This window comes from Anolis sagrei, chromosome 10, assembly GCF_037176765.1.
Source record: "Anolis sagrei isolate rAnoSag1 chromosome 10, rAnoSag1.mat, whole genome shotgun sequence".
NCBI lineage: Eukaryota > Metazoa > Chordata > Lepidosauria > Squamata > Dactyloidae > Anolis > Anolis sagrei.
Window position 1 is genome coordinate 21,872,473 of NC_090030.1, and position 144,179 is coordinate 22,016,651.

Consider the following 144,179-nt stretch of genomic DNA (forward strand, 5'->3'; position numbering starts at 1 on the left):
CGCCCTCTAGGATCGCGCATGCGCAGTTCCCCGAAAATCCTGTGGTAAATAATGCCTCCCAACGATGCGCAGGCGTAGTTCCTCACTTGTCCCGCCGAAGCCAAGAGGTTCCTCCCTCTAGGATTGCGCATGCGTAGTTCCCAAAAAGCTTGACCCCGAAAATCCTGTGGTAAATAATGCCTCTCATCGATGCGCAGGCGCAGTTCCTCACTTGTCCCGCCGAGTCCGAGAGGCTCCGCCCATCCCAGGACGCGCACGCGCAGTTAAACAAGAGTCCCAATGGAGTCCCGAGGGCGCGCATGCGCACTTCCCCGACGTCTCGGGTAAACAGAACCCCGCTGAGGCAGGCGGCTGAGTTGGCTGGCGGTGAGGGAGAGGCCTAAGCCAGGAAAGGCGGAAGTAGGCCCGGACGGGACCATCTCACCTCGGAGAGGGGAGAAGGGAAGAGAAGAGGTTTCGTCGATTTGGATTGTACCATTGTTTTTTTTTCGGGGAGGGGGTGAGTTCCAGGGATGCGTCGCTGAGGGAGAAAGCGGCGCCAAGATGGCGGAGGCGGCGCGGAACAGCTCCTCTCCGCCGCCGCCGACAACGCCGCCCGCTTTGGACCCGGAGTTCCCCCCTCAGAGCCGGCCGCGCTCCTGCACTTGGCCGCTGCCCAGGCCCGAAGCGGCGGCGGCGGGGCCCGAGGCAGAGGCAGGCGGCGGGGCCGGGAGCGGCCTAGGCAGCCCCGAGGAGCCTGGAGTCGCCGCGGCGGCGGGAATAGGAGGAGGAGCAGGACCAGGAGGAGGAGGAGGAGTGGGGCCCGCGCCCCGCAAGAGCACCGGCAACAGCAGCAGCAGCGGCGGCGGGGCGCGTCGGAATGCCTGGGGCAGCCAGTCGTACGCCGACCTCATCAGCCAGGCCATCGAGAGCGCCCCGGAGAAGCGCCTGACCCTGGCCCAGATCTACGAGTGGATGGTCCGCTCCGTGCCCTACTTCCGCGACAAGGGAGACAGCAACAGCTCCGCCGGCTGGAAGGTGAGAAGGACGGGTCTACGCCGCGGGATTGACGCGGGTTGACACCGCTTACGAACGAGAGAGAGAGAGAGGCCCTGTAGGTTGGTTCTTCAGTTGGATTTGTATCTTAGTCAGAACAGGAACAATTTTTGGGTTTGTGTGTTCATCAGAACGTGAACATTTTTAAATGTAACTCCAGCCATATATATATATATATACACACACACATACACACATACATACATATATATATACTCATACACACACATAGAATAATAGAATCAAAGAGTTGGAAGAGACCTCATGGGCCATCCTGTCCAACCCCCTGCCAAGAAGCAGGAATATTGCATTCAAAACACCCCTGACAGATGGCCATCCAGCCTCTGTTTAAAAGCTTCCAAAGAAGGAGCCTCCACCACACTCCGGGGCAGAGAGTTCCACTGCTGAACGGCTCTCACAGTCAGGAAGTTCTTCCTCATGTTCATACATACACACATATATACACACATACATACATATATAAACTCATACACACATATATATACATATATATACACACACATACATATATACACACATACATACATATATATACTCATACACACATATATATACATATATATATATACACACAGACACACACACACATATATACATATATATACACACACATATATACATACATATATGCACACACACACATATACACATATACATACATATATATACGAATACACACACATATATATACATATATATATACACACACATATATATACATACATATATATACACACGCACACACACACACACACACACACATATATATATATATACATACTAGCTTGGGGACCCGGCGTTGCCCGGGTTATTTGAGAAAGGCATTGCGTGCCAAGGTTGGTCTTTTATCAGGTATTTATGTGGCTCGCAGTGCTCTCAGGAAGTTAGCGCAGGTATTGCGAGTCCTGTTGTCCATGGTCCATCCTCCTCCAAACAGCGCCAGATGCAGAGTGGGTCATGGCGGCTCTGTGTGCCAAGTTTGGCCTTGATCAGTCATTGATTAGGGTCGCAGCGGTCTTGGGAAGTGAGTGGATGTACTTCAAGTCCCATCATCCATGGTCCGCCCTCCAAACAGCAGTAGGATGTAGAGTGGGTCATGGGGGCTCTGTGTGCCAAGTTTGGTCTTTATCGGTCTTTGTTGGGGGCCACAGTGGTCTGTGGGAACCGAAGGGTGCGAAAGTACTATAAACCCCATCATTCTTTGTCCACCCTCCCCAAAACCTCACCAGGACGTAAAGGGGGTCATGAGGGCTCTGTGTGCCAAATTTGGTCTTGATCAGTCATTGGATGAGGATTGCAGCAGTGTCTGGAAGTGAGTGGAGGTACTTCAAGTCCCATCATCCATGGTCCGCCCTCCGAACAGTAGTAGGATGTAGAGTGGGTCATGGAGGCTCTGTGTGCCAAGTTTGGTCTTTATCGGTCTTTGTTGGGGGCCACAGTGGTTTGTGGAAACCGAAGGGTTTGAAAGTACTACAGACCCCATCATCCTTGGTCTGTCCTCTCCCAAACCTCACCAGGATGTAAAGGGGGTCATGGGGGTTATATGTGCCAAGTTTGGTCCAGGTCCGTCACCCGTGCTGCTCACAGTGGTTTGTGAACCAATCAGAAAGCTGCCACATACACACATACAAACATTCATTTCTATTATATAGATATAGATACATCAGGCATAGGCAAAACACCTTCCTCCAGGTCTTTTGGACCCCAACTCCCATGATTCCTAACAGATTGTTAAAAAACATTCGAATCAATGTAGTGTTGAACGCTTTCACGGCTTCTTGTTAGTTTTCCAAGGTGTATGGCCATGTTCCAGGAACATTCTCTCCAGATGTTTTGCCTACATCTATGGCAGGCATCCTCAGAGGTTGTGAGGTCTGTTGGAAACTAGGCAGGCAGCAAGAAGCCAGACCTTGAAATTGCTAGGCCATTAAATGCTAATTGAGGTGGCCAGTTGCAACATTCACACCTACTGGGTTGTTTTAAGTTTTTCAGACTGTATGGCCATGTTCCGGAAGCATTCTCTCCTGATGTTTCACCTGCATCTATGACAGGCATCCTCAGAGGTTGTGAGGACACCTCTGAGGATGCTTGTCATAGATGCAGGTGAAATATCAGGAGAGAATGCTTCTGGAACATGGACATACAGCCCGAAAAACTTACAACACCCCAATGATTCCAGCCATGAAAGCCTTCCACAACACATTCACACCTACCTCCAACAGACAAGAGTTCCTTCTCTCACCGTGGACATTCCACAGATATATAAACCCCAATTGCCTAGTTTCTAACAGACTTCACAATCTCTGAGGATGACCTGCCATAGATGTGGGCAAAACATTAGGAGACAATGTTTCTGGAACATGGCCATACAGCCTTGAAAACTGAAAGTGACCCAGACGTATGCTCACCATGTGTTTGATTTTCCTCTTTTTATTTGTGTAAAAGATGGCATATCCTCCTATCCAAGATATTGTAAAAAAGAGAAATGATATATAAATTTTGAATGATAAATCTATAAATAAAAATGGGAAAATGAATTGTGAGAGATGAACTCCAAAACACCTGGAGGGCCGAAGTTTGTCCATGCCTGATACATACACACACGCATTGGATAGAGTAGTGGTGTTTGTTTTGCTGTCTGTATAAATCAGGTATGGGCCATTAGGCTGTTAGGAATTGGAGTTGAAGTCCAAAACCTGGAGGGTCAAAGTTTGCCCAGGCCTGGTGATAGATAGATATATAGAGTCATAAATAATTCTTTATTTATTTATTTACTTCACTTGTATACTGCTCTGCTCACCCCTGAAGGGACTCAAAGCGGTTTTTGGCATATTTATTGCACAATTTAATGCCTCACATACATATGAAACCTAACATAAAACAATAATAACATATAACTATCAATTAGATCATAAAAATGTAACAATAGTTGGACATTCAAAGGTGGAGTTAAAAACATATTAATATAAACATTAAAACCACATAATTAAAAAAAATGTACTCCAATCCATTCCAAATATGAAATATCAATTGCACATATCTCTGATCAGTCCTTGTATTACTTACTGCCAATAATAATAATAATAGTAATAATAATAATACTAATAATACTTTATTTGTATTCCACCCTATCCGAGTCCCCTTTCAGGGGGAGAAGGGAGGAGTATAAATATTGGAAATAAATACATATTTCCCCATGGGGACTTATGGTAGATTCCAACAGATAAAAAGGCAAATATTCGATGCCTTGATAAAACAATAGATACAAATACAATAAACAAACAGCTGTATCCTCAATTCCAAAGTAAAGCAACATCTAAAACTAAACATACAACCTAGAATTAAATAATAACATGATCTAACAATTAAAATCATATCTAAAATAAAAATATAAACACAATATGTAAAAACCACCAAAAGTTCATTTACAATATTTAAAATTAATTATGTGGCCAGTGATGACAACAGGGCCCACAGAGCCAACAAAGCCAGCGTAGAATAGCAATTTCCAATCAGGGCCTATTAGCCGAATACCGTCATCTAACCCTCCGCTCCATATGCTAGTGTGCAAAGATGGGCTTTTAATTGTTTTTTAAAGGAGAGAATGAAGGGGGCCATTTTTATTTCTTTAGGGAGGGAGGCACCACCCAATCGCTCCTAACAGAGAGCCATCCAGCCATATATATATATATATATATGATTGAGGTAGAGGCCATCCCCAAGTTACGAACAAGATAGGCTCTATAGGTTTGTTCTTAAGTTGGATTTGTTTGTAAGTTGGAACAGGTGCATTATTTCAGTATAGCTCCAGCCATATATATATGTGTTTGTGTGTGTATAGAGAGAGAGAGCGCTAGCTTTGGATAGCACAGGAACAGTGAATTGGATAGCATGGGTAAGGGTGAACTCCTCTATGGTACTTGGTTTGCTGTCTCTGATCCGGTTCAGAAGATTTCACCTCACTTTCTGTCCCTGTGATAATTGGATTTTGGAAATTTTGGCTTGTTGTGGAAACAAGGATTGGAGAGAAAACTTCAGTGGAGACCCCCTTTTCCCTGATAATTATCACCATGTAACACGGTTTTTGTTCCTGGGTCATAAATATCATTTCCTAATTAGTTCTATTATAGAAACATGGGAAAAGTTCATTAAGCTGCCAAAACTTTGTTCTTGCGGGACATTCTGCAGCACATTTTGCTATAGTTTTTCAATGAGTATCTCATCGAATCTCAACCAATTCAGCCTAATTTGTGGCAGCCACAAAAGTGAAGTTTCTGAAGTAGAACAACTACTTTCAATTAAATAGGAAAAACACTTTAAAGCCAGGAGCAGATATTTTTCCCCCAAATTTTGTTGTTCCAGGAGTGGATTTCCCTTTTGAGGGGTAGATTTCTCTCACTTCCTGTTATCTCTGCTATGTTCTTAACTATTTGTTTATTTATTTAATTACGACATTTATATGCCACACTTCTCACCCCGAAAGGGACTCAGAGCGGCTTACAAGTAAAAAGTAAATACAATATATTATTATTATTATTATTATCATCATCATCATCATCATAGCACAATATTAATAGTATATATTTCATTTGCTTGTAAATTGCTTGTAAATTGGATGTTTGTAACTGCTTATACTATGGAACTTTGGAAATCCTGGTTTTGCAAGGCTTTGAGCCTTCCCTGCCAAAGAGCCCCCACCACAAAACTACTACTCCCACCATTCCCATTGGGCCTTCAACTCCCAGAATTCCTGGCCATTGCACAAGCTGACAATAGGAACTTCTGGAATTTGGAAGCCTATTATTATTATTATTATTATTATTATTATTATTATTATTATTATTATTATTGAATCATCTCCGCTACAGCCTCCAACCTGTAGGCCTCCAGCTGTTTAGGCTCTCAACTCCCAGAGTTCCTAGCCATTGCATAAGCTGGCAATAGGGGCTTCTGGGAGTTGGAAGCCCATGCAGCTGGGGGGCTACAGTTTGAGGAGGCCTGTTTTAGAAGGACCTAGGGTGCGTCAACACTGTAGAATGAATTCAGTTTGTCTCAATACTGTTGAACCTTGGAAGTCCTAGTTTTGCAAGGTCCTAAGCCTTCTCTGCTAAAGAGTGCCCTCTTCCCAAAACTACAGCATCCACCATTCCCTAACCTTGAGCCATGGCAGTTAAAGGGTGTCAAACTGCATTCATTCTACAGTCTAGGGACCTCAAGCATCTATCCACTTTCAATCCTGTGGCTGCCTCCTGCAGAATTATGGGGTTTTTTTTAGTTCAGGGAGAGGCCTTTAAAATGCTCAGCCAGGGAACTCCTGGGCCTCCACTAAACTACAAAATCCAGAATTCTGCAGGAGGCAGCCACAGGACTGAAAGTAGATGAATGCTCTAGTGTAGTCCTCCAGGTCTAAATTGCATCAAATTGACATTATCAGCTCTAGTTTCTTAGGGCTATCATCGTTTTCTGTGGCCAAGCAGGTGGCGATTGTAGATGCCATCTATATCTTAAAAACTAGAGCTGATAGGGGAAATCTGGTGCCATTTTTGGACAGGGCTAACATTTGAGGCACCAAAACATTTGAGGTATTGATCAGCATTATTATATAGGATTCACAGGCTGCAAAGGCTTCAGGAATCCAGGTTCATCAGTGATGCCATGGAGAGTATGATTCAGAAATTCAATGGTTCAGAGTAAAATGGGAATTAGAATTATGAATAAAGTTAAATATCTGGGAGTAATAATAACAAAGGACCGAAAAGAAATGGAAGAGGTAGATGTAGTAGCAAAAAAATTAATAGAGTATGAAAATAAAAATTTATCTTGGTTTGGAACGATAGCATTAATAAAAATGAAATTATTTCCGATTATAAATTTTATATTTAGAATGCTGCCGCTTATACATATAGATAATATGTATAAGCATAAAAATAACAGTAGATGCCAAAAAGTTAAAGTATGGTAAGTTGTATCGCTGTAAAACAAGCAATGCACAACAAATGTAGTGAATTATGATAAAATAAATTTTAAAAAAATTTAAAAAAAAGAAATAAAATAAAATAAATGGTTCAGTGAAAGCAAAGGCTACAGGAAACCAGGACTGAGTAACCCAGATTGCAGCAGGGGCATATGGGATTTTCAAGTTGCAATGGAAATAGTCTTCAGGATTCAGAGCTAGATTCATGAGTGATTCCATGGGAATAAATAGTTCAGAAATTCAAGGATGGAAGAGGATCAAAGGCTTTGGGACTCAAGGGTGAGTTGTCCAGATTGCAATAGGAACATATGGGCCATGGCTGGGTTCTCAGGTTCCAGTGGGAGCAAAGGTATTAGGGGTTCAGGGGCTGGATTCATCAAAGATACTATGCGAACAAATGGTTCAGAAATTAAAGGCTCTAGGAGCCCAGGGCTGGATTATCAAAAGTGCAACCGGAACATATGGGCCAAAGCTAGCTTTGCAGGTTGCATTGGGAGCAAGGGATTCAGAGCTGGATTAATCAATGATGCTATGGGCGTAAATAGTTCAACGATGGATTAATTATGCCCTTGGAGCAAGTGTAGTAGGGATGACTTTTCAAGGGTACAAGGGAAGCAAAGGCTGTGCAAAGTCAGGGGTGAATTGCATATCAGGATTGCAGCAGGAACATACAGGATTTCTCAGATTGCAATGGGAGGAAAGACTTCAGGGATTCAGGGCTGGATTAATCAGTGATGCCAAGGAAGTAAATGGTTCAGAATTTCAAGGGTTCAGTGGAGCAAAGGCTGTGGGAAGTTGAAGTGCATTCTCGAGGTTGCAACAGGAATAAATATACGGGGATTCTTAAACTGAAGTGAGAGAGAGGGTTTGAGGATTGGATTCATCAAAGCTGCAATGGGTGGAAATGGTTCAGAAATTTAAGGCTGGATTCAGAAGCGAAGGTTTCATAAAGTCAGGGGTAAATTTCCAAGAATGTAGCAGGAACATATGGGATTTTCAGGTTGCAATGGGTAGAAACCAGTTGAAATGTGGTGTTCAGGGTTGTCCTAATCAGTGATGTGATCAGTGGAGTAAATAATATTTTTCTTCGTGGTCTCTGAATGCACACATGTGGAGTGTCTGCGCCTGCGCAGGCACCAACGGAAACAACAATAATAATAATTTATTTATTATTATTAATAATAATAATAATAATAATGATAATAATAATAATAATTTATTTATACCTCGCCACCATCTCCCCAAGGGGACTCAGAGCGGCTTACATGAGGCCAAGCCTGACAACACATCAATAAAACAAAAAACAATAAGCAAAAACAATAGAATTAATATAACTCACATATAAACAGTAACACAAGGATTTAAAAAACCTATTGTTGTTTGTATCTTGCTTTTTCTCTTGCTGGTGTCTTGCTGGTTCAGAAATTCAAGGGTGCAATGGGAGAAAAGGTTGCAGGAGCACAGGATTGAATTATCAGTAGTGCAACATGAAAATATGGATCAGGGCTGAGTTTGCAGTCTGCAATGGGACCAAGGACTCCAGGTTCTGAAGTTTGACAAGGCATGGTGCAAAGAGAGCAAAGGCTCCAGAGGCCAAGGCTACATTATCAACAGGGCAGTGGGAATATATAGGCCACAGCTGGATTTTCAGGTTGCAATGGTAGCAAAGGGTTTAGGGGTTCAGGGCTGGATTAATCAGTGATGCCATTGAAGGAATTGGTTCAGAAATGCAAAGCTGGATTTTCAAAAGTTCAGTGGAAGCAGGGGCTCCAGGAGCCAAGAGATGGATTATCAGAAGTGCAGTATGAACATATGGACCAAGCCTGGATTTGCAGGCAGCCATGGGAGCAACAGCTCCAGGAGAACAGTACTGGATTATTCAGTGGGTCTGAGGGCAAGAGAAACAGAAGAGATGCCCACTGCACCTTTTTTTAGGTTGATTTGATGCAGGAGCAGAGGGGGCGGGAACAGGATGGGACGACTTTGTTGATGAACTGTTAGGCACGCTTGCAGAGGCTGATGGGGACGAGTTCAGGAACATATACAGGATTGCGGGTCCTCAGTTCTGTCCCTCTGGACTTCTCAGTGTTGGCTTTGAACCTTGTTTGTGAGAAGGGACCAGTCTCTCTAAGTCTTAGCCCTTGCTCAGGCTTTTGCCCTGGACTTCTAGACTTGGTCTTCCTTTGCATGTGCCGAGGACTGCTCCAGGGCATGTCTTTGAACAGAAGACTGGGATTGGTTCAACTTCCTTTTCCTTCTCTCACCTCACTGAACTAATTACCATGCAATGTCCCAGATATCCACCTGGCAACTAAATTCCCAGGACAAACCAGTTTGCAGTAGATCACCCCATGTGCAGCTGTTAGCAATGCCAGTCTCTGCCCTCCTTTTGTTGCTTTGGCTGAAATCAGGGACAGAGATGCTTTGCATCTCTTCTTTTTTTGAGAGAGAGAGAGAGAGAGAGAGAGAAAAAGCAAGATACAAATAACAATGATAATGATAGTTAGTCGTGTCAGGAGTGACTTGAGAAATTGCAAGTCGCTTCTGGTGTGAGAGAATTGGCTGTCTGCAAGGATGTTGCGCAGGGGACGCCCAGATGTTTTGGTGTTTTATCATCCTTGTGGGAGGCTTCTCTCATGTCCCCGCACAAGGAGCGGGAGCTGATAGAGGGAGCTCATCCGTGCTCTCCCCGGATTCGAAACTGTGGCCTGTTGGTCTTCACTCCTGTCGGCACAGGGGTTTAACCCCCTGCGCCACCGGGGGCTTTTATAATGATAATGATAATAAAACCAAATATGGATAGTTGATGTTGCAATCCCAGGAGACAGCAGGATTGAGGAGAAACAACTGGAAGAGATGACATGATATGAGGGTTTAAAGATCAAACTGCAAAGACTCTGGCACAAGCCAGTCAAGGTGGTCACAGTGGTGATTGGCACACTGGGTGCAGTGCCTAAAGACCTTGGCCTACACTTAAACACAATCGGCACTGCTAAAATTACCATCTGTCAGCTGCAAAAGGCCACCTTACTTGGATCTGTACACATTATTCACCGATACATCACACAGTCCTAGACACTTGGGAAGTATCTCAACTTGTGATCCTATACAACAGCCAGCAGAGTGATCTTGTTTCCTGTGGACTCGTCTTGTTGTGTTTCAAATAATGATAATAATAATAATAATAATAATAATAATAATAATCTGGGGATTTAGATATCTCTTGAAGCTTTCTGAGAATGTAACAGTCGTAGGGGTGTTTAGAGTGGCAGTAAGAAACTGGACCATTATTCTATTTTGTTCCACAAATTTCCTTTGAATGACCTATTCTAACCTGTTTGAATCAAGATGCCGATTTTTCTGGGCCTTCCATGTCTTGGTTATTACCTGAAGTTGGGAATGAACTAGTATTAGAGTTGGGGTGGCAGAGAGATAATATAGATTTCCCTCCAGACTCCACTCTTCCTTGCGGCCCCTCCCTTTGAGCTTGACCCTTTGGTTCACTTTGTTTCGGTACTTCCAAGAAAGGCTCCTCCCTGCCCCCTTTGTAAATGTTCTCAGTGGTTTCTTGGAAAGGCATGAGCAGGCTAGCATTCTCAGCCAGGCTGCTGTGCAAGACCCAGTGTCCCTCGAAAAGTTTTCAATACTGGGCTACAGTTCTTTGTCACCCAGCTGCACTGATGCTTCATATAAATAACTCGTTCATAGCCGGCATTCCTGGCTCTCACAAGCCTTCCTTCAGAAAGGGAGCTCAAGGCAGAAAGAGAGTGAGAGGACCTCACTGCCTTGTTCAGAGGAAGCTCAGTAAGGCTGAAAAGGCATTGAGAAAGAAGAGTCTTTCTCGCCAGTATGAGCCTTGTTTTGATCTAAAAATGTGGAATGGCACTCGTAAAGGGAGTTGGCTCCTTTTGAGGCTTCGGATGAGAGCCGTTCCCCTCCCCTTGAGCCTCTCCCAAATCCCAGAATAGCAGCAGCACATGCATGAATTATCCACCTTTTAGAGCTTGTGCTTAAAACGATAAAAAAAAATGCCTGGAGATTGTGAGATTGCTTTAATCTCATGGCGGTCATTGCCATCTTTGGCAATTACTGAAAGTGTCTATACAATTTACCGTATTCTGCCTCTCAGTTAAGCATAACTACTTACCTTCTTTTCTGATCAATCTTGAGGGTTTAGTGCAGCGTTTCTCAACCTGGGGGTCACAAGGGGGATGTCAGAGGGGTCATCAAAGACCATCAGAAAACACAGTGTTTTCTGTTGGTCATGAAGGTTCTGTGTGGAAAGTTCGGCCCAATTGTATTGTTGGTTGGGTTCAGAATGCTCTTTAATTGTTTGTTGTAGTTTATTTGTTCAGTCATTTCCAACTCTTCGTGACTTCATGGACCAGTCCATGCCAGAGCTGGGGACCCTGTCGGTTGTCACCATCCCCAGCTCCTTCAAGGTCAATCCAGTCCCTTCAAGGATCCCATCCACCAGTGTTCACATTTGGGCTTATTGAGTATCTGTGCCAAGTTTGGTCCAGATCCATCATTGCTTGAGTCCAAAGTGCTCTTCTGGATGTATGTGGTGAACTAGCACTCCAAAACTCAAGGTCAATGCCCACCAAACTCTTCCTGTATGTTCTGTTGATCATGGGAGTTCTGTGTGCCAAGTTTGGTTCAGTTCCATCATTGGTAGAGTTCAGAATGCTCTTTGATTGTCGGTTAACTATAAATTCCAGCAATTACAACTCCCAAATGACAAATCAACCCCACCCCTATCCCCACCAGTATTCATATTTGGGTATATTGGGTATTTGTGCCAAATTTCATCCAATGAATGAAAATACATCTTGCATATCAGATGTTTACATTAAGATTCATAACAGTAGCAAAATTACAGTTGTGAAGTAGCAACAAAAATAATTTTATGGTTGGGGGTCACCACAACATGAGGAACTGTATTAAGAGGTTGTGGTATTAGGAAGGTTGAGAACCACTGGCTTAGGGGAATATTTTGATTTTTTTTAAGGCTCCTGCAGACTGGGAGTAATGTTCAAATAGGGTTCCATTGGTTTGTTTATTGTTGCCTTCTAGTTATTTTGAGGTTGTAAGGATTTGTTTGAAAATGTTCTACTTCAGAAACCCCAGTCTGATGACTGATGGGCTACTACCATTATATTTAGCCGTCTTCAGTTTTGATCAGTTCTCTTTCTCCATAAGAATGTAATACTGGAAGAAATTAATTTTTTTTTCAAAATGGAGAATGGCTGAGGTGGCAAATTGAGGTTCAAAGCCTCTGGGAAAAGAAAACAACTGAAGGTCCATTAGGGAGATGGTGCTATGGGAGCAATTCCAAATGGATTGACAAAACATTAGAATGGAAGTGCCATAGATGGGTTGTGACAGAAAATGCCACTACAACCTCAAAATAACTAGAAGGCAACAATAAACAAATGACACAGTGACAGAAAATGACACTTCTTGGAGTGTGTAACATTATCAACATTAAAATCTTTGGTAGAATTTGAACCTTTGTAAGCCAGAACTCCACTCATTAACACTTGGAGAACACTGAAATTGAAATTATAATTTTAACTGGGCTGGGATTGAAGAGACAGAGGTGTGTCCTTATGCAGATGTGGAGGATGTTTCTGCACCACCAGTACATTCGCTCGTTTACATGCAGCACCTGGTAGCCCAGGGCCGTATACAAGGATGTATTAAACGTTGAGATGCAGGAGGAAGTATGGTGTCTTGTCAAAAGCTCTGAAGCAGCACTGGTACTATGGATACAGAGTAAATGTAAATAATCAGACTTCTTAAAAACAAACAAATAAACCAGTTTTTTAAAACTATCTCATACTGCCAAAGGTAATATTATGTAATCTGGTCATAACCACATTTGTCCAAAGGTTAATATCCTCTGTTACATCCAGTGAGTCAGTGGAGGCTATTCTAGGTAAAATGTAGAATTGATTTGGTCAGATCTGACAAGTGGATAATTTACACTCTGCCAGGAATACTTTTGTTTGCTATCTTGGTGTGACTGGGACACTGCTCAGTAAAAACAGGAAAGCATCCTAAAGGTATAGGGCTTCTAGGCCACAAAGGCCTGCATCCCTGGAAGACTCCCCAAAGTGCCCAGTTCCTAAACTGTCAACATCTGGGATCCTGTTTATTAAAAACCTTGCATGGAAATACTTCCTAGACATTTGACAAAAAAGAAAAACATACAAAATCTACACAATTCAGTGAAGAGATGTAGGAGCTGCTTGTAAGAATAAGACAATGGAAATAACACTCTAATTGGCTTGTAAAGAAAAGTGGTTTAGTATTTACAGTTGCCCCATTGTTTCTGGGTAAACTTTATATAAGTTGGCCTTTCCCTGCTTGTTTTATTTAAACAATTCCTGAGTATTTGGGCTTGTTCCTGGTGATGGTGATAGTGATTTCGGTTTCTTACTGGAAGACGCACAGCAGTGTCTTCAATTAAATTGAGACTTCCTTCCCTCTTCTATTATAGCTTTAGAGGGATTCCTAGTCCTCTAAATTAGGGTTTTAGGATACGGAGGGTGGGGTGGAGTAGAAGAAAGAACTGTAGATACTGAAACGGAGAATGGGATCCATTTGATTGCCTCATTGGATTCTCTGAGTCTTATAGCCCTGCAAACGTTTGTTGTTGACATGCGAGTCATGCTGGAATCTCTCCAGAGCATGTTCCAGCATGGCATGAGGTTCAGTGCCAATGATCAGGAAGAACACATAACAAATGGTTCTGCTTTTGGAAAGCAGGGGAATGGGGCGGGAAGTTGAGCAGCACCTCTGGGATGACCTGCGGCAAAAACATGATGGCAAGGAGAGAGGAGAACGTAAGCACGGTTGCTCAGCTGGCACAGTCATGTTCCAGCAACACCTCTGAGTATCCTTCCTAGGGAATCCATTGAGAATGTCTTAGGTGTTGCCAGTTCCTGAGCGAAAGCTATAGATCGAAAACAGGGTGTGCTAAACTGAAGGAGAACAGGACAAACATGCCCCACCCCGAAGGCCCTTGGGATCAGAGTCTCAGGCGGCCCTTTCCCACTCCTTTCTTACACACTGTGAGCACTGCCTGCTCTTTGTAGCCCACTCTGGACGATCTGGAAGGCTTTGCTGTGGTGTCTGCCAGTTCATGAAAGGAACTGTTTCCCCTGAAGGGAGCATGTGCAGGAGTTGTCCTGCAGCAACGGAGGATGAGGCGGGACCTTAAAGTTGCCAGGTGGTGCATTTCTTCCAGCTACTAGCTGGCAAATGTAGGTTCTCTGACCTCCCTTTAACTAGAACTCCATCTAAGGCAAGTCTTTGGTTTAGCTCAAGTAAAAAACTGCCTTGACACATATACTTCTGTGCCAACTCTGACTAGTAATAGAATCTGTGTGCTTCATCTCAGATTGGAGGCAGATTTAGGCTGGATTTAATATCTTATTACACTTCTCTGTTTTCCCCAAGTGGCCAAGTTTCCTGGCCTCCAGTACAGTAAACCATGTCAGTAAAACACAGCAGGTTATACAGGGTAGGCAGCATAACTTCCTATTTTCAAAACTTAATAAAGCCCATTGTATCAATCAGAATTTTTAATTTGTTATAATGTAGGCGCATGCCTAAAGTTTTGTTTTATGTAGTTTTGAAGATCAAATTAGATAGGTGACATCCCCTATTCTCCATTCTCCATACACTGAGTAAACCGATCTCTGGCGTTTGTCATGACTCTTGCCAGCATAGCAGGCGTTACGTTGGCAATTTCTTCCTGGATGTTGGTCTTCAAACCTTGTAGGGTCCTTGGACAGTTCACATAAACAAGGGGTTTCAAAAAAACCCATAGAAAAAAATCACAAGGGGCCAAATCTGGAGAGCGGGCCGGCTACTCCAAATCCGCTCGAAAAGTAGGCCTCAAGGGCAAAAGCACGCTCCTCACTGTTCCAATGCATGATAGCGACTGAACTGTGTCAGGACAAAACTTTATACTCCCGCCTCTCGAACGAGACCACTAGCGCTTTGCTATGTCTTCAACCGACTGAATGGCACGCATTTTTAAAAAGGAAGTTATGCTGCCTCACCCTGTACATGGAAACATACATATTTTAATACAACAAAAGACTGTAAAATACTATTTAGAAGTCCACCTCTCCTATTTAAACTGAGTCCTATACATCCTGCTTGAGTGGTAAGGTCTTTGCTAGGTGGTGGAATGCCAGCAAGAATCAGACCAACTTTTTCAGAAAGGATTCTGTCATTTAGGAGCACATTTTTGAAGGTGGTGATACTAAAGGAAAGGTCTCCTGAAGGACTTAATGCCAGAGAAACAAGGTGCTTTGCTTTTCCGTAGGAAATGTTCCATATTGTTTACATATATCTCTACAGTTACCCATTGTCTAGGCCAGGGGTCCTCAAACTTTTTAAACAGAGGGTCAGGTCACAGTCCATCAAACTGTTGGAGAGCCGGATTATAATTTGAAAAAAGAAAACATGAATGAATTCTATGCACACTGCACATCTCTTATTTGTAGTGCAAAAACCACTTAAAACAATACAATAATTAAAATCAAGAACAATTTTAACAAATATAAACTTATTAATATTTCAGTGGGAAGTGTGGGCCTGCTTTTGCCTGATGAGATAGGATTGTTGTTGTTGTGTGCTTTCAAGTCATTTCAGACTTAGGTTGACCCTGCGCGAGGGCCGGGTAAATGACCTTGGAGGGCCGCATCCGGCCCTCAGGCCTTAGTTTGTGGTCCCCTAGTTTAGGCTGTTGCACTGCAGTAAATCATGTTAGATGAACTAAACATGAATTTCTACGTAAAGTAGAGTCTTGCTTATCTAACCTTCGCTCATCCAGCATTCTGTATTGTCTCTATTATCTACTGCTGTTTCAATACATTGCGATGTTTTGGTTATAAATTTGTAAATACAGTAATCACTACACAATGTTACTGTGTATTGAGCTGCTTTTTCTGTTGATTTGTTGTAAAACAGGATGTTTTGGTGCTTAATTTTAAAATTATAGTGTGACTTGATTTTTAATAGGCTTTTCCTTAATCCCTCCTTATTATCCAACATTTTCACTTATCCAACGTTCTGATGGCCCATTTATGTTGGATAGCAAGACTCTATTGTAGTTACTTTTTGAAGGAGACACTGTGTTGTTCCACTGAAGTGAGATATTTTCTTTCCCTCAGCCTGACATCTTTCTACGTCTTCTCATCCCTACCTGTTTCTCCTCACCTGTTACTTACTCTTGCTGCTCCAGTTCCCTTCCCGTGCTGTGTAATTCTGTTTCACAGCTGGGTGCCTTCCAGATGTGTTATAAAGCTATGCCCATCATCCTCCCACTGTCCTGTTTTGCTTCCCATAGCTTTCTTCCCTGGCGTTGCATTCAAAGGCTGAGGCTGGATTCTTTCTCCTCTTGACTCCCGTCCAACTCCCTATGGCGAGGCCAGGCGTCTTCCTTGGCCCACGTCAAGCAGGGCTTTGCAATTCGATACAGAAGGCGTCTTTCATTGCTCCTAGGAAAGTCTGAGCATCTGGCACATCAGGCTTCAATAAAAACACATCGTTTCCTGTCTGTCCTGGTGAGGACAGCTTGCCCCGAGCATGCTGCCAAATCCTTGGAGTGTTTGAGTGAGGCCCAATGGGCACCACTGCACTCCCAGGACTTTTCTGGGAGAGGCAGCCAGTCAGCTGGTGCTATCAAAATAACATTTCCTAGACCCATAGGCTTTTCCAAGGCAGTGTATATTCAAGGAAGGGAAGAAGCACAAGTATACAGTGTATTTGTATGTGTTAATAATGAAGTGAAAGCGTCCTTATTATACCATGGCATATATATTCCTGATGAGGATCACGCCCAGACTATGAGATTTCTTTAAAACTTGCTCAACTTCACCTTACTTGGGCTGCTAAGCATATTCTAAAACTTAACAAAAAAGGGAAAATATATTAAATAAGGTATTTTTAAAAATCAGTTCAGTAACTAATGGGGCACCTTGCATGTCTGCTCACACAGCAACCTTAGAAGTGTCTTTGGTTGGATCTTCTAATTTCTTCATTGATCTAGATGGAAGTTCTTATGATCCACTCAGGGATTTGTGTTTTCTTTTGTGTTGCTACAATTCTGTGCCCGTTTTTCAAACTGGCTAAATTTAGCTGCCAAGGCATCCAGACATTAAGTCTCCAACATTCAAATTTGACACCATTCTAGAGTACATGTTGCCCTAAATCCATTTGGTTGTCCCAGTTAGAAGAGATCCATGGAGTTAGTTAGTTGCCAAGTGGTGAGTCAGAACATACGGAAATCCCATTGATTTAGTGGATCCATACTAGTGGAAATGCTAATTGGATTCAGCCCTTTCTATTGATTGTGCTTCCTGATGTGTAAACCGAGTCCGTATGAAATGGGCCTACAGCCATAGCAACAGCAAAGCAAACAGAAATCATCGATAAGAGCTCTATAAAACCCCCAATGGCTTGTGATTAGAAAGGCATTGGCTTCTCCGTAAGTGGCTTCAGGAGGCGCATGTGCAGTTGGGTTCAGATAGCAAACAGTGTTCAGAGAGGCATTTGAGGTAGCTGCCCAGTGACACAGTCCAGAAGGCCTCTGTGAAACATGAACCACAGTGCTTTTCAGACATTTGGGCTAGCCTTAGGAAGCTAGAGGTTAAACTGATTAGAAGGCCTTTTAAATAAATTATTCTTTTAAGGAAAGAAAAACGACAAGTGGAAATTTTAGTGGCCTTGGCCATGCTGTGCTTTGGGGCTCAGGCAGTGGGATTGGGCTGTAGATTTAGGTGAGTCATGAGAAGCGTTCCTCACTCATATCCATGGCACGAAAAGTTCTTCCTCTTAGTGTGTATGTGATTTTGTTTGTAATCTCTGTCTTGGCCAAAACTGCAGTTGGAAGCACTTTGAAGCAAAGTGATTCTTAGGAAGAGTAGATGCTGGTCAACCTGCTCAATAATTGTGAGCCTGTAAACCCTCAATTTACATTAAATATTGTGTACTTGAAAATGGCTGAGTGTTGCCACGTGGCTCCAAGCTTTTGACTTGTTTATCTTGTTGCCAAGTTGGTTTTCCAAGGCTTCCTCCTTTGTAGCCACTGCAGGCACAGAGCCCTGAAAATCTGATTGGATTGCAACTCCCATCAATCTTGGCCAAACTAAACAAATGTGAGGCATGAAAGAAATTGTGCTCCCACCATATCTCGAGGGCCAGGCGTTCCCCATCCTGCATTGGTGGTTGGAGCCCAGCAGATCTTGAACCTTTTTTAAAAAAAGAGAGGACCTGATTAATGTGCTTTACTTTGATATGATGCGTGAATAGTCTTGCCAGGATGGCTATGTCTCAGACATGGGCAGCCTGGGCCACATTTCTGTATGGAGATGCAATGTAATATGTGTGGTGAAGTCACAGGGAGGAAAGAGCAGGCTTGTTTTCTGCTGCCCTGGATACTAGGATGTGGAACAATTGTTTCAAACTAAAGGAAAGCAAGGAGATTCCTCCTGAACATGAGGAAGAACTTCCTCACTGTGAGAGCTGTTCAGCAGGGGAACCCTCTCTCTGCTCTGGAGTGTGGTGGAGGCTGGATGGTCATCTGTTGAGGGTGCTTCTTGGCAGAATGAGGTTGGACTGGATGGCCCATGAGTTCTCTTCCAACTAGGTTGTTGTAGGTTTTTCGGGCTATATGGCCGTGTTCTAGAAGCATTCTCTCCATGTTCTAGAAGCATTCACTCCAGGAGGGAATGCTTCTAGAACAGTAGTTCTCAACCTGTGGGTCCCCAAGTGTTTTGGCCTACAATTCCCAGAAATTCTAGCCAGTTTACCAGCTGTTAAGATCTCTGGGAGCTGAAAGCCAAAACATCTGGGGACCCACAGGTTGAGAACCATCTTATAGCTCAAAAAACCTATAACAACCCAGTGATTCCAGCCATGAAAGCATTCGACAATAGATTGAACATCTCTTCCAACTCTGTGATTCTATGCTTTTTGTTTGTATTTAAAGCTCCTGAGCTCAAATACTGACATCTCCTCCAAGTAGGGCTTGGAAAGGACTCCTGGCAGCCAATGATTCAGGTTGAGATAGTGGTCTTGCGTAAAACAAAATAAGCTGCCTCATTTGGAATGAGATGCTTGGTTCCACTGGCCCAGCATTGTTGATTCTGACTGGCAGCAGCACTTCTCTGAGACTTCAGGTGGGATTCTTTCTTCAATATAAATGCCAGGGATTGAAATCTGGCCCATCCGTGTGGAAGGAATCAGAGTATTTAGCTATCAGATGCAAGCCTGCATTCTTCATTCATAGAATCATAGAATCCTAGAGTTGGAAGAGACCTCATGGGCCATCCAGTCCAACCCCCTGCCAAGAAGCAAGAAAATTGCATTCAAAGCACCCCTGGCAGATGGCCATCCAGCCTCTGTTTAAAAACTTCCAAAGAAGGAGCTTCCACCACACTACGGGGCAAAGAGTTTCACTGCTAACAGCTCTCACAGTCAGGAAGTTTGACTCATCATGGGCTTCCATAGTGCTGCATACTCTGCTTTTCTTCTTCTCTTTCCCTGTCTGTTTTGAATTCCAAAAGGCTTGAAAATGGCTTGAGATGTTTCTCGAGAGAAGCCAAGGCTGGATGGCTTCCTCCTGCAATTCCAGAACTATTCTGCTGCTGGGCCAAGGACATCGCTTGACGCAAACCTTCGCATGCTGTGGTTCTGGCTGACCAGGCTTGTTACCCAGAAACAAAACCTTACTACTATTCCTAGGAAGTTAACATGCTGTTCTGAACTTCTTGGTTTCAAGTAACTCTGAGGTCTTGTGGTTATGCAATGAGGCAGCAGTCATTCCTTTGGGAAGGAAGGATTGCAATGGGGGGGGGGGGGATTGCTAGCCAGCTGGTTGGCTGACTCCCTGTGGGGCAGGATTGCACAGCAGCTCACAGCTTGCAAACCACTGAGAGAGGAGTATAAGTGTCTCATTCCAAGTTGAGAGTAGCCATAGATGGGATATGGCTTCGAAATGGGGCCAGTCCAGTCTTTTTGTTTCCCTCTTGAAGTCACTGCAGGAGAGACCTGTGGAAGCTAAAGGATTCCAAGCTGGTACAGCAGCATTGTGTGATAGAATCATAGAGTTGCAAGAGACCACATGGGCCATCTACTCCCACACCCTGCCATGCAGGAAAAGCACAAAGAACCCCTGACATATGTTCAATAATAATAATAATAATAATAATAATAACCACCACTACTACTACTACTACTACTTTATTTATACCCCCCTCCATCTCCCCCAGGGGGACTTGGTGTGGTTTATATGAGGCCACGCTCATCAGTACAATACACACACTACAATACAAAAACATAACAATACCAGGAAATAAAATACATAAAATGCAAAAATCAATATAATAAGCGAACAACAGTATAAAAACAAACAATTAAAAACAAAGGATTTCACTGGGCAGGGCCACATTCAAGGATAAAATTTTAAAACACTGGAAGATAGGACAATGTAAAATTATCAGGATGAGGATCCGAGAGTGAGGGAGGATTTAATTGCACGAGCCATCAATAGAGTGCTTCTAAGGGCATTTTGTGCAAAGTTTGGTCAGGGAGTATCTTACATTCAATCACTGAAGGCACATTGGAATAGCCAGGTTTTCAGATTCCTCCTGAAGATTGCCAGTGTGATCTCTGGGAAGTGAGAGCCAGGGGGCCACCACAAAGAAGGCCCTCTCTCTCGTCCCCGCGAGTTGCACTTGAGATGCAGGCGGGAGTGAGAGAAGAGCCTCTCCGGAAGATCGAAGAGATCGTGTGGGTTCGTAGGTGGAAATACGGTTGCGCAGGTAGGTGGGTCCCAAACCGTTCAGGGCTCTGGTTGTATGATCCATGTTGGGTTCATTGGCCAGTTGATAGCACGAGCTGTGCAATCATTTACAGTCGATGACTTGGTTAATATAGGGTTCAGAAATGCTGGACTGGCCCCATTTCGAAGCCCGTTCAGCATTTCTGGGGCAAGGCAGGGCCACTGATGCTTGAAAAAAGGCCTAAGTATCTGATGAAGTCACAGTCCAAAGGGTGCTAATATTTCTCCATTGTCTTCTGTTCAGCTTTCACTTGGGTGGAAAAGTACTGTACACTGGGAGATTTATCCATCATGCTTGACTTGAAAACAATGTCTCTGCAGCTCCCATTATTTCTCAGTACCTGGCATAAGGTTTGATTCTGACCACTTCACCATTCACCATCTGCACCATGACCAGCCTAAGGCAAGATGAGGGCAGCAAAGCAATTCAGAACCCATGATCAGGAGAGGCATGAAGGGGTGATAGGAACGGATATTCAGCTCCCTAGATAGCTAGGAGCCAATGCTAACAGGCTGGGTGTAGAAAGATTTTGCAGGCCTTATGTGTGCAGTTCAAGTAGAAAAGAAAGAAAAAGACATCAGCAAAGGGAGGAGTGACAAATATGAAGATGTACAAATGAAAAAAAGAGCAGCAAGCTAGATTGATTCCTGGATTATTTGAGACCTTTGTCATTCCTTGAGTAGAACATGAGGTCCATCACAGTTCAAGGTCCTGCACTTCTTTAATCTGGTGGGCATCAGGACCAGAATGGGGGCAATTTTTGTTGGCCCATGGCTCTCCTATGTGGTTGTCGCATCATTCCCCCCCATAGCCAGATCGTATGTGATGTTACCTCTTGTTTGGGTTTTAGCTAATTATTTGTCCTTTGGGGGAGAGGTTAGAGCAGGACCCCTGTGTTTTGGAGTGATTTTCTTTACAGGAAATGCTTGATTTCTTAGTTGAAGGAACTTGAGGCATACAAATGGGATTGAGGAAGGAGTATGTGATCTATGAACCACATTTCCTCCACATTTAACCTAGTCGGAAGTTCACCAGATCTCACTGGTTGTCTTATTCAATGGTGCTTTATATTAGAAAGGCAGGTGGCTTTTGATGTTGCATCAGTATCTGAGATAACTGCTCAGACATTCATCATGGCTTATTTTTCTCTAGTCTGCACCTTTGCACAAATTTTCTAACATCTTAGTCGTTTTCTCTGCTGAAATATATTCCCTTGTCACCATAGTGTCCCTGTAGTGAAGAATGATAATACTGATGTACTTACTTATTTACTTCACTTGTATATTGCTTTTCTCACCGGGGGGGGGGGGGGGGGGGATGGGACTTAAAGCGATTTCCACCATATTTATGGCAGAATTTAATTCCTTGCATACATATGAAACAAACATAAAACAATAGCATATAACTATCAATTAGATCATAAAAACATAACAAAATTTGGCCATTAAAACCTGAAGTTAAAAACATATTAATATAAACATAAAAATCACATAATCCAAAAATTGTAGTCCTGGCCATTCCAAATATTAAATGCACATAATCCCTGACCATTCTTTGTATTTCTTCCTGCACAAAGACTTGGTCCCATAGCCAAGTTTTTACTTTTTTCTGAAGGCCAGGAGGGAGGGTGCTGATCTAATTTCATTGGGGAGGGAGTTCCATAGTTGAGGAGCCACCACCAAGAAGGCCTTGTCTCTCACCACCACCAGTAGCACCTGCGAGGAAGGTGGGACTGAGAGCAGGACCTCCTTGTATTATTGTACTAGGATGACCCTAACCCTTCTCCCTTTTTCTTTCCCAGAATTCCATCCGACACAACCTCTCCCTGCACAGTAAGTTTATGAAAGTGCACAATGAGGCCACTGGGAAGAGCTCTTGGTGGATGCTCAATCCGGAAGGGGGTAAGAGCGGGAAGGCTCCACGGAGGAGAGCAGCCTCTATGGACAACAGCAGCAAGCTGGCCAAAGTCCGAGGGAAAGCCTCCAAGAAGAAGGCGGCAGCCATGCAGGTGGCCCCGGAGCCTACCGCCGACAGCCCCGGCTCCCAGTACCCACCCAAATGGCCCGGCAGCCCTTCTTCCCGCAGCAATGAGGACTCTGACGTGTGGACCAGCATCCGCCCTCGGACCAGCTCCAATGCCAGCAACATCAGTGTGCGGCTCTCTCCCATCCTGACCGAGCAGGACGACCTGGCGGATGAAGAGCTCTTGCCATCCCTGGTCTACTCCGGTGCCTCCAACAATGTCCCTCCCACAGTGACGGAGGAATTGGAACTCATTGATGGCCTGAACCTGATGTCACCCAGCTCATCCCTTTTGCCAGGCCAGCAGCCGGCTTCCGGTAGCCTGGTCCAAAGGAGCACCAGCTTCCCTTTGCGTGCACAGAGCTCAGCCACGCAGGCTTCACCCTTCAGTAGCTCCCTCTTTGGTCCCATCGATGTCCCTCTGCACGGCTCTTCTGGTCACTTCTCAGGCCCACAGACCCTGGAGGCCCTCCTGACGTCCAACTCTCCACCACCCAGTGACGTGATGATGACACAGGTGGATCCCATCTTGCCACAGAGTGGAAACAGGTTGAACAGCCAGACCTTTCTGCTCCTGGGAGAGCAGTCCTCCAAATCCAAGATGGGCCTGGTTAACCCTCTCAGAAAGTCTTTGGAGCAGCAGCAGCAACAGCTGGAGTCGGCGAATGCCACAACTTTACCCTCCCCCTTCACCATGGCAGCCACTCCTCCAAATGTGGCCGGCTTGTCAACCTTGAAGGCAGCGGGCTCCGGGCAGGTGGCACAGCTGGGCACGCAGCCCTCTCTGCCTTCTGCCATGTTTGTCCCTTTTGGCAGCAACCAGGACAGGCTGCCCAACGACTTGGACGTTGACATGTACATGGAGAACCTCGAATGCGACGTGGATTACATCATCAACACTGACCTCATGGATGGAGAAGGACTGGACTTCAATTTTGAACCCATTCCATCGGCTCCCAGCTACCCCAGCACATCGCAGGCCTCCAGCCACACTTGGGTACCCAGTTAACTTCGTGAATGACAAAGGTAGGTGAAGGGGCACCAGCAGAGATGCTGCTGAATGCCCAAAAGCTGTCCCAGGGTCAGCTTGTCCCTCCTTTGAATAGAACCCCCACTTGGTCAAAACAAACACAGCAGTGAGATGCATGCAATAGTTACTTGGTTTTTCCAGGAGATATTTCTGCATAGCCAAATGTAGCTAGCTGGCCAGCCACTTTTTCGCATTCTTCCTCACTAGGGACTGTGCTCAAGCTTCTCAAGATCTCCCTCTGCTTTGGAGGCACAGAAGGCATTTTCCAGAGAGGGCTTCTCTTCTTCTCTTGAGCAGTACTGGACAGCAATAGGCAGCTTGACTTCTGGGATTCAAGCAAACACTCTGAAGTTAATAATCCACATTAGTGAATTGGGTCTCTGCCACTAGGCAGATGGGTTTTGGAGTCCTTGTTGGCATCATGGCACACCCAGCTCTGGAACAGAACACTCACAAAGGCTTCTTTGAAGTTTTTGTGTGGTGGCCTTAGAAACAGGCTCCCTTTTTGTAATGACTGTATGGAGCTGCCATTCAGGCCTGTGCTGTGCCATTTTGCCAGGGCCTTTCCCCAGATTTCCCCAGTTAACCCTTTGGATGCAGTCCTTGCCAAGGAGGAACAGACACCTGGCTCTCTGCAAATATTTGTGTCTGCATATTTTAAAAAGACAACCAGAACTGCAGTGGGGACAGTCAATGAATATATCTTCCATTGAAACAGAACTCAGGCAACCAGTAGTGTGCTGTGACATTGGGGTGTTTTTTTTCGTGTTGGGAGCAACTTGAGAAACTGCAAGTTGCTTCTGGTGTGAGAAAATTGCCCGTCTGCAAGGACGTTGCCCAGGGGACACCTGGATGTTTTACCATCCTGTGGAAGGGTTCTCTCATATCCCCACATGGGAAGCTGGAGCTGACAGACAGGAGCTCACCCTGCTCTCTGGATTCGAATTGCCAACCTTTTGGTCATCAGTTCAGCCCGCACAAGGGTTTAACCCATTGCGCTACCGGTGGCTCCAGACTTGGGATACATACTGGCCATCACTCTTTAGTTTGTGTTGTTGCAGGTTTTTTTTCGGGCTGTATGGCCATGTTCTAGAGGCATTCTCTCTTGATGTTTCGCCTGCATCTATGGCAAGCATCCTCAGAGGTAGTGACCTCTGAGTCACTACCTCTGAGGATGCTTGCCATAGATGCAGGCGAAACATCAGGAGAGAATGCCTCTAGAACATGGCCCATATAGCCCGAAGAAACCTACAAGAACCCAGTAATTCTGGCCGTGAAAGCCTTCGACAATACATTGAACAACTCTTTAGTTTAGGTTTTTTGTGTGTGTGTGTGTGTCGTGTCAGGAGTGACTCCTGGTGTGAGAGAATTGGCCGTCTGCAAGGACGTTGCCCAGGGGACGCCTGGATGATTTGATGTTTTTATCCTTGTGGGAGGCTTCTCTCATGTCCCTGCATGAGGAGCTGGAGCTGATAGAGGGAGCTCATCCGCCTCTCCCCGGATTCGAACCTGCAACCTGTCGGTCTTCAGTCCTGCCGGCACAGGGGTTTAACCCACTGCGGCACCAGGGACTCCTAGTTTAGTTATGTTTATGAAATTATTGGGATGGGAAATAGCTCAAAGGGCCAGATGCATGTGAAGGGAACCCCAGCAATGAATTCCAGGAGCAGAGAGGAAGCTGAAGGAACTGTGGAGCAAGCCAGGGGATCTCGCTGTGACAGGGTGTGCTTGAGGATGGAAACAAAAGGGGGAGAAGCTTGGCCTTCCTAGAGCTGTAATTACAAAACACTCAATCCCCGAGGGCTCTGGGCCTAGAAGCGATCTGACAGTTGTGGATTAATATGGTGCCTCTGCTGGGCGCAGATTAACCTACATTTGCCTGGTGTGGGAATCTCCAATCTCCTCAAGCTATTTGCGGCTGCGGGCTGCAAGGTCAAAGGGGCTCCATGCTGATCCGGGGATCATGCCTTCAGAGGTCGAGATGCAATGAGAAATTGGTCCAAGGCCAGCAGTGTCTTGAGTTTGTATTTCCAAGCCACCCAATCTAAGCACCCGCTGTCTCTCCTTCTTTTTCTCCCCCTCCTTTAGTGCCCTTTTGGTTCTGGAGCTTCCGCACCCCCCAGAAGAAGAGTCTGGAATGCAAGGAGCACCCACCCGGCGGCTGTCCTACTGCTCTGCAAGCCGGCTGGGAGCAACGGGGCAAGCTGTGGGAGGAGGAGGAGGAGGGGGAGAGCGATTCTGTCAAGTGCCACATCTTTTCCGGTGTCGACTGTCAGCCCCAGAGGAGCCTGAACAGAGCTCCATCCATGGCCAAAAACCCACCCTGCCCCATGAAAGCATTTTCCAAATTGGATGAGGTTTGGACTCGGCTGTGAGGGTTGGAAGGGAGGTTGCCGGAAGAGGTGCCTCTCTATCTCCTGCCTCAACTGTCCTTGGTGGGAAGGTGGTCTGCAAGCAACATGGCCACCTGAGTTCGGATGCCCTTTCTGTTGTGTCCCTTGGGCCTGGGTCCTTCTCTGACCGGAGGAGGATGAGAGAAGGAAAGAAAGAGAGCAAGAGAAGGAAAATCCCTCTCTGTGCACAGTAGCCATGCAGGTGGGTGGACAGAGGGAAGGAGAAATGCCTGGCTCCCTTCTCACCGTTTCAGCCAAGCAGCCGCTCCTGGGAGCCAAAGGTGGGCTCAGCCTGGCCTGGCGAGGGCTTCACCTGTGCAAAGCACTTCCCTGGAACTCTGGCTTCCCCAAAACAGGTGCTATCAAAAAGAAGAGGAGGAAGAAAAAGAAGAAGAGAAAGCTGTCGCTAAGAACCAAAACAACTTCTCTTTGGGTTTGTTCCTGGGCTGTTGAGCTGCAGCGGAGGAATGGAAAACCCAGATCTGGCCTTAACCAGAACCCTGAGTGGCGTTCATGTTGTATTTTTCCTTCTTTTATTTTCTTTTCCTTTTTTCTAATCCAGAAGGGCATTTTCTACAGAGGAACTATTTTGGAGCTTTTTTAAAACAAACAAACAAACAAAGTACACACACACACAATTAACCCTAATCCGGGCAGAGGATGGAGCTTTCGGTGGTCAACCATTGTGAAGCGCCTCCGTGCCGAGTGCCTTTCCCTCCCTCAGACAACCTTGGCAGAGGTGGCAAGGAGCAGCATTGAGAAGACCAGCGTGGCAGCAACGTTGCCTTGGGTGCCGTGGCCAGGAGTCGGGCTTGAAGCGAAGGGCACCGAGCCAGCCTTGTTCTTTGGAACTGGGGCAGAGGAGGGAGTTGTACATTATAGAACATTACCTGTAAAGCTAGCGGCAGATTAACTAGCAGCTTTTGTAAACCGGAGGAGGGAGGGAGGGAGGGAAGGAAGGGCGGGGAGAGAAACTATTTTAACAAGAGGATCCTACGGACTTTGTTGGCTAAATGTGCAGTTTGTTTTATTGCAGCTTTATTCTCTCTCTTTTTCATACCAGACAGAACACTAAAGCACATGAAGCTGGGATGAGGTCTGCAGAGGGGATTAAGGGAAAGCTACTTGGGTGGGTGGGTAGACATGGAGGGGTTTGAAGCATGGAAGGGGGGGGGGTCTCCTAGCAGCCTTGAGCCAGCAGGGCATGATGGGTCCTGTAAGCCTGGGGCTTGCTAGGTCACAGCTGCCACTTTGGAGCCCTTGACCTCTTTGTCCAGAACCCCATCTGAGGGAGGGCTCAGCAGCCACAGCAGCTTGTGAGTGTTTGTTTGTGTGGGGTCATCGCTAGAGCTGCCTCAAGCTGGCAGCTGTTGCTGAGCCTGGAAGGCAAAGCCCAGAGAGAACATCAAGGGATGCCTTGGTGCTTTGTTGCACTCTCTGGAAAGTGTCTTGGACGTCCAGGAATCTTTTGCCATTCTGTGTCCAGACAGGTATTCATCATAGAAATGGAGAACACAGGAAACTGTTCCACCTTTAAGCTGCTCCACAAGTTGCCGGGCCTATTCCGTTCTGCCCTGGCTAGGCCTGTATTTGTGTAAGGGATGGGTTGGTGTGAGTTTTCCAGGCTGTATGTCCATGTTCCAGAAGCATTCTCTCCTGACGTTTCGCCTGCATCTATGGCGGGCACCCACAGAGGTTGTGAGGTCTGTTGGAAACTAGGCAAGTTGGGTTTATATATCTGTGGAGTGCCCCTGGTGGGAGAAAGAACTCTTGTCAGTTTGAATGTTGCAATTGGCCACCTTGGACCTCATCACACTAGAGAAAAAATCAACTTAAAATTGGATTTCTGCCTCCTGTAGAATTTTGGGGTTTGTAGTTTAGGGAGTAGCCTTTAAAAGCATCACTAAACTACAAACCCCAGAATTCTGTAGGGGGGAGAATCATAGACTCAGAGTTGGAAGAGACCTCATGGGCCATCCAGTCCAATCCCCTGCCAAGAAGCAGGAATATTGCATTCAAAGCATCCCCGACAGATGGCCATTCAGCCTCTGCTTAAAAGCTTCCAAAGAAGGAGATGGTCAAGATGGAAGGTGGCCAGAGAAGGGTCAAGGGTCTGGAACCCATGGATTCCTCTGAGGAATGGCTGAGGAAGCTGGGGATGTTCAGCTTGGAGAAGGCTGAGAAAAAGAGATATGAGAGCCAGGTGCCCAATGGAGCACTTCTGAGGCACATCCAGACAACACCAAACAGGAAGGGACACCCAGTCCGCATAATAGAATCATAGAGTTGGAAGGGACCTCATGGGCCATCCAGTCCAACCTCCTGCCAAGAAGCAGGAATATTGCATTCAAAGCACCCCTGACGGATAGCTATCCGGCCTTTCTTTATAAGCTTCCAAAGAAGGAGCCTCCACCACACTCTGAAGCAGAGAGTTCCACTGCTGAACGGCTCTCACAGTCAGGAAGTTCTTCCTAATGTTCAGATGGAATCTCCTTTCTTGTAGTTTGAAGCCATTGTTCCGTGCCCTAGTCTCCAGGGAAGCAGAAAACAAGTTTTCTCCCTCCTCCCTGTGGCTTCCTCTCACATATTTATACATGGCTATCATATCCCCTCTCAGCCTTCTCTTCTTCAGGCTAAACATGCCCAGCTCCTTAACCCACTCATAGGGCTTGTTCTCCAGATCCTTGATCATTATAGTCGCCCTCTGGATTTTAAGTGGATTTTTTCTCTAGTATGATGAAGTCGCTTGATTAGCATTGAATGGCCTTGCAGCTTCAGCACGGAAAACTCACAGCAACCCAGTGAACCCGGCCACAAAAGCCTTCGACAATACGTTGTGTTAGGGATGTTTTGGCCCTCTGAGATGAAGCCGAGTAGGGAAAGAGTGGCCCTTTGTCTTGTCTCACATGAAATAATTTCTAAAAGGGGCCTCTGCAGCCACCTTGCAAGTCTGAAGTGTAGACGGCGTCTGAACATGTAGGATGAGCGTTAAGGCTGTTTTGTGGAGCGGAGGAGGGAACAGCGTTGACATATTTCATGCTAAGATGGGGCTGGATTTCTTAAGGAGGCGCAGACACAGCCTGTCACTCAGGCTAGGTCAGTCTGTAAGTTCCTGCCGCTCCTCTGGTTTCTACACAGTGTTTCGTAGGAGGTTGAAATCTGCATGTCGTGCATTCAAAAGCACAAACAGCTACACCTTAAGGGCTGCCTGTGGTCTAAATGGCCAATTGTGCTTACAGGATAGATGAACTGCTCTTTCATTTGTGAATTCCAAGGAGAGTAGCTGTGTTAGTCTTGCAACGAAAACCAGAAAGAGCCTTGCTGCACCTTAGATTTGTATTTGCAGCAGGTCAGACTAAATGGCTCTTGTGGTCCCTTCTAACTCTATGATTCTGTATATGGATGCATCTGATGAAGAGGCTGGCAGATGATAATATGCTTCTGTTGCATCAAACTTGCCTTTCTTTAAGGTGTGATGCTGATTTTCTTAAGTGGACTTGAATTGATCTCCTAGTTGTCACTCCCTTCCCATTGGATTGGGGGCATCCCTGAATACAAAGAGGAGGTGGGGTGGGGGGGGGGGGTAGTCTGTCTAGATCAGTGGTTCTCAACCTGTGGGTCCCTAGGTGTTTTGGCCTACAACTCCCAGAAATCCTAACAGCTGGTAAACTGGCTGGGATTTCTGGGAGTTGTAGGCCAAAACACCTGGGGACCCACAGGTTGAGAACCACTGATCTACATAATTGTGAAGCCAACAGTGCTCCCCAGATGTTTTGGCCTTCAACTCCCAGAAATCCTAATAGCTGGTAAACTGGCTGGGATTTCTGGGAGTTGTAGGCCAAAACGCCTGGGGACCCACTGGTTGAGAACCACTGGTCTAGATCAATGGTTCCCAACCTTTGGGCCTCCAGGTGTTTTGGACTTCAGCTCCCATCATTCCTAACAGCTGGTAAGCTCGCTGGGATTTCTGAGAGTTGAAGTATAAAACACCGGGAGGCCCAAAGGTTGGGAACCACTGATCTAGACACTAATGATGAACTAATAGGGATCAAGGTAGCCTGGGGACTGGGTCTGCTAGCAAACCAGTGCTTTGTGGAGGAACAGGGAGTTAATATCCTATTGCAGTGGTTCTCAACCTGTGGGTCCCCAGATGTTTTGGCCTACAGTTCCCAGAAATTCCAGCCAGTTTACCAGCTGTTAGGATTTCTGGGAATTGAAGGCCAAAACATCTGGGGACCCACAGGTTGAGAACCATTGTCCTACTGGCTTATCCCCCTGAAACTGGGAGGCTTTAGCTCAGGAGCGTGTTCTAGTGGGCCTTGAATTAGTAGAAGTGGTGCAGCGTTTCTCTTGTAGTCCTCTTGCTTTGTCCTGTTGTGGAGAGCTGAGTCAAACAGACATGACCTTACTTTATTTTATGGTCTCCTCATGTACCCCCCCCCCCCCCCAAATAGCAGCAGCATCTCTGCCTCTCCCTTCCGGGGCTTTCCCTGTGTCTCCCCTCAAGAAGGAGAGAGAGAGGGCGCCTGTGTGGAATGTGCTGAAAGGCAAAATGTGACAAATAAAATCTCTGTAATCTTCTAGTTTTGTTGTGGAGTAGTTCTTTTCCTTCCTTGTCGCCAGTCGGGATCCAAAAAGGTTCTGGAAGTTGGGAGCCATCTGACTTTGAGAGCAGCTGAAGCCTCGGGGAAAGGACCAGGTTGCCAACGTGTCCACGTTGTCTGGGGCTTATGGAAGTTGAAATCCCAGAATCTTAAAAAGCCCAGATTTGAAAATGACCAGTCTAGGCCACTCTCAAGCAGGTCTATCGTTTCTTCCTAAATGTTCAGTGGAATCTCTGGGTTGATGTGAGTTTTCCGGGCTGTATGGCCATATCCCAGAAGCATTCTCTCCTGATATTTCACCCACATATATGGCACGCATCCTCAGTGATTGTGAGGTCCAGAAGAGTCTCCCTTATCAAACCTTTGCTGATCCAACCTTCTATATTATCCGATGAAGTCTGCTTCCTGCCCGGATCTACAGCGGTTTCAATACATTGTGATGTTGTGGTGTTAAATTTGTAAATACTGTATTTACTCCATAACATTACCTTGTATTGAACTGCTTTTTCTGTCAATTGGTTGTAAAACATGTTTTGGTGCTTAATTTGTAAAATCATACAGGCTTTTCCTTAATTCCTCCTTATTATCCAACGTTTTCACTTATCCAATGTTCTGCCGGCCCATTTATGTTGGATAAGCAAGACTCTATGGCAGGGGTCCTCAAACTAAGGCCCGAGGGCCGGATATGGCCCTCCAAGGTCATTTACCCGGCTCTCACTCAGGGTCAACCTAAGTTTGAAATGACTTGAAAGTACACAACAACAACAACAATCCTATCTCATCAGCCAAAAGCAGACCCACACTTCCCATTGAAATACTAATAAGTTTATATTTGTTTAAATTGTTCTTCATTTTAATTACTGTATTGTTTTTATTTTATTTTATTACACTACAAATAAGATATGTACAATGTGCACAGGAATTCATTCATGTTTTTTTCACATTATAATCTGGCCCTCCAAAAGTTTAAGGGACTGTGACCTGGCCCTCTGTTTAAGAAGTTTGAGGACCCCTGCTCTACGGTATATTGGAAACTAAGCAAGGGAGGTTTATATATCTGTGGAACATCCAAGGTAGGAGAAACAACTCTTGTTTTAACTAACCCTTGCTTAGTTTCCAATATACCTCACAACCTTTGAGGATGCCTGCCATAGGTGTAGGCAAAACGTCAGGAGAGAATGCTTCTGGAACATAGCCATACAGCCCAAAAATTTACGGCAACTCAGTGAATCCAATCATGAAAGCTTTGGACAACACGTTCAATGGAATCTCTTCCCTTATAATCTGGATCCATTGGTTTGTGCTCTATTCTCCAAAGCAGCGGAAAACCCATATGCCTCAAGTGCTCCTGATTAGAAGGCATGATCATCAAGTTTGCAGACAACCCCAAATTGGGAGGGAAAGGCAATACTCCAGAGGACAGGAGCAGGATTCAAAACGATCTTGACAGATTAGAGAGAGGGGCCAAAACTAACAAAATGAAGTTCAATGGGGGCAAATGCAAGATACTCCACTTAGGCAGAAAAAACGAAATGCAAAGATAACAAAATGGGGGACGATGCCTGCCTCAAGAGCAGTACGTGTGAAAAAGATCTTGGAGTCCTTGTGGACAACGAGTTAAACATGAGCCAACAATGTGATGTGGCAGCAAAAAAAGCCAATGAGATTTTGGCCTGCATGAGTAGGAGCATAGTGTCTAGATCTAGGGAAGTAATGCTACCCCTCTATTCCGCCTTGGTTAGACCACACCTGGAATATTGTGTCCCATTCCGGGCACCCCAAAGAGAGATACTGACAAGCTAGAATGTGTCCAGAGGAGGGCGACTAAAACGATCAAGGGTCTGGAGAACAAGCCCTATGAGGAGCGGCTTGAAGAACTGGGCATGTTTAGCCTGAAGAAGGCTGAGAGGAGATATGATAGCCAGGTATAAATATGTGAGAGGAAGTCACAGGGAGGAGGGAGCAAGCTTGTCTTCAGCTTCCCTGGAGACTAGGATGCAGAACAATGCCTTCAAACTACAAGAAAGGAGACTCATAGAATCAAAGAGTTGGAAGAGACCTCATGGGCCATCCAGTCCAACCCCCTGCCAAGAAGCAGGAATATTGCATTCAAATCACCCCTGACAGATGGCCATCCAGCCTCTGTTTAGGAGCTTCCAAAGAAGGAGCCTCCACCACATTCCGGGGCAGAGAGTTCCACTGCTGAACAGCTCAGTCAGGAAGTTTTTCCTCATGTTCAGATGGGATCTCTTCTCTTGTAGTTCAGATTCCATCTGAACATGAGGAAGAACTTCCTGACTGTGAGAGCCATTCAGCAGTGGAACTCTCTGCCTTGGTGTGTGGTGGAGGCTCCCTCTTTGGAAGCTTTTAAACAGAGGCTGGATGGCCATCTGTCGGGGGTGCTTTGAATGCTATATTCCTGCTTCTTGGCAGGGGGTTGGACTGGATGGCCCATGAGGTCTCTTCCAACTTTATGATTGTATGATGCAGACTGGGCATTCTTTCCTGTTTGATGCTGTCTAGATGTGCCTTGGAAGTGTCCCATTGGGCACCTGGCTCTCATATCTCTTTTTCTCAGCTTTCCCTTCTCCAAGCTGGACACCCCCAGCTTCCCCAGCCATTCCTCAGAGGAATCCAGGCATGTAAGGGATGGGGTTGAGGGGCTTCAGCCCCCCCCCCCCCCCCTAAATTCTCATGGTGGTCCATGAGAAGTTCTTACTGGTGCATTATTTAAACTGTTACGTTTATTCATACCATGATTTGATCACCATGCTCAATATATCCCATATGCATGGGGGTATTGGGATAATGATACAAAAGGTTTACTAGGGTAGACCCTCTTTCACTCAGACCCAGCCCCATCTGAATCAAAATCCTGGCTACGGGTCTGGAGGAATCCATGGGTTCCAAACCCTTGACCCTTCTCTGGCCACCTTCCATCTTGACCATCTCCTTTCTGAATTGCTTTCCCCAGATCTGGACACAGGGGAAAGAGTGGGGCTATGGTTTCCCCCCTATGGATGCACTATGCTCCTGTTGATGGGCAGAGCATGGAATGCCCTCTGTGTGGCCTTTCTCTGAAAGAGAAAGGACAGACCGGGAGAGCTTCCTCTCCTGCCCCAGTTGTGCTCCGGGGAAGAGACAGCCTCCTCCTGCTCCAGATGAGTTCCCTCTTCTTGGCCGGCTGCATTCCAGCACGAAGGCGGCTTGCGGGCCAGCACATTCCATTCCTTTCCTTTCCTCCCACCAGCAGCCGGCCTGGGAGCAGCCCTCGCCTCCCTCTGCCAAGGCAGACGCAGCAGCCAAGTTGGGCGGCTCTCTTGAGTCGGTGCTCTGCATGCCTTGTTCCTTGCCAGGACATTGGCAAGATCAGGGGGCTTAGGTTGAGCTGAACCTTGCACTCTGGGCCTGTTCTACTCTTCTAGCTGGGTGAATACAGGTCTTCCCTGTAGTCCAGTGCTTCTCAACCTGGGGGTCGGGACCCCTGGAGGGGGGTTACAAGGGAGTGTCAGAGGGGTCACCAAAGACCATCAGAAAACACAGTACTGTATTTTCTGTTGGTCATGGGGATTTTTGTGGGAAGTTTGGCACAATGCTATCGTTGGTGGGGTTCAGAATGCCCTTTGATTGTAGGTGAACTATAAATCCCAGAAACTACAGCTCCCAAATGTCAGGGTCTATCTTCCCCAAAACTCCACCAGTGTTCACAATTCGGCATACTGAGTATCCGTGCCAAGTTTGGTCTAGATCCATCATTGTTTGAGTCCACAGTGCTCTCTGGATGTAGGTGAACTACAACTGCCAAACTCAAGTTCAGTGCCCACCAGACCCTTCCAGTATTTTCTGTTGGTCATGGAAGTTCTGTTTGCCAAGTTTGGTTCAATTCCATCTTTGGTGGAGTTCAGAATTCTCTTTGATTGTAGGTGAACTATAAATCCCAGCAAATGCAACTCCCAAATGAAAAAATCAACCCCTCCCTAAACCCCAGCAGCATACAGATTTGGGTGTATCGGATATTTGTGCCAAGTTTGGTCCAGTGACTGAAAAAAATATTTATTTATTTATTTATTTACTATATTTATATACCGCTTTTCTCAGCCTACGGGCGACTCAAAGCAGAAAATACATCCTGCATATCAGATATTTACATCACAATTCATAACAGTGGCAAAATAACAGTTATGAAGTAGCAAGGAAAATAATTTTATGGTTGGAAGTCATCACAACATGAGGAACTGTATTTAAGGGGTCGCGGCATTAGCAAGGTTGAGAAACACTGCTGTAGTCCCTGTAAAGCTAATGGGTGTCTATGTGTCTAGAGCAGTGGTTCTCAACCTTTTTGATGCCGCGACCCCTTAATACAGTCCTATATGTTGTGCTGATCCCCAACCATGAAATTATTTTTGTTGCTGCTACATAACTGCAATTTTGTTACTGTTATGAATTACAATGTAAATATCTGATATGTAAGATGTATTTTAATTCAGTGGATCAAATTTGGCACAAATACCTGATACGCCCACATTTCAATACTGGTGGAGTGGGGTGGGGGGACTGATTTTGTCATTTGGGAGTTGTAGTTGGTGGGATTTATAGTTCTCCTACAATCAAAGAGCATTCTGAACTCCACCAGGAATGGAATTGAACCAAATTTGGCACACAGAACTCCCATGCCCAACAGAAAATATTGGAAGGGTTTGGTGGGCATTGACCTTGAGTTTTGGAGTTGTAGTTCACCTACATCCAGAGAGCACTGTGGATACAAACAGTGACAGATCTGGATGAAACTTGGCACTAATACTTAATATGCCCAAATCTGAACACTGGTGGAGTTTGGGGAAAATAGACCTTGACATTTGGGAGTTGTAGTTGCTGGGATTTATAGTTCACCTACAACCAAAGAGCATTCTGAACTCCACCAACAATGAAATTGAACCAAACTTGGCACACAGACTCCTTCCAGAAAATACTGGAAGGGTTTGGTGGACATTGACTTTGAGAGTTCTAGTTCACCTACATCCAGAGAGCACTGTGGACTCAAACAATGATGGATCTGGACCAAACTTGGTACGGATACTTAAAATGCCCAAATCTGAACACTGGTGGTGTTTGGGGAAAATAGACCTTGACATTTGGGAGTTGTAGTTGCTGGGATTTATAGTTCACCTACAATTAGCATTGTGAACCCCACCAACGATAGAATTGGGCCTAATTTCCCACACAGAACCCCCATGAACAACAGAAAATACTATGTTTTCTGATGGCCTTTGATGACCCCTCTGACACCCCTCCCAACCAGGTTGAGTAACGCTGGTCTAGAACAAGTGTCAACAACTGTGAGGAATTTAAGGTCCAGTTTATGTTCCTGGAACCTTCCTGGAGCCATGTGGACCACCAAGAATTGCAAATAAAACCCCTAAAGATGTTGGGATGTCAGATCTTAGGATGGCACCCAGAGTCCACAGTTTTTACATAGTTGCCTAAAGTCAACAAGCAACTTGAAGGCCTTTGTCGCACCAATGGGGAAATGCCTCCACCTGCCGGTCAAGACCAAGAGCACAGGATGAATGTAATATTCCCAACCAAATATCCTCGAAGGCAGACTTCAGGTGTTCATAATGGCATAGTATCATAGTATGAATATTTGCATTCGTCATATTAGATTACCTGGCCATTCAGGAAAGGTCCTTCAATTCCTGAGCAGAGCTTATTCACTCACACTGGTGGGTTGCAAGGATATTCTGGGAGTCCTCTGGCTATCAACATTTGCCTTTCCCTTCTTGAGATGGATGGATCTGCTTCCATTCTCAAGGAACAATTTGATTGATTAAGGCCCAATATCAGGCAAACTATTGTCTACAGTATTTTGAAATGATCCAACTGTGGAATGTGGTTAAAGAGACTGGTTGGTGAAGGCAACTAACAGTCACCCTCATCTCGATTTCTATCACATCAAGCCACAATTTACTAGTAGTTACAAACTCAAGTGACTACTTCTGTTGCTGGACTAGGACATAGAAGGCAGAAGCAACACGTTGCATTGCATTTGTGGCCGGAACAGAACAGAAGTAGCCAGATTGCAGACTTCTGTCTAGGACTGTGTTTCTCAACCTTCCTAATGCCACAACCCCTGAATACAGTTCATCACGTTGTTATGACCCCAAACCATAATTTTTTTTGTTGCTGCTTCACAACTATAATTTTGCTACTGTTATGAATCTTAATGTAAATATCTGATATGCAGGATGTATTTTCATTCACTGGACGAAATTTGGCACAAACACCCAATACACCCAAATTTGAATACCGGTAGCGATGGGGGTGGGGTTGATTTGTCATTTGGGAATTGTAGTTGCTGGGATTTATAGTTCACCTACAATCAAAGAGCATTCTGAACTACACCAGTGATGGAACTGAACCAAACTTGGCACACAGAACTCCCATGACCGACAGAAAATACGGGAAAGGTGTGGTGGACATTAACCTTGAGTTTTGGAGTTGTAGTTCACCTACATTCAGACAGCACTGTGGACTCAAACAATGATGGATCTGGACCAAACTTTGCATGAATACTCAATATACCCAAATGTCAACACTGGTGGAGTTTGGGGAAAAAAGACCCTGACATTTGGGAGATGTTGCTGGGATTTATAGTTCACCTACAATCAAAGAGCATTCTGAACTCCACCAATGATGTAACTGAACCAAACTTGGCACACAGAACTCCCATGACCAACAGAAAATACGGGAAGGGGTTTGTGGACATTGACCTTGAGTTTTGGAGTTCTAGTTCACCTGAATTCAGAGAGCACTGTGGACTCAAACAATGATGGATCTGGACCAAACTTGGCATGAATACTCAAAATGCCCAAATATGAACACTGGTGGAGTTTGGGAAAAGCAGACCTTGACATTTGGGAGCTGTCATTGCTGGATTTATAGTTTACCTACAATCAAAGAGCATTCTGAACTCCACCAATGATGGAATTGAACCAAATATGGCACACAGAACTCCCACGATGAACAGAATATATATATGTCAGTGATTGGTTGGGGGGGGGGGGGCAAAATACTGTTTGCTTACCATTGAAAATTACCTAGGGCCACTTCTGTCTGGACCAAACATGGCACGAATACTCAACATGCCCAAATGTAAACACTGGTGGAGTTTGGGGGAAAATAGACCTTGACATATGCGAGTTGTAGTTACTGGGATGTATAGTTCACCTACAATCAAGGAGCATTCTGAACTCCACCAATGATGGGATTGAACCAAATATGGCACACAGAACTTCCATAACGAACAGAATATATATATATATCAGTGATATATATATAGGGGGGGGGGCAAAATACTGTTTGCTTACCGTTGAAAATTACCTAGGGCCACCTCTGTCTGGACCAAACGTGGCACAAATACTGAATATGCCCAAATGTGAACACTGGTGGCATTTGGGGAAAATAGGGGTGATTTGAATGCAATTTTCCTTCTTCTTGGCAGGGGGTTGGACTGGATGGCCCATGAGGTCTCTTCCAACTCTATGATGCTATGATTCTATGAGGCCAGCTTGCCTCTGTCCCAGTCTTTCCCAGCTCACAGGTTGCTTTATTCAGAAGTGCTTCAGACACACTTAGAGATGCCTACCACCTTCCCCACAAGTCACCCTTCCAAGGCAGTTGCTGCAATGCTTTCGCATGGGTTCCTGGGTCCGAAAGGAGATGCCAGATTAGAAGACAGCCGATACAATCGACTGTGGAAATCCTGGACGGAGGCCGTTCCTCCTCTCGACTCTGAGGCAACACAAATCAACTCTCTTGCTTCTGTTGCTACTGGGTCCCAGCCTCGAGCCATTTTCACAAAAGGCATCCTTGGAAGAAGAGACAGGGCCCTGACCCAAAGTCAGCTGCAGAAAGGAGATCCCATGTCACTCGGACAACAGACTGTGGATTTTGGTCAAGAGGACGTCTGAATCGGAGCCTGGAAGCCCAAGGAGGTGATGGTTAGCTCGCCAGTCTGAACCGAGGAAATTCCTTTTGAGGGTTTTAGAGACTTTGTTAGCAAAAGGAATTGAGCTGTTTCTACAGATACTCAATAATAATAATAATAATAATAATAATAATAATAATAATAATAATATATTTATATACCGCTCCATCTCCCCAAGGGGACTCAGAGCGGTTCTCAGGTAACATCACAAAACATACAAAGTAAAAACAACATGTTGTCGAAGACTTTCATGGCCGGAATCACTGGGTTGTTGTAGGTTTTTCGGGCTATATGGCCATGGTCTAGAGGCATTCTCTCCTGACGTTTCGCCTGCATCTATGGCAAGCATCCTCAGAGGTAGGAATAAAGCAACCTGTGAGTTCACTACCTCTGAGGAGGCTTGCCATAGATGCAGGTGAAACGTCAGGAGAGAATGCCTCTAGACCATGGCCATATAGCCCGAAAAACCTACAACAACCCAGTAAAAACAACATAACCATAAGATTAACAAAACAAAATATAAACATGTGTGTAACTGTTGATTGTTTATACCTCTGAGGATGCTTGCCATAGATGCAGGCGAAACGTCAGGAGAAATGCCTCTAGAACATGGCTCTATAGCCCGAAAAAACCCACAAGAACCTAGTTTATTTTTTGTTTATGTGATTTATATTAATTGTATTGTATTGATTGTTTTCCTTATTGCTTTTGTTATTGATATACTGTGGGCTTGGCCTCATGTAAGCTGCACCGAGTCCCTTGGGGAGATGGTAGCGGGGTATAAAAAAAGATTATTATTATTATTATTATTATTATTATTATTATTATTATTATTATAAAAATTGTCGCCATAACACACATATATTAAAAGTAATCCTGCCTGTTCAAGACAATTTAAAAAATTTAAAAGGCCGGGGGGGGGGGGGGGGGGGGGCAGGAATTAAGTGCAATGCTATGGCAGGCAACAATAATATTAGGTTACAGTAGTGACATTACTGCATTAATATTAAGTCCCCGAAATGCTAGTACCAGCTGCTTAGTCACTTACCTGCTGGGTCTTTTCTCCGAGACCATCTTCTGCAAGAAGAAGACGACAACAACAATTTCAGAAAAAGTATTTGTGTCCAATTCTCTGCTTTGCAGCTGCCCAGCCCCTTACATGGGGCCAAGCCCGGACAACATAATACAGCAATACAATCAAAACTAACTATGGCTCTGGAACTAGATGCAGAATGATGGCCTCGATCTCTGAGATCTGTTGAGGTCTTTGGGAGATCTTCGTGTACAATGCGATCATCCTATTGCCGCAATCCAACAACCCCTTGATATATTCACTATATCCGCATGTGAGCACTATCTGACTGTGCAAAATAGCAACTCTGTGAAACACACACCCCAATTGTGTCATCTTCACAATGCACAACTGCAATACACTGCTTTGCAATACCACTTTGAGTTGCCTGAGGGCTGAGAAAAGCGGCATATAAATATAGTAACAGCAACATCTGCAACAATGGCTATTTTCAGAAAGAGGCATTCCACAGCATTGTAGATGACGGACCCAGATGAAGGACCCATGCGAAAGCCTTTCCCTTGCATAGAAGGAGTAGCCATAAAGGGATTGCTAGTTCTAGAAGACATTATGGAGAGAACTTTGACTGCTACACATCACTGTACTCACTTCAGCAGAAGGAAGGCCCATGCGACCAGCAAGAAGGAAACGCAGTCTGTCACGATCCAGATCATTCGGTATGTGGCACGAGGCTGGAGGGGAGAGGACGGAGACAGGAGCGCATATCAGGAGGGACACTGAGAGGAAGGATGTGACAAACAGCCCAAAGCCATGTGTCGCGATTACCTCCCGATCACATTTAAAGACACACAGAGGCATCTAACTGGTGGCCAGCTGTGCCCAACGGTGCTGTGTTATCGAAGGCTTTCATGGCCGGAATCACTGAATTGCTGTGAGTTTTCCAGGCTAGGCATCATGTTCCATAATAATAATAATAATAATAATAATAATAATAATAATAATAGTATTTATTTCTACCCCGCCACCATCTCCCCGATGGGGACTCGGAGCGGCTTACGTGGGGCCAAGCCCGGACAACATAATACAGCAATACAATGAAAGTATATACAACAGACAAACAACAACATTATCAAAATGACATTAATAATAATAATAATAATAATAATAATAATAATAATAATGTATTGTCGAAGGCTTTCATAGCTGGAATCACTGTTCTTGTGGGGTTTTTTTGGGCTGTAGGGCCATGTTCTAGAGGCATTTCTCCTGATGTTTCGCCTGCATCTATGACAAGCATCCTCAGAGGTAGTGAGGTCTGTTGGAATTAGGACAATGGGTTTATATATCTGTGGAAAGACCAGGGTGGGACAAAGGACTTTTGCCTGCTGGAGTTAGGTGTTAATGTTTCAACTGACCACCTTGATTAGCATTTGAAGGCCTGGCTGAGCCTGGGGAAATCTTTTGTTGAGAGGTGTTAAGATGTGCCTGGTTGTTTCCTCTCTGCTGTTTTGCTGTTGTAATTTTAGAGTTTTTTAATACTGGTAGCCAGATTTTGTTCATTTTCATGGTCTCTTCCTTTCTGTTGAAATTGTCCACATGCTTGTGGATTTCAATGGCATCTCTAAAAAACTCTAAAATTACAACAGCAAAACAGCAGAGAGGAAACAACCAGGCACATCTTAACACCTCTCAACAAAAGATTCCCCCAGACTCAGCCAGGCCTTCAAATGCTAATGATGGTGGTCAGTTGAAACATTCACATCTAGCTCCAGCAGAGAAGAGCTCTTTGCCCCACCCCAGCCATTCCACAGATATATAAACCCATTGTCCTACTTCCAACAGACCTCACTACCTCTGAGGATGCTTGCCATAGATGTAGGCGAAACGTCAGGAGAAATGCCTCTAGAACATGGCCCTATAGCCCGAAAAAACCCACAAGAACCCAATAATAATAATAATAATAATAATAATAATAATAATAATCTTTATTTCTACCCCACCACCATCTCCCCGATGGGGACTTGGAGCGGCTTACATGGGTCCAAGCCCGGACAACATAATACAGCAATACAATCAAAGCATATACAACAGACAAACATTATCAAAATGACAACAACAACAACAACAACAACAACAATAATAATAATAATATAAAAATTCCAATAGACACAATCACAATAGAGATGACAATGGGCGGGCCACATATTCCGAATAAAAAACAATTAACAGACTATGATGAGATAAAATAGGAGCAGGACGTTTAAATGGAACTCATAAAACACACAGAGTTGTGAGACAGAACATCCTATTTGGAGGGCACGAACTCCATTAGCCGAAAACGTTGAGGGGGTGTAAAATATCATGCTGTGCACCTACTTGCCAAAGGTGCAGCGGAAAAGCCAGGTTTTGAGGTTCTTTTTAACTGTTTCCAGTGAAGGGGCTTTCCTGATCTCCCCAGGTAAAGAGTTCCAAAGTTGGGGGGCCACAGAAGAGAAGGCTCTCTCCCTTGTGCCCACAAGACGAGCTTGTGAGATTGGTAGGGGCGAAAGGAGGAACTCCCCTGAGGAACGAAGAGCCCGGTTGGTACGTGGAGTGAGATACGGTCACGAAGGTAGGCGGGTCCCAAACCGTTTAAGGCTTTATAGGTAATAACCTGTACCTTGAATTGGGACCGGGGGAAAAATAGCAGCCAGTGGAGCTCCTTAAACAGGGGGGTTGACCACTGCATTCTCTCCTGACGTTTCGTCTACATTTATGGCAGGCATCCTCAGAGGTTGTGAGGTTTGTTGGAAACTAGGCAAGTGGAGGTTATATATCTGTGAAATGTCCAGAGTGGAGAAAGAAGTCTTGTCTGGTGGAGGCAAGTGTGATTATTGCAACTGGCCAAATTGATTAGCATTGAATTGCCTTGCAGCTTCAAAGTCTGACTGATTGCTGCCTGGGGAATCCTTTGTTTGGAGTTATTAGCCTGCCCTGATTGATTCTTGTCTGATGAACCAACCTGGACACAGCATACTATCTGAGAACACAGAAATGCTGGACCACTCTCACAACCACCATGTCAGACTACACAGAAAAGTCTTTGAAACCCACAAGTAGGTGGAGAATTTCAACAGAAAGGAGGAAACCATGAAAATGAAGACAATCTGGATAGCAGTATTTAAAAACTCTAAAGTCACAACAGTAAACAAAGAACAACACTAAGGAGAGAAAAATAAGGAAATACTGTTCAACTACCTAACTACTGCAGCCAGAATCGTATTCGCTAAGAATTGGAGATGGAAAGAAATACCTCAAAGAGAAGATTGGAAAAATAAAATCTTGGAGATAATGAATATGGATGAATTAACTTATTGGCTAATGCCAAAACAAGGAATTCCAAAGAACCACATAAACTGGGACCCGGCAAAAAGTTACTTTAGACAATGGAAAATAGAGATTATTACCTAAAGAGAGTAAATCACAGACAAAGAAGATATGAGTATGGAAGTATTATTTTCCACAATGCAGAAAAAGACACTAAAGACCCTCAAAGACTAGATCAGTGTTTCTCAGCCTTCCTAGTGCTGCGACCCCTTATTACAGTTCCTTATGTTGTGGTGACCCCCAACCTTAACATTATTCATAATTGTCATTTTGCTACTTTTATGAATCGTAATGTAAATATCTGATATATCTGATATACCACTTTGGCACAAATACCCAATACACCCAAGTTTGAATACTGGTGTGGTTGTGGGGGATTGGTTTTGTCATTTGGGAGTTTTACTTGCTGGGATTTATAGTTCACTTACAATCAAAGAGCATTCTGGACTCCACCAATGATAGAATTGAACCAGTCTTGGCACACAGAACTCCCAAGACCAACAGAAAATACTGGAAGGGTTTGGTGGGCATTGACCATGAGTTTGGGAGTTGTAGTTCACCTACATCCAGAGAGCACTGTGGACTCAAACAGTGATGGATCTGGACTAAACTTGGCATGAATACTCAATATGCCCAAATGTGAACCCTGGTGGGGTTTGGGGAAAATACATCTTGACATTTGGGAGTTGTAGTTGCTGGGATTTATAGTTCACCCACAATCAAGGAACATTCTGAATCCCATGAATGATTGAATTGGACCAGATTTCCCACACAGAACCCCCATGACCAATAGAAAATACTGTGTTTTCGGATGGTGTTTGGTGATCCCTCTGACACCCCCTCGTAACCCCTCCAGGGGTCCCGACCCCCAGGTTGAGAAACACTGGACTAGATGAAAGTCACTTTTTTTCCTTTTTTTAAAAAAAAATATTTTTTATATTTTTCTATCAATTTTTTTCTGAGTCTTTTTTTCTTTTCCTTTCTTTCTTACTAAAGCAATACTATCTTTCAATTTTCATTGCTTTACTATCAACAATGAATATGTTCTCCCACTTTTGATGTTAAAAATCTTAGTACATATATTAACTCTATAAAACCAATATCTTTTTTTTGTCGTGTTAGGAGCGACTTGAGAAACTGCAAGTCGCTTCTGGTATGAGAGAATTGGCTGTCTGCAAGGACGTTGCCCAGGGGACACCCGGATGATTTGATGTTTTTATCATCCTTGTGGGAGGCTTCTCTCATGTCCCCGCATGAGGAGCTGGAGCTGACAGAGGGAGCTCATCCACCTCTCCCCGGATTCGAACCTGCGACCTGTCAGTCTTCAGTCCTGCCGGCACAGGGGTTTAACCCACTTCGCCACCGGGGGCTCCAAACCAATCAATAAAAGTATTGTGGAGCCCCTGGTGGTGCAGTGGGTTAAACCTCTGTGCCGGCAGGACTGAAGACCAACAGGTCGCAGGTTTGAATCCGGGGAGAGGTGGATGAGCTCCCTCTATCAGCTCCAGCTCCTCATGCAGGGACATGAGAGAAGCCTCCCACAAGGATGATAAAAACATCAAATCATCCAGGCGTCCCCTGGGCAACGTCCTTGCAGACGGCCAATTCTCTCACACCAGGAGAGACTTGCAGTCATTCCTGACACGACAAAATAAATAAATAAATAAAAGTATTGGGGGGAAAAAGAGCAACACTAAAAAAAATAGGAATTCCAGACAAGAATCAATCAGGGGCAGCTAACACCGCCCAACAAAGGATCCCCCAGGCAGCAATCAGCCAGGCTTTGAAGTTGCAAGGCCATTCAATGCTAATCAAGGTGGCCAACTGCAACATCCACACTTGCCTCAAGCAGACAGGAGTTGTTTCCCCCACTCTGGACATTCCACAGATATATAAACCCTAGGTTCTTGTGGGTTTTTTCGGGCTATAGAGCCATGTTCTAGAGGCATTTCTCCTGACGTCAGGAGAAATGCCTCTAGAACATGGCTCTATAGCCCGAAAAAACCCACAAGAACCTAGTGATTCCAGCCATGAAAGCCTTCGACAATATATAAACCCTGTTTGCCTAGTTTCCAACAGACCACACAACCTCTGAGGATGCCTGTTGTAGATGTGGGTGAAACGTCAGGACAGAATGCTTCTGGAACATGGCCATAGAGCCTGGAGAACTCACAACAATCCAAAAGCAATATTAGAATGATTGCTGGCTATAGCTGACCAGCCAAGTGGAAGCGCTTTAATAATACCGCCCGGAAAACTCACAGCAACCTGGTGTGGCAGATTTTGAAGAAGCGCAAATAGAGTGCAAATGGATGGAAACTCTTGTCAGGACCCCCTTCCGAGAGGATGGAAACTCTGTCGGGACCCCCTTCTACCTGGAAATTTATGTCCACATTGTGACAGGCCATGCGGAACCCAGACTAGGTCTCTGCAGTCACTTATGGACCCACCACCAAGACTCTACCCCTGGGAGACAATCAGACGCATGGGCCACCAGGGATTGTCTATGACTGAATGAATGATGCCCCCCCGAAGGCAGTCTTACCAGCAGCCAGAGTGGCCGTGCCATCCCTTGCAGCTCCTGGCAGGCGTTAGTGGTGACGGATGAGACGCCTGCGCACCACAAGACGGAGAAGAGCCAGGGAGCGTTCACCACATAGAGGTTGACAGAGATGTTGTCACGGCGATACTCCCTGCAGGGAGAAGATGCGGGTGCAAAAAGAAGGACTTAACCTCCCCGCCGACCAAAGAGGATGATTCAATCCCTGGAGAGCTACCAGGGCTGGGAAATGTGACTGTCAAAGCGACCATATTTATGTTAATGCATTACAACCATTTCTACTAGAATGTTCTTGGTGTGCACCCTTTAAATTAACTTAACCTTGGCCAATTCCCTCTCCAAATCCTTCCAAAGTTATGACATGAATCTATATAAACTAAATAAAAATGTAATGTTCATTTGTGGGGTTAACATAACTCATAAACCACTGGACGAATTGACACCAAATTTGGACACTAAACCCCTAACAGACCAACGAGTGACCATCACTCATAACCACCCCCCCCCCAAAACAGTGGAAAGGACTTAAACCCCCTCAAAAAGCTAAACGACAATGCAGAAAAAAATTATACATGGCTCTCATCATGTCTCCTCTCAGCCTTCTCTTCTTCAGGCTAAACATGCCCAGTTCTTTAAGCCGCTTCTCATAGGGCTTGATCTCCAGACCCCTGATCATTTTAGTCTCCCTCCTCTGGGCACAGTCCAGCTTGTCAATATCTCTCTTCAATTGTGGTGCCCAGAATTGGACACAATATTCCAGATGTGGTCTAACCAAGGCAGAATTTCAAAGCCACAGGAACATGCTTCCATTTGGGCAACAGGTGAGTTGTGAACTGGTGCATTCTCCTGCAGAAGGTGGACTCCTTTGGTGAGCATGTTGCATTGTCTCTTGGTTTTGATGGCCTCCTGTAATTTCCATGGCAGTGAAGCCTAGTCTGCCCCAGTGATCATGGTCCCCTTTGCTAGGAAATCCATCCATCCTACTCCGTGCTGGTCCCAAAATACTGTGAGCATGACCTTGCCTGCTGAGAGTTGGGCATGTGCCTTCTTTGGAGGCAGTGAGTCAGGATGCTTCCATTGCATTGACTGGACTTAAGTCTCAGGATCAGAGTGATGGACCCAGCTTTCACCTTATGTGATCAGAGTTTGGGGGGGCTGGGTTTCGGGGGGGGGGGCTGAGTCTGAGTGAAAGAGGGTCTAGCCTAGCAAACCTTTTGTATCATTACCCCAATACCCCCATGCATATGGGATATATTGAGTATGGTGATCAGATCATGATATGAATAAACAACAGTTTAAATAATGCACCAGTAAGACCTTTTCGTGAACCACCGTGAGAATTTCGGGGGGGGGGGGTGAAGCCCCTCAAGCCCCCCCCCCCCCCCGGCTACATGCCTGCTGCTCTGCATTCCAGTGGATCCATTCTCAAACCTCACACCACTTCAGTACCTGTACAATCAAGACCATTCTCAGTCCAGAGTTGGAAATTAGCACATAACCTATAGAGACTTATATCATTACACATATGTAGTTTCAGTATCCTGTGATAAATAGAAGTGGGTCGGGGGAAATCGTTAATGAATGCCCGTCGTATAATGAGGAATTATTGTTAAACCTTGTAACAAATTAATGGAATGAATGAGCAAGGTAGCTGATGTCTTACAACGAGGAGATGGACTTGTGATGTCTTTTAACTCAGAGGGCAAGGATGCACACATGTGCTGATGAATGCACTATAGTGCTGTATGTGGAACTTGCAGAAACATGAAATGCAAAAACCTAAAATGCGAGCCTCCCATTCTCATCACTGACCCCCAGTTCTTACTGGATTTCTGCACTGCTCAGGTTCTGGTAGGGCAGGTTGATCCGAAGTGTCTCCTCTGTCTCGTTGCTGAGCCTCTTCCGCTTGTAGATCTGCCGGAAGCGTGGCACTTGCTGCTTCACTTGCTCTCGAAAACCGTCCGGGAGCCACAGGATCTGGAGGGTGAGGTGGGCAGAGGGAGGAGAGAGTATGCTGAAAGGTTGCCTTTGCTCCTTCCCACCCTCTGTCACATTAGTCTTACATGGAACTACAAGCTTGCTCCCTCCTCCCTATGACTTTGCCTCATCTCTTGATCAATGGTCCTCATCATGTCATCTCTCGGCCTTCTCTTCTTCAGGCTAAACATGCCCAGCTCTTTAAGCCACTCCTCATAGGGTCTGGAGAACAAGCCCTATGAGGAGCAGCTTAAAGAGCTGGGCATGTTTAGCCTGAAGAAGAGAAGGCTGTGTGCGGCCCTTGTGCCCTATAGACAAGAGCGAAGGTGTCAAGCAGGTCTTTCTTAAAAAACACGGAAGAGCGCAGCGGGCAGGTGGGAAAGGACTGAGCGTGGAATGCCTCCTAATCCAAAACATAGGCTAACATCCTATGAACATCCTTACACAAACCAGCCCCACACGTGGTTAGATCAAGTTTGGGTTGCAGTGGAGGCTGGTATTGCCCTTCTGCATCAATAGGAGCAAAGTGTCTAGATCTAGGGAAGTAATGCCCCCCATGCTCTATTCTGCCTTGGTTGAGACCACACCCGGAATATTGTGTCCAATTCTGGGCACCACAATTGAAGAGAGATATTGACAAGCTGGAATGTGTCCAGACGAGGGCGACTAAAATGATCAAGGGTCTGGAGAACAAGCCCTATGAAGAGCGGCTTAAAGAGCTGGGCATGTTTAGCCTGAAGAAGAGAAGGCTGAGAGGAGACATGATAGCCATGTATAAATATATGAGACGAAGTCACGGAGAGGAGGGAGTAAGCTTGTTTTCCGCTTCCCTGGAGAGTAGGACGCAATGGAACAATGGCTTCAAGCTACAAGAAAGGAAATTCCATCTGAACACGAGGAAGAACTTCCTGACTGTGAGAGTTGTTCAGCAGTGGAACTCTCTGCCCCGGAGTGTGGTGGAGGCTCCTTCTTTGGAAGCTTTTAAACAGAGGCTGGATGGCCATCTGCCAGGAGTGCTTTGAATGCAATATTCCTGCTTCTTGGGAGGGGTTGGACTGGATGGCCCATGAGGTCTCTTCCAACTCTAGGATTCTATGATTCTCCTTCTATAGCAACCAAAATGCACTGCTGACCATTCTGTGCCTGGAAGAAAGTGAAAGGAGATCACCTAAACAATCTGGCTATGTCCCTGTAACCAGATACAAAATGATGCGCCACTGAGACCATATGCAGATGATCCCACTTTGATGGCTGAAAGCGAGGAGGAGCTGAGGAGCCTTCTAACCAAGATGAAAGAAGAAAGTGCAAAAGCTGGGTTGCAGTCAAACATTAAAAAAAACCAAGATGGTGTCAACCGGACTGATTAATAACTGGAAAATAGAGGGAGAAAATGTGGAGGCAGTGACAGACTTTGTATTTCTAGGCATGAAGATTCCTGCAGACGCAGACTGCAGCCAGGAAATTAGAAGACATTTCCTTCTTGGGAGGAGAGCAATGGCCAATCTCAATAGAATAGTGAAGAGTAGGAACATCACACCGGCAACAAAGATCTGCATTGTTAACACAATAGTATTCCCTGTAGTACCCTTTAGATGTGACAGCTGGACCATAAGGAAGGCTGAGGGAAGGAAGAGAACTGTGGTGTTGGAGGAAAATGCTGAGAGTGCCTTGGACCGCGAGAAGATCCAACCAGTCCATTCTCCAGAAAATAAAGCCTGACTACTCAATGGAGGGAAGGATATTAGAGGCACAGATGAAGTACTTTGGCCACATCATGAGGAGACAGGAAAGCTTGGAGAAGAAAATGATGCTGGGGAAAATGGAAGGAAAAAAGGAAGAGGGGCCGACCAAGGGCAAAGTGGATGGATGGTATCCTTGAAGGGACTGGCTTGACCTTGAAGGAGCTGGGGGTGACCACAGCCAACAGGGAGCTCTGGCCTGGTCCAGGAGGGCACCAAGAGTTGGAAATGACTGAACGAATAAACAACAACAACAACAACAACATGGTGATATAACCAGATCCATCCCCCCTTCTGCTCTCCAAAAGACATGGAAAGGCCATTACTGTTGGCACTTTGACACCTCAATAACATTATGTAACAGGATTTTTGTTCTGGGTTATAAATGCAATTTCCTTATTGGTACTATCATTAAAAACATGGGAAAAAGTTCATTAAACTGCCAACACTTTGTTTTTGTGGGAGGGACATCCTGCAGCACATTATGCTATATTTTTTTCAATGAGTATCTAAGAGAGTCCAAACCAATTCAAGCTAGTTTGTGGCAGCCACTATAACAAAGTTTCTGGAGTTGAACAACTACTTTCAAAGTGAGGACTGCACAATTAAACAGGAAATAACATTCAAACCAGGAATAGAACATTTTTCAAATTTTGTTACATAGTGTAATAAACCCGGGGGTGGCAAATGGCTCGACATCATCTACCACCAATAGTGAAGAGTAGAGACATCACACTGGCAACAAAGATCCGCATAGTTAAAGCAATGGTATTCCCCAAAGTCACCTATGGATGTGAGAGATCCATAGGGAAGACCTTAGGGAACGCTGAGCGAAGGAAGACAGATGCTTTTGAACTGTGGTGCTGGAGGAAAGTACTGAGAGTGCCTTGGACCGCCAGAAGATCCAACCAGTCCATACTCCAGGAAATAAAGCCTGACTCCTCATTGGAGGGAAGGATATTACAGACTTTGGCCACATCATGAGGACACAGGAAAGCTTAGAAAATACAATTATGCTGGGGAAAGTGGAAGGAAAAAGGAAGAGGGGCCGACCAACGGCAAGATGGATGAATGGCATCCTTGAAGTGACTGGATTGACCTTGAAGGAGCTGGTGGTGGTGACGGCCGACAGGGAGCTCTGGCATGGGTTGGTCCAGAGGTCACGAAGAGTCGGAAATGACTGAACGAATGAACAACAACATCCACCACCACAATATACTAAGCCATGCCAGAATGCAGACCCATACTCCCCTTTGTAACTAGTGACCCATCTATTTTGGATATGAGAATGGCTCTGCTCAAACTCCTCAGGCCTGCCTCTGATACAGGAGTGACACATCAGAAACCCCATGGCAGGGAGGGCTGCTCACCTGCTCTGGAGCGATGCCCGACTGCAGGATGGTCTCCACAGTGACGTTGACAAGATGCTCATACTTGGGGTCCTCCTCCGGCCGCAGGTCGAACATGATGGACACGTTGTGCTTCTTGGCCTCGCGGAGAAGGTACTTCAGGGATATGATCCGCTGGGCAGCTGCCAGGAACCGATCGTCGCTCGAGAGGCCCTGGGTCATGAGGAAGGGGGGTTTCTGGTAGGACAGAGAAAGCCAGTAAGAGCAGGCCACCCAAATGGACAGGCATTAGCTACCCACCCCTACCTGTTGGGTTCTCACCTGCATGAACCATGTGCCAGCATCCAGCTGCTGTAGCTCATTCCACTGGAAGGAAGAGACATTGGCATGCGCCCGATCAGGAAAGATGGCCTGCACATTGGTGGTCCGGGTGAGTTTCTCATCATGCATGAGGAAGGGAACGCCATCGGCACTGGAGGGAAGGAAGAGGAGAGTTCATTCCAATGGCAGGAGGATTGTTGATGCCTAGGAAGGGTCCTGAAAGAAGTTGAGCCATCATTCAAGCCATCTCTTGAATGATGGCTCAATGGTCCACTCTGCCCCTTACCTGACCAGGAGGTCCGTCTCCCAGACGCTCACGCCATAATGGAGGGCCTTCTGGAACGACATTATCGTGTTTTCGGGGGCGAGCTAGAAGGAGAGAGTGGGTGGCTAATGTAGTGTCAATGTAGATTTAGAAGAGGCATGAACAGAAGGTAAAAGGGAGAAATGTGCCAAAAGGAAGACAAACCCTTGTCAGGACCTCCTTCTATTTGTAAATCTATGTCCACATTGTGAAAGACCATCATGTGGATCCAGAATAAGTCTCTACAGTCACTTACAGACTCAACGCCAAGACTCTACCCTTGGAAGACAACCAGACTAATGGGAAATGAGGGATCGATCACCTGTGATGATGAGTCCATTGGCTGAAGAACATGATCTAAGCATACTAATGGTTCACAGCAAACATCTGAGGCTGTGCCTACCACGCTACAAATGTGCCCAGTCTCTCCCCAAACATTCCCATTCTACCATTATCAATAAGGGAGATCCAACAACTGACTAGCGTAGCCACAAAAGGGACCTTTTGATGTTCATGAGTGGTGCTCCATCAATCTGTTCTAGGTCAGGGATGGGCAACTATATGTGGAGCCCAGAGGCCACTCCCCCCTCCCCCAAATTCCTCAATGGCTCCACTCCTCTCATAGAATCATAGAATCAAAGAGTTGGAAGAGACCTCATGGGCCATCCAGTCCAACCCCCTGCCAAGAAGCAGGAATATTGCATTCAAAGCACCCCTGACAGATGGCCATCCAGCCTCTGTTTAAAAGCCTTTCCTGTGGAATCTCCTTTCATAGACTCATAGAATCATAGAATCAAAGAGTTGGAAGAGACCTCATGGGCCATCCAGTCCAACCCCCTGCCAAGAAGCAGGAATATTGCATTCAAATCACCCCTGACAGATGGCTATCCAGCCTCTGTTTAAAAGCTTCCAAAGAAGGAGCCTCCACCACACTCTGGGGCAGAGAGTTCCACTGCTGAACGGCTCTCACAGTCAGGAAGTTCTTCCTCATGTTCAGATGGAATCTTCTCTCTTGTAGTTTGAAGCCATTGTTCCGCGTCCTAGTCTCCAGGGAAGCAGAAAACAAGCTTGCTCCCTCCTCCCTGTGGCTTCCTCTCACATATTTATACATGGCTATCATATCCCCTCTCAGCCTTCTCTTCTTCAGGCTAAACATGCCCAGCTCCTTAAGCCGCTCCTCATAGGGCTTGTTCTCCAGACCCTTTATCATTTTAGTCACTCTCCTCTGGACACATTCCAGCTTGTCAATATCTCTCTTGAATTGTGGTGCCCAGAATTGGACACAATATTCCAGGTGTGGTCTAACCAAAGCAGAATATAGGGGTAGCATTACTTCCCTGGAACAAAGCGAAATACGTCTACTTTCCTATCTGACAAACCGCATCTCCCTTTACAGACCAACTCGGACACTGTGGTCATCGGAGGAGGTCCTCCTCTCAGTTCCACCCCCATCCCAAGCATAGCTGGTGGGAATGAGAGAAAGGGCCTTCTCCGTGGTTGCCCCCCACCTCTGGGACTCCCTTCCTAAGGAGTAAAAGATGGCCCCCTCCCTCCCCGCTTTCAAAAAGCAGCTGAAGACATACCTTTGCTCACTGGCTTATGAGGAGGAGGAATCGTAGTTGCTAATTCTACCATTATACCTCTGATTAATAGTTTCCATCCGTATCCATGCCCTGCTCATCCTACCAGCTCAATAAATATCTTGAGCAATGATTAATCAATTTGCCCCAAAGAAATGGGAAATCATTGTTTCCATTTAATGTTTTGTCTTAAGTCTGTGCTTTTCATTTAATTTTAGTTAAGTTATAATTCGTATTTAAATGTTAGGTTGTATTAATTTTGTTAATATGGATGTATTGTTGTTGTATTCAGGCATTGAATGTTTGCATTTTATGTTTGTAATCCGCCCTGAGTCCTTTTGGGAAGATAGAGCAGAATATAAATAAAGTGGGTCATTGTAGGTTTTTTGGGGCTATACGGCCGTGTTCTAGAGGCATTCTCTCCTGACATTTCCCCTGCATCTATGGCAAGCATCCTCAGAGGTAGTGTGGTCTGTTGGAACTAGGAAAGTGGGTTTATATATCTGTGGAATGACCAGGGTGGGACAAAGAAGATATATAAACAGAAATATAAACCAATTTTCCTAATTCCAACAGACCTCACTACCTCTGAGGATGCTTGCCATAGATGCAGGTGAAATGTCAGGAGAGAATGCCTCTAGAACATGGCCATATAGCCTCAAAAAACTTACAACAACCCAGTGATTCCGGCCATGAAAGCCTTCGACAATACATTATAAATAAAGTATTATTGGGTTGTTGTAGGTTTTTCCGGGCTATATGGCCATGTTCTGGAGGCAATTTTTCTCCTGACGTTTTGCCTGCATCTATGGCAAGCATCCTCAGAGGTAGTGAGGTCTGTTGGAAGTAGGAAAAATGGGTTTATATACCTGTGGAATGACCAGGGTGAGACAAAGGACTTTTGTCTGCTGGGGCTGGATGTGAATATTTCAGCTGATCACCTTGATTAGCATTCAATGGCTTGGAAGTGCTCGGGGGGAATCCCTTGTTGAGAGTGATTTTATGTGCTTGTTTGTTTCCGCTCTGTTGTTTTGCTGTTGTGATTATTATTATTATTATTATTATTATTATTATTATTATTATTTCCTCTGGAGTTCCTCTCAAAATGGCCAGGCTTCCTGCCACTATTTTGAGAAGGACGGCACAGGGGAACAGAGGCAATTGGGTGTCGAAGGGCACTGACAGGGCTGGTATTATCAATGCCACTGGCCAAAGCCAACGTGTCAAAGACCTGTACACAGCGTCTCACTGCCTCGTAGTCAAAGGCAGTCCAAAATCATATACAGCAATCAGTCCAACAAGGAAAAAAACATGTGAATCTCATCAACTCAAGCCATAGACATTGAAGTCAAAGTTCCATCTAAGAGTTCACCAATAGAGATTTGGGCTGTAGCGGTTTCACAATGTTGCTCCCAGCAAACTACTAGCTCCAACCTCCAGCTATTTTTGCCACTTTCCTAAGTCTCTGTTGACCTTCCTCTGTGCCAGTCTTTAATTGCAATTTGCACCCTAACTGGAATGCTTCCTGGAGCTCCTGATCCTGCCCTAACTCTGCGTCCCTACTTCCCCGAGGCTCCTAGTCCTGCTTTGCAAGGGTAGCTTCCTCAGTTTCAGGTGATCTTGACAGATTAGAGAGATGGGCCAAAACTAACAAAATGAAGTTCAACAGTGACAAATGCAAGATACTCCACTTTGGCAGGAAAAACGAAATGCAAAGATACAGAATGGGGGACGCCTGGCTCGAGAGCAGTACGTGTGAAAAAGATCTTGGAGTCCTCGTGGACAACAAGTTCAACATGAGCCAACAAAGTGATGTGGCAGCAAAAAAAGCCAATGGGATTTTGGCCTGCATCAATAGGAGCATAGTGTCTAGATCTAGGGAAGTCATGCTACCCCTATATTCTGCCTTGGTTAGACCACACCTGGAATATTGTGTCCAATTCTGGGCACCACAATTCAAGAGAGATGTTGACAAGCTGGAATGTGTCCAGAGGAGAGCGACTAAAATGATAAAAGGTCTGGAGAACAAGCCCTATGAGGAGTGGCTTAAGGAGCTGGGCATGTTTAGCCTGAAGAAGAGAAGGCTGAGAGGAGATATGATAGCCATGTATAAATATGTGAGAGGAAGCCACAGGGAGGAGGGAGCAAGCTTGTTTTCTGCTTCCCTGGAGACTAGGACACGGAACAATGGCTTCAAACTACAAGAGAGGAGATTCCATCTGAACATGAGGAAGAACTTCCTGACTGTGAGAGCTGTTCAGCAGTGGAACTCTCTGTCCCGGAGTGTGGTGGAGGCTCCTTCTTTGGAAGCCTTTAAACAGAGGCTGGATGGCCATCTGTCAGGGGTGATTTGAATGCAATATTCCTGCTTCTTGGCAGGGGGTTGGACTGGATGGCCCATGAGGTCTCTTCCAACTCTTTCATTCTATGATTCTATGATTCTAGGTCGCTGCTCTCTGTTTGCCCCGGACTCATCTTCAGCATCATCACAAGCCCTGACAAAACGGTGGAAATCACCCCGGAAGGGAATCGGGAAGGAGGCACTGGGCACTCACCATGGGGGCTCCCCGGTGCCCAAAGAGAGCTGGTTTGGGAGGCAGCTCGCGGTGCTCCATGAAGCAAGGGGAGTCGATTCCAAGTGGAGCCAAATACAGAGCCAGCAGGGCAGCCAAGTATAGCAGCAGGAGAATGCTCTTGAGGGCTATGGGAAGAGACAGGCAGAAAGAGACACTGAGAGGCCAACAAGAGGTGCTTTGGCTTGTCAGAGGCTATGGGCTCCCATTCCTAAGCTGGTGACCAGGCTGGGCATCTACCTGAAGGCCTCCAAGTTGGGCTATCCCTCACCCACAGGGCAACTCTGGTGGATCTGTGGGGTTTTGTCACGAAAATATGATACATGGTTTAAATCAGTGGTTCTCAACCTTCCTAATGCCGTGACCCCTTAATACAGTCCCTCATGTTGTGGTGACCCCCAACCATAATATTGTTTTCGTAGTCATTTTACTACTGTTATAAATCATAATGTAAATATCAGATATGCAAGATGTATTTTCATTCACTGGACCAAACTGGGCACAAATACCCAATGCAACCACATGTAAATGCTAGTGGGGTTGGGGGAGGACTGATTTTGTAATTTGGGAGTTGTAGTTGCTGGGATTTATAGTTCACCTATAATCAAAGAGAATTCTGAACTCCACCAGCGATGGATTTGAACCTAATTTGCCACACAGAACTCCCATGACCAACGGAAAACACTGGAAAGGTTTGGTGGGTATTGACCTTGAGTTTGGGAGTTGTAGTTCACCTATATTCAGAGAGCACTGTGGACTCATGCAATGGTGGATCTGGAACAAAGTTGGGACAAATACTCAATATGCACAAATGTGAACACTGGTGGAGCTTGGGGAAAATAGACCTTGACTTTTGGGAGTTGTAGTTGCTGGGATTTATAGTTCAATATAATCAAAGAACATTCTGAACTCCACCAAAGATAGAATTGGCTCAAACTTCCCACATGGAATTCCCATGACCATCAGAAAATACTGTGTTTTCTGATGGTCTTTGGCGACCCCTCTGACACCCCTTCGCGACCCCCTCAGGGGTCCCGACCCCCAGGTTGAGAAACACTGGTTTAAATGAACTGAATGAAACGAAGGAATGAATGAGAGCAAATAATTTTGAAGGCACCATTGAAAAATATTAAGGCCTGCAATGACTAACTGTCTGCTTGCCGAACTGTAATTAAAAGTTGCTGAACTGCTGACGTTGATAAGAACTGTGAAAAATGATTAACTGTTGAACTTTTGTGGAGGAAAAATGTGTTTACATTAATCAGAGTCAATGGCTCTTTTCAGTTAAGGAAATGTTTACAGGATCCTTACGTTAAGAAGGAAGTCAACACAAGGCTTGCATTTACTAACACCAATTAAGAAGAATCAACATCTGTCAAGGAAACTGAGATGGAGCCAGGGTGTTTCAGGCTGGAAAGACATCTATATCAGTGAAATATTGCTATGTAAGAGCCCTTATTATAATCCAAAAAGTGTGGGAGACCAGAGGAGTCCGGCCCACCCGCCATGCTCTATGGCAGTGTTTCACAACCTTCCTAATGCCACGACCCCTTAATACAATTCCTCATGTTGTGGTGACCCCCAACCATAACATTATTTTTGTTGCCACTTCATAACTGCAATGTTGCTACTATTATGAATCATAATATAAATATCTGATATGCAGGATGTATTTTCATTAACGGGACCAAATTTGGCACAAATACCCGATACGCCCAAAACTGAATACTGGTGGGGTTGGGTTGTGTGTGTGATTTTGTCATTTGGGAGTTGTAGTTGCTGGGATTTATAGTTCACCTACAATTCAAGAGCATTCTGATCTCCACCAATGATGGAACTGAACCAGACATGGCACAAAGAACTCCCATGACCAACAGAAAATACGGGAAGGGTTTGGTGGACACTGACCTTGTGTTTTGGAGTTGTAGTTCACCTACATCCAGAGAGTTCTGTGGACTCAACACAATGATGGATCCAGACCAAACTTGGCATGAATACTCAATATACCCAAATATGAACACTGGTGGAGTTTGGGAAAAATAGACCTTGACATTTGGGAGCTGTCGTTGCTGGATTTATAGTTTACCAACTATCAAAGAGCATTCTGAACCCCACCCATGATAGAATTGGGCCAAACTTCCCACATAGAATCCCCATGACCAACAGAAAATACTGTGTTTTCTGATGGTCTTTGATGATCCTTCTGACACCCCCTCATGACCCCCCAGGGGTCCCGACCCCCAGGTTGAGAAACACTGCTCTATGGAAAGAGATGGTGTATGCCTCCTTTTCTCAATTTTGGAGTTTTGGATTTTGTGCAGTGAAATCAGGTTCTGCTGTATGGAAAACAGAGATTTGTAGTAGGTTGTAGGTTTTTCAGGCTATATGGCCATATTCTAGTAGGATTATCTCCTGATGTTTTGCCTGCATCTATGGCAAGCATCCTCAAAGATTGCTTGCCATAGATGCAGGCAAAACGTCAGGAGGGAATGCTACTAGAACATGGCCATATAGCCCCAAAAAAAACCTGGCAAGCATCCTGAAAGGTAGGAGGCCCCAGCGGCGCAGTGGGTCAAACCCCTGTGCTGGCAGGATTGAAGACCGACAGGTCACAGGTTCGAATCCGGGGAGAGGCGGATGAGCTCCCTCTGTCAACTCCAGCTCTTCATGCGGGCACATGAGAGAAGCTTCCCACAAGGATGATAAAAACATCAAATCATCCGGGTGTCCCCTGGGCAACGTCCTTGCAGACGGCCAATTCTCTCACACCAGAAGCGACTTGCAGATTCTCAAGTCACTCCTGACACGACAAAAAAAAAAATCCTCAAAGGTTGTGAGGTCTGAAGGGTTTTGAGGGATTTGATTCTTGGCATTGTGTTTAGGGTAATGATGTTTCCAGGGGATGCTTTTCCCACCCTTTGTTTTCAAAATGGACTTCATAGGTTCATTTATCCAACAAAATATGACCTCTCTAGGAATTTTTCTGGTCTTTCAGTGCAATTTTTATGGCATTATCGAGCAGGAAGACCTGTATTTCAAGAGTTGGCTACCACAATGCAATAGCGCTATCTGTTGGACATTAGGGGGAACGGCACTACTAGTCTTTGCAGCCTTGCAGTCCAGAAACATCACATACAACCCCATAACTGGCTTCCCTTGTACCTTTGGAGGACGTCCTGTAAAAGCAGCTGGCGACCGGCCAGGCCAAAAGGGTCATGCCAAACACGGCTCCGATGTGCAAGAAGGGACCCAAAGCCTGGCAGAAGAGAAGGAAGAATTCAACTCTGCAATGTCAACTTAACATGCAAAATGTGTTCTAACTTGGCCTTATAGGACTAAAATCCTATTGCAATGACTAACCTTTATTTACATTCTGCCTTTCCCCAAAGAGCTCGACAGCTCATTAAATTAAAAGGAGTGCGATCTAGTTACCGGTAAGCACATACTAAAAGGCAGCAATGAGGCAGAATTGAGCTGCTATAGTTAACAACACTATAAACAGTTTAAAACAGCCATTTTTTTAAAAAAAAAAGTTAAAATGGTTTTTTTAAAAAAAAACATCTTTAAAGCAGTACAGCACTCTTTTAAAGCCACCATTTAAAAAGTAAATCACAAACGTCGAGTCTACACAATTAGAAAATTTTGCTAGTTTCAATCAACACTGTCTGCATCACAATATGATATTAGCAGTAGCAGCAGCAGCAGCAATAGTAGTAGTAGTAGTAGTAGTATCAAAACCAGCATTGGCCTGCACCTACATTACTACTACTACTACTATTATTATTATTATTAAAACCAGCACTGGCCTGCACCTACATTACTACTACTACTACTACTATTATTATTATTAAAACCAGCGCTGGCCTGCACCTACATTATTATTATTACTACTACTACTACTATTAAAACCAGCATTGGCCTGCACTTACATTACTACTACTACTACTACTACTATTAAAACCAGCACTGGCCTGCACCTACATTACTACTACTACTACTACTACTACTATTGTTATTAAAACCAGCACTGGCCTGCACCTACATTACTACTACTACTACTACTACTATTGTTATTAAAACCAGCATTGGCCTGCACCTACATTACTACTACTACTACTATTATTATTAAAACCAGCACTGGCCTGCACCTACATTACTACTACTACTACTACTATTATTATTAAAACCAGCGCTGGCCTGCACCTACATTATTATTATTAATACTACTACTACTACTACTACTACTATTAAAACCAGCACTGGCCTGCACTTACATTACTACTACTACTACTACTACTATTAAAACCAGCACTGGCCTGCACCTACATTACCACTACTACTACTACTACTACTACTATTAAAACCAGCACTGGCCTGCATCTACATTATTATTACTACTACTACTATTATTATTATTAAAACCAGCACTGACCTGCACTTACATTATTACTACTACTACCACTACTATTAAAACCAGAAGTGGCCTGCACCTACATTATTATTATTATTATTATTATTATTATTATTACTACTACTACTACTACTATTATTATTATTAAAAAACAGCACTGGCCTGCACCTACATCATCATCATCATCATCATCATCATTATTAAAACCAGCACTGGCCTGTACCTACATCATCATCATCATCATCATCATCATCATCATTATTAAAACCAGCACTGGCCTGTACCTACATCATCATCATCATCATTATTATTAAAACCAGCACTGGTCTGCATCCACAATATGTTGTTGTTGTTGTTGTTTTACTGACACAAAAGCACAATATGTCACAGCAAATGAGATCTATATGCTGGATTTCGTATCAAAAAATCACAAGTCGAACACTTCCCAAGCATCTAGGACTGTGTTGTTGCTATTGTTTTGATACACATCAAGATTGGAACACAGTAAACAAGGTCACTATGCTGGCTTTTGTATTGCATCACACATCAGGCATTTCCCAAGTGTCTAGAACTGCGTGATGTATCGGCAAATAATACATGCAGATCCAAGTAGGGTGGCCTTTTGCAGCAAACAGATGGTAATTTTGTCAACGCCAATTGTTTTTAAGTGCAGGCCAAGGTCTTTAGGCACTGCATCCAGTGTGCTGATCACCACTAGGACCACCTTGACTGGCTTGTGCTAGAGTCTTTGCAGTTTGATCTTTAAATCCTCATATTATGTAAGCTTTCCCAGTTGTTGGGTTGTTGTAGGTTTTTTCGGGTTGTATGGCCATGTTCTAGAGGCATTCTCTCCTGACGTTTCGCCTGCATCTATGGCAAGCATCCTCAGAGGTTGTGAGGACCTCACAACCTCTGAGGATGCTTGCCATAGATGCAGGCGAAACGTCAGGAGAGAATGCCTCTAGAATGTGGCCATACAGCCCCAAAAAAACTACAACAACCCAGTGATTCCAGCTATGAAAGCCTTCGACAATACATTTTCCAGTTGTTTCTCGTCAATTCTGCTGTCGCCTGGGATTGCAACAGCAACGATCCATACTTTGTTTTCCCCCCACTTTCATGAGGTCAGGAGTATTGTGCTCCAAATCTCTGTCACTCTGAATTCAGAAGTCCCAGAGTAGTGTTCATTTCGTGTTCATTTCGTGTAACTTTTTCACACAAAAGGTTTGTGATCCCACCAGTTCTTTGTCATAGGCAGATGATATTTGTGGGACAAGTTCCAATGGATCATCTGAGCAACGGTGTTATGCCTCTGCCTGTAGTCTGTCTGCATGATGTTCTTGCAGCAGCTGAGGATGTCATCCATCGTTTCGTATACTTCCTTGCAGTCTACATTTGGAATCTGTCATCGACTTTTCAATTCTGGCTTTGATGGGATTGATTCCAAGTGGCTTGTTCTTGGGCTGCCAGAACCGGGCCCTCCATCTCCTTTTTCAAAGTTCAATTTGTGAGCCACATCCATGTTTTTTCTTTGTTAATTTTGCTCTCATTTTTCCCCAGGAACTGTCCATGGAGAGCCTTCTTTCGCCAGTTTTCTCTTTCTCATTATTATTATTATTATTATTATTAATAATACTGCTAATACTACAACTACTATTAAAAGTAGCACTGGTCTGCATCCATACTATATTATTATTATTATTATTATTATTATTATTATTATTATTGATGCTGCTACTACTACTGCTACTACTACTATCACTACTATTAAAACCTGCATCCATAGTATAATACTAATACTATTATTGGCAGCTTTCCCTGTCTTCAAAGACTCAAAGTATGCACCAACCCCACATCTGCAACCTGTCTGACTTGTTTCCTATTGTCTTTACTGGGAGTCAACCCTAAACATCATCCAGTATCAATACTCCCAACCAGGGGTTCGGAGGCGGAATGCAATGCAAAGAATGCTCCCGTGTTTAGATGGCTTGCCCAGCAAATGGCCTTGAAGGGTTTCCACCTTGAAAGGCTGTGATAAAGATCATTTTCTTCACCATCCCTTTGCAGTAACGGAAACAAGCTGAGGACAAAGGGGAAAAGGAGGGAGAATCTGGGATGTTTTACAAGCTGCTGAGAAAGCGGGATGGCAAGGGATGAACTAGGACTATTCTTACCACATCCACATCGCAACTTCTATTATTATTCACTGAGTTAATGTGTAAGCTGCAAGGTCTTACCTGCAGGGAGATGTGGGCGCTTTCCCATTGCTCTGACCACTGGACCTCTAGACCCACAAAAGCAGCGGCCAACACAAGAACAGTAAGGATCAGCAGGACCTGGAAGGAAGAAACGGAGAAACGGAAGCATCCAGCAACTGGTTGGAAAGGTTCCATGTGACACGGAGTCTGATGGAGTCTCCTTCTCTGGAGACCACCAGGAGGGCTTGGATTGTATCTTCCTACATAATGGCAAAAGAGGAACTGGATTAGATGGCCTTTGGGGGCCTCTTCCAACTCTGGTGGAATATGGACTGCCTTGGATGGTGCTGGAGTTTCCTTCTCTGGAGGTTTTTAAGCAGAAGCTGAATGGCCAACTGTCAGGAGGGCTTTAATGGTGACCGTGCAAAATGGGGTTGGACTGGATGATCTTTGGGGCCCTCTTCTAACTCTAGGATTCTATTACTCATCTGTCAGGAGGGCTTGGGTAGTGTTTTCCTACATAATGGCAGAAGAGGGGTTGGACTAGATGGCCTTTGGGGTCCTTTACCAACTCTAGTGGAATATAGACTGCCTTGGATGGTGTTGGATTTTCCTTCTCTGGAGGTTTTTAAGCAGAAGCTGGATGGCCATCTGTCGGGAGGGCTTTAATGGTGTCTTCCTGCATAATAGCAGAATGGGGGGTTGGACTAAATGACCTTTGGGGAACTCTTCTAACTCTAGGATTCTCTTATTCAGAGGCTGGATAGCCATCTGTCAGGAGGGCTTGGTTTGTGTTTTCCTACATAATGGCAAAAGAGGGACTGGAATAGATGGCCTTTGGGCGCCTCTTCCAACTCTGGTGGAATATAGACTGCCTTGGATGGTGTTGGAGTTTCCTTCTCTGGAGGGTTTTAAGCAGAAGCTGGATGGCCTCTGTCAGGAGGACTTTAATGGCGTCTTCCTGCATAATGGGGTTGGACCGGATGACCTTTGGGGCCCTCTTCTAACTCTAGGATTCTATTATTCAGAGGCTGGGTGGCCATCTGTCAAGAGTGTTTGGGTTGTGTTTTCCTACATAATGGCAGAAGAGGGGTTGGACTAGATGGCCTTTGGGGGCCTCTTCCAACTCTGGTGGAATATAGACTGCCTTGGATTGTGTTGGACTTTCCTTCTCTGGAGGTTTTTAAGCAGAAGATGGATGACCATCTGTCAGGAGGACTTTAATGGCGTCTTCCTGCATAATGGGGTTGGACTGGATGACCTTTAGGGGCCTCTTCTCACTCTCGGGTTGTATTACTTGGGTTGTGTTTTCTTGAGGACAGGGGTTGGACTGAATGGCCCTTGGGGTTCCCTTCCAACACTAGGATCCCATGATGTCCTGAACCAGGCTTTCCCAACCTCTTCAGAACTCCCATCATCCCCTATCAGCTCTAGGAGACACCAATGAAGGCCTCTCAGTGAGGACGATGCCACTTCTGCAATGCACAGCCCAGCCTTTTGCGGCATTGAATGAAGCCAGAAGGATGCTTTTGGTGGTTGGGTCACTTTGCAGGACAGAAAGGGACCTCAGAGGTCATCTAGTCCAGCCCCATTCTGCCAGACACAACTAAAGCCCTCCTGAGAGATGGCCATCCAAAGGAGAGAAAGTTCCCCACTCTCCAAGAAGTGTAATTCCTAATGTTTAAGTGGCATCTCTTTGCTTGCAGTTCAAATCCACGGGAGGGTTACCTTGTGGATCCAGTGGAGCTTCAAAGGTTGGTGGCAGAGCTGGAGGCAGATCGCAAGAACCTGGGGTTAAAAAGAGAGTAAGGTTAGAAAGGGAAGGACAAGGGTTTTATTGCTTGGGAAGAGTCCGCTTTGGAAGGACAATTCCCACAATCCCCTACATTACATTTGGAAGCAAATACTTTTTTGTTTTGGGTTGTTGTGAGTTTTCCTGGCCTTGTTCCAGAAGCATTCCCTCCTGACATTTCGCACACATCTATGGCAGGCATCCTCAAAGATTGTGAGGTCTATTGGAAACTAGGAAAATGGGGTTTATATATCTGTGGAAGCTCCAGGGTGGGAGAAATAACTCTTGTCTGTTGGAGGCAAGTGTGGATGTTGCAATTGGCCGCTTTGATTAGCATTGAATGGCCTTGTAGCTTCGAAACCTGGCTGATTGCTGCCTGGGGGAATCCTTTGTTGGGAAGTGTCTTTGAGTGTTGATCTTTACTTACTGTTGTAATTTTAGAGTTTTTTAAAATACTGGTAGCCAGATTTTGTTCATTTTCATGCTTTCCTCCTTTCTATTGAAATTGTCCACATGCTTGTGTATGTCAGTGGCTTCTCTGTGTAGTCTGACATCGTGGTTGTGAAAGTGGTTCAGCATTTTTGTGTTCTCAAATAATATTCTGTGTCCACATTGGTTCATCGGAGAAGAATCAATCAGGGACAGTGAACACCTCCAAACAAAGGATCCCCAGCAGCAATCAGCCAGGCTTTGAAGCTACAAGGCCATTAAATGCTAATCAAGGTGGCCAATTACATTTACACTTGCTTCCAACAGACAAGAGTTCTTTCTCCCACTCTGGACATTATTTTGCAGATATATAAACCTCATTTGCCTAGTTTCCAACAGACCTCACAAACTCTGAGGATGCCTGCCATAGATGTGGGTGAAACGTCAGGAGAGAATGCTTCTAGAACAGTGGTTCTCAACCTTTCGGATGCCGTGACCCCTTAATACAGTCCTATATGTTGTGCTGACCCCCAACCATGAAATTATTTTCGTTGCTATTTCATAACTGCAATTTTGTTACTGTTATGAATTACAATGTAAGTATCTGATATGTAAGATGTATTTTAATTCAGTGGATCAAATTTGGCACAAATACCCAATACGCCCATTTTTGAATACTGGTGGAGTGGGGTGGGGGGACTGCTTTTGTCACTTGGGAGTTGTAGTCGGTAGGATTTATAGTTCACCTACAGTCAAAGAGTATTCTGAACACCAGGAATGGAACTGAACCAAATTTGGCACACAGAACTCCCATGTGCAACAGAAAATATTGGAAGGGTTTGTTGGGCATTGACCTTGAGTTTTGGAGTTGTAGTTCACCTACATCCAGAGATCACTGTGGACTCAAACAATAATAGATCTGGACCAAACTTCACACAAATACTCAATATGCCCAAATGTGAACACTGGTGGCGTTTGGAGAAATTAAAGCTTTGTATTTGGGAGTTGTTGTTGCTGAGATTTATAGTTCACCTACAATCAAAGAGTCTCTTGAACCCCACCAACGATAGAATTGGTCCAAACTTCCAACACAGAACCCCCATGACCAACAGAATGTACTGGAGGGATTTGGGATGAATTGACAGTGATTTAGGGGAGATGTAGTTTACCTTCTACCTTTCTGATGGGTCTTTGCCGACCCCTCTGACACCCCCTTGCGACCCCCCTCCAGGGGTCCCGACCCCCAGGTTGAGAAACGCTGTTCTAGAACATGGACAAACAGCCCGGAAAACTCACAACAATCCCAAAGCAATATTAGAATAATTGCTGACCAGCCAAGTGGAGGCCCTTTAATAATAATAAACATATTATTGTTATTGTAGTAGTCATAATCATAGTCGTCGTCGTCGTAGTAATAATCAATATAAATAAAAATGTAATGTTCGTTTGTGGGATTAACATAAGTCAAAACCCACTGGGCAAATTGACACCAAATTTGGACACAATATACCTATCAGGCCAATGAGTGACAATCACTCACAAAAACACTGAAAAATCAGCAGAAGAGACTTAAAAAGCCAAAAAACAAAAAATTACATTACAATGCATGTGCAAACACACGTGTATATATACAAATAATATATATATATAATACACACACACATATATGCATATATATATACACACAAAATACATATACACAGACCGGGCCACAGCAACATGTTGCAGGGCACAGCTAATAATAAAATAATAATAATAATAATAATAATAATAATAATAATAATAATAATAATAAATGTATTATCTGCATTTCCCCGTGTTTTGAAGCACAGAAATGCTAACAAATAACTTGTCAAACACAATCTCTTGATCTGCCTTGAGGGAAGGAAGGAAGAAGCCAAGGCTCTTAAAAAACAGAAACAACCACTGACATTTTTATTAGTTGGATGTAATTTCTGATTTTCCTGGAGGAACTCTTAAGAGCGTCCCTCTTTGCTGAGTCAGCGGCATTCGCTCCAAACCTGATTTATATCTATCCTGCCTTCTGCTCAGAAAACAGGGCTCAAGGCTCTTGCAAGGAGACTAATTAAAGTTATAATAATATTGACAGAGAAGGCAATTCTATTAAATAGATTGTCTCAGGAAGACACGTTGAGATCATAACCATTTAAAAGGGTATCGGCCAACACCCTTGGCTCCCTCCTGGTGAGGTAGTAATAAATCCCATAAATAAGGGAGCAAGGTATAGGATTCCTGAGCCATGAGACTGAAACCAGTTAGGACAGGGGTCATTAAACCAAAGCCTGTGGGCCACAACCAGCTCGCAGAAAAAAAGGGAGGGAGGCAGGGAGGAAATAGGGAAGGAAGGAAGGAAGGAGAAAAGGGAAGGAGGAAAGAGGGAGTGAAGGAAGGAAGGACAAAAGGGAGGGAGGGAGGGAGGAAAGAAGGAAGGAAGGGAGGGAGGAAGGAAGGAAGGAGAAAAGGGAGGAGGCAGAAAAGCAGGAAGGGAGGGAGGAGGGAGGGAGGAAAAAGGGAAGGAAGGAAAGAAGGAGAAAAGAGAGGGGGGAAAGGAAGAAAGAGAGAAGGAAGAAAGGAGAAAAGGGAGGGAGGGAGAAAAACAGGAAGGAAGGAAGGAGGGAGGGAGAAAAGGGAGGGAGGGAGGAAAAGGGAAGGAAGGAGAGAAAGGAGAAAAGAGAGGCAAGGGGATGGAGGAAAGAAGGAAGGAAGGAAGGAAGGAAGGGAGAAGGGGGAAGAAAGGGGGAAGGAAGGAAGGAGAAAAGGAAGGGAGGAAAGTGGGAAGGAAGGAAGAAAGGAGAAAAGGGAGGGAGGAAAGTTGGAAGGAAGAATGGAAGGATGGAAGGAAGAATGGATGGATGGAAGGAGAAAGGGGAAGGAGGGAGGAAAGAAAGAAGGGAGGGAGGGAGAAAAAAGGGAAGGAAGGAAAGAAGGAGAAAAGAGAGGGAGGGGAGGGAAGAAAGAGGGAAGGAAGAAAGGAGAAAAGGGAGGGAGGGAGAAAAGCAGGAAGAAGGAAGGAAGAAGGAAGGAAGGAAGGAAAGAAGGAAGGAAGGAAGGAAGGAAGGAAGGAAGGAAGGAAGGAAGGAAGGAAGGAAGGAGAAAAGGGAGGAGGCAGAAAAGCAGGAAGGGAGGGAGGAGGGAGGGAGGAAAAAGGGAAGGAAGGAAAGAAGGAGAAAAGAGAGGGGGAAAGGAAGAAAGAGAGAAGGAAGAAAGGAGAAAAGGGAGGGAGGGAGAAAAACAGGAAGGAAGGAAGGAGGGCGGGAGAAAAGGGAGGGAGGGAGGAAAAGGGAAGGAAGGAAAGAAAGGAGAAAAGAGAGGCAAGGGGATGGAGGAAAGAAGGAAGGAAGGAAGGAAGGGAGAAGGGGGAAGAAAGAGGGAAGGAAGGAAGGAGAAAAGGAAGGGAGGAAAGTGGGAAGGAAGGAAGAAAGGAGAAAAGGGAGGGAGGAAAGTTGGAAGGAAGAATGGAAGGATGGAAGGAAGAATGGATGGATGGAAGGAGAAAGGGGAAGGAGGGAGGAAAGAAAGAAGGGAGGGAGGGAGAAAAAAGGGAAGGAAGGAAAGAAGGAGAAAAGAGAGGGAGGGGAGGGAAGAAAGAGGGAAGGAAGAAAGGAGAAAAGGGAGGGAGGGAGAAAAGCAGGAAGAAGGAAGGAAGAAGGAAGGAAGGAAGGAAAGAAGGAAGGAAGGAAGGAAGGAAGGAAGGAAGGAAGGAGAAAAGGGAGGGAAGGAGGAAAAGAAAAAAGGAGAAAAGAGAGGGAGGGGGAGGGAGGGAGGAAAGGGGGAAGGAAGAAAGGAAGGAGAGAAGGGGGAGGAAAGGGGGAAGGAAGGAAGAAGAAAAGGAAGGGAGGAAAGAGGGAAGGAAGGAAGAAAAGGAGAAAAGGGAGGGAGGAAAGTTGGAAGGAAGGAAGGAAGGAAGGAAGGAAGGAAAGAAGGAGAAAGGGGAGCGAGAGTAGAAAGAGGGAAGCAAGGAAAGAGAATTAAGAAAGGAAGGAAAGAAGAAAGGGAGGGAGGAAGCAAGGAAGAAGGAGAGAAGGAAAAATTGCAAAGAAAGGAAGGAGAGAGGGAAGGAGAAAAGGAAGAAAGGAAGCAAGCTGGGAAACAGAGAGGGAAACAGAGAAAAGGTAGGTAGAAAAAGAGAGGGAAAGTATCCAGAAAGCATGGCTCTGAATCCACTGGATTACTTTTGCCAAAGCCCACTCTCTCAGCCTCAGCAGAAGATAAAAGCATAATAATAATAATAATAATATGCCTTTGAATAATAACAATAAAACTCTATGAGAGGGCTGCCTGAGTCTGAAACAACTTGAAGGTAGATAACAACAAAAACAATATGTTATAATCCAGCCCCCCAACAGTCTGAGGGACCTTGAAGCAGTCCTCTATGTTGCAAAGAAAGCAGAGGGAAGAGCCCCCAAAACAGAAGGAGTTCCGGGAGTTTGTGATCCCAAAGCTGGGCTTCCCAATAAAGGTACTGTGGGGTCCATTCCCAGAAGAAGAGACTAGATTGTACCAGGAGCAGGGATGAGTACGTCACCAGCATCGCCGTTCCGGCTATCATCACCACAGACCAGTCCAGCCACCATTCGATTTTGCGGTAAATGAACCTGTTGGATAGAAAGGAGAAGTGGGAAGGCATTCTGGTGGAAGTCATTGGGCTGGAAAGGAAACGAGGTCGGAATCCCCTTCCTTGATATTTTAATCCATTCATGGTTTGAGATCCTAATCCAGAGCTTTCCAAACTGTGTTGGGACACATGCGTGTGTTGCCTGTAGTCCCTTGGTGTTTTATATGGAAAATAATGTTCATAATTTCCACAATTTGTGGATTGAGTTGCAGTAATTATCACTAAAATTGATCCATTTCTAATTAAGGAAAAAATCTGTTGACAATGAGGTTTGTGATGAACCATATGGAGCAGCTATAGAGGAAATTACACAAAAATCAACTGTGAGCCATAAGCGTCAAAGGAAAAACCCAAATCTCATTTCTACAGTAAAGATTATATAAAGCTTAATATATCTATATGAATAAAAACATAATGTTCGTTTGTGGGATTAACAGAACTCAAAAACCACTGGACGAATTGACACCAAATTTGGACACAAGACACCTAACAACCCAATGTATGTCCTTCACTAAAAAAAAAATGATTTTGTCATTTGGGAGTTGTAGTTGCTGGGATTTATAGTTACCCCAGCACCCCATAGCATTGAGCCATGACTATTGAATTAGAGATGACATCCCTCAGAGGAGCTCCTGAAACAGCCTCTCTTTTTTCACGAAAGAGGACTGTATGATGCGGATCTAAGGCACACTCTAAGGTGAGCATTAGATTTATTTATTATTTATTATTTATTTACGACATTTATATGCCGCCCGCCTCACCCCGAAGGGGACTCAGAGCGACTTACAAGATACATACACACAAACACACACACATACACACACTAACCGTCCCCTGCCACGCGTTGCTGTGACCCACATGGGGGTTCTGTGTGGGAGGTTTGGCCCAATTCTATCGTTGATGGGTTTCAGAATGCTCTGTGATTGTGGGTGAACTATAAATCCCAGCAACTACAACTCCCAAATGTCAAGATTCTATGTTCCCCAAACTCCACCAGTGTTCATATTTGGGCATATTGAATCTTTGTGTAGAGTTTGGTCCAGACCCATCATTGTTTGAGTCCACAGTGATCTGGATGTAGGTGAACTACAGCTCCAAAACCAAAGGACACTGCCCACCAAACTCTTCCAGTATTTTCTGTTGGTCATGGGAGAAATGTGTGCCAAGTTTGGTTCAATTCCATCGTTGGTGGAGTTCAGAATGCTCTTTGGTTGTAGGTGAACTATAAATCCTGGCAACTACAACTCCCAAATGCCAAAATCAATTTTTTGGAGTGAAGGACATACATTGGATTGTTAGGTGTCTTGAGTCCAAATTTGGTGTCAATTCGTCCAGTGGTTTTTGAGTTCTGTTAATCCCACAAACGAACATTACATGTATCTATCTATCTATCTATCTATCTATCTATCTATCTATCTATCTATCTATCTATTAGCATAGTATATATATCAGTATTATATCACTATTATATATTACTGTATTATATTATACCATTATATTGTAATATTATTAGTAATATTACATGTAATATAAAATATATAATTATTATATCATATTATTATTATTATATTTTATTAAATTATATTAAATTATATTAAATTAAATTAAATTATATTAAATTATATTAAATGTATAGGTATATACATTATATTAAATTATATTATATTATTAGCATAGCACAGGAGACAAGGTGGACCTGCCCCCTGCCGCGCCTCTCACTCTGGCCCAGAGCAGCAGATTCAATCACTGATGACGCAGCAGGTTAAATCACTGAGCTGCTGAACTTGCTGACCGAAAGGTTTGCGGTTCAAATCCAGGGAGCTAGGTTAGCTCCTGCTGTTAGGCCAAGCTTCTGCCAACCTAGCAGTTGGAAAACATGCAAATATGAGTAGATCAATAGGTACCACTTTGGTGAGAAGGTAACCATGCTCCCTGCAGTCATGCTGGCCACATGACCTTGGAGATGTCTATGGACAACGCCAGCTCTTTAGGTTAGAAATGGAGATGAGCACCACCCCTTAGAGTCAGACATGACGACACTTAATGTCAGGGAAACCTTTACCTTTACATAGGGTATATAGGCATGTGCAATCCATGGTTCTAAAGTACTTACAAAACAAGTCCTGGTGGTGAAAACTAGGGGGCGCTGGTGCTTTGCTTTTACAGTGTTGCTAGAGTTCTGGTGGTGAAAATTTCAGAACTCTAACAAAACTTTCAAAATTTCATTATTATTTCATTATTGGTGATTTTTATGACAGAACCTATTAGGAATTGCCATTTATAATGAAATTTTGAAAGTTGAGCCCCCGGTGGCGCAGTGGGTTAAAGCACTGAGCTGCTGAGCTTGTTGATCGAAAGGTCGCAGGTTTGATTCCGGGGAGCAGCGTGAGCTTCCGCTGTCAGCCCTAGCTTCTGCCAACCTAGCAGTTCGAAAACATGCAAATGTGAGTAGATCAATAGGTACCGCTCCGGTGGGAAGGTAACGGCGCTCCATGCAGTCATGCCGGCCACATGACCTTGGAGGTGTCTATGGACAACGCCGGCTCTTTGGCTTAAGAAATGGAGATGAGCACCACACCCCAGAGTCAGACATGACTGGACTTAATGTCAGGGGACTACCTTTACCTTTACCTTTAGAACCATGGATTGCACATGCCTAGTATATAGTAATAATCAGCTCCTTATAAAAGTTACATACAATATACAGGGTTAGTCAAAATGCATAGGCCAAACATACATACAATTGTATGTATGTTTGGCCTATGCATTTTGACTAACCCTGTATATATTATGCAAAACCAAATTCCCATGTTGCGAAAGGATGCATGTCTCAAAATCCTGACCTCAATATGAAATGTTAGGAAAGCTCTGTCCTAGTCTCTGCAGCAAGCTGTCTCCATTGCACTATGTAACAAAATTTGAAAAAAATGTTCTGTTCCTGATTTGAAAGTGTTATTCTTGTTTAATTGTGCGGGACTTACTCTGAAAGCACTTGCTCAACTCCAGAAACTTCATTTTTGTGGCTGCCACAAACTAGGTTGAATTGGTTGAGGCTTGATGAGAGATTCATTGAAAAACTATTGCAAAATGTGCTACCGCAGGATATTACATAGTGTTATCAATCTGAGTCTCTTTGGGCCGATGTGGGTAAACGTATGGCTTCTACTCACTCGTTGAGGTTCTGGAAATCGTTGAGGGTGACGAGGACGAGCCACAGCCAGGCCAGAGTGAAAACGCAGACGGTGAAGACGAAGAAGGACCAGAGACAGTCGCACTGCAGAGAGGAGGAAAGGGTCAGGAAAAGACACAGATGATGGCCAACAAGCCCTATCTTAGCCTCCCATGTAGTTCTTGATCATCTGTGGTTACTCCATGGAGTATATATGCGCTCTGCACATGTCTTAGAGACACAAAAGTGAACAGATCTGATTTCAAGAGACAGGTAGAATATAAGTCCTATTTATATAGATATATAATATGTAGGTAAGGGCCCCATGGTGGCGCAGTGGGTTAAACCATTGAGATGCTGAACTTGCTGACTGAAAGGTTGTTGGTTCGAATCCGCAGAGCGGGGTGAGCTCCCACTGTTAGTCCCAGCATCTGCCAACCTAGCAGTTTGAAAATATGTAAATATGACTAGTAATAAAAACTATGTAAGGGCCCCTCGGTGGCACAGTGGGTTAAAGCACTGAGTTCGAATCCAGGGAGCGGGGTGAGCTCCCGCTGTTAGCCCCAGCTTCTGCTTACGTAGCAGTTCGAAAACATGTAAATATGACTAGTAATAAAAACTATGTAAGGGCCCCTCGGTGGCACAGTGGGTTAAAGCACTGAGTTTGAATCTGGGGAGCGGGGTGAGCTCCCGCTGTTAGCCCCAGCATCTGCCAACGTACCAGTTCGAAAACATGTAAATATCACTAGTAATATAAACTATGAAAAGGGCCGCTCGGTGGCGCAGTGGGTTAAAGCACTGAGTTCGAATCCAGGGAGCGGGGAGAGCTCCCGCTGTTAGCCTCAGCTTCTGCCAACCTAGCAATTTGAAAACATGTAAATATGACTAGTAATAAAAACTATGTAAGGGCCCCTCGGTGGCGCAGTGGGTTAAAGCACTGAGTTTGAATCTGGGGAGCGGGGTGAGCTCCCGCTATTAGCCTCAGCTTCTGCCAACCTAGCAATTTGAAAACATGTAAATATGACTAGTAATAAAAACTATGTAAGGGCCCCTCGGTGGCGCAGTGGGTTAAAGCACTGAGTTTGAATCCAGGGAGCGAGGTGAGCTCCCGCTGTTAGCCTCAGCTTCTGCCAACCTAACAGTTTGAAAACATGTAAATATGACTAGTAATAAAAACTATGTAAGGGCCCCTTGGTGGCGCAGTGGGTTAAAGCACTGAATTTGAATCTGGGGAGTGCGGTGAGCTCCCACTGTTAGCCCCAGCTTCTGCCAACATAGCAGTTCGAAAACATGCAAATATGACTAGTAATAAAAACTATGTAAGGGCCCCTCGGTAGCGCAGTGGGTTAAAGCACTGAGTTGCTGAACTTCTTGATTGAAAGGTCACAGGTTTGAATCCAGAGTGCGGGGTGAGCTCCTGCTGTTAGCCCCAGCTTCTGCCAACCTAGCAGTTGGAAAACATGTAAATATGGCTAGTAATAATAATTATATAATCCCCTCCTGGTGACACACTGGGTTAAAGCACTGCTGCTGAACTTGTTGATTGAAAGGTCACAGGTTCGAATACGGGGAGCGGCGTGAGCTCCCGCTGTTAGCCCCAGCTTCTGCCAACCTAGCAGTTCGAAAACATCCAAATGTGAGTAGATCAATAGGTACCACTCTGGCAGGACAGTAATGGCACTTCATGCAGTCATGCTGGCCACATGACCTTGGAGGTGTCTACGGACAATGCCGGCTCTTCATCTTAGAAATGGAGATGAGCACCAACGCCCAGAGTTGGCCATGACTGCATTTATTGTCAGTGGAAAACCTTTACCTTTACTATGTAACAAAATTTGAAAAAAATCTGTTTCAGGTTTGAAATTGTTATTTCCTGTTTAATTGTGCCGTACTTACTTTGAAAGTAGTTGTTATGATGTAGAAACTTTGTTTTTGTGGCTGCCACAAACTAGGGTGAATTGACTGAGACTATATGATGAGATATCCATTGGAAGACTAGAGCAAAATGCATTATAGCAGGATTTCCCTTTCATAGCTGTGGACAAGTCTACAAAGGGACCACAAAACACAGCAAGGCCCAAACACAAATCAAGGAACATGAAAGGCACTGCAGAGTAATCCAACCAGAGAAGTCAGCCGTAGCAAAGCACCCGATGAACCAACCTGGACACAGCATGTTATTTGAGAACACAGAAATGCTCGACTACGCTCACAACCATCATGTCAGACGACACAGAGAAACCATTGAAATCCACAAGCGTGTGGACAGAAAGGAGGGAACCATGAAAGTGAACACAATCTGGCTACCAGTATGAAAAAAACTCTAAAATCAGGACAATAAATAAAGAGCAACACTAAAAAACAAAACAAAACAGGGGAATTCCAGACAAGAATCAATCAGGGCCAGCTAACAACTCCCAACAAAGGATTCTCTCCAGGCAGCAATCAGCCAGGTTTTGAAGCTACAAGGCCATTCAATGCCAATCAAGGTGGCCAACTGCAACATTCATACTTGCCTCAAACAGACAAGAGTTATCACAAGGCCAGACAGTGGAAAGCTACCACTGTATATTATAATTTGCCTTTGTTGCCACCAAATATTTACCAAGGATTCCTTGGCTGCCACTAATTTATTATTTCATAGGCCACCTCCTTAACTTTGTTGTTGTTCATTAGTTCAGTCATTTCCGACTCTTAGGGACCTCATGGACCAGCCCATGCCAAAGCTCCCTGCTGTCACCACCCCCAGCTCCTTCAAGGTCAATCCAGTCAATTCAAGGATACTATCCATCCATCTTGCCCTTTGTCGGCCCCTTTTCCTTTTTCCTTCCATTTTCCCCAGCATCATTGTCTTCTCTAAGCTTTCCTGTATTCTCATGATGCGGCCAAAATATTCCATCTTGGCCCCTACTATCCTTCCCTCCAATGAGCAGTCGGGCTTTATTTCCTGGAGGATGGACTGATTGGATCTTCTCGCAGTCCAAGGCACTCTCAGAACTTTTCCCCAACAACACAGTTCAAAAGCATCTCCCTTCCGTCACTCAGCCTTCCCTATGGTCCAGCTCTCACATCCATAGGTGACTATGGGGAATACCATTGCTTTTACTATGCGGATCTTTGTTGCCAGTGTGGTCTCTACGCTTCACTATTTTATCGAGATTGGTCATTGCTCTCCTCCCAAGAAGTAAGCGTCTCCTGATTTCCTGGCTGCAGTCTGCGTCTGTAGTCATCTTTGCACCTAGAAATACAAAGTCTGTCATTGCCTCCACGTTTTCTCCCTGCACTTCCCAGTTGTCAATCACTCTTGTTGCCATAATATTTTTTTATGTTTAGCTGCAATGCAACTTTTGTGTTTTCTTCTTTCACCTTGATTAGAAGGCTCCTCAGCTCCTCCTCACTTTCAGCCATCAAAGTAGTATCTTCTTAGTTCTTACTTCTTCTTCTTCTTAGGCGATCCCTCGTTGGCCGAGTAGGATAGTCTTCCAGAATCAGTTTTCTGGTGGATCCGTAGGTGAATGTGGAGCCCTATTCTTGATCTGCATCTTCTTCCGCAGTGAGGGCATTGGTTTCCAGGTGGAAGGTGGTCTCGGTTGGGGTTGGCTTGATGCACCTTCCTCTTGGCATGTTTCTGTCTTTCGCCCTCCATTCATGCCTCTTCAAATTCTGCAGCACTGCTGGTCACAGCTGACCTCCAGCTGGAGCACTCAAGGGCCAGGGCTTCCCAGTTCTCAGTGTCTATGCCAGAGTTTTTAAGGTTGGCTTTAAGGCCATCTTTAAATCTATTTTCCTGTCCGCTGACATTCCGTTTTCCGTTCTTGAGTTCGGAGTAGAGCAACTGCTTTGGGAGACGGTGGTCGGGCATCCTGACAATGTGGCCGGTCCAGCGGAGTTGATGGTGGAGGACCATTGCTTCAATGCTGGTGGTCTTTGCTTCTTCCAGCATGCTGACATTTGTTCGCCTGTCTTCAAAAGAAATTTGCAGGATTTTCCGGAGGCAGCGCTGATGGGATCGTTCTAGGAGTTGCATGTGACATCTGTAGACAGTCCACGTTTTGCAGGCATATAGCAGGGTTGGGAGGACAATAGCTTTATAAACAAGCACCTTGGTATCCCTACGGATGTGCCGGTTCTCAAGCACTCTCTGCTTCATTCAGAAAAATGCTGCACTCGCAGAGCTCAGGCGGTGTTGTATTTCAGTGTCGATGTTGACTTTGGTGGAGAGGTGGCTGCCAAGGTAGCGGAAATGGTCAACATTTTCTAATGCTACACCATTAAGCTGTATCTCTGGCATTGGAGAGGGATGGGCTGGTGACTGCTGGAAGAGCACTTTGGTTTTCTCGATGTTCATTGACAGGCTGAGCTTCTCGTATGCTTCTGCAAAGGTGTTTAGAGTGGTTTGTAGATCTTCTTCTGAATGCGCACAGTGTTATCACCTGCATATCTAAGGTTGTTAATGTTTCTTCCAGCCTTGCATTCGTCAAGCCCCACACATCTCATTATGTGTTCTGCATACATGTTGAATAGGTTGGGTGAGAGAATACAACCCTGCCGTATGCTTTTCCCAATCTTGAACCAGTCTGTTGTTCCACGGTCAGTTCTTACTGTTACTACTTGGTCTTTTTACAGATTCCTCAGGAGAGAGACAAGGTAGCTTGGTATGCCCATACCACCAAGAACTTACCACAATTTATTATGATCCACACCGTCAAAGGCTTTAGAATAGTCAATAAAACAGAAATAGATGTTTTTCCTAAACTCCCTGCCTTTCTCCATTATCCAGTGGATATTGGAAATTTGGTCTCTCATTCCTCTGCCTTATCTAAACCCAGAAAATGGATTAAACATACCTCTTAATATATTGCTATAAGTTACTCCCTCCACCCATCCACTCCCAAAGCACTTTGGGGTCAAGGAATCCCTTTTTGGGGATCTTCCGCAATGTTTCCCACTCACTTTGCTGGTGGCCAGGCCCTTCTTGCTGCGCCTCCAGCGACAGCCATAGAAACACAGCAAGCAGGTGGCGCACAGGTTGCAGCACCCATCGTCCTTCGCCATGGTGTGTAGGAAGCGTTGGTGAGGAAGCCTGCAAGGAAAAAAGAAACCAGCATCACCTGTGGAAAGTCAGGGGTGTGCAATGCAGAACACGGTGCTTGGGCAAGTCTGGCTTTTGGACTACAGCTTCCAGAATCCACCACACTGGGATCCCACTTTAACTGCATTCTGGAAGTTGCATCCCAAAGCAGAGACTCACCCAAAGCAGGGAAGGAAGGAGGAAAGAAATGTCACTAGTGTGAATTAGCTCAATTCTGGGAGCATTAGACTACAAAACCCATCATCCTTTGCAATAGCCAACACCTTTTAGGGAAAATAGTTGGATTACATGATATATTATCCCCTCACCAATTATGATTTCCTCCTTTGGGGAGTTCCTCTTCTGAGAGAGGTTTGGAATACAGCACCCATCATCCCCTGCACCTGCCATAACAACAGCAACAGCAGCAATAATAATAACAATCCCACCCTCCTCATTGCTAACCTCTCCAAAAATACAGAATTCAATGCTCCGATCTGCAGAGTTGCAAACAAAGACTCTCCGTTCTCAGCTAGGAGAAGATTTCTCTGAAGAAACTAATCCGGATTGAGGGCACCGGGCCAATGGGAACCGAACGCAACCGGCCCAGTGAGCCACGCCTGGGCCACCGCACCCCACAAATGGCAAGCCGGAGCAGGCCCACAAGGCAAGGAGCTGGACTAGTATGGGACTTAACCCTGCTTTTTCTGCAAGAGAGGTGACGCATCAAGCGGATTTGAATAGTAAAGGAAGTGGGCAAAACCACCTACAACCCAGGAAAAGAGAAAGTCCCAGCAGACTGGAGGAGGGCAAACATTGTCCCTTTTGTGGGTTGTTGTAGGTTTTCAAGAAGGGAGAAAAAGAGGACCCAAACCATTACCATCCAGCCAGCCTGACATCAATACTAGGGAAGATTCTGAAGTGGATTATGAAGGAGGAAGTCTGCAATCACTTAGAAAGGAATGTTGTGATTGCTAAAAGACAACATGGATTTCTCAAAATTAAGTCATGCCAAAATCAGATTAATCTTATCTCCTTTTTCAATAGAGTTACAAGCTTAGTAGATGCAGGGAATGCTATGGATGACGCACATCTTGATTTCAGTAAGGCCTTCATCAGAGTTCCTTATGACCTCCTTGCAAGCAAAGTAGTCAAATGTGGGATGGGCAATGCTACTATTAGGTGGATCTGTAATAGGTTAAGCAACTGAACCCAAAGGGTGCTTCTCACCAATGGTTCCGCCTCATCATAGAATCATAGAATTAAAGAGTTGGAAGAGACCTCATGGGCCATCCAGTCCAACCCCCTGCCAAGAAGCAGGAATATTGCATTCAAATCACCCCTGACAGATGGCCATCCAGCCTCTGCTTAAAAGCTTCCAAAGAAGGAGCCTCCACCACACTCCGGGGCAGAGAGTTCCACTGCCGAATGGCTCTCACATCATCCTGGAAAGAAGGGAATAGTGGAGTGCTATGAAGAAGGTTCAGTCCTGGGCCCAGTTCTGTTCAACGTCTTTATTAATAACTAGCCGTCCCCTGCCACACGTTGCTGTGGCCCACATGGGGGTTCTGTGTGGGAGGTTTGGCCCAATTCTATTGCTGGTGGGGTTCAGAATGCTCTGTGATTGTAGGTGAACTATAAATCCCAGCAACTACAACTCCCAAATAACAAAATCAATTTTTTGAATGAAGGACATACATTGGATTGTTAGGTGTCTTGTGTCCAAATTTGGTGTCAATTCATCCAGTGGTTTTTGGGTTCTGTTAATCCCACAAACGAGCATTATATTTTTTATTTATATAGATTTGGATGAAAGTTTAGATCAGCGTTTCTCAACCTGGAGGTTGGGACCCGGGGGGGGGGGGGGGGGTCACGAGGGGGGTGTCAGGGGGGTTGCCAACAAACATCATAAAAAACAAGTTTGGACCAATTCTATCATTGGTAGGGTTTGGAATGGTTTTTGGTTATAAGTGAACTATAAATCCCAGCAAATACAACTCCCAAATCTTATCTCTTTTTTCAATTGAGTTACAAGTTGGTACTTGCAGGCAATGATACAGAATCATAGAATCCTAGAGTTGGAAGAGACCTCATGTGCCACCCAGTCCAACCCACTGCCAAGAAGCAGGAATATAGCATTCACCCCCAACAGATGGCCATCCAGCCTCTGTTTAAAAGCTTCCAAAGAAGGAGCCTCCACCACAGTCCGGGGCAGAGAGTTCCACTGCTGAACGGCTCTCACAGTCAGGAAGTTCTTCCTCATGTTCAGATGGAATCTCCTTTCTTGTAGTTTGAAGCCATTGTTCCATTGCGTCCTAGTCTCCAGGGCAGCGGATAACAAGCTTGCTCCCTCCTCCCTGTGACTTCCTCTCACATTTTTACACATGGCTATCATGTCTCCCCTCAGCCTTCTCTTCTTCAGGCTAAACATGCCCAGCTCTTTAAGCCGCTCCTCATAGGGCTTGTTCTCCAGACCCTTGATAATTTCAGTCGCCCTCCTCTGGACACATTCCAGCTTGTCAATATCTCTCTTCAATTGTGGTGCCCAGAATTGGACACAATATTCCAGGTGTGGTTTAACCAAGGCAGAATAGAGCATGGGGAGCATGACTTCCCTGGATGTAGACACTATGCTCCTATTTATTTCATATTTATTTCATATATTTATATCCCGCCCTTCTCTGCACAAGGTGGGCCTATTGATGCAGGCCAAAATCCCATTGGCTTTTCCCCCCGCTACATGACATTGTTGGCTCATGTTTAACTTGTTGTCCACAAGGACTCCAAGGTCTTTTTCACATGTACTGCTCTCGATATGGATGGACCATATCTTGATTTCAGTAAGGCCCTTGTCAAAGTCCCCTATGACCTCCTTGCAAGCAAAGTAGTCAAATGTGGGATAGGCAATACTACTATTACGTGGATCTGTAATTGGTTAAGAAACTGAACCCAAAGGGTGCTTCTCACCAATGGTTCCTCTTCCTCATCCTGGAAAGACCTACTGCAGTACAACTTGAGCCCTGCCACATGCACAACGGAGGACCTTCTTGCAGAAACACTAGAGGCACTCCAAGTGGCCAGCTACTGGTCAAATGACGCCTCGCTTGAGAGCAGTACGTATGAAAAAGATCTTGGAGTCCTCGTGGACAACAAGTTAAACATGAGCCAATAATGTGATATAGCGGCAAAAAAAGCCAATGGGATTTTGGCCTGTATCAATAGGAGCATAGTGTCTAGATCTAGGGAAGTCATGCTACTCCTCTATTCTGCTTTGGTTAGACCACACCTGAATATTGTGTCCAATTCTGGGCACCACAATTCAAGAGAGATATTGACAAACTGGAATGTGTCCAGAGGAGGGCGACTCAAATGATCAAGGGTCTGGAGAACAAGCCCTATGAGGAGCGGCTTAAAGAACTGGGCATATTTAGCCTGAAGAAGAGAAGGCTGAGAGGAGATATGATAGCCATGTATAAATATGTACATGGCTATCATCCTTAGGGATGAGACAACCTCTCATCTTCACATCTTGGGAAGTTTGTCTTGGGAGCCAAAATATCAAGGGATATTTTGAACGCTGAATCTCATGAAGCACAGCATTTGTATAAGGGAGCTTCTTTAGATCTTGATAGCAGAAAGAGAGGAAGCCACAGGGAGGAGGGAGCAAGCTTGTTTTCTGCTTCCTTGGAGACTAGGATGCGGAACAATGGCTTCAAACTACAAGAAAGGAGATTCCATCTGAAGATGAGGAAGAACTTCCTGACTGTGAGAGCCGTTCAGCAGTGGAACTCTCTGGAACCCCGGGGTGTGGTGGAGGCTCCTTCTTTGGGAGCTTTTAAACAGAGGCCGGATGGCCATCTGTCAGGGGTGCTTTGAATGCAATATTCCTGCTTCTTGGCAGGGGATTGGACTGGATGGCCCATGAGGTCTCTTCCAACTCTTTGATTCTATGATTCTAATAGAATACCAGGTCTGCAAACTTTGTGTTTTGTTTGTTTGTTTTTAATGCAATACTACTGTTTTGGCTTGCTCCTGACATGATAAATAAATAAATCCTGGAAAGAAATGCCTAGTGGAGTCCTGCAGTTTTTCGGTCCTGGTCCCAGTTCTGTTCAATATCTTTATTAATGACTTGGATGAAGGTTTACAGGGCTTGCTGATCAAGTTTGCAGATGACATCAAATTAGGAGAGATTGCTAATACCCCAGAGGGCAGGATCAGAACTCAAAAAGACATTAACACAGTGTTTCTCAACCTTCCTAATGCCGCAACCCCTTGATACAGTTCCTCATGTTGTGGTGACCCCCAACTGTAAAATTCTTTTGTTGCTACTTCATAACTGTCATTTTGCTACTGTTATTAATAGTCATGTAAATGCCTGATATGCCATTTCCGCTACCTTGGCAGCCACCTCTCTACCAAAGTCAACATCGACACCGAAATACAACACTGCCTGAGCTCTGCGAGTGCAGCATTTTTCCGAATGAAGCAGAGAGTGTTTGAGGACCGGGACATCCGTAGGGATACCAAGGTGCTTGTTTATAAAGCTATTGTCCTCCCAACCTGCTCTATGCCTGTGAGACGTGGACTGTCTACAGACGTCACATGCAACTCCTGGAATGATTCCATCAGCACTGCCTCCGGAAAATCGTGCAAATCTCTTGGGAAGACAGGTGGACAAACATCAGCGTGCTGGAAGAAGCAAAGACCACCAGCATTGAAGTGATGGTCCTCCGCCATCAACTCCGCTGGAACGGCTACGTTGTCCGGATGCCCGACCACCGTCTCCCAAAGCAGTTGCTCTACTCCGAACTCAAGAACGGAAAACGGAATGTTGGTTGACAGGAAAAGAGATTTAAAGATGGGCTCAAATCCAACCTTAAAAACTCTGGCATAGACAACTGGGAAGCCCTGGCCCTTGAGCGCTCCAGCTGGAGGTCAGCTGTGACCAGCAGTGCTGCAGAATTTGAAGAGACATGAATGGAGGGCGAAAGAGAGAAACTGCAAAGAGGAAGGTGCATCAAGCCAACCCTGACCGGGACCGCCTTCCACCTGGAAACCAATGCCCTCACTGCGGAAGAAGATGCAGATCAAGAATAGGGCTCCACAGCCACCTACAGACTCACAAGAATTCTGATCCTGAAAGACTATCCTACTCGGCCAATGAGGGATCGCCTACGTAAGTAAGTAAGTGATATGTATTTTCATTCACTGCACCACATTTGGCACAAATACCTGATACGCCCCTATTTGAATACTGGTGGGGTTGGGGAGGATTGATTTTGTCATTTGGGAGTTGTAGTTACTGGGATTTATAGTTCACCTACAATCAAATAGGATTCTGAACTCCACCAACAATGGAATTGAATCTAACTTGGCACACAGAACTCTCTGACCAACAGAAAAGACTGGAAGGGTTTGGTGGGCATTGAGCTTGAGTTTTGGAGTTGTAGTTCACCTACATTTGAGAGTACTGTGGACTCGAACAATGATAGATCTGAACCAAACTTGACACAAATACTCAATATGCCCAAATGTGAACACTGGTGGAGTTTGGGGAAAATAGACCTTGACATTTGAGAGTTGTACTTGCTGGGATTTATAGTTCATCTACAATCAAAGAGAATTTGGAACTCCGCCAACGATATGATTGGGTCATGTAAGGTTCAATATTTGGGGAGTGAGAAATGCATTCCCCAAAATTTCTGGGGAAGCAGAGTCCATGCATGTCACTTTTTCACATGGATTGAATCCCATTGTGAGACGCAACTGGAGAAGAACGGATGAGGATCCGTTCAGCAATAGAATTCCATGGGTTTGCTTTTGAATTGCCCAGAAATGTCCCAGCATGGTGCAAAAAGCCTTTGACTGCTTGACTGCAGGAGCCACAACAGTGCAGTGCTATGACAAGCATTTGCACAATTTTGACACTATGTAACAAACGTTTCTGTTCCTGGTTTGAAAGTGTTATTTCCTGTTTAATTGAAAGTAGCAGTTATACTTCCCAGCAACTACAATTCCCAAATGCCAAGATCTATTTCCCCCCAAATCCACCAGTGTTCACATTTGGGCATATTGAGGATTTGCGCCAAGTTTGTCCCCGGTCCATCATTGTTTGCTCTCTGGGTGTAGGTGAACTACAACTTCAAAGCTCAAGATCAATGTCCACCAAACCCTTCCAGTATTTTCTGTTGGTCAGTCCTGTGTGCCAAATTGGTTAAATTCTATTGTTGGCAGAGTTCAGAATGCTCTTTGCTTGTAGATGAACCACAAATCCCAGCAATCCACAGTGCTCTCTGGGTGTAGGTGAACTACAACTTCAAAACTCAAGATCAATGCCCACCAAACCCTTCCAGTATTTTCTGTTGGTCATGGGAGTTCTGTGTGTCAAGGCTGGTTAAATTCTATTATTGGCAGAGTTCAGAGTGTTCTTTGCTTGTAGGTGAACCATAAATCCCAGCAACTACAACTCCCAAATGTCAAGACGTATTTCCCCCCCAAATATACCAGTGCTCACATGTGGGCATTTTAAGTACCGGTATTTGCACCAAGTTTGACCCAGATCCATCATTTTTAGAGTCCACAGTGCTCTCTGGGTGTAGGTGAACTACAACTTCAGAACTCAAGATCAATACCCACCAAACCCTTCCAGTATTTTCTGTTGGTCATGGGAGTTCTGTGTGTTTGGTTCAATTCCATCGTTGGTGGAGTTCAGAATGCTTTTTGATTGTAGGTGAAATACAAATCGCAGTAACCACAACTCCCAAATGTCAAGGTCTATTGATCTCCACCGGTGTTCACATTTGGGCATATTGAGTATTGGTACCAAGTTTGGTCCAGATCCATCATTGTTTGAGTCCACAGTGCTCTCTGGATGTAGGTGAACTACAGCTCCAAAATTCAAGGTCAATGCCCACCAAACCCTTCCAGTACTTTCATGGGAGTTCTGTGTGCCAAGATAGGTTTAATTCCATTGTTGGTGAAGTTCAGAATGCTCTTTGATTGTAGGTGAACTATAAATCCCAGCAACAACTCCCAAATGACAAAATCAATCCCCCCAACCCCACAAGTATTTGAATATGGGCGTATCGGCTATTTGTGCCAAATTTGATCCGGTGAATGAAAACACATCCTGCATATCAGATATTTACATTATGATTCATAACAGTAGCACAATTACGAAGTAGCAACCGAAATAATTTTATGGTTGGGGGTCACCACAACATGAGGAACTGTATTAAGGGGTCGCAGCATTAGGAAGGTTTAGAAGTGAAGTGCCTTCCTTCAGCTCACCCCCTTTTGAGCTTTACTTACCTTGTCCAAGGCAAGTGGAAGGAGTGGAGAGGAAAGAGAGAGCGTGGGTCACTCTGGAGGCCCAATCTGGTTCGGAAAGCTTCGTGTGGACGCTCCCTTGCTGCTCCTGGAGTCTCTCAGTCTCCTCCTCTTCCTCCTTCTATTTTTCCTCCTCCCTTCTCACCTGGATTGACACAGGAATCCTCCCCTTTGCAGAATTGGGATCTACCTTATACCTTTCTTTCTTTCTTTCTTTCTTTCTTTCTTTCTTTCTAGCTGTCTTTCATTCTCTTCTTCCTCCACCAAGGAAGCCTTGTAAATCCCCCTTTTCTTTCTTTTTCTTCTTTTCCTTCTTTCTTTCTTTGGTTCCCCAAATGCGCAAACTTCTCTAAGAGAGTTTTGCAAGCAGATTTTGTTGTTTTGGGGGGTCCTACTTTGGAGAGCACTGAAACTAAACCCCTCCAAGCCTTCTTTTTTTCTTTCTCTCTCCTTCTTCACCAAGGAAGTTTTGCAAGCTGGGGGAAAAAAACTTTCCCCAACTTTCCCTAACTTTCCCCGCCTCCTTGAAAGAGAGAAAGAGAAAGTCGCACAAAGGAGGGCCAGCTCCCTCTCCTTCTGTGGCGCATTGGGTGCCAAGGAAACCTCCCTTGGAAACAGGGTCCCTAGCAACCTCCAGTTGGAAGGGGGGGGACCCCCAAGGGCCATCCATTCCAACCCTCTTCTGCCTTCATGCAGGAAACGCACCATCAAAGCCCTCCTGACAGATGGCCACCCACTTTCTTCTTGTTGAAGACCTCCAACCCGACTCTGGATCCAGCCTTGGAAGGGGCCTCCAAAGGCCATCCAGTCCAACCCCATTCTAACCTGCAAGGACACACAATCCAAGCAGTATATATTTTTGTATATGCATATAATGTTGGAATGCATTGGTCTCAAAGTGCTACAGAATTATAGAATTTTAAGATTCTTAGAGTTTATTTATTATTTACATTATTTCTATCCCACCCATATCAGCCTAGAGGCGACTCAGAGTTGGAAAGGTTCCCCCAAAGAGCATCTAGTCCAACCCCATTCTAGTCTTCAAGGAAACACAATCCTATCTATCTATCTATCTATCTATCCATCTATCTATATGGAATGTATTGAAGTGGTACAGAATTATAGATCTTGAGACTCTTAGAGTTGGAAAGGATCCCCTAAAGAGCATCTAGTCCAACCCTATTCTAATCTGCAAGGACACACAATTCTACACACACAAACACACACATGCATATACATACATACTTACATTGGTATGTATAGGAATGCATTGCAGTGAAACAGAATTATAGATCTTAAGATCTTAAGTTGGAAAGGATCTCCCAAAGGACATCCATACCAACCTCATTCTAACCTGCAAGGACACACAATCCAAGCAGTATATATTTTTGTATATGCATGTATATGTATAATGTTGGAATGCATTGGTCTCAAAGTGGCACAGAATTATAGAATATTAAGATTCCTAGAGTTGGAAAGGATCCCCCAAAGAACATCTAGTCCAACCCCGTTCTAACCTTCAAGGAAACACAATCCTATCTATCTATCTATCTATCTATCTATCTATCTATATGGAATGTATTGAAGTGGTACAGAATCATAGATCTTGAAACTCCTAGAGTTGGAAAGGATCCCCTAAAGAGCCTCTAGTTCAACCCTATTCTAATCTGCAAGGACACACAATTATATATATATATATATATATATATATATATATATATATATATATTACACACACACACATATACACACACACGGATATATATAGGAATGCATTGTAGTGAAACAGAATTATAGATCTTAATATTCTTAGAGTTGGAAAGGATCCCCCAAAGGGCATCTAGTCCAGCCCTATTCTAATGTGCAAGGACACACAATTACACACACACATATATATACACACACCGGTAAATATAGGTATGCATTGCAGTGAAACAGAATTACAGATCTTAAGACTCCTAGAGTTGGAAAGGATCCCCCAAAGGGCATTTAGTCCAACCCTATTCTAATCTGCAAGGACACACAATTACACACACACATACACACCGGTATATATAGGAATGCATTGCAGTGAAAGAGAATTATAGATCTTAAGACTCTTAGAATGGGAAAGGATCCCCAAAAGGGCATCTAGTCCAACCCCATTCTAATCTGCAAGGACACACAATTACACACACACACACACACACACACACACCGATATATATAGGAATGCATTGCAGTGAAACAGAATTATAGATCTTAAGACTCTTAGAGTTGGAAAGGATCCCCCAAAGGTCATCTAGTCTAACCCCATTCTAATCTGCAAGGACACACAATTACACACACACACACATATACACACAACGGTATATATAGGAATGCATTGTAGTGAAACAGAATTATAGATCTTAAGACTCTTAGAATTGGAAAGGATCCCCCCAAAGGGCATCTAGTCCAACCCCATTCTAATCTGCAAGGACAGACAATTACACACACACACACACACTGGTATATATAGGAATGCATTGCAGTGAAACAGAATTATAGATCTTAAGACTCTTAGAGTTGGAAAGAATCCCCCAAAAGGGCATCTAGTCCAACCCTATTCTAGCCTGCAAGGACACACAATCCAACTCATATCCTGTGCCCTGTGTATTCAATATGTATGTTATAGAAATATGTTTTAATACATGTGTTTATAGAACTTTTGCAACTTTTGTGTGTTTTGACCGTTCTCTAACCTGCATTGAGCCGCAAGGAGAGGTAGGTAAGAAATAATAATAATAATATTGTCGAAAGCTTTCGTGGCCGGAATCACTGGGTTGTTGTAGGTTTTTTCAGGCTATATGGCCATGGTCTAGAGCAGTGGTTCTCAACCTGGGGTCCCCAGATGTTTTTGGCCTACAACTCACAGAAATCCCAGCCAGTATACCAGCTGTTAGGATTTCTGGGAGTTGAAGGCCAAAAACATCTGGGGACCCCAGGTTGAGAACCACTGGTCTAGAGGCATTCTCGCCTGACATTTCGCCTGCATCTATGGCAAGCATTCTCAGAGGTATGCTTGCCATAGATGCAGGTGAAACGTCAGGAGAGAATGCCTCTAGACTATGGCCATATAGCCCGAAAAAACCTACAACAACCCAATAATAATATTAATAATAATATTAATAATAATACATGTTAGAATGCACTAGTCTTGAAGTGGTACAGAATTGTAAAATCTTAAGACTCCAAGAGTTGGAAGGGACCCTCCATAGGGCATCTAGGTCAACCCTTTTAGGTGGGAAAACACCATCCGATCCCTCCCGATAGATGGCCATACAGCTTCAGTTTCAAAACCTCCAGAGGTGGAGACTCCATCACACATAATTCCACTGCGGAACAGCTCTTACCATAAAGGGATTCTTCCTCATATTTCAGTGTGGAATCCCTTTCTCCTTCAGCTTGAACCCATGGCTCCATTGTGTCCCAGTCTCCACAGCAGCAGAAAAGCAACCCTTTCCCCCTTCCTCCTCAATGGGACCTCCATCCCAATATTTAATTGAAAGGGTTCCTTCCCAGAGTTTGAAGAAAGAAAGGGGAGACTTCACTCCTATTGAGATGCTAATGGCTGCCTCTTCACTGAAAAGGGGCTTTCTTTCTCATGACTCTCTTGAATGAGGCCCAAAGAGCTTCACAGACTTAAAAACCACAACATGGCTATAGAATATTTATTATTTGAAGGGAGCAGAATAAGAAAGGCTGAAAAATGTCAGGTGGTGAGTTTATAGTATTGTGTTTTTGTTTGTTTGTTTATTTATATGTGTAATTTGTGTGCATGTTTATACAGGTGTTTGTATTTTTTATTTATTGTGTCAGGAGTGAACCAAATAAGTTGTATTGCATTAAAAAAACAGACAAACAAACAAACAAAACACAAAATTTGCAGACTTGGTATTTTATTAAATATTCTTTGACCAGTAGCTGGCCACTTGGAGTGTCTCTGGTGTTGCTGCAAGAAGGTCCTCCATTGTGCATGTGGCAGGGCTCAGGTTGCATTGCAGTAGGTGGTCTGTGGTTTGCTCTTCTCCACACTTGCATGTCGTGGATTCCACCTTGTAGCCCCATTTCTTGAGGTTGGCTCTGCATCTCGTGGTGCCAGAGAGCAGTCTGTTCAGCGCCTTCCAAGTTGCCCAGTCCTCTGTGTGTCCAGGAGGGAGTCTCTCATTTGGTTTCAGCCATTGGTTGAGGTTCTGGGTTTGAGCCTGCCACTTTTGGACTCTCGCTTGCTGAGGTGTTCCAGTGAGTGTCTCTGTAGATCTTAGAAAACTATTTCTTGATTTAAGTTGTTGACGTGTTGGCTGATACCCAAACAAGGGATGAGCTGGAGATGTCACTGCCTTGGTCCTTTCACTATTGGCTGCTACTTGCCGGCAGATGTCAGGTGGTGCAATACCAGCTAGAAAGTGTAATTTCTCCAGTGGTGTAGGGAGCAGACACCCCGTGATAATGCGGCATGTCTCATTAAGAGCCACACCTACTGTTTTAGCGTGGTGAGATATGTTCCACACTGGGCATACATACTCAGCAGCAGAGTCGCATAGCGCAAGGGCAGATGTCTTCACTGTGTCTGGTTGTGATCCCCAGGTTGTGCCATTCAGCTTTTGTATGATATTATTTCTAGCACCCACGTTTTGCTTGATATTCAGGCAGTGCTTCTTGTAGGTCAGGGCACGGTCCAGAGTGACTCCCAGGTATTTGGGTGCTCTGCAATGCTCCAGTGGGATTCCTTCCCAGGTGATCCTCAAAGCTCGAGATGCTTGCCTGTTCTTACAGTGAAAAGCACATGCCTGTGTTTTAGATGGATTAGGGATCAGCTGGTTTTCCCTGTAGCAGGCAGTAAAAGCACCTAGAGCTTGGGAAAGCTTCTGTTCAACCATTTCAAAGTTCCCTGCTTGAGCGGTGATGGCATGATCATCAGCATAGATGAAACTTTCTGTCCCTTCTGGCAGTGGCTGGTCATTTGTGTACATTGTTGAACATTGATGGAGCAAGCACACTCCCCTGAGGCAGGCCGTCCTTCTGTTTCTACCATCTGCTTCTTTGGCCCCGGAACTCAACAAAAAGCTCCTGTTTTATAGCAGATTTCCTATGAGGCGGGTGAGATGGCAATCCTTTGTGATATTATACATTTTACTCAGGAGGAGGTGGTGGTTCACAGTATTATAAGCTGCTGACAGGTCTACGAAGACAGCTCCTGTGATCTGCTGCCTTTCAAAGCCATCTTCTATGTGCTGAGTCAGGTTCAGCACTTGCGATGTGCAGCTTTTGCCTTTCCTGAATCCAGCTTGCTGTGGAATCAGACATGGGTCTATTTTTTCCATAATTCTATACAAAATAAGGTGTTTGTGTTTTGATGTCATGATAGTAGCTAGGAAGTAGCTGCATAGTTTTTAGCATTATATGAGGGGTGTTCATTAAAGATTTCCCCTGACCCACTTCTCTTTATCACAGGATGCTGAAACGGCACATGTGTAATGATATAGGTCTCTATAGGTTACATACCAATTTACAACCCAGAAGTGATAACAGTCTTGATGTTACAGGTGCTGAAGTGTTGTGAGGTTTGAGAATGGACCCAGTGGAATACAGAGCAGTCCTCACATTCCTTTCCTTGAAAGGCCGCACAAGGAGATGTTCAATGAGATGAAAGAGGTTTGTGGTGAGGATTCCCCATCATATGAAGTAGTCAAGAACTGGCATCGTCTATTCAAATGTGGTCAGATTTCGGTGCAAACAGCTCCAATTCCAGGGCAACCCCACTCTGGTATTGATGGACACACTATCCAGCAAGTGGAGGTCGCCATTTTGGAAAATCGCCTTCGTAACCATTCACCACCTAGCCCAAAATGTCAAGATGAGTGTGGGGTCCAGGTAAAAAAATCACCCAAAGCCATCTTCACATGCATAAAGTATCTCGCTCACTGGATCCCCTGGCTGCTCACACCTTTTCAGAAGCAGAAAGGAGTCGAATGCTCTCAGGCTCTCTTGACAATGATGTGCCATGGAAACCAGGAGGACTTTTTTAACAGACTGATTAAGGCCAAACCCGGAACTCCCTGCTTTCGAGCTGATCTGACCTGCAGCAGGGAGTTCCACAGTTCTCTACTGTCCGCTTGGGTCAACTTCCAGGGAACGTGGCCACAGCAGCAGCCTCAATCAAGAATATTTCTGTTTGCCTTGCTTTCTTCCCCTTTCCTAACATTGTAACAAATCCCCCCAATAAAGTATCAATTAATTGTAACTTTTTCCTCTCTATAGTTTTACTTCGTGTCTTTTACTGCCTCCAAACTTTATCTGCATGAACCTTTCATCTCCCAAGTTGTGGATGGCTGCCGGCCTGCCTGGGAAGCGATTTTCGCATCCCAGGGAGGCCAAAATTGCATTCCTCTGAACCACGGATACGGAAACCTATCGGGTCCCCGTATCCGCAAGTCAACGGATCACTTCAAAATCGGTGCCATTTTTCTCCTGGGAGAATTCTTAGACTAACGGCTATCTCGCTTTTGCTCCGCTAACCCCTTTGCCCTGGGAATAACTATTTTTGCCTCTAAAACCTCAACATGGAGCTCAGCTGGCTCCCCGATGACACCGCATCGTTGGCTTTTGGAGCAACCTGTCAATTTCTACAAGCGAGGTGTTTACACTTGCTTAAAAAGATGGGGGAAGTGTGTGTCCCTCGGTGGCACCGATGGAGAGAAGGACTCAGAACTGGGCCAAGTTTCATTGCTCTCAGTCCACAGGAAGTTCTCTTAGAGGTTTTCTATACCGGCCTTCTCAACCTCGACAAGGGACTCAGGTCGGTTTACAGCACATATAAAGTACAATCATATAAAAGAACAACAGGTACAAATCATTACATATTAAAATAGTACAGCACAGTACAATAAAAACATCATCATTACATCATTACAGTTTCCTACGCCAAATCGTCAATCCAGTCATACTCATAGTCATGTTCGTAGTCCCAGTTCATCATAATTCATCACAGGGAAGGTTCTAGGTTCAGTCCTCGAATGCCACATTCCAGAGCCAGGTTTTTAGTGATTTCCTGAACGTCAGGAGGGAGGGGGCAGATCTAACCTCTAGTGGGAGGGAGTTCCAAAGCCGGGGAGCCACCACCGAGAAGGCCCTGTCTCTCGTCCCCACCAACCGTGATTGTGAGGGTGGTGGGACTGAGAGCAGCCCCCCCCCCCCCGGAAGATCTTAATAGCCTTGATGGTTCATAGGAGAGAATCCGTTCGGACAGGTAAACTGGGCCAGAGCCGTTTAGGGCTTTATAGGTCAAAACCAGCACTTTGAATTGTGCCCGGAAGCTGATGGGCAGCCAGTGGAGCTGGCATAACAAAGGGGTCGTATGGTCTCTGTACCCCGCCCCTGTTAGCAATCTGGCTGCCGCACGTTGGACTGATTGAAGCTTCTGGGCAGTCTTCAGAGGCAACCCCACGTAGAGAGCGTTGCAGTAGTCTAAACGGGATGTAACCAGAGCGTGGACTACCGTGGCCAAGACAGACTTCCCAAGGTACGGACAGGGGAAATATTTAATGATCACCCCATGTATGTTATAACACTTTTATAACACACACATTTTGAGACCACATTCACTGCTCAATGTGATGGAATCCTGGGAGTTGTAGTTTGCACTCTGCTAGAGCCCTTGCAAAACCACAGCTCCCAGGATCCTATAGCCTTGAGCCATAACAGTGAAAGTGATCTCAAGCTGCTTTCATTCTACAATGTCGATGCAAAATCCTATCAGCTTTTCAAACCATTGGGCATTGGATTAGGTTTGGAAAATAAAAATATTCTGCTGCAGATTTCATCTCTGCAGAAATGTCCAAGGAAGCCAAAACCGGCAGATGGCGTCAAAGAATGCAAAATCCCTGCCTGCCAATGAAATGTGGCGCAGAATAATTCAAATGCCGCCCTTTGCTTGGCAGAAGCAGAACGACATTCCTCTTTGCCCCATAAAGGTGGGAGCAACAGTCCATGAGATTGGCTCCTTCCGAAGCCATAGCGATAAATACACGCAACACAGCGGTCATGGTCTAGGGTTCTTCCAAATAGCATTTGTCTCCCACCTGTTTTGGCAGAGTTGCATTGAATTGCCTTTCCAAATGACTTCTACATTTCTATTTTTTTAATCAATATTTTATATACAATGAGCTCTCCACATTAGAGAAAATAACTAATTATAAAAACCCATCTTTCTTTGGCCTGGAAGACCACCTTTTCATGAACCTCTAACTCAGAGGACCTCAGACTTCTTAAGCAGAGGGCCAGTTCAGATTCCCTCAGACTGCTGGGGGCGGACTATAGGTTGTTGTTGTTGTTGTGACTCTAAGGCAACCCTCTCACAGAGTTCTCTTGTCTAGATTTATTCAAACGGGATTTGCCTTTGTCTTCCTTTCTCTAAGGCTGAGAGAGTGGGACCCCCCCTAAACTCATCCAGTGGATTCTGAGCCACAGCCCCAAGTTCAAACAACTGCACCATGCTTTATGAATCCCTTTCCTCTCTGTGTTGTCAAAGGCTTTCGTGGCTTGAATCACTAGGTTTTGTGAGTTTTCTGGGCTGAATGGCCATGTTCCAGAAACATTCTCTCCTGACATTTCTCCTACATCTATGGCAGGCATCCTCCGAGGTTCTGAGGTCTCTCTCTTTCTGTTTCCTACCTACCTTTCTTTCTCCTCCTTTTCTCTTCCTTCCCCCCTCTCTCCTTCCTTCCTTCCTTCCTTCCTTCCTTCCTTCCTTCCTTCCTTCCTTCCTTCCTTCCTTCCTTTGTTCCTGCTTGTTTTCCTTCCTGCCCTGTCTCACACCTTTTCTTTCTCCCCTAGTTCTCTTCATTCCCTCTCTTTTTCCTTCCTTCCTTCCTTCCTTCTTTCCTTCCTTCCTTCCTTCCTTCCTTCCTTCCTTCCTTCCTTCGTTTCTGCCTGCTTTCCTTCCCTCCCTCTCTTGTAACACCTTTTCTTTCTCCCCTTCTTCTCTTCCTTCCCTCTCTTTTTCCTTCCTTTCTTCATTTCTGCCTGCTTTCCTTCCCTCCCTGTCTCATAACACCTTTTCTTTCTCCCCTTCTTCGATTCCTTCCCTTTCTTTTTCCTTCCTTCCTTCCTTCCTTCCTTCCTTCCTTCCTTCCTGCCTGCCTGCCTGCCTGCCTGCTTTCCTTCCCTCCCTGTCGCATAACACCATTTCTTTCTCCCTTTCTCCTCTTCCTCTGCCTCTTTCCCCTTCCTTCCTTTATTTTATTTTATTTTATTTTATTTTCTTCCTTCCCTTCCTTTCACCATTTCTTCTCTTCTTTCCCTCTTTTTTCTCTTTCTTTTTTCTTCTTTCTTTCTTTCTTTCTTTCTTTCTTTCTTTCTTTCTTTCTTTCTTTCTTTTCTCACTCCCTCTCTTTTCCCTACTTTTATTTCTTTCTCTTCTCCTCTCTCCCTCCATTTTTGAGAAAGCAAGAATGGGGGAGAAAGGATTCCCCCTGTTTGGAGCAAAATATAGAGAAGAAAAGAATGGAAAGGAAAGCAGAGTTAAGGAGTAAGAAGAGGCAGTGATGTCTAAGTCTAAAGCTTAGAGCAAGGGCTGGGTAAATGATTTTAGAGGTCTGGATCTGCCTGTGGCTGTAGTTTGGAGACCTAATTCAGTGTTTCTCAACTTGGTGGTCAGGACCTCTGTGGGGGTCACGGGGGGGGGGGGTGGGTGGGTGGGTGGGTTCAGAGGGATTTCCAAAGTCTATCAGAAAACACATATTAGGAAGCCTTTGGGTAGAGAAGTCTGAAGATCTCTCTGCCTGTCCTTCTCTTCCTCTTTGGTGTTGGCTAACTACAACTCCCAGAATTAAAAACAGCCCCCCCCCCAACCCCACCAATATTCAATGTTGGCCATGTAGGTAGTGTTCCAAGTTTGGTGAACATCCATTATGGGCTGGATTCAGAGTGCTCTTTAACTGTAGGTTAACTAGAAATCCCAACAACTGCAACACCCAAATGTCAAGATCTATTTCCCCCAAATTCCACTGGTGTTTACATTTGGCATATTGAGTATTGGTACCAAGTTTGGTCCAGATCCATCATTGTTTGAGTCCACAGTGCTCTCTGGATGTAGGTGAACTACAGCTCCAAAATTCAAGGTCAATGCCCACCAAGCCCTTCCAGTATTTTCTGTTGGTCATGGGAGTTCTGTGTGCCAAGTTTGGTTCAATTCCATTGTTGATGGAGATCAGAATGCTCTTTGATTGTAGGTGAACTATAAATCCCAGTAATTACAACTCCAAATGACAAAATCAATCGCTGACCCCACTAGTTTTCAAACTAGCCTGAAGAAGAGTAGGGTGAAAGGAGACATGATGGTCATGTATAAATACGTGAGAGGAGGTCACAGGGAGGAGGGAGCAAGCTTGTTTTCTGCTGCCCTGGAGACTAGGACACAAAACAATGGGTTCAAACTACAAGAAAGGAGATTCCATCTGAACATGAGGAAGAACTTCCTGACTGTGAGCGCCGTTCAGCAGTGGAACTCTCTGCCCCAGAGTGTGGTGGAGGCTCCTTCTTTGGAAGCTTTTAAACAGAGGCTGGATGACCATTTGTTGGGGGTGCTTTGAATGCAATTTCCCTGCTTCTTGGCAGGGGGTTGGACTGGATGGCCCATGAGGTCTCTTCCAACTCTATGATTCTGTGTTTTTATGATCCTGTGAGGTGGATTTGCAATTGGTTAAGTGATCCTACCCAAAAGGTGCTTCTCTCCAATGGGTCCTCCTCTCCATCCAGGAAAGAATGGACACTTTGGGTGGCATAAAGAGGGTCTGCCATGGGCCTTTCAGGGCTCTTTGACATCTTTATTATTGGGTTGTGGTAGATTTTTTCGGGCTATATGGCCATGTTCTAGAGGCATTCTCTCCTGACGTTTCGCCTGCATCTATGGCAAGCATCCTCAGAGGATTTTTGCCATAGATGCAGGTGAAATGTCAGGAGAGAATGCCTCTAGAACATGGCCATATAGCCCGAAAAAACCTACAACAACCCAGTGATTCCAGCCATGAAAGCCTTCGACAATACATCTTTATTATTGACTTGGAGGAGGGTCTTGAAGGGATGCAGATCAAGTTTGCAAGTGACTCCAACTTCAAACTCTTTGGCTGCTGCTGGAATCGCAGTCTCTTATGTAAAGCTAAGGGAAACTTTTGAAGATGTGATTCGAGAAACAAAAGTGCCTTTCAAAACAAGCATTTCAAGTGTTGTCTTTAGGAAAAGGTCACGAAAATGTACTCAAAAGTGTCAAACCATATTGTAGGGCTTGAAGGTTGTTTGGATGCATTTGAAAATGGTTTGCTGTCTTCCTGAAGTGGAAGCATTGTAATTTCCTGAAAGTGCAATCTTTGCAGGGGGGATAGAAAAACCAAATGGGGTTTGGGGGTCGTTATTTATGGAAATACCACAAAGCAACCTGGAGCTTTTAAAACAGTGAAGATGAGGCTGACATTTGGAGATGCAAAGAAAAAGCAGCTTCTAATGGATGGCTTTTGACATTGGTTCCCCTCCCCCGAAAGATTTATAGTTCAGTAAGAAATTACAAATAAATATATGATTTCTTATTTTTATTAAAAACTTTTTCTGGACACCCAAAGTTGTGAAATTCCAAAGATTTAGAGCAGGAATTCTCAAACTTTTTCAGCTGCAGAGCCTTTTGGAAGGAAAAGTTTTTCATGGAGCCCCAAGAAATATATATATATATATTACTAGCTGTGCCCTGCCACGCGTTGCTGTGGCCTATAGTAAAACTTATTAAAGTTGAGGTAGATATCTGGACTATTATGAAAGAGAGGTACCTACCTATTCCTTCCCCCTTTTCCTCCTCCTTTCTCTCCTTTCTTCCTTCTCTACCTCTTTCTTTCTTTCCTTCTTTCACTACTTGGTTTCATCCTTCTCTCTTTCCTTCATTCCCTCCCTCTTTCTTCCTTTGCCTTTCTTCCCTCCCTGTTTGCTTCCTTCTTTCACTTTTTATTTCCTTTTATTTCACCACCATCATAACAATAACAATAATGCAATGCATTGCCCCTGGGACCTGACACCTCTCCCATTCCCCCTAAAAGGGTCTCATAGGAACAATAGCATCATCATAATAATAGAAATAACAACCTTTACCTGCCACGTGTTGCTGTGGCCAATCTTCCCTCTTTCCCTCCTTCTTTCCCTCCCTCCCTCCCTCCCTCCCTCCCTCCTTCCTTCCTTCCTTCCTTCCCATCTTTCCTTCTTCTCTTCCTTCTTTACCTCTTTCCTTCCTTCCCCCTTTTTCTTTCTCTTCTGCTGTCTCTCTTTTCTTTCCTTCCATCTTTCCTTTTCTTTCCTTTTCTTCTTCCTGTAACTTTCCTTCCTTCCCCCTTTTTCTTTACCTCCCTTTCTCTTTCTTCCTTCTTTCCTTCCTTCCTGTCTTTCCTAGATTTTGACAGGGCGGGAAGGGGCGGGGTGGGGTTTGGAGGTGGCGTGAAGTAAAAGGAGGTAAGATTGGGGCAGGGGAGTGATGGAGCGTGGGGTTGCGTGTGTGTGTGCTGCAGCGGGGGGAGTGATGGAGCGTGGGGTTGCGTGTGTGTGTGCAGCGGCAGGGGGAGCGGGGTTGCGTGTGTGTGTGCGGCGGCGGGGGGAGTGGGGTTGCGTGTGTGTGCGGCGGTGGGGGGAGTGATGGAGCGTGGGGTTGTGTGTGTGTGTGTGGCGGCGGGGGGAGTGGGGTTGCGTGTGTGTATGCGGTGGCGGGGGGAGTGATGGAGCGTGGGGTTGCGTGTGTGTGTGCGGCAGGGGGTGTGTGTGTGCGGGAAGCGGCATGGCGGGGCTTGGAGTGGGCATGGTTTCCGCAGAGGGAACGTTGGCCGGAAGGCCATGTGCGCGCGCCAGGGAACTTGCGGCTGGGTGCCAATGCGCATGCTCAGTTGTTTTGCCGTTTTGTGAGTGTGTTGTTGTGTTGTTTTTCATTTTGAGTAGATATGTTTGTACCTTGTGGGTTGTGTTATGGGCATGGGAATTTTGGTTAAGTTTCGTTGGGGTTTTTTTGAGTTTTGTTCTTTTGCCGTTTTGTGAGTGTGTTGCTGTGTTGTTTTTCATTTTGAGTAGATATGTTTGTACCTTGTGGGTTGTGTTATGGGCACGGGGATTTTAGTTAAGTTTCGTTGGGGGATTTTTGAGTTTTGTTGTTTTGCCGTTTTGTGAGTGTGTTGTTGTGTTGTTTTTCATTTTGAGTAGATATGTTTGTACCTTGTGGGTTGTGTTATGGGCACGGGGATTTTAGTTAAGTTTCGTTGGGGGATTTTTGAGTTTTGTTGTTTTGCCGTTTTGTGAGTGTGTTGTTGTGTTGTTTTTCATTTTGAGTAGATATGTTTGTACCTTGTGGGTTGTGTTATGGGCACGGGGATTTTGGTTAAGTTTCGTTGGGGGATTTTTGAGTTTTGTTCTTTTGCCGTTTTGTGAGTGTGTTGTTGTGTTGTTTTTCATTTTGAGTAGATATGTTTGTACCTTGTGGATTGTGTTATAGGCATGGCAATTTTGGTTAAGTTTTGTTGGGTTTTTTTGAGTTTTGTTGTTTTGCCGTTTTGTGAGTGTGTTGTTGTGTTGTTTTTCATTTTGAGTAGATATGTTTGTACCTTGTGGGTTGTGTTATGGGCATGGCAATTTTGGTTAAGTTTCGTTGGGGGGGTTTTGAGTTTTGTTTCCTCGTTGGATGCCCCTAACAAATTTATATATATAGATTTAATACAGGGTGCAGCAGCATAACTTCCTTTTTTTCAAAACTTAATAAAAACCCATTGTATGAATCAGAATTTTTTATATAATGTAGGCGCATACCTAAAGTTTTGTTTTACGTAGTTTTGAAGATCAAATTAGGTAGGTGACGTCCCCCATTCTCCATTCTTTGTACATTGAGTATACCGATTTCTGGCATATCGGTCCGAATTCACTGTCACTGCGACCAGGGACCAATAATTCCAGCTGAGGAAATTGCACACCACACTGTGATTTTAGGTGAATGCAAAGGCCTTGGATGCAATTCTCGAGGATTGTTGTCAGCCCAGTAGCTCATGTTTTGTTTGTTGACTGATCCACACAAATGAAAATGGGCTTCATCACTAAAAAAAACCAATAGCGTCCTCAGGAACGACTTTGAGAAGAACCTCACACGCGTTCCTCTGAGAATTGAAGTCATGTTCAGAAAGTTCCTGCACCATCGCCATCTTGTAAGGATGGAAATGAAGATCATCATGAAGAATTCTCCTCACAGAATGATCGGAAAGTCCAATGGCAGACGCATGTTTGCACGCAGAATGCTGTGGTAATTGCAACATTGAAGCTCTCACTGCCTCAATGTTCTCAGGTGATCTAATGGGCCGAGGGACTCCAGTTCTTTGTCTTGTCGCACTTGCAGTTTGTCTGAATGTAGTGACCCACGTCACAATTGATTTCCGGTCCAGGACAGGGGCCAATGGGGCTAAATTAAAGCGATTCCGAAAGGCGCGCTGGGTTGTGATCACAGAACATCCGCTCGAAAAGTAGGCCTCAACAGCAAAAGCACGCTCCTCACTGTTCCAACTCACGACGGCAACTGAACTGTGTCAGGACAAAACTTTATACTCCCGCCTCTTGAATGAGACCACTAGCGCTCGGAAGGAAGGAAGAGTTTGGGAACTGTTGTTAAAAGATACCTCTTTGATGAAAATCGTTAGGCCTCTTGTATTAGAGGGCTGTTGTGGAGAGAGAGGATTCAAAAGGTTCAGAATAACCTGTTTGTATTCCTGCGTCTGGAATTTTGTTTAAGAAACTCAAGTGATAAGACTATTTCTCTGTCAAAAAGTAAAGCCTGACAATTTATTGGAAACCATTACACATATTAACAAAATAAACAACGTATTCCTGTTTATTTCAACTAAATGCTTTGTGTGGCATTTAAACGTTCTAGTTAAGGGGGTGGCCTATTTATTTATTTACCATACTTGTATACCGCCTTTCTCATCCTTATCGGCAACTCAAGGTGGTTTACAACAAGTCAGTACACATAACAACAAAATACAAATTGAACATTAAAATAGTATAAAACAACAATAGAAGCAATAAAAACAATAAAAACCAACATCATCAGCATCAGCATCTTCTAGTTAAATAACGTTGTCCAAGTTACATTGTCGAGTGATTCCATTTCCTATGTTAGTTACTCTGCATGTGCTGTCACGTGCTGGGCATGTAATAATTGTCTTTTGAGCAGGACGTGCACTTTGTGCCCAGCGGGAAGCCAGGGTGCCTTGATAGAGAGGCCCTAAGGATTTTCCTCTGGAAGAGTCTTTAGAGGCTTGAAAGGTTTAACAAAGTCCTTTATTGTTGAACAAATTAAACAAATACTTCTTCAATCTTCAATGACAATCATACAAATGACTGGTGGCTTTCTTAATCCTGTCCACAAGGGACAGGCAACTGGCTTTGAGAACTGTTTCTTTTCTTTTGAAAGGAAAACCCTTTTTTAACCTCTCCCAGGCAATCTACTATCTAGGCTTTGCTGATGTGGGTCCTACTACCGGTTCCAAACTACTTCTTGGGTCCCGAGTATACCTACCAGTCCAGGCTTTGTAGATTCTCCAGCTGGAGTTCTTTGGGTCTGCAAAACGGGTTTCCCCGAATGCTGTGTTGTGGTTCAACAACAACAGCATGATGGGAATGAGAGTGAGATTGCAGCTGATGATGTTGGCTTTCAGTTTTCTCAGTCACAGCCTGTATCTGTAGAGAGGCCGCAGTTCTCACAGGAAAGGAATGCAGATGATAAGACGCTGAGAACCAGGGTCAAGGTGCCCAGGTGTTGAGACAGAGCCCACGGATTGCGGCCAAGTGTTGAGATCATCAGTTTGGTGGGAAAGCTGATTGTTTCGATGTTTAGTGAATATATGCTCTGCTCTGGGGATTTCTGGGGGTCAGTTCCAACGTTGCTTTATGGCTAACTCTGGCTCCTGGCCTTGGGGAAGGCTGCTTCATGCTATTTCATGGACTTTATACTGAACCTGTGCTTCAAGTCTCCTGCTTTGGCAATATGGATTATATTGGATTATAACCTGTACTATTGATCTTTTCACTGCTTATGAACTGCCTTTTGTTTGGAAACCTCACAATAAACTATATACCTCACAACTGTGGCTGGTCTGTTGTAGAGAGGAAGGCGAATCTTATTCTGAGACACAACATGCTGTAAGGCTGAGAGGCTTTAAGTTCTCAGCCAGAGCTTTTGGGACTATTTCCCCCCCGGAAGCTGTAGGAAATGAAGCTTTTCTGCAGGTGGAGCTGGTCCACGTCCTGTAGCTTAATTTCCTTCTGTAAGACTCAACTAAAAATGGCTCCCTCTCCTCCCAGGGCCCTGGGGAAAGGGGCAGAACCAAAACTTAACAATGATTGATGGGTCATTGGCCCTATAATTGCAAACCAAGGGAAGTCACATTTGCAGAATGCCTGAAACCTTGGAATGCATGCAGACATTTAATAGAATGAAAATGAAGTTGGAGCTCCTGGTACAGCTGTACCAGCACACTGCATTTGTAAACACTTGCTCATTTAACCATGTATTAACTTGTCTCTGAAACGTTAAGAGTGAGGGAGCCGATCTAATCTCCTTAGGGGAGGGTGTTCCATAGCCGAGGGGCCACCACAGAGAAGGCCCTGTCTTTCGTCCCCACTAAGTGAGGGCAGGATCGAGAGCAGGGCCTCCCTGGATGATCATAAAGTCCTAGATGGTTCATAAGGGGAGATGCGTTCGGACAGGTAAATTGGGCCAGAACTGTTTAGGGCTTTATAGGCTAAAGCCAGCACTTTGAATTGTGCCTGGTAGCAGACTGGCAGCCAATGGAGCTGACGCAGCTGGGGAAGCTACCATTGTATATGCTCCCTGAGTGTCGCTCCTGTTAACAATCTGGCTGCCATCAGTTGGACCATTTGAAGCTTCCGGACAGTCTTCAAAGGCAACCCCACGTAGAGCGCATTGCAGTAGTCTATGAAATAATAAATTGGTGGCAGCAAAAGAATCCTTGGTAAATATTTGGTGGCAGCAAAGGCAAATTATAATATACAGTGGTAGCTTCCCACTGTCTTGCCTTGTGTGAGTGTGTGTCTCTTATCCCTCACAGCCTTGCCTTGGGCCAGAGCTTTGTCGTTTGTCCCTCAGTCCTCCATCCTGTTTGTTGCACATGGCGTCATATTTTAGTTTTCTGCCTTGTGGAGCTTGCTTCTATTATCCAACAGGCATTCACCCACTAAAGCTATATTGCTTTATTATTTCAAAGAATTCTGCCCACTTGCTTCTCTTTGGCAACTGAGGCTGATTCATCCCATTGGCACCATGCAACTTTGCCACAATGTTTGGCTCGATTTCTTCAGCAACCAATTGATGATGCAAAATGCTGATTCAAAGCACTGGGGGAACTTTGTCTGAACCTTCCTCCTTTAATCATCAAGAGTTTCCTTGAATTTGGGAGAAAGAAATCAATGAGCGCCCGACTTTTCAGATCCCTGTAAATCGAAGGCCCTGGCAACCTCCTTGAATGATTCATCATCTTCTTCTTCGCACAAATCTTGTCCCTTTCTTTGTTTTATGGATAGGAGTCGGCTCCCCTCTGTGCCTCGAACAAGAGCTTGAATTCTTTCGTGTTGTTTAATGACGAATTAGAAAGATGAACAAGCTGAGAGGTGGCTGCCTTCCTCTTGGAGCAGATGATGGATGAACTTTTGGAGTTGCCCCAAAGTCTTGTTCTCGGGTGATGAATATGTCTCTCGGCAAGAAGTGTCTTGCTATGATTGCATCTCTCCGCCGTGCGTCTTGTCTAGCTCTGCTTGCCTCCATGCAGGCTGAGATCATAATAGGAACCATGGAGTTTTAATTCTATATATTTGAAATGTTTAATGGGTTAACTATGTCTTTGCAATTTCCTTTTAGCTGCATTTGCGTCAACTGGCATTTGAAGTTGACCCTTGCTTTTGGCAGCTCTGTTGTTATCATAGGCAATCCGTTGTGCCTGATTTTCTTCCAAGGACAGAGTCTTGGTGGTGGGTTTGTAAGTGACTATAGATGCCTATTCTAGATCTACATGGTCTGTCTTTCATAGGTTTCCAGATGGAAGGCAGTCCTGACAAGGGTTTGCTTAAGGCAATGGTTCTCAACCTTGGGTTGTTGTAGGTTTTTCCGGGCTATATGGCCATGTTCTGGAGGCAATTTTTCTCCTGACATTTCACCTGCATCTATGGCAAGCATCCTCAGGGGTAGTGAGGTCTGTTGGAAGTAGGAAAAATGGGTTTATATATCTGTGGAATGCCCAGGGTGAGACAAAGGACTTTTGTCTGCTGGAGCTAGGTGTGAATGTTTCAGCTGATCACCTTGATTAGCATTCAATGGCTTGGAAGTGCCTGGGGGGAATCTTTTGTTGAGAGTGATTTTATGTGCCTGTTTGTTTCCCCTCTGTTGTTTTGCTGTTGTAATTTTTGAGTTTTTTAATACTGGTAGCCAGATTTTGTTCATTTTCATGGTTTCTTCCTTTCTGTTAAAATTGTCCACATGCTTGTGGATTTAAATGGCTTCTCTGTGTAGCCTGACATGGTGGTTGTGAGAGTGGTCAAGCATTTCTGTGTTCTCAAATCATATGCTGTGTCCAGGTTGGTTCATCAAGTGCTCTGCTATGGCTGACTTCTCTGGTTAGAGTAGTTTGCAGTGCCTTTCATGTTCCTTGATGCGTGTCTGGGCGCTGCATTTGGTGGTCCCTATGTAGACTTGTCCACAGCTGCATGGTACACGGTAGACTTCTGCAGAGGTGAGAGGATCCCTCTTGTCCTTTGCTGAATGTAGCATTTGTTGGATTTTCTTGGTGGGTCTGTAAGTGGTTTGTATGTTGTGTTTCCTCATCAGCTTCCCTTTGCGGTCAGTGGTTCCCTTGATGTATGGCAGGAACACTTTTCCTCTGGGTGGATCTTCATCTTGACTCTCGTGGCTTGTTCTTGGTCTTGCAGCTCTTCTGATGTCTGAGGTGGAGTCTCCATTGGCCTGTAGAGCCCAGTTGAGGTGGTTCAGTTCATCTTGGAGGAGGTGGGCTTCGCAGATTCTTTTTGCATGGTCTGCCAAGGCTTTAATTGTGCTTCTTTTTTTTGACTTGGGTGATGGTTGGAGTTTTTATGTAGATATCTATCTGTGTGTGTGGGTTTTCTGTAAACGGTGTGACCCAATTGTTGATCTGGTTTGCGGATGACGAGGACATCTAGAAAAGGCAGTCTTCCTTCATTTTCTTTTTCCATGGTGAATTGGATGTTTGGGTGGATGCTGTTAAGATGGTCCAGGAACCCGTTGAGTTCTTCTCCTCCATGGCTCCAAATAGTGAAGGTGTCATCCACATATCTGAACCATATCGTGGGCTTTTTTGTTGCTGTCTCCAGGGCTTGTTTTTCAAAGTGTTCCATGTAGAAATTAGCTATGACCGGGCTGAGAGGGCTCCCCATAGCTACTCCATCTTTCTGTTCGTAGAACTCGTTGTCCCACTGAAAGTAGCTGGTGGTGAGGCAATGGTGAAACAGAGCTGTGATGTCTTCTGGGAACCTCTGGTTGATGAGTGCCATGGTGTCTGCTACTGGGACCATGGTAAATAGAGATACTACATCGAAGCTGATCAGTTCTCAACCTTCCTAATGCCACGACCCCTTAATACGCTTCCTCATGTTATGGTGACCCCCAACCATAAAATTAGTTTCATTGCTACTTCATAACTGTCATTTTGCTGCTGTAAATATGTTTTTGCATTTTATGTAATTTATTTTTTGATTTTCTGTTATGTTTTTTGTGTTTATATTGTGTTTACTGTATTGATGGGCATGTCCTTATGTAAGCTGCCCCGTGTCCCCTTGGGGAGATGGAGGCGGGGTATAAATAAAGTCATTATTATTATTATTATTATTATTATTATTATTATTATTATTATTATCACCAACAATGGAATTGAATCAAACTTGGCACACAGAACTCCCATGACCAACAGAAAATAATGGAAGGGTTTGGTGGACATTGACCTTCAGTTTTGGGAGTTGTAGTTCACCTACATCCAGAGAGCACTGTGGACTCAAACAATGATAGATCTGGACCAAACTTGGCACGAATTCTCAATATGACCAAATGTAAACACTTGTAAAGTTTGGGGAAAATAGACCTTGACATTTGGGAGTTGTAGTTGCTGGGATTTATAGTTCACCTACAATCAAAGAGCATTCTGAACCCTACCAACGATTGAATTGGGCCAAACTTCCCACACAGAACCTCCATGACCAACAGAAAATACTGTGTTTTTTGGTAGTCAGACACCCCCTCGTGACCCCCTCAGGGGTCCCGACCCCCAGGTTGAGAAACACTGACTTAAGGCGTCTTCTTTCTCTTGGCCCGTTCCTCTCTTTCCATTAGTTCCTCTGTTGTATGTCAGCCTGTTCAGACTGTGATTGTATCTGATGTTCATACTGGGAATGGGAATGATGTTCCTGATGGTGGACCTGGGTCTGTTGGCAATAATAATAATAATAATAATAATAATAATAATAATTTATTTATACCCCACCACCATCTACCTGAAGGGACTCGGTGCGGCTTACATGAGGCCAAGTCCATCAAATACAAATACAACAATACATCAACAACAAGCAAGTAAGTAAAACAATATATGCAGTTGAACATATAAGCAGTAACTCACAAAGATTTTTTAAAAATTATGGCAGGGCCAGATATAGATTAAATTTTTTTAAAACCCTGGGCGTGTACAGAGTAGGGCATGTCTAGGCATAAGGGTTTTAAAGAGTGATATGGGAGAATCAATCCAATGGATAGATAAAGTGCTTCAGAGGACGTGTAGAAGGAAATTGGTCAGATCGGGCATTATTTCCTTCATTCAGGGAAGGCACACTGTGTTGCAACTTAGAGTAGGCTTTACCTTGCTTCCAAACAACACCACACAAAAGCTGTAGTTTTAGAGTTTATTGAGGAAAAAAGTCCAAGTCAAAATACAGAATAAGCATTGCAAAGTTCCAAAGATTAAGGTTAAATGCAGGATACAGTTCCAAAGATCTTCAGGTAAAAGCAGGAGACATAATCCTATTGGCAAAGTTCAAACCAGAGTCCCAGATACAAGCAAGGAAACATTTGCTCCAAGAATCACAATGCAAGAAATTCCAAGCGTGCTGCTTTCCAGGCTAAGGTTATTCCATGAAGCTTTCAGGCTAATAAGCTACGTTGAACTGACACTTTCACAGAGTTTCCAGAGGGCCTTCCCAACATTAAAACATTAAGCTCTCAGCATCATAAAAGCATTACGACGACCTTGCACCGGGCTAGCCTCCCGTCTGCTTGCCAGACGCGAACTGCGCCTGACCCGGAGATCAAGGCGAGCTTCTCGGGTCAAATCCTTATCTATACTTTCTGTATCATAGTGGGAAGGCACCTGGCCGCTATTTCCTTCGTTAAAATTCCTTTCTGGTGAAAACAGCTGTGTTGATACTGCACTATCTGTGAGAGCCTCGGAAGCAGGCTCAGAAATTTGAGGCACAGACAAAGAGCCAGGAAGCTGAAACCCAACAGGAATCTGAATCCCATCATCCTCATCGTTAGAAACTAGCTCAGCCACAACACACTGGGGGTTTGCCTGGGCCTGGGTTAAGCTCAGACAAGAGGCCCAAGCTGTCTCAGGAAGATTCACAAGGTCACATTCCTGGGAGAGGCCCTTCACAGTCTTTCTCAGAGCAACAGTCTGAAGATGATTAGTCAGATGCAGAAGTTAATGAGAGTGAAGTCAATGAGAGTGTAGATAGAAAGTAAGGCTTTTGTGAACAGCGACAGAGTGCTCACACACAAAGAAGATCAGTTTATTTACAGGAAAATTGAGATAAGAAACCTTTATCTGATGGTAAGGTCAAGGGAAATGCTTTCCTTTCTGTTTTGGGATCTGGAAAAGCTTTATATTGATTCATGGGAAAGAGTTGCCTCAGTTGGGTCAATGTTGGAATTTCATGATGGTCTTGCTTTCAAGTATTCTTAATTTCATGTACCAAGTTTTTGCCAAGCTCCTGATTTGTGTATTGAATTTTTCATGCTGCCTTGTTTCATTGATTGTTGTGCCTTGTTTCATGGATTTTTGCTCCAATGGATCTTATTTTGCCTTGAAACTCATGGGCTATCCTTTGTTGGATTATTATTATTATTATTATTATTATTATTTGCTGCTTTTTCTCTCTTTGCTGTGCCATACTGTGTTATTATGTCAGTGTAACAACAACAACAACAACAAAAATAACATTATTTAACAAAAAAATTGAAAAAAAGTGGGTTGTTGTAGGTTTTTCCGGGCTATATGGCCATGTTCTAGAGACATATTTTCTCCTGACGTTTCGCCTGCATCTATGGCAAGCATCCTCAGAGGTAGTGACCTCACTACCACTGAGGATGCTTGCCATAGATGCAGGTGAAACGTCAGGAGAAAATATGTCTCTAGAACATGGCCATATAGCCCGGAAAAACCTACAACAACCCAGTGATTCCGGCCATGAAAGCCTTCGACAATAAATTGAAAAAAAGATTATATCCCTGGTTTGAAAGTGTCATTTCTTGTTTAATTGTATGGTCTAAATCAGCAAACCCTTGCCCAAATTGCTTGATGCATTCACTGCACACACAAGGAAGGAAGGAAGTAATAAAGAGGAACTTTTGCAGACGGTTGGCCTGCAAATCCAGATTGCAGCTCGATGGGACCATCAACCTGTCACCGCTTTCCTGCCCTGAATTGAGGCGGCTGGACTCTCTCTTCCTGCCTCTCCTCATTAACCTCATCCTCTTAAGTAAACTAACATATGCAAATGAGCATATGGCCAGCATGCCAGACCTGGCAGAGAGAAGCAACCCGACAGCGAGCTCTGCTTGATTTGAAAAACACAACAACGACAGCGATTTTGCAAGTGATTTAATGCCTTGCTTCCCGTATTATGGGTCTCCAAATGTTTGGGATTCCAACTCTTAGGATCTTGCAGAGATCAAGAGCACTTTTCCCCCCCTGATAGGATGCAGTGCTCATGCATATGCTGATTCACATGTGGATTGGATTGTGCAATCAGATCTGCAACATTGCCATTCAAGACAGTGTCAGAGGGGTGGTGGATCCAGTCCAGGTTTTGCCTAGATAGACTTATAGAGTCATAGAGTTGGAAGAGATCTCATGGGCAATCCAGTCCAACCCCCTGCCAAGAAGCAAGACAATCACATTCAAAGCACCCCCAACAGATGGCCATCCAGCCTCTGTGATATTATTATTATTATTATTATTATTATTATTATTATTATTATTATTATTTGAAACACAACAAGATGAGTCCACAGCAGACAAGATAACTATGCTGGCTGTTGTATTAGATCACACGTCGGACACTTCCCAAGTGTCTAGGACTGTGTGATGTATCGATGAATAATGCGTACAGATCCCAGTAAGGTGGCCTTTTGAAGCTGACAGATGGTAATTTTGTCAGCGCCGATTGTGTTTAAGTGCAAGCCAAGGTCTTGAGGCACTGCACCCAGTGTGTCAGTCACCACTGGGACAACCTTGACTGGCTTGTGCCAGAGTCTTTGCAGTTCGATCTTTAAATCCTCATATCGTGTCAGCTTTTCCAGTTGTTTCTCGTCAATCCTGCTGTCAACTGGGATTGCAACATCAACAATCCATACTTTGTTTTTTAACACGATTGTGAGGTCAGGAGTATTGTGCTCCAAAACTCTGTCTGTCTGAATTCGGAAGTCCCAGAGGAGTTTGACATGTACATTTTCTGTAACTTTTTCAGGCTTGTGATCGCATCAGTTCTTTGTCGTAGACAGATGGTGTTTGTGGCACAAGTTCCAATGAATAATCTGAACAATGGTGTTGTGCCTCTGCTTGTAGTCTGTCTGCACAATCTTCTTGCAGCAGCTGAGGATGTGATCTATTGTTTCATCTGCTTCCTTGCAGAGTCTTCCTCCCTCCCTCGCTTCCTTTTTTTTCTCTCCACTTCCTCCTTCCTTTTCTCCTTCCTCTTCCCTCCTTCTCCTTCCCCTTCCTTCCTTCTTTCCATCCATCCATCCTTCCTTCCATTTTCTTTCCCTCCCTCCCTTCACCCCTTCCTTCCTTCCTTCCTTCCTTCCTTCCTTCCTTCCTTCCTTCCTTCCTTCCTTCCTTCCTTCCTTCTTCTTTCTCCCTCCTTCCTTCCTTCCTTTCCTTGCTCCCTCCTGTTCCCTCTTTCTCCTTTCTCTCCCTCCCTGTTTTCCATCCATCCATCCTTTTTCTTTCTCCCCTCCCTTCCTCCCTCACTTTTTCTTTCTCTCCACTTCCTCCTTCCTTTTCTGCTTCCTCTTCCCTCCTTCTCCTTCCCCTTCCTTCCTTCTTTCCATCCATCCTTCCTTCCATTTTCTTTCCCTCCCTCCCTTCACCCCTTCCTTCCTTCCTTCTTTCCTTCTTCTTTCTCCCTCCTTCCTCCTTCCTTCCTTTCCTTGCTCCCTCCTGTTCCCTCCTTCTCCTTTCTCTCCCTCCCTGTTTTCCATCCATCCATCCTTTTTCTTTCTCCCCTCCCTTCCTCCCTCACTTTTTCTTTCTCTCCACTTCCTCCTTCCTTTTCTCCTTCCTCTTCCCTCCTTCTCCTTCCCCTTCCTTCCTTCTTTCCATCCATCCTTCCTTCCATTTTCTTTCCCTTCACCCCTTCCTTCCTTCCTTCCTTCCTTCCTTCCCTTGCTCCATCCTGTTCCCTTCTTCTCCTTTCCCTCCCTCCCCGTTTTCCTTCCTTCCTTCCTTCCTTCCTTCCTTCCTTCCTTCCTTCCTTCCTTCCCTTCCTCCGCCCCCCCCCCCCCCCCCATGGCATCACAGAGGGCCACTTCACCTAGCAACAGCCTTTGTGGTACAAAAAGTGGTACAAACAGGCATACATACAGAGTTTGGCTTTTATATAGCTAGAAGATTATAAGGCCTTTAGCAAACCACAGCTCCAGTGACCCTATAGCATTGAGCCAGGGCAGCTAAAGTGGTATCGAACTACATTAATTCCATAGTGTAGATGCACCATAAGCTTGCTTCTGGCACCTCCATTCCAACTGATAAATGCACTCAAGTCCTGTCTAGAAAATCTGGTTGCTATTTCAATGTCTTCATTGCCGTCTTTTAAAGACACATTTATCTTTGTTGACCGGTGTTTTTGTTTGCGTAACACCCCTTAATATTTAGCCCTTGTCCTGGGAGGAGGCGCAGCGCATCACAACCTGCCCTGACAGCCCTGATGCTGGAAATAGTCAAATCCAAGAACACAAAGAGGTGAGAATTAATTATTTTCCCCATGTTGGCGCTCTGCCAGTTCCTTCACCAACGTTTCAGACAATTAGGCCCCATTTATTCCCTATCAAACCTGCGCCGTGAGAAGTACCTCGGCGCTAATTGGAAACGTCTTTGCAATAAATAATAGTCAGGGAAAGCGTGTGTGTGTTGCTGTGGCAAGGAGTGGAAAAAAATCCCTTTTCAGCCCACCTTCTCCTTATTTTTCCCTTTGAAAAGGCTGAGATCCCAAAGGGATTGCTTGTGTTTTGCAATGGCAATGGAGCACAGTAGGATGTGCAATCGTATGTGGCTCCAAATGCACATAATAATAATAATAATAATAATAATAATAATAATAATAATAATAATAATGTAATTGAAGGAGACGTTCCTTGAGGTATCAGATATGTCCCAAGCGGCATATGGAGCTAGATTACTGTAAACTAATTTATTTGGGGCTGCCCTCGGAGACTGGAAACCCCAGCTGGTCCAAAGAGAATGGTTGTTGTCGTTGTCATTTCTGCTGCTGTTGTTGTTGTTATTATATTCTACTTTCCTCTCTTAAACAAGACTCACAGCAGCTCATTAACTAGCTATACAACTCCATTTTTGCAACAACTACATTGACTGTTGTCTGTTGTTGTTATTATTAATATAGTGTTATATTGATGTCCTGCTTTCCTCTCTTAAACAACACTCAGAGTGGCTCTTTAACTGGGACTGGCTACACAATTCACTATTTGCAACAAATCTATTGACTGTTGTTTGTTTGTTTGTTTTTGTTATATTGATATCCTGCTTTCCTTTCTTAAATGAAGCTCAAAGTGGCTCTTTAACTGGGACTGGCTACACAATTCTCTATTTGCAGCAACTCGACTGACTGTTGTTTGTTTGTTGTTGTTGTTATATTGATATCCTGCTTTCCTTTCTTAAATGAGCTCAAAGTGGCTCTTTAACTGGGACTGGCTACACAATTCCCTATTTGGTGCAACTCCACTTGAAATCATGGAGGAATTTAAAAGGGTCTGGCCCTGAAGGAGAGACCCTATGGACCCACCAAAGAGGGCCCGCTACAATAGTGAGCAAAGAGAAACACAATTTAAAATGTTTTTTCTAAGTTCCCAAAAGAAATCTCACCAAAGTTGAAGGAAGTGCCACCGAGATGATTTTATTGCGATTCAACTGAAAAGGATGCAGAGCAGCAATATTTCGCCAAGCTAAGCATACATGAGTACAAATAAAAGCCATTTTTATAGAGAAACAGAGTTGTCCAGTTTGAATCTCCCACTCCCCGCCCTCTGCCCAGCTTGAAGGTGATTGGCCGGCGCTTCAACAGCTGGGAGGAGGCTTGGCCGCCTCTCAAGCACCTGGGCCAATCACAAGGTTTCTGCTGCGCACCTGGGCCAATCTGCCACCTCGGTGCTTCGACGAATCAGGAGGGAGGGAGGCGGGACAAGGGAATACAATGCATTTTTGAGTGGATTATGGAAATTCAGGAAATGTCCAAGGGGCTGGCGAGTCCGAAAGGCCTCCAAGCTAGCTGTGCTATTGTTCGTTGAGTGATTCCAATAAATATCGATGTTGGCGATACTGCCATAATCCGAATTTTCTTCCATGCCAAGACAGAGGAACAATGGGGGAAACTTAGGTGGATGTTTTAGTGAGAGAGATTGAATAGGTGACGGATCAGGAAGAGGAGCAGCTTTCCAAAGGCTCCCCTCTGTCCCATTGTGATATAATTAAAGTTTGTCAATTGGCCATTTCCTCTGGTGGTCAAGACCTCCGAGGCCAGAGGCCACGGTCCTTTGTTATTGTCCATGCCAAGAGTGTCTTTTGATAAAGTTTCTTTCAACTGGTAATTCATTTCCTTTCCAGGGCCAGGGTAGCTTCCCTACATTTTTATACATTTTTCTCCAAAATGGGAATGGGGCAAAAGGGTCAGGAAAAGGTCAGATACACAGGGAGGAATATAGAAATATAGAAATCATGTTATAGAAAACATACCCACTTATCCCTCCCACCAGAGTCCCATAGAAGTTCAAGAGAGTGCATAAGTGTAAAGGGAGGTGGTTTCTCAGTAATAAATGTGCTACCTTCTCCTATATATGATACCTGGGGCATAAAGCCTTGATTAAATGTACACACTATCTAACATGGGAAGGGTCCTTGTTGTTGTTAGTGTCTTGGCAAATTGACCAAGGCTTAACCCTTATTACCCAGTCTGGTGTCCTTGTCCTTAGCAAAACTATAAGTTACTATCTTTTATGGGGGGGGGGGGTCATGTTCGACTTCATTATTATGCAAGCATGGGAATGTTTTGCTTTTAAAATCACTCCCTATGTAATTGAATCATAGAGTTGGAAAGGAACCCCAAGGGCCATCTAGCCCAACCCCATTTAGGAGGACAGAATTCGATCCCTCCCGACAGATGGCCACCCAGCCTCTGATGAAAAACCCCCAAAGAAGGTGATTCCATTGGACTCCCAAGCAGCATATTCAAATTATTGACATAATTGTTGGTGATGTCCTTTCAGAGTGTTTTTATTAGTGCAACAGGACCCTTCCCAGGAGTGCAATGAGAGCCTTGGTTTCCATGTATCCCTGTATTATCCCTGCAACCCTGAACATATACAAACATATAGAGTGGATTTCTGTTTTGTGCAGCTTTTCCTTGATATTTCCACAAGGCGGCAGCAGTCTATTAGTTAGACAAAAAAGGAGAAAATCCTCCCTGTAGTTATATACATAGATAGATAGATAGATAGATAGATAGATAGATAGATAGATAGATAGATATAGATAGATAGATAGATAGAAAAAAACTTGGGTATGAAAAAGTCCGTTTTTAAATTGTATATAATGCATAAGTGGGTGAACTACAACTCACATCATGCCAGGTTAACCCTGAAAAACTCCATAAGTGTTTGAAATGTGTTATGTTGCACAAGTTTGCTATAGGTGCATCATTGGTGGGGTTCAGTGTGCTCTCTGGCCTACAACTCCCACTATTGTGAATCAGTCCCCTTAAACCGTTCCAGTAGGTTGAGTTGGTCATGGGGATTCTGTGTGCCAAGTTTGGTCCAGGTACATAACCAGTGGAGGTCACAGTTCCTCTGGCTGTGGGTGAACTACAACTCCCAGAAAGGAAGGTCAGTTTTCCCCAAACCCCTCCAGTAATCAAATTTCAGTATATCAGGTATTTGTGCCTAGTTTGGTCCAAATACATCGGTGTTTGGGTTCATGGCGCTCTCTGGATGTAAGTGAACTACAATTCCCCCATATCAAGGCAATTTTCCCCAAAGACCTTCAGCATTTTTTGCTGGTCATGGGGGCTCTGTGTGTGAAGTTAGTTCCAGGTCCATCATTGGTGGAGTTCAGCATGCAGTTCTTAAATTGCAGGTGAACTATACATCCCAGGACCTACAACTCCTATAAATCATGGTGAATTCTCCCCAAACATCTCTAGTATGTTCACTTGCTGATCAATTTCTCTGTGGGCCATAGAAAAGAATAGGAAAGGGTTAAGGGAGAGGCAGTGGGTGGGGTCATGCAAATTTGACACCAATGGAGAGAGTCAGAAACACTGGGATGTCTATGGTGGAGGAAAAACAAAGTAGTGGGAGCTACAGCTGTTTGTGGAGCCAGAAGTTTGTGTAAATGGACACTCCAGGCACATACATATTTTCATTTTTTACACACATACATATTTTCACTTTTATTATGTAGATAGATAAAAAAAATAGAGATAGATCCAGAAATTTAAATGCTATATAAGTTTTTGCTTGCATTGCCCAGGTCAAGCTTTCAGGTCATCACCAGCTAAAGTGAACCTGGCAGGAGATTCCCTCTTTGTTCAGAGGGTATTTGCCACTGCTTTCCTCTGAGGCTGAGAAAGTGTGACTTGCCCAATGGTGGGATTTGAACTCGGATCTCCAGAGTTGTAGCCCTAAACTCAATGTCTCAATGTTTTATTTCCTCCATAGATAAAGAGTGGGACACTTGATGTGAGAATGTGGTCAAAAGGATGAATGCACAGCCTGGGGTGCATCTACACTGTGGAATTAATGCAGTTTGATGCCGCTTTATTTATTTATTTAGTACATTTGTATACCGCCCCACTCAGCCTTCCAGCGACTCGAGGCGGTTTACAAAGCAAGAGTTCAATGCCACCCAGGGGCGGTTCGTCCATTACGCAAAGTAAGCGGTTGCAGTACACTTTTTTTGCCAGGGGCGCAGAGGCGCCTCTGTAAATGCCCCTCGACCACCACTTGAGGAGCGCCCCCTTGGCTCACAACTGCCCTAGCAGTCTGGGGGGAGCCTCGGCTTCCTTGCCTCACTGCCGGGCGATCCTCTTCCCAAAGGGGCCGGGCCCTTGAGCCTCGCCTAGCCCCTCTCATTCCTGCTCCATATCAATAATTGGTTGGGGGGGGGGCGGCGCCAAAATACTGTTTGCTTACCGTTGAAAATTACCTAGGGCCACCTCTGATGCCACCAATGACACTATTACAATATACAATATAAAAACATCAGCAACAATAAAATCAAACATTATAATAAAACACAATTCAATCAATTTTCATTAAAACAATGTCCAGTTCCATCATATAGTTATTCCGTTATTATATCCGTTACTCCGTATTTTCAAATGCCCGCTCAAATAGCCATGTCTTAAGATTCTTCTGGAATGATAGGAGTGAGGAAGCCGATCTAATCTCCCTAAGAAGGGCGTTCCATAGCCGAGGGGCCACCACTGAGATGGTCCTGTCTCTCGTTCCCACCAACCATACTTGTGATGATGGCGGGACTGAGAGCAGGGCCTCTCCAGATGATCTTAAAGTCCTCACAGGTTCGTAAGGGGAGATTTGTTTGGATAGGTAAGTTGGGCCAGAACTGTTTAGGGCTTTATAGGCTAAAGCCAGCAATTTGAATTGTGCCCGGTAGCAAACTGGCAGCCAGCGGACCTGGCGCAACATGGGAATTGTATGCTCCCTGAAAGCTGCTACAGTTACCAATCTGGCTGCTGTCTGCTGGACCAGTTGAAGCTTCTGGACAGTCTTCAAAGGCAACCCCACATAGAGAGCGTTGCAGTAGTCTATACGGGATGTAACAAGAGTGTGGACTATCGTGGCCAAGTCAGACTTTACTGCCATGAATAATTGCAACGGTGGCGCAGTGGGTTAAAGCACTGAGCTGCTGAGCTTGTTGATCGAAAGGTCGCAGGTTCGATTCTGGGGAGCAGTGTGAGCTTACGCTGTCAGCCATAGCTTCTGCCACCCTAGCAGTTCAAAAACATGCAAATGTGAGTAGATCAATAGGTACTGCTCTGGCGGGAAGGTAATGGTGCTCCATGCAGTCATGCCGGGCACATGACCTTGGAGGTGTCTACAGACAACGCTGGCTCTTCGGCTTAGAAATGGAGATGAGCACCACACCCCAGAGTCAGACATCTGGACTTAATGTCAGGGGACTACTTTTACCTTTACCTTATTCTTTCCTTCCTTGAATGCAACTGGAATGGCCAGTTCCACTCTCCAAGTATTTTTCCATCTTCATTTAAAAATAACCCAAGATGATGATCATTATCGTTATCTTGTGGCAGGGAGTTCCACAGTTGAAGTGTCTACTTAATTAACAAGACTTTGCTGTCTATCTGTCCCACTTATCCAAATATTCATATTTAGCAGATGGCAGCCTTGTTGGTTTCTTCTCTTATGATGGATGAGGGAAGCTTCTCCTCGCCCACTTTCTGTGCATCCGGCCTATTTTTATACAACTCTGTCGCGCCTTTCCTTGATCTGTCTTCAAAAATATAAGTTAAATATGGGAGCGGGTGGCTCTGAATTTCCCCACCTTATCCTGTATGGATTCATTGTATCTCTGTGAAATCTCCTTCCTATCAGATTCATCATAAATAATGTAAATAAATACATACATACGGTACATAAAATTGATAGCTATGGATTTGTTATGGACAAGATGAAGTTCATCATCATCATCATCATCATCATCATCACAACAACAAGATATAATAAATGATGATGATAATGTTGATGTCAAAGTTCGTCTTATCACGAACAAAACAACAACATGTAATAATTTTAATGTGATTTTGATTGTGTTGCTTGTTGTTTATGTTTTGGTTTTATTTTGCTTTACTATGTTGTCCAGGCTTGGCCCCATATAAGCCACTCCGAGTCCCCATTGGGGAGATGGTGGTGGAGTATAAATAAAGATTATTATTATTATTATTATTATTATTATTATTATTATTATTAAGGTCTAGATCTAGGGAAGTAATGCTACCCATCTATTCCACCTTGGTTAGACCACACCTGGAATATTGTGTCCAATTCTGGGCACCACAATTCAAGAGAGATGTTGACAAGCTGGGATGTGTCCAGAGGAAGGCGACTAAAATGGTCAAGGGTCTGGAGAACAAGCCCTATGAGGAACGGCTTAAGGAGCTGGGCATGTTTAGCATAAAGAAGAGAAGGCTGAGAGGAGACATGATAGCCAAGTATAAATATGGCTATATTTATACAGGTAGGAGAGAGCAAGCTTGTTTTCTGCTTCCCTGGAGACTAGGACACAATGGAATAATGGCTTCAAACTACAAGAGAGGAGATTCCATCTGAACATGAGGAAGAACTTCCTGACTGTGAGAGCCGTTCAGCAGTGGAACTCTCTGCCCCGGAGTGTGGTGGAGGCTCCTTCTTTGGAAGCTTTTAAACAGAGGCTGGATGGCCATCTGTCAGGGGTGATTTGAATGCAATATTCCTGCTTCTTGGCAGAGGGTTGGACGGGATGGCCCATTAGGTCTCTTCCAACTCTTTGATTCCATATTATTATTATTATTATTATTATTATTATTATTATTATTATGTTGAAGTTTATTTTGTCCACAACAAACCCATAGCAATCAACAACAACAACATATAATTGATTTTTGTGTTTGTGTGTCAGGAGCAACTTGAGAAACTGCAAGTCGCTTGTGGTGTGAGAGAATTGGCCATCTGCCCAGATCTTTGATGTTTTACCATCCTTGGGGGAGGCTTCTCTTATGTCTCTGCATGGGGAGCTGGAGCTGACAGAGGAAGCTCATCTGCGCTTTCTCCGGTTTTGAACCTCCAACTTCTGCTGGGAGATAATGGTGTTGCATGCAGTCCTGCCGGCCACATGACCTTGGAGGCGTCTACGGATAACGCCGGCTCTTCGGCTAAGACATGGAGATGAACACCACTCCCCAGAGTCAGATACAACTGGATTTAATGTCAGGGAAAACCTTTACCTACCTTTTACTAAAAGTTTTATGCTTGTTATATGTTTTGTTATTAATTGTATTAATGTATTGCTTTTGTGTAATGTGTGGATTGAATATTGTTATTATGTATTATGATAGGTATGTATGTAGGTAGGTAGATGTTCATTTAGATAGGACAATATTATTACAATAAATATATTAATTTGGACAGGAAAAAACAAAAAGCACAAAGACAGGATAGACAGAGCATAATTACCTTCTCCGCTTGCATCTACACGGTAGATTAACGCAGTTTGACACCACTTTGACAGCCTATGGAATAATGGGAGGTACAGTTATTGACTGGATTTCGCCTTCTCTGCCAGCGAGGGCCAAACGGCAACTCCCAGGATCCCATAGTCTTGAGCCAATGCAGTCTATGCGGAGTCAAACTGCGTTAACCCTACAGTCTAGATGCCCCCTTGGTCAGAGCACTCTGGTGGTGTAAGGGATCATGGGTTTAGCGTGTGGGGTCCCTTTTCGAAGACATCCACAGAGTCCAATTGGTTCATGTAAGACACCGCTTATTCAAGCAGATCAGCATGAGACGGACAGACAGCACTTCTGTTTGTGCTTTCACAGACTGCCACCCCCTCCTCTGTTTCTGCTGACCTTTATGCTCAAGTAATACAAGGGTTTTTTGGTCATGGAAAGTACTCTCTTTCCAGCCCACCTCCCTTGACCTTTTGATGGAAAGTACCCGGTGGCTCAGTGGGTTAAAGCACTGATCTGCTGAGCTTGTTGATCGAAAGGTCGCAGGTTCGATTCCGGGGAGTGGCGTGAGCTTCCGCTGTCAGCCCTAGCTTCTGCCAACCTAGCAGTTCGAAAACATGCAAATGTGAGTAGATCAATAGGTACCGCTCCGGCGGGAAGGTAACGGCGCTCCATGCAGTCATGCCGGCCACATGACCTTGGAGGTGTCTATGGACAACGCTGGCTCTTCGGCTTAGAAATGGAGATGAGCACCACACCCCAGAGTCAGACATGACTGGACTTAGTGTCAGGGGACTACCTTTACCTACCTTTTTATACCTGCAGACTCTGCGCTTAACCACAACCTTTTCACTTAACCACAACCCAACTTCCTATGTAAGCTTGAACTTTGTATGACCTCTACATGATGCTTCTTGTTTTGAAAACATTTTCTTCCGTGCTGCTCCTTTTCTACAGAGAAAGGGTATATTTCTCTTTTGTTGTTAATTTCATTCAAAACCCCTTGCTTAGCATTTTCAAATTTCACTCAAAGACCCTTTCAGCGGCACAGCAAACTACAAATTCCAGAATTCCATAGGATAAAGCAGGCATGTGCACACTTTGGTCCTGCAGGTGTTTTGAACTTCAACTCCCACAATTCCCAACAGCCTCAGGCCAAAGTTTTCCCATATTTGGGATAAAATAATGGGGGTTAAAGTGGCATTAAACTGCTATAATTATATACTGTGTATGGTTTGAGGTTGTTAACGCCCCCTTAAATATATTATCGCACCTTCCTCAGTTTCTGATCTCGGTAGTTTCTGACAAAACACTGAAGGCAGCAGTTCAGTACACCATGAAATAAATCTCCGTTGATGGATGGCATGCGTTTTAATCAAGTAATTGATTAAGAACGGACTTTGGGTGCACCTGAGAAAAACCAATAGGTCTAAAAGGATGGATTGCACGAGTTCCAGTCATTCATCAATCAACTAATTGATTAATCATGGTGTTTTGGTGCAAAGGAGGAAAAGCAATACTTATTTCTTTAAAAAATTTAAAGACTTGTGCATCCTTTTGGTTCCTTTAATGTTCTGTCCTAAAATGAGCCCTTTTGTGGTCAATAGAGTTCACTCCCAAGTATGTGCAGGGAGGGTTATAGGGCCATTGAGTGTGTTTCCATCCAACTTTGGCATCCCAATCAAACCCCACGAAACAGGAATTATATAAAATTATATAGAACTATCAAGAACAACCGGGGGGGGGGGGGGGGTGACACCTTTTTCCTTGTTCATTTGACCCATTTAAGGATGAGACAATGGAATCTGGGTCCCTTGGCATATTTATTGCAAGGTCAACCATTGGGGCAGCTTTAACATTCCTCCCCACCTCTCTCTCAATTTCACATCTATCCTATCATCTAATCTGGTCTATCTATTCTGGTCTGTCTATCTATCTATCTATCTATCTATCTATCTATCTATCTATCATCTATCCTGATTAATCTATCCAGATCACATTGTTGGCTCATGTTTAACTTGTTGTCCATGAAGACTCCAAGATCTATTTTCGACTGCAATTCCCACAATTCCTAACAGCTGGTAGGCTGTTAGGAATTGTGGGAGTTGGAGTCCAAAACACCTGGAGGGCCAAAGTTTGCCCATGCCTGTTGCAGACTCTATCTGGATGTCTTTTCAAACCTATAAACTTCTGTTCTTTTTTTTTGCCTTCAATGGTCTTGATTTGACCATTAGTGTAGCATCAGCACACTAGGCTCTGGACCCACGGTTTTAGCTGAAAAACCATGACATGGAAATATCTTTCCTTATTTTATAAGGTATACACTGCTTTAGTTAATAGAAAAAGGAGGCCCCTTGAAAGGGATATAAAGGGAGTCCCTGGGATATTAAAGGAAGCACAGCTCTGGATCTTCGGAGCTAATTAAGTCCATGTAATTCAATGTGGCTGTTTTGCAGGAAACAGTAGGAGTAACACTAAACGATTGGATTAAAGGATAGGTTTTGCTGCAAACAATGGGCACAGTTAATGCCATCTACACCAGTGTTTCTCAGTCTGGGGGTTGGGACCCCTGGGAGCTCATGAGGGTCTCAGAGGGGTTGCCAAAGACCGTCAGAAAACATATATTTCAGATGGTCTTAGGAACCCCTTTGGCAAAGAAGGCTGAAGATCTCACCATCTGTCCTTCTCTTCCTTTTTGGAAACAGACGGCAAATCCTCCCACCAAAAGCCCTCCTCCGCTGTGATTGGCCGGCCTTCCAGACAAGGGGAGGGTTGTGTTTGAGACTCTAAGCGAGGGAGGGGAGAGTAGGCATGCTCAGTGAATGGCAGCGTGGTGTGCATGTGTGGGTCAAGGGAGAGTGTGAGAGGCTGGAGGGAGGCTAACACCAGCAAGTCCCTTCAAGACAGGGGGTTTCTGTGTAAGAAGTTTGGTGAATTCTGTCATTGGTGGGGTTCAGAGGGCTCTTTGATTGTAGGTTAACTATAAATCCCATCAACTACAACTCCCAAATGTCAAGGTCTAGTTTCCCCAATCTCTCTGGGGAGTCACGAGGGGGTGTCAGAGGGGTCACCAAAGACCACCAGGAAACACAGTATTTTCTGTTGGTCATAGGGGTTCTGTATGGGAAGTTTGGCCCAATTCTATCATTGGTGGGGTTCATAATTTGTAGTAATGTTGATGTTTTTGATGAGATGTTTTGATAATGATGTACTGTGGATTATTTTATTTTATGTTTGTATTTTGCACCTGTTTTTCTATGTTGTACACCGCAATGAGTCGCCATTAGGCTGAGAATTGCGGTATACAAGCGAAGTAAATAAGTAAATAAGTAAATAAATAAATAAATAATGCTCTTTGATTGTAGATTAACTATAAATCCCAGCAACTACAATTCCCAAATGCCAAGATCTATTTTCCGCAAAATCCACTAGTGTTCATATTTGGGCATATTGAATATTCATGCACGGTCCTCTCGGGATGTAGGTAAACTACAACTCTAAAACTATGGAGCCCCCGGTGGCGCAGTGGGTTTAACCCCTGTGCCAGCAGGACTGAAGACCAACAGGTCACAGGTTTGAATCCGGGGAGAGGCGGATGAGCTCCCTCTATCAGCTCCAGCTCCTCATGCAGGGACATGAGAGAAGCCTCCTACAAGGATGATAAAAACATCAAAATCATCCGGGCGTCCCCTGGGCAACGTCCTTGCAGATGGCCAATTCTCTCACACCAGAAGCGACTTGCAGTTTCTCAAGTCGCTCCTGACACGACAAAACAAAAAACAAAAAACCTTTAAAACTCAAGGTCAATGCCCACCAAACCTTTCCAGTATTTTCTGTTAGTCATGGGAGTTCTGTGTGCCAAGATTGGTTCAATTCCATCATTGGTGGAGTTTAGAATGCTCTTTGACTGTAGGTTAACAATAAATCCCAGCAACTACAACTCTCAAAACAAAACCAATTCCTCCAACCCTACCAGTATTCAAATTTGGGCGTATCAAGCATTTGTGCCAAATTTGGTCCAGTGAATGAAAATACATCCTGCATTACAGATTTACGAATCGTAACAGTAGGAAAATTACAGCTATGAAGTAGGAATGAAAATAATTTTATGGTTGGGGGTCACCACAACACGAGAAACTGTATTAAGGGGTTGCAGCATTAGGAAGGTTGAGAAACACTGATTTATATACTGCTTTTCTCACCCCTGGGGGGACACAAAACAGTTTACAAAAAACATGTAGGATGTTAAATCTGTTGTAGCCCATTTCATCCCCAGAAAGATAAGCGGAATGGCTCTTCTATATGATGCTCGCTTTCTTTAGGGAAGCTGGTCACGTTTCCTTCCAGTGATTGTCTCTCCAATCAGGATATTTTGTCGAACAGGCTTTAGATGCGCCAAACGGCACGGCCACTTTTCATTTCGATGACATAAATATTCAATAAACACAACGCCGGGAGCAGATCATCTGGCCAGCGGACTGCCGACGAGACACTCTTTCTCTTTCTCATGGAGATAATTTATCATTTGCATCTCTCTTTCGCTGCATTTCATGACGATGGGAAATGAAATCCCGTTAGGAATGTCCAAAACCCGCAAAGGGAAGTGGATGCAATGTGTTCCCCCAAAACATTTACCAAACTCGCAAGCCAGATATAAATAATGGCCAATCCTTTCTTTTTCCTACAGCCAGATGAAAAGTGAGTCATCCTTTAAACCCACCGGTTCCTTATTTAGATCTTTGCGCAGAAAACATTGATTGTTTAAAAAATTCCCCGGCGCTGCTTTCCGAGCATTGACTCCCCTCCAGCTTTCCAACAGGCCTTTCATTTATACTTTATGCTTCCCCCTGTGACATAAATAGATGTGCATTAAATGCTGCAGCAGCACTCTTCCAAATTGCCTGTCTGTCTCGGCAGACGCATCACAGAGGTTTATGGCATGGGTCCGGATGCGTCTCCAGGCTCTTTAGGTTCAAGAGAGGTGTAGCAAGGCATACATTTGGAGGAAACGAACAGGGACGGAGGCCTACTTATTGCCAGATTGGGATGTTGCCTTGCTCTGTGGCAGATGGGATCTAGAATCCTTATCAGCAATATGGCCAATAGCTGCCTAAACGCATTGAGAGGATCAATTGACATTTAGTAGACTGGGAGACCCCAGTGGCACAGTGGGTTAAAGCACTGAGCTGCTGAGCTTGTTGATCGAAAGGTCGCAGGTTCGATTCCGGTGAATGGCGTGAACTTCCGCTGTCAGCCCTAGCTTCTGCCAACCTAGCAGTTCGAAAACATGCAAATGTGAGTAGATCAATAGGTACCGCTCCGGCGGGAAGATAACAGCGCTCTATGCAGTCATGCCGGCCACATGACCTTGGAGGTGTCTACGGACAACGCTGGCTCTTCGGCTTAGAAATGGAGATGAGCACCACACCCCAGAGTCAGACATGACTGGACTTAATGTCAGGGGACTACCTTCACCTTTACCTAGACTCAGATAGATCAGGAGAAAGGTTGATAGATTGTCCTGTGGTGTCCTGCAGGGATCGGTATTGTCCCCCATGTTGTTTAACATCTACAACACACCTGGAATATTGTGTCCAATTCTGGGCACCACAATTGAAGAGAGATACTGAGAAGCTGGAATGTGTGAAGAGGAGAGTGACTAAAATGATCAAGGGTCTGGAGAACAAGCCCTATGAAGAGCGGCTTAAAGAGCTGGGCATGTTTAGCCTGAAGAAGAGAAGGATGAGAGGAAATATGATAGCCGTGCATAAATATGTGAGAGGAAGTCACAGGGAGGAGGGAGGAAGATTGTTTTTTGCTTCCCTGGAGACTAGGATGCAATGGAACAATGGCTTCAAACTACAAGAAAGGAGATTCCATCTGAACATGAGGAAGAACTTCCTGACTGTGAGAGCTGTTCAGCAGTGGAACTCTCTGCCCTGGAGTGTGGTGGAGGTTCCTTCTCTGGATGCTTTTAAACAGAGGCTGGATGTCCATCTGTCAGGGGTGATTTGAATGCAATATTCCTGCTTCTTGGCAGGGGGTTGGACTGGATGGCCCATCAGGTCTCTTCCAACTCTATGATTCTATGATTCTACTGTGGCGCAGATGGGTGGGAGTCAGCTGCTTTAAGATCACTACTGATTGAAAGGTCATGAATTCGAAGCCAGCCCGGGTCGGAGTGAGCGTCCAATCAATTTGTTTAGCTTGCTGTCGACCTTTGCAGCACGAAAGACAGTTGCACCTGTCAAGTTGGAAATTTAGGTACCACTTATATGGGGAGGCAAATTTAACTAATTTAAGAGGCCATAAAAATCTCCAGCAAGCATGCAAAGAATGAGGTAGTAGTTCATCAGTGTCACAATTGGTTGGTGAAGGGACAGCTCCCTTAGTGGCCAGAATACCCTCAAGAAAAGCTGGAATGTTAAATTGCCTCTGTGTCTGCCTATATTTGTTGTGTGTCTATGGCACTGAATGTTTGCCATGTATATGTACATTGTAATCTGCCCTGAGTCCCCTGTGGGGTGAGAAGAGTGGAATATAAATACTATAAATAAAAAATAAATAAAATACATGAAGCCGTTGGGCGAGATCATCCGGAGTTTTGGTGTCCGATGCCACCTGTACGCAGATGACGTCCAACTCTATTACTTCTTTCCATCAGATGCTAAGGAGGCGGTCCAAGTCCTGAACCAGTGCCTGGCTGCTGTGATGGTCTATTATGAGGGTGAACAAATTGAAGTTGAATCCAGACAAGACAGAGGTTCTCTTGGATCTGTCGCAAGGCCAAACAGGGTATAGGGTTACAGCCTGTGCTGGATGGGGTTACACCATGGGAATCCCAGGTTTCAGCGGTGGCCAGGGGAGCATTAACACAATTAAAACTTGTACACCAGTTGCACCCATACCTTGGGATGTCAGACTTGGCCATGGTGGTCAATGCTCTTGTTACATCTAGGATAGACTACTGCAACGCATTCTACATGGGGTTGCCTTTGAAGAATCATAGAATCATAGAATGATAGAGTCATAGAGCTGAAAGAGACCTCATGGGCCATCCAGTCCAACCTCCTGTCAAGAAGCAGGAATATTGCATTCAAATCACCCCTGACAGATGACCATCTAGCCTCTGTTTCATAGCTTCCAAAGAAGGAGCCTCCACCACACTCCGGGGCAGAGAGTTCCACTGCTGAACGGCTCTCACAGTCAGGAAGTTCTTCCTCTAGTTCAGATGGAATCTCCTTTCTTGTAGTTTGAAGCCATTGTTCCGCATCCTAGTCTCCAGGGAAGCAGTAAACAAGCTTGCTCCCTCCTCCCTGTGGCTTCCTCTCACATATTTATACATGGCTATCATATCTCAGCCTTCTCTTCTTCAGGCTAAACATGCCCAGCTCCTTAAGCCGCTCCTCATAGGGCTTGTTCTCCAAACCCTTGATCATTTTAGTCGCCCTCCTCTGGACACATCCCAGCTTGTCAATATCTCTCTTGAATTGTGGTGCCCAGAATTGGACACAATATTCCAGATGTGGTCTAACCAAAGCAGAATAGAGGAGTAGCATTACTTCTCTAGATCTAGACACTATGCTGCTATTGAAGCAGGCCAAAATCCCATTGACTTTTTTTGCTGCCACATCACATTGTTGGCTCATGTTTAACTTGTTGTCCACGAGGACTCCAAGATCTTTTTCACACGTACTGCTCTCGAGCCAGGTATTGTCCCCCATTCTGTATCTTTGCATTCAAGACTGTTCAGAAGTTTCAAATGATCCAACGAGAGGCAGCCAGGTTAATAACTCCCATGTTATGCCAGCTCCATTGATTGCCAGTTAGCTACCAAGCACAATTCCAAGTGCTGGCTTTGGCCTATAAAGCTCTAAACGGCCCAGTTTACCAGTCTGAATGCATCTCCCTCTTTAAACCATCATGGAGATTAAGATCTTCCAGGGAGGCCCTGCTCTCCATCCCACCACTGTCACAGGTGCAACTGGCAGGGACAAGAGAGGGGGCCTTCTCAGTGATTGCCCCCTGGTTATGGAACTTCCTTCCTGGCTAGATTAGATCAGCCCCCTCCCTCCTGTCCATCAGAAGGATGGTAAAAACTTGGCTGTGAGACCAAGCCTTTGGGACAGCACAATAAGGCAGCAATAGGAAACCTCACAATACCATCCAGATTTGATGTGGATGGTTTTAAACAGTGGATTTTAATGGTGAGATAAGTGATTTTAATGTTTATGTATGAGTATAGTCTATTTATGTCCCAACATTGAATGTTTGCCATTTATAGGTTGTGCTCCGTCCTGAGTCCGCTTCGGGATGACAAGGGAAGAATATAAATGCTTTAAATAAAGAAAGAAAGAGAGAAAGATCAGGAGATAGATAGATAGGTAGATTAGGATAATAGATAGATGGATGGATGGAGAGATGGAGAGATAGATAGATAGATAGATAGATAGATAGATAGATAGATCAGTGTTTCTCAATTTGGGGGTCGGGACCCCTGGGGGGAGGTCACAAGGGACTGTCAGAAGGGTCACCAAAGACCATCAGAAAACATAGTATGTTGCTCATGGAGGTTCTGTGTGTCAAAGTCTATTTCCTCCAAACTCCAACAATGTTCACATTTGGGCATTTTGAGTATCTGTGCCAAGTTTGGTCCAGATCTATCATTGTTTGAGTCCATAGTGCTCTCGGGATGTAGGTGAACTACAACTCCCCAACTCAAGGTCAATGCCCACCAATCCTTCCAGTATTTTATTTTGGTCACGAGAGTTCTGTTCAATTTCTAGCAACTACAACTCCCAAATGACAAAATCAAACGTCCTCAACTCCATCAGTATTCAAATTTGGGTGTATTTCGGTATTTGGGCCAAATTTGGTCCCGTGCATGAAAATACGTTCTGCATATCAGATATTTACATACGATTCATAACATTTACATTACAGTACAGATTCATAACATTTACATTACATTTACATTTACATTACAGTTATGAAGTAGCAATAAAAATAATGTTATGGTTGGGGGTCATCACAACATGAGGAACTGTATTAAGGGGTCATGGCATTAGGAAGGTTGAGAACCACTGAGATAGATAGCTAGACAGACAGACAGACAGACAGACAGATAGATCAAGAGAAAAATAGGTAGGTCAGGATAATAGATAGATAGATAGATAGATAGATAGATAGATAGATAGATAGATAGATAGACAGACAGACAGACAGACAGACAGACAGATCAGGATAAAAGATAGATAAGTAGGTAGGTAGGGGGGGTGGATGGATGGATGGATGGATAGAGAGAAAGAGATAGAGAGAGAGAGAGAGAGAGATAGAGAGATAGATCAGGATAAAAGATAGATAAGTAGGTAGGTAGGTAGGTAGGTAGGTAGGTAGGTAGAGGGATGAATGGATAGATAGATCAAATAGAGAGATCAAGATGACATAGATAGCTAGATAGCTAGATAGATCAGGATAGAGAGATAGATCAAGATAGATGACAAATTTGGAGAGTAGATAGAGAGATAGATCAGGATAAAAGGCAGGTAGATAGGTAGGTAGGTAGGTAGGTAGGTAGGGGAATGAATGGATAGATAGATAGATAGATAGATAGATAGATAGATAGAAAGATAGATAGATCAAATAGAGAGCTCAAGATGACATAGATAGCTAGATGGATAGATAGATCAGGATAGATAGATAAATAGATCAGGATATATGACAAATCAGGAGAGTAGATAGATAGATAGATAGATAGATAGATAGATAGATAGACAGACAGACAGATAGACAGATAGATCAAGAGATAGATAGGTAGATCAAGATAATAGATAATAGATAGATAGATAGACAGACAGATAGACAGATAGATCAAGAGATAGATAGGTAGATCAAGATAATAGATAATAGATAGATAGATGGATAGATAGACAGATAGATAAAAGATAGATAAGTAAGTAGGTAGGTAGTTGTACATAGGTAGGTAGGTAGGTAGGTAGGTAGAGGGATGAATGGATAGATAGATAGATAGATAGATAGATAGATAGATAGATAGATAGATGATAGATAGATAGACAGATAGATCAAGAGATAGATAGGTAGATCAGGATAATAGATAGATAGATAGATAGATAGATAGATAGATAGATAGATAGATAGATGGATAGATAGATAGATAAGGATAGATGACAAATCTGCAGAGTAGATAGATAAGTAGGTAGGTAGGAAGGTACGTAGGTAGGTAGAGGGATGAATAGATAGATAGATAGATCAATAGAGAGATCAAGATGACAAAGACAGCTAGATGGATAGATAGATCAGGATAGATAGATCAGGATAGATGACAAATCAGGAGAGACAGAGATCAGGATAGATTAATCAGTATAGGTGGTGGATGATAGGATAGATGTGAAAGAGAGAGAAAGAGAGAGAGATTTTAAAGCTGCCCCAATGGTTGGCCCTGCAATATACGTATATGCCAGGGGACCCAGATTCCATTGTCTCATCCTTAAATGACACCTTCGGTGCCAGAAAAAGGGATCAATTATCTCTCCACTGGATCTGGTTTTTGGCCCCAAATACAGAGAGGCAGACACCAACAGCTGGGAAATCAATTTATCCACATTTTCAAAAAGCAATGCAGGAGAAGTGAATGTGTAAAGAGATGTGTGAGCCCATTAAGGGTTTTTTCAAACAACCTGACAGGAGGAAAATAGAAATGCCAGCTTCCGCAAGTTATCTGGGGAAGATTGGCTTTTAATAGCCACTCGGCATCTAAACCTGGTGCCATCATTTACAGTTATGGTGATGGGACATGGGCCATAAATGCGTAATGAGACACTTCCAAGCATATTAAGAGTGCAACAGATAAGCGGGTATTTAATTAGCAGCAGAGCAGGTGGTTTATTGACTGGCGTACCTTCATCATAGATGAGAAGGTTGCCATTTTGGCCTTTTGTGAGAAGGAGATCCAAGGGATAGGGGGCATCTGCCTGCAGAATTAAGGTAGTTTGACCCCACTTTAACTGCTGTGGCTCGATGTGAGGGAATCCTGGGAGCTGTAGCTTGGTGAGGCACCAGAAATGTTTTGCAGAGAAGGCCAGATGAATTGGATTGGACCTCCCGTCATCCTCAGTTAGAGAAGTGTAATCCATCCTATACTGGGTGTAGATGACAATAGGAATGTCTCCAAGCTTTGTAGTCACTCCATTCTGACATTAGATCCACGTCATATGGTGATCTTAGTGCTGAGCCAAAGCCAAAGGCGAAGCTGCTCCAGGAGCATCTGGAGATCCTCTTTGAGGGGCCTCATCTCTCATTTAATGGCTGTAACTCAATGCTTTGGAATTCTGTGATTTGTAGTTTGGTGAGGCATCAGAGAAGTTTCAGTGCCTTGTAAAACTACAGCCTCCATGACTCCATAGCATTAAACCAAGGCAATTTAAGTGGATGCATTCTATCTACAACAGTGATTCTCAACCTGGGGGTTGGGACTCTCGGGGGGGGGGGGGCACAAGTTTTAGTTGTGCAAATGCTCCCCTGGTCACCGCCAAGACCTGGGGTTCCAGGCTCAGCGATGAGTCCAGGATCACCCCCAAACTGCGAACCTGCGTCTTCAGGGGTCATAAAAAGGTGAGCATGAGATTCAAGTAAATAAGGTATATCCTGTGCACAAAATGGAAATGGAAAGTTCTGGAAATAGCTTCAGTGCCCACAGTTGTATACAAATCGATGCCTTTGGCTATGGTTTCTTCGGTGAAGCACCAAAGCATGATGACTCCTTGGCAGCTGGCATCTTTGGAGGTGAAGGAGGCCATCGCTCTGCATAGCAAAGGACCACTTTGCTCAGTCGTGTTTAACAGGGAATGTTAATTGCCAAGGTCATTGTGATGGATGAAGTGAGGCAGTAAAAACCTCAAGTGCTCCCCGTTAGCACCTTTTATGCAGGTGACACATTTTTGGAAGGATGCTTCATTGAAGCGCCATCGCAGGCATTGATGGGCCTGAGCGTTCGTCTGGCTGATGAGAGAAGTTGCCAGCAAAGAGGCAGCGCATGGATCATGTTCAATGAGGCCGACGCTCTTAGAAACTAAAAATGTCTTCAATTCCAACTTTTATGTACTTTTGAACATAAAATCATAGATATCTCAGCATTGCATGGGCCTACAAGAGCCATGTAGTCCAACAAAATAGGCATCCAAGGATGGTCTATTGCAGTGTTTCTCAACCTTCCTAATGCCGCAACCACTTAATACAGTTCTTCATGTAAAATTGTTTTCATTACCACTTCACAACTGTAATTTTGCTACTCTTATGAATCGTAATGTAAATATCTGACATGCAGGATATATTTTCATACACTGGATCAAATTTGGCACAAATACCCGATGCACCCACATTTGAATACTGGTGGGGTTGGGGAGGATTGATTTTGTCCTTTGGGAGTTGTAGTTTCTGGGATTTATAGTTCACCTACAATCAAAGAGCACTCTGAACTCCACCAACGATGGAATTGAACTAAACTTGGGACACGGAACTCCCACAACCAACAGAAAATACTGGAAGGTTTGGTGGCATTGACCTTAAGTTTTGGAGTTGTAGTTCATCTACATCCCGAGAGCATTGTGGACTCAAAATAATGATGGATCTGGACCAAACTTGGCATGAATACTCAATAGGCCATAGCTTCCAGAAGCTGGTGTCTGAACATCTGGAGGACCTACAGTTGACAACTCTGTTATAAGATGGGGATGATCATGAAGGAGTAGACGAATATTGAATTAATGGCTATGTCTTCTAGAAGATGAGGTCTGAACATCTGGAGGACATACTTGAGAACCACATTTATAAGATGGTAATGATCATGAAGAAAGGAGCAAGTTGAAGTAATGGTGATGGTTTCTAGGAGCTGAGGTCTGAATGTTGGGAGCATATACTTGAGAATCATTTGTATAAGGTGTGATAATCATGAAGGAGGTCAAGGAAGACATTGAATGAATGGCCACAGCTTCCAAAGCTGGTGTCTGAACATCTGAAGGATGTATTTGAGAACCATTGTTATAAAGGGTGATAATAATGGAGAAAGAGAAGAAAGACATTGCATGCATGGTTACAGTTTCCAAAGTTGATGTCTGAACATCTAGAGGACGTACTTGAGAAGCATTGCTATAAGATGGTGATGATCATGAAGGAAGAGAAGCAAGATATTGAATGAATGGTCATAGCTTCCAGAAACTGAAGTCTGAACTGGGTTGTTGTAGGTTTTTTCGGGCTATATGGCCATGGTCTAGAGGCATTCTCTCCTGACGTTTCGCCTGCATCTATGGCAAGCATCCTCAGAGGTAGTGAGGATACATCTGAGGATGTTTGCCATAGATGCAGGCAAAACGTCAGGAGAGAATGCCTCTAGACCATGGCCATATAGCCCAAAAAAACCTACAACAACCCAGTGATTCCGGCCATGAAAGCCTTCGACAATACATTGAAGTCTGAACATCTGGAGGATGTACTTGAGAACCATTGTTATAAGATGGTGATGATCATGAAGGAGGAGAAGCAAGATATTGAATGAATGATCACAGCTCCCAGAAACTGAAGTCTGAACATCTGGAGGATGTACTTGAGAACCATTGTTATAAGACGGTGATGATCATGAGAAGCAAGATATTGAATAAATGGTCACCGCTCCCAGAAACCGAAGTCTGAACATCTGGAGGATGCACTTAAGAACCATTGTAATAAGGTGTGATGGTCATGAAGAAGGAGAAGGGGAACATTGTATAAATGGCCATGGCTTCTAGAAGCTGAGGCCTGAATATCTGGAGGACATACTCGAGAACCATTGTTATAAAGTGGTGATGATTGAGAAGAAGGAATGTTGATGGCTTCTAGGAGCTGAGGTCTGAACATCTGGAGGACGTACTTGAGAACCATTGTTATAAGACGGTGATGATCATGAGAAGCGAGATATTGAATAAATGGTCACCGCTCCCAGAAACTGAAGTCTGAACATCTGGAGGATGCACTTAAGAACCATTGTAATAAGGTGTGATGGTCATGAAGAAGGAGAAGGGGAACATTGTATAAATGGCCATGGCTTCTAGAAGCTGAGGCCTGAATATCTGGAGGACATACTCGAGAACCATTGTTATAAAGTGGTGATGATTGAGAAGAAGGAATGTTGATGGCTTCTAGGAGCTGAGGTCTGAACATCTGGAGGACGTACTTGAGAACCATTGTTATAAGACGGTGATGATCATGAGAAGCGAGATATTGAATAAATGGTCACCGCTCCCAGAAACTGAAGTCTGAACATCTGGAGGATGCACTTAAGAACCATTGTAATAAGGTGTGATGGTCATGAAGAAGGAGAAGGGGGCATTGTATAAATGGCCATGGCTTCTAGAAGCTGAGGCCTGAACATCTGGAGGACATACTCAAGAACCATTGTTATAAAGTGCTGATGATTGAGAAGAAGGAATGTTGATGGCTTCTAGGAGCTGAGGTCTGAACATCTGGAGGACGTACTTGAGAACCATTGTTATAAGACGGTGATGATCATGAGAAGCAAGATATTGAATAAATGGTCACCGCTCCCAGAAACTGAAGTCTGAACATCTGGAGGATGCACTTGAGAACCATTGTAATAAGGTGTGATGGTCATGAAGAAGGAGAAGGGGGACATTGTATAAATGGCCATGGCTTCTAGAAGCTGAGGCCTGAATATCTGGAGGACATACTCGAGAACCATTGTTATAAAGTGGTGATGATTGAGAAGAAGGAATGTTGATGGCTTCTAGGAGCTGAGGTCTGAACATGTGAAGGACATACTTGAGGACTGCTGTTACAAGATGGTGATGAACATAGTTGAGAAGGAGGCCATTGAATGAATGGTTACAGCTTCCAGAAGTTGACGTTTGAAGCAGCAGAAGGTGTGTTCAAAAGAAGCTCCACTCAAGTAAAAGCTATTCTGTGGGCAAATAGAATCACTGTCACCACCTCCAGCTTCTTCCAGATGCGTCCCCAGAGAGTCCAAAGAGATTCCCATTGCCTTGATGTCCCTCAACCTAAAACTTGGAAATGTTTAGTCAGACAAGATAAATTGCAACGTCAAAGACTCCCTATCGAATTGTCCCTCTTGCTTGGTGCATCAATTCTCTCCGCATCGGGAACCACAAAGCCCCTCTGGTTGTTGTGCAAACAAGGACTGCGGCGGGGAAGTGGGAGGCATGATGGATGCATGCCTTTGTTTGGCAATTCTGGAGACTCCTTTGTGGAAGGCAATGTTCCTGTCGCATCTCTTCCCCCTGTGCCACTCCACGGCGGTGTGCAATCTTGAAAGATGTATTTATCAAAGGCGAAGAAATAACTTCAAACAGCAGTCTTGTTTGTAAAACGAGGGAGAGGGGCGGGAAACAGATGTTCCAAGCAAACGACGGCATCTGCACTATCGCAAAACACAGGTTTTGAGAGAAAATCCTGTAGCACCGTGAAGAATGGGGGATTTGTGTTGGCAACAAGATCTCTTTGGAGTTGTCTTCGTCTCCCAGGTTGGTTTGAAATCAGAAGGAGAATCCCGCTGGGTCCCATCAGAGGCCTTGCAAACACAAAAAGTTTTCTCTTGGCGTCAAAGCTTGGAAAAGTTCCTTTTCTTACATAACAACTCCATTGAAACTTCCAACTTCCAAGCTCTGAGATGCCATCAGGACAGTTATAGTTGGCAGATCTCATGCCACATTCCGTTCAGTTGGCAGATCTCATGCCACATTCCGTTCAGTTGGCAGATCTCATGCCACATTGCGTTAGCCAACATGACATAATGCAGTGTTTCTCAAGCTTCTTAATGCTGTGACCCCTTAATATAGTTCCTCATGTTCTGGTGACCCCCAACCATAAAATTATTTTACTTACTACTTCATAACTGTAATTTAGCTACTGTTATGAATCATGACATAAATATCTGATGCACAAAGTGTATTTTCATTCATTGGACCAAATCTGGCTCAAATACCCGATAATGCCCACATTTGAATACTGGTGGGGTTGGGGGGGATTGATTTTGTCATTTTAAGTTGTAGTTGCTGGGATTTATAGTTAACCTACAATCAAAGAGCATTCTGAACTCCACCAACGATCGAATTGAACCAAATTGGCTCACAGAACTCCCATGACTAACAGAAAATACTGGAAGGGTTTGGTGGGCATTGGCCTTGAATTTTGGAGTTGTAGTTCATGTACTGTGGATTCAAACAATGATGGATCTGGACCAAACTTGGCAGGAATGCTCAAAATGCCCAAATGTGAACACTGGTTGGAGTTTGGGGAAAATAGATGTTATCATTTGGGAGTTGTAGTTGCTGGGATTTATAGTTCACCTACCATCAAAGAGAATTCTGAACTCCACCAACGATGAAATTGAACCAAACTTGGCACACAGAACTCTCATGACCAAGAGAAAATACTGGAAGAGTTTGGTGGGCATTGACCTTGAGTTTTGGAGTTGTAGTTCATGTACATCTAGAGAGCACTGTGGATTCAAACAATGATGGATCTGGACCAGACTTCCTGCTCTGTGACTGTAGGTGAACTATACATCCCAGCAACTACAACTCCCAAACAACAAGATCTATTTCCCCCCAAACTCCACCAGTGTTCACATTTGGGCATTTTGAGTATTCCTGCCAAGTTTGGTCCAGATCCATCATAGTTTGAATCCACAGTGTTCTCTAGATGTACATGAACTATAACTCCTACTCAAAATGCCCAAATATGAACACTGGTGGAGTTTGGGGGAAAATAGATCTTGTCATTTGGGAGTTGTAGTTGCTGGGGTTTATAGTTAACCCACAATCAAAGAGCATTCTGAACCTTACCAAAAATATAATTGGGCCAAACTTCCCACCAGAATCCCCATGCCTTGGAGGGACTTGCTAGCGCAAGCCTCTCTCCTGACTTGCACACTCTCCCTTGCCCGCACATGTGCACCATGCAGCCATGCACCGAGCTCACCTGCTCTCCCCTCTCTGCTTGTAGACTCAGAAACAGCCCTCTCCTTGGTGAGAGGCTGGCCTACCACTGTGGAGGGCTTTTGGTGGGAGGATTTGTCATCTGTTTCCAAAAAGAGAAGGACAGGCGGAGAGATTTTCAGCCTTCTGCCAAAGGGCTCCTAAGACCATCAGTACTATATTTTCTAATGGTCTTTGGCGATTCCTCTGGAACCCCCTTGCGGCCCCCAGTGGTCCCAACCTCCAAGTTGAGAAATGCATGGTTTCAACATTGGACCTATTTATTTATTTATTTATTTGATGCATTTATTAACCGCCATTCTCAGCCCTTTAGGGCGACTCATGGCGGTGTACACACATATAAAAGACAATTTACAAAGAGGCAATTACAACAACATATAAACTACATAACAATTACAAAGCTACACTAAAAATCCGCTTCGTCTCATAGTAGAATCATAACCAATCTCATATTCCTTGTTCCATTCCAGTCATCTTTACCACATTGTTATAGCACTTAATTAAATGCCTTCTCGAACAGCCATGTCTTGAGGCTTTTTCGGAAGGACATGAGGGAGGGCGCCTGTCTGATGTCTGCAGGGAGAGTGTTCCACAGCCGGGGGGCCACCACCGAGAAGGCCCTCTCCCTCGTCCCCGCCAGACGTGCCTGTGAGGCAGGCGGGATCGAGAGAAGGGCCTCCCCAGACGATCTCAAGGTCCTCGTGGGCTCGTAGGCCAAGATGCGGTCCGAAAGGTATTTTGGGCCGGAACCGTTTAGGGCTTTGTAGGCCAAAACCAGCACCTTAAATTGGGTCCGGTAGCAAATCGGCAGCCAATGGAGCTGGGACAACAAGGGCGTTGTATGCTCCCTGCCACCCGCTCCAGTTAGTAACATGGCTGCCGTGCGCTGAACCAGCTGAAGCTTCCGGGCCGCCTTCAAGGGCAGCCCCACGTAGAGAGCGTTGCAGTAGTCAAGGCGGGATGTAACCAGAGCGTGTACCACCGTGGCCAAGTCAGACTTCCCGAGATACGGGCGCAGCTGGCGCACGAGCCTGAGCTGTGCAAATGCTCCCCTGGTCACCGCTGACACCTGGGGATCCAGGCTCAACGATGAGTCCAGGGTCACACCCAAGCTGCGAACCTGCGTCTTCAAGGGGAGTGCGACCCCATCCAGCACAGGCTGTAACCCTATACCCCGTTCGGCCTTGCGACTGACCAGGAGTACCTCTGTCTTGTCTGGATTTAATTTCAGTTTGTTCGCCCTCATCCAGACCGTTACAGCGGCCAGGCACCAGTTCAGGACCTCGACAGCCTCCTTAGTAGCAGGTGGGAAGGAGTGACAGAGTTGGACATCATCTGCGTACAGATGACACCGCACCCCGAAACTCCGGATGATCTCACCCAGCGGCTTCATGTAGATATTAAACAGCATGGGGGACAGTATGGAACCCTGTGGAACCCCACAAGTCAAAGGTTGTGGTGTAGAACAGGAGTCCCCCAATAACACCTTCTGGGTTCGGCCCTCCAGGAATGACTGGAGCCACTGCAAAGCAATGCCCCCAAGGCCCATTTCTGCAAGGCGCCCCAGAAGGATACCGTGGTCGACGGTATCGAAGGCCGCTGAGAGGTCCAGGAGCACCAACAGGGACACACTCCCCCTGTCTAGCTCCCGGCGCAGATCATCCACTAAGGCGACCAAGACCGTCTCGGTACCATGTCCCGGTCTGAAACCAGACTGTGCCGGATCCAGATAATCCGTGTCTCTCAAGAATACCTGGAGTTGTGAGGCCACCATGCTTTCCATGACTTTGCCCAAGAAGGGGAGATTGGAAACAGGCCGAAAGTTGTCCAATTTAGTGGGGTCCAGTGATGGTTTCTTCAACAGCGGCTTTATAATAGCCTGTTTTAGGCTCGCTGGAATCTTGCCTTCCCGAAGGGAGGCATTCACCACCACCGTTACCCACTCAGCCAAACCCCCTCTGGCCTCCCTTAGAAGCCAGGATGGGCAGGGGTCTAGGATGGACCTAGTTCTGGAGGTTCAAACCCTGCAGCCGAAAGAGGGCTTGAAGTGAACCATATAAATGCAACAACTCGTGTATATGTATATCTAGATATATGTTGGATTTAAGTTTGCAAATGCTTCCATAAGGACATTGTGTTCTTTGCTTCCAATGGAGCACTCATCCAAAGAGAAGAGAGAATTAATTTTTTTAAAACCTGTGCAATCGTCCATGTAACAGTGAGAGGGCACTTTATTTTTCAGATGACAGTATAGCTTTCCATCCTTCATGCTTCTCTTTCTTTTCGTATATATCTCTCTGAACGAGAGAGAGAAAGAGGATTTCTCAGGCTGGATTTATCCAGGGCCTTTGCTACTTTCATGGCATTATCCACACCCGTGACAGTGCTTTGTGCAGTTCCTTCTGATTTATGGCCGAGATCAGAAAAAGATCCCTCTTTAAGGATGAACCGTGTTGAAATCTTCAAACCGAGCGACTGAAAGAGCTTAATGTTCTAGCTGCTGAAGAGGCCGGCTCGAAACAACCCTCCCCGCATTGGGCAGAAGATGAGTTTTCATTGTTTACCAATATCCTTTGGCATTCCCTTTGAGAAGCCTGAAGATGAATGGAACCTGCTTTTGCTACTCAGCACCTGATAGTGGACCTATTTGCAAAGGAGTTTATTTATGGATGAATTTTGTTATCAGGGACAAAGCAATGGCAAAATTAATTGGGAAGCTGCATTTGGTTATGTCAGTAATCAAATCCCAGAATAATTTGAAATGCAATCATATTAAAGTAAGAATATAATAATCCTTGCTTTAATATTAATATTGCAGTAATATTAATATTACAACAATATTAATATTAATAATATTAATATATCCTTGCTTTATGATGGTGATGATGATATATCCTTGCTTGTATATTATTATTCTTATATGTTTTATGACTATTATATCCTTGCTTCAATATTATTGAAATATTAATATTAAAGCAAGGATCAATCAAATCCCAGAATAATTTGCAGTGCACTCGGTGAGCTGTGATGAATTTGTCCTCCGAAATATTCATAAAAATGGCTTGATCTATGTCCTTTGATAGGCACTCCATGCAGTCATGCCGGCCACATGACCTTGGAGGTGTCTACGGACAACGCTGGCTCTTCGGCCTAGAAATGGAGATGAGCACCACACCCCAGAGTCAGACATGACTGGAGATAATGTCAGGGGACTACCTTTACCTTTACCTATGTCCTTTGATCTGTGTCCCTGGTGGCGCAGTGGGTTAAAGCACTGAGCTGCTGAGCTTGTTGACCAAAAGGTCACAGGTTCGATTCCAGGGAGCGGCATGAGCTTCCGCTTTCAGCCCTAGCTTCTGCCAACCTAGCAGTTCGAAAACATGCAAATGTGAGTAGATCAATAGGTACCGCTCCGGCGGGAAGGTAAGGGCGCTCCATGCAGTCATGCTGGCCACATGACCTTGGAGGTGTCTATGGACAACGCTGGCTCTTCGGCTTAGAAATGGAGATGAGCACCACACCCCAGAGTCAGACATGACTGGACTTGATGTCAGGGGACACCCTTTACCTATGTCCTTTAACTCTGTTGTAACTTATTTATTTATTTATTTATTTATTTATTTCTTGCATTTATTGACCGCCCCTCTCAGCCCGAGGGCGACTCGGGGCGGTGAACAGCAACAAAGAAGACAGTGTACAGTAAATCACGACAATACAAACCAGACACATACAACATAACATATACTTATACTAAAAATCCGCTTCGTCAAGTCCTGGGGTCATAGCCGAAATTCGTAGTCCTAGTTCATTCCAGTGTCATTCCAAATTACACTCAGTTGAAGGCCTGCTCGAAGAGCCATGTTTTCAGGCCCCTACGAAAGGCCATCAAGGAGGGCGCCTGTCTAACTTCAGCAGGGAGGGTGTTCCACAGCCGGGGGGCCACCACCGAGAAGGCCCGCTCCCTCGTCCCCGCCAGACGTGCCTGTGAGGCAGGCGGGACCGAGAGAAGGGCCTCCCCGGATGATCTCAAGGCCCTCGTGGGCTCGTAGGCCGAGATGCGGTCCGCAAGGTATTTTGGGCCGGAACCGTTTAGGGCTTTGTAGGATAACACCAGCACCTTAAATTGGGCCCGGTAGCAAATCGGCAGCCAGTGGAGCTGGGACAGCAGGGGCGTTGTATGCTCTCTGCGTCCTGCTCCCGTTAACAACATGGCTGCCGCGCGTTGGACTAGCTGAAGCTTCCGGGCCGTCTTCAAGGGCAGCCCCACGTAGAGAGCGTTGCAGTAGTCGAGGCGGGATGTGACCAAAGCGTGTACCACCGTGGCCAAGTCAGACTTCCCAAGATACGGGCGCAGCTGGCGCACAAGCCTAAGCTGTGCAAATGCTCCCCTGGTCACCGCTGAAACCTGAGGCTCCAGGCTCAGCGATGAGTCCAGGGTCACACCCAAGCTGCGAACCTGCTCCTTCAAGGGGAGTGCGACCCCGTCCAGCACAGGCTGTAACCCTATACCCTGTTCGGCCTTGCGACTGACCAGGAGTACCTCTGTCTTGTCTGGATTTAGTTTCAGTTTGTTCGCCCTCATCCAGACCATTACAGCGGCCAGGCACCGGTTCAGGACTTCGACGGCCTCCTTAGTAGCAGGTGGGAAGGAGTGACAGAGTTGGACGTCATCTGCGTACAGGTGACACCGCACCCCGAAACTCCGGATGATCTCACCCAGCGGCTTCATGTAGATGTTAAACAGCAAGGGGGACAAGATGGAACCCTGAGGAACGCCACAGGTCAACGGCTGTGGCGTTGAACAGGAGTCCCCCAGCAACACCTTCTGAGTACGACCCTCCAGAAATGACCGGAACCACTGCAGAGCAGTGCCCCCAAGACCCATCTCTGCAAGGCGCCCCAGAAGAATACCGTGGTCGACGGTATCGAAGGCCGCTGAGAGGTCCAGGAGCACCAACAGGGACACACTCCCCCTGTCTAGCTCCCGGCGCAGATCATCCACTAAGGCGACCAAGACCGTCTCGGTACCATGTCCCGGTCTGAAACCAGACTGTGCCGGATCCAGATAATCCGTGTCTCTCAAGAATACCTGGAGTTGTGAGGCCACCACGCTTTCCATGACTTTGCCCAAGAAGGGAAGATTGGAAACAGGCCGAAAGTTGTCCAATTTAGTGGGGTCAAGTGATGGTTTCTTCAACAGCGGCTTTATAACAGCCTGTTTTAGGCTCGCTGGAATCTTGCCTTCCCGAAGGGAGGCATTAACCACCACCGTTACCCACTCGGCCAATCCCCCTCTGGCCTCCTTCAGAAGCCAGGATGGGCAGGGGTCTAGGATGGACGTGGTGGGTCTCATTCCTCCAAGTATCTTGTCCACATCCTCGGGTTTCACAAACTGAAAAGAATCCAACAAAATCGGACAAGCAGGTGCTTGTGTCACATCCACGGAGACTGCATCTAATGTGGCGTCCAGCCCAGAGCGGATCAAAGCGACTTTGTCTGCAAAGAACCGAGCAAATGCTTCACAGCGCGCTGCCGAATTGTCAGGGCTCCCACCTGAGATAGGGGGAGTTAAAAGACCTCTGACAACCCGGAACAACTCCGCCGGACGGTTTTTTGCAGACGCAATAGTGGCCGCAAAGAAAGTTTTCTTTGCGGCTTTTATTGCCGCGGCATATGCCCTTAAAAAGGACACAAACCGTGTTCGGTTTGGCTCGCTTGGGTCCGAGCGCCACATGCTCTCTAGAACCCTCTTCCTTCGCTTCATCGCTGCCAGCTCCTCAGTAAACCAAGGGGCTGGTTTAGCTCGGTTACTTGAGAGGGGACGTTCCGGAGCGATCCTGTCAATAGCCCTGGTCATCTCCCCATTCCAGAGAGCGACCAAGGCCTCGACATGGTCACCTACCGAGGTGGCGGGAAACTCCCCAAGAGCCATCAGGAATCCGTTCGGATCCATTAGCCTCCTGGGGCGGACCATCTTAATGGGTCCTCCACCCTTGCGGAGGTTAGGGGGCGCAGTGAGCCTAAATCTAATCAGGAAGTGGTCGGTCCATGGCAACGGAGAGATAGACAGCTCCTCCAGACCGCCACCCTGCTCCCATCCCTGGCAGAAAACCAAGTCCAATGTGTGTCCAGCACAGTGGGTGGGGCCAGTTATTCGTTGGGACAGCCCCATGGTTGCCATGGCGGACATGAAGTCCTGAGCCGCACCTGTGAGGGTTGCCTCGGCGTGGATGTTGAAGTCCCCCAGCACAAGAAGCCGTTGGGACTCCACCGCCAGGCGCGAGACCACCCCCGCTAGCTCAGGTAGGGAGACTGTAGTGCAGCGAGGTGGACGGTACACTAACAGAATCCCTATTCTGTCCCGGTCACCCACCCTCAGGTGGACGCATTCAAAATTTGTGGTCTGCGGGATGGGGCTCCTGGTCAGATGGATGGAATCCCTATAGACCACTGCGACACCGCCTCCCTGTCCTCCGGCTCTTGGTTGGTGTTGCACGGAGAACCCTGGAGGACAAAGCTGGGAGAGGTTTACGCCCCCCGCTTCATCCAACCAGGTCTCCGTGATGCACGCCAGATCTGCCCGCTCCTCCAGGATTAAATCCTGAATCCAGGTTGTTTTTCCGTTGACAGATCTGGCGTTCAACAACACCACCTTCAAGCCAGAGGGCCCGCTCACCTGGTTACACCAATTTACCTTAGGAGACCGATTGGGAATAGTTAATTTGGATAAGCGGTCCGAATTAGGCCGAATTCGAGGTCTCCTTCTCCCGCATCTCCTCCCTTACCCTCAAGCCTTGAGGAGATACAAGTAACCAATAATAATAATGATAATGATAATGATAATAATAATAATAATTGTCGAAGGCTTTCATGGCCGGAATCACTGGGTTGTTGTAGGTTTTTCCGGGCTATATGGCCATGTTCTGGAGGCAAAATTTCTCCTGACGTTTCGTCTGCATCTATGGCAAGCATCCTAAGAGGTAGTGAGGTCTGTTGGAAGTAGGAAAATGGGTTTATATATCTGTGGAATGACCAGGGTGGGACAAAGGACTTTTGTCTGCTGGAGCTAGGTGTGAATGTTTCAACTGACCACCTTGATTGGCATTTAAGGGCTTGGAAGTGCCTGGGGGGAATGTGGACAATTTCAACAGAAAGGAAGAAACCATGAAAATGAACAAAATCTGGCTACCAGTATTAAAAAACTCAAAAATTACAACAGCAAAACAACAGAGAGGAAACAATCAGGCACATCTAATCACCTCTCAACAAAAGATTCCCCCCAGGCACTTCCAAGCCATTAAATGCTAATCAAGGTGGTCAGTTGAAACATTAGAGAACATATAATCCTGATTTATATTGTTTTCTTGAGAGTCTTATAAAATACACATACATACATTCTTGTTTCTATGTTACTATAGATATTTGTGCATTGTTTGCTCATTGGAACTTGTGCCACAAACACCATCTGCCTGCAACAAAGAACTGGTGGGATCACAAGCCAGAAAGAGTTACAGAGAATGAACATGTCAAACATGGGACTTTTGGATTCAGACAGACTGTTTTGGAGCATAATACTCCTGACCTCACAATCGTGTCAAAAAACAAAGTACGGATCGTTGATGTCGCAATCCTAGGTGACAGCAGGATTGCAGAGAAACAACTGGAAAAGCTGACACTATATGAGGATTTAAAGATCGAACTGCAAAGACTTTTTGAACACACCAGTAAAGGTGGTCCCAGTGGTGATCAGCACACTGGGTGCAGTGCCTAAAGACCTTGGCCAGTACTTAAATACAATCGGTACTGACAAAATGACCATCTGCCAGCTGCAAAAGGCCACCTTATTGGGATCTGCATGCATTATTCGCCGATACATCACACAGTCCTAGACACTTGGGAAGTGTCTGACATGTGATCCAATTCAACAGCCAGCAGAGTGTCTGCTGTGGACTCATCTTGTTGTATTTCAAATAACAATAATAATATCAAAATCCCAAAGAGTGATACCGAGCGCAACTCAGACCCCTGCTTTTAAATTAATTTGACCTGCAGCAGGGAGTTCCGCAGTTCCTGAGGGCAAAGATTGGGCCAAACTGATGAAATGTGCCCCAACAGCAAGCTCAGCCAGGGACTCAACACAACCCTATTCTCTCTCTTTTCACTTTCCTACCCAGCCCCAACTTTGTAACAAATCCCCAAATAAAGATTAATGAAATTGCAACTTTTTGACTCTCTAGCTTGATACTTTGTGTCTCTTCTTGCCTCCTCCCAGCTGGAACCGCGTCTGTTGCGTCTCAGATTAACCTTCACCTTGCTCTCATTCACCACCAGACCACGGCTGTAAGAATTATAGTTTATTGTAAAGTTTCCAAAGGAAGGCAAGGGTTAAATCAATACAAAGTTCCAAAGTTCAGGTAAAATGCACGGTACAGTTCCAGAAATCCTTAAGAGAAAATCAAGATAAACAAGAGTCATGAAGCAGGAAGCACAAACTCTGTGCCAAGCAATTGAGCCCAAAAGCAGCACAAAGGAACCCAGGCTCCAAGCCTTCTTTCTTCCAATGCAGGAACATGAAACTGCTAGCAGAAAGCCACGTTGAAACTGACAGCTGTGGATTGCCAGTGAAAGCCCTAAATACATTTTGCACATCAAAACAATCTATTTTCCCACAATCTACTGCTCCCTTGACCCGTCTCTGACCTAACTTGGCTGCGATCCGTGAGCTCTTTCTCACAGTTTCGTTATCCCTTTGAAGCCGCACCTGGCCCTCCTCCTTATCAGCTGCATTCCTGTCCTGTGAGAACTGCTTCCCCAACTCGACTGCAGGCTGAGAAAACTGTGGCTCAGAAAACTGAAACCCATCAGGCTGCTCAGGAGCCTGTTGAACCACAACAGCGTCAGCCAATCACCTGTGAGCAGGGCGGAGGGTGGAGGGCGGGAATTTTGAACTTTCAAACCTGTAAAATCCTATAAAATACCTCTGTTCTCTGTACTGGTATGCTCTGTAGGCGAGTGATTGCTACATTGCATCCTTTTCAGCTGTATCGCTAATAAAACCACTTCGGTGCCTCTTCTTCAACTTTGGTGAGGTTTATTCTGAATTTTTAATCTAAATAAAATTGCTGAAATCAGGCTTCTCTGGCTCGCCAAAGTAGCAATCCCTCTTTGGTGGGGTCTTAGGGTCCCTCCTCCTGGGGAAGACCCTCCTAAAGCTCCTATCGGCTTCAATAGGACCAGAACTCATGACCTTGGAAAGGTTTTGGTAGCCAAGTCCAAGGTGATCTTTCACTTGGGAAACTGCTATCAAAGCCCTATAAATATTTCTGTATGTTTGCATTGGGTTATGCTGAGAAGCCAGCCAATCACCGCAGAGGAGGGCTTTGGTGGGAGGATTTGCCATCTATATATATATAAATGCTCTGTGCATAATGAGTACCTTAAAAACAAAAGAACCAATGAACGAAATCACACCAAATTTGGCAACAAAATGTCTCAAAACACAAGGAGTGACCATCA

The 144,179-nt window shown here is 44.7% G+C and overlaps 2 protein-coding genes across 5 annotated transcripts; one reads left to right on the forward strand and one right to left on the reverse strand.

The window, feature by feature from the left end:
- Nucleotides 1–250: 250 nt before the first annotated feature.
- FOXO4 (forkhead box O4) lies at nucleotides 251–30,926 on the forward strand. The gene is made up of 3 exons (XM_060756118.2): nucleotides 251–1,017; nucleotides 22,700–23,946; nucleotides 26,039–30,926. Exons 1-2 carry the CDS (start codon nucleotides 544–546, stop codon nucleotides 23,927–23,929), a joined length of 1,704 nt encoding a protein of 567 aa, XP_060612101.2. The 5' UTR covers nucleotides 251–543; the 3' UTR covers nucleotides 23,930–23,946; nucleotides 26,039–30,926.
- Nucleotides 30,927–38,524: 7,598 nt separating this feature from the next.
- GDPD2 (glycerophosphodiester phosphodiesterase domain containing 2) lies at nucleotides 38,525–88,215 on the reverse strand. 4 transcript variants are annotated; one of them, XM_067471629.1, is made up of 16 exons: nucleotides 88,149–88,215; nucleotides 77,325–77,454; nucleotides 72,373–72,476; nucleotides 69,089–69,182; nucleotides 64,074–64,133; nucleotides 62,385–62,483; nucleotides 58,899–58,992; nucleotides 55,719–55,864; nucleotides 51,566–51,648; nucleotides 51,280–51,430; nucleotides 50,980–51,195; nucleotides 47,719–47,870; nucleotides 45,879–46,026; nucleotides 40,616–40,698; nucleotides 39,983–40,011; nucleotides 38,525–38,978 (listed from the first exon to the last, which is right to left on the reverse strand). In XM_067471629.1, exons 2-16 carry the CDS (start codon nucleotides 77,424–77,426, stop codon nucleotides 38,902–38,904), a joined length of 1,638 nt encoding a protein of 545 aa, XP_067327730.1. In that variant the 5' UTR covers nucleotides 77,427–77,454; nucleotides 88,149–88,215; the 3' UTR covers nucleotides 38,525–38,901. The 4 variants fall into 4 exon arrangements, with proteins under 4 accessions (XP_067327730.1, XP_067327728.1, XP_067327732.1 ...); XM_067471627.1 differs by lacking the exon at nucleotides 88,149–88,215 and adding an exon at nucleotides 84,757–85,356; XM_067471631.1 differs by lacking the exon at nucleotides 88,149–88,215 and adding an exon at nucleotides 84,757–85,329 and having other exon boundaries at nucleotides 38,525–38,925.
- Nucleotides 88,216–144,179: the final 55,964 nt, after the last annotated feature.

Excerpts from the sequence above, each read along its gene's own strand:
- FOXO4 (XM_060756118.2), top strand. The coding sequence starts at position 544 with ATGGCGGAGGCGGCGCGGAACAGCTCCTCTCCGCCGCCGCCGACAACG. Across the intron at positions 1,018-22,699 it reads ACAGCTCCGCCGGCTGGAAG|AATTCCATCCGACACAACCT; the intron begins GTGAGAAGGACG and ends TTTCTTTCCCAG.
- GDPD2 (XM_067471629.1), bottom strand. The coding sequence starts at position 77,426 with ATGGCGAAGGACGATGGGTGCTGCAACCTGTGCGCCACCTGCTTGCTG. Across the intron at positions 64,134-69,088 it reads CGTACTCATCCCTGCTCCTG|GTTCTTGCGATCTGCCTCCA; the intron begins GTACAATCTAGT and ends TTTTAACCCCAG. Across the intron at positions 58,993-62,384 it reads GCGCCCACATCTCCCTGCAG|GCTTTGGGTCCCTTCTTGCA; the intron begins GTAAGACCTTGC and ends CTCTTCTGCCAG.